The 144,179-nt window shown below is 43.2% G+C and overlaps 6 protein-coding genes and 1 pseudogene across 16 annotated transcripts; 3 read left to right on the forward strand and 4 right to left on the reverse strand.

Moving 5' to 3' along the window:
* Positions 1-29,980: 29,980 nt before the first annotated feature.
* Positions 29,981-37,460, forward strand: LOC129832879 (coiled-coil domain-containing protein 103-like). 7 transcript variants are annotated; one of them, XM_055896975.1, is made up of 8 exons: positions 29,981-30,159; positions 31,007-31,205; positions 32,678-32,814; positions 32,959-33,418; positions 34,052-35,434; positions 36,054-36,200; positions 36,396-36,534; positions 36,930-37,460. In XM_055896975.1, coding segments are annotated over exons 5-8 (819 nt in total). In that variant the 5' UTR covers positions 29,981-30,159; positions 31,007-31,205; positions 32,678-32,814; positions 32,959-33,418; positions 34,052-35,432. The 7 variants fall into 7 exon arrangements, with proteins under 7 accessions (XP_055752950.1, XP_055752951.1, XP_055752948.1 ...); XM_055896976.1 differs by having other exon boundaries at positions 34,052-34,414; XM_055896973.1 differs by lacking the exon at positions 34,052-35,434 and having other exon boundaries at positions 32,959-33,187; positions 33,266-33,418.
* A 328-nt stretch (positions 37,461-37,788) lies between these two features.
* Positions 37,789-39,137, forward strand: LOC129832878 (Ig-like V-type domain-containing protein FAM187A; annotated as a pseudogene).
* A 120-nt stretch (positions 39,138-39,257) lies between these two features.
* LOC129832877 (ABI gene family member 3-like) lies at positions 39,258-56,227 on the forward strand. 4 transcript variants are annotated; one of them, XM_055896966.1, is made up of 12 exons: positions 39,258-39,617; positions 39,745-39,960; positions 47,505-47,675; positions 50,295-50,474; positions 51,232-51,293; positions 51,909-52,007; positions 52,151-52,449; positions 52,924-53,049; positions 53,387-53,518; positions 53,946-54,041; positions 54,461-54,589; positions 54,764-56,227. In XM_055896966.1, exons 2-12 carry the CDS (start codon positions 39,829-39,831, stop codon positions 54,928-54,930), a joined length of 1,593 nt encoding a protein of 530 aa, XP_055752941.1. In that variant the 5' UTR covers positions 39,258-39,617; positions 39,745-39,828; the 3' UTR covers positions 54,931-56,227. The 4 variants fall into 4 exon arrangements, with proteins under 4 accessions (XP_055752941.1, XP_055752943.1, XP_055752940.1 ...); XM_055896965.1 differs by having other exon boundaries at positions 39,261-39,617; positions 51,906-52,007; XM_055896968.1 differs by lacking the exons at positions 53,387-53,518; positions 53,946-54,041 and having other exon boundaries at positions 39,260-39,617.
* A 7,023-nt stretch (positions 56,228-63,250) lies between these two features.
* On the reverse strand, positions 63,251-69,880 carry LOC129832731 (all-trans-retinol 13,14-reductase-like). The gene is made up of 11 exons (XM_055896729.1): positions 69,715-69,880; positions 68,797-68,979; positions 66,744-66,985; positions 66,430-66,625; positions 65,903-66,100; positions 65,612-65,731; positions 65,323-65,461; positions 64,656-64,765; positions 64,133-64,299; positions 63,663-63,822; positions 63,251-63,405 (listed from the first exon to the last, which is right to left on the reverse strand). Exons 1-11 carry the CDS (start codon positions 69,878-69,880, stop codon positions 63,251-63,253), a joined length of 1,836 nt encoding a protein of 611 aa, XP_055752704.1.
* An 888-nt stretch (positions 69,881-70,768) lies between these two features.
* LOC129832880 (MAGUK p55 subfamily member 2-like) lies at positions 70,769-102,087 on the reverse strand. 2 transcript variants are annotated; one of them, XM_055896977.1, is made up of 13 exons: positions 101,923-102,087; positions 86,976-87,033; positions 84,846-84,949; positions 81,416-81,568; positions 80,360-80,515; positions 79,802-80,029; positions 78,064-78,195; positions 77,777-77,882; positions 74,697-74,768; positions 74,388-74,549; positions 73,956-74,158; positions 73,697-73,825; positions 70,769-72,593 (listed from the first exon to the last, which is right to left on the reverse strand). In XM_055896977.1, the coding sequence occupies exons 2-13, from the start codon at positions 87,004-87,006 to the stop codon at positions 72,417-72,419; spliced, it is 1,653 nt and encodes a 550-aa protein (XP_055752952.1). In that variant the 5' UTR covers positions 87,007-87,033; positions 101,923-102,087; the 3' UTR covers positions 70,769-72,416. The 2 variants fall into 2 exon arrangements, with proteins under 2 accessions (XP_055752952.1, XP_055752954.1); XM_055896979.1 differs by lacking the exon at positions 101,923-102,087 and adding an exon at positions 96,880-96,904.
* Positions 102,088-103,112: 1,025 nt separating this feature from the next.
* On the reverse strand, positions 103,113-107,014 carry LOC129832881 (peptide YY). Its single transcript, XM_055896980.1, has 4 exons — positions 106,868-107,014; positions 105,825-106,012; positions 103,826-103,906; positions 103,113-103,555 (listed from the first exon to the last, which is right to left on the reverse strand). The coding sequence occupies exons 2-4, from the start codon at positions 106,010-106,012 to the stop codon at positions 103,531-103,533; spliced, it is 294 nt and encodes a 97-aa protein (XP_055752955.1). The 5' UTR covers positions 106,868-107,014; the 3' UTR covers positions 103,113-103,530.
* Positions 107,015-141,179: 34,165 nt separating this feature from the next.
* Positions 141,180-142,042, reverse strand: LOC129832732 (heat shock protein beta-11-like). Its single transcript, XM_055896730.1, has one exon. The coding sequence runs from the start codon at positions 141,942-141,944 to the stop codon at positions 141,237-141,239; it is 708 nt and encodes a 235-aa protein (XP_055752705.1). The 5' UTR covers positions 141,945-142,042; the 3' UTR covers positions 141,180-141,236.
* Positions 142,043-144,179: the final 2,137 nt, after the last annotated feature.

The raw sequence follows: 144,179 nt of genomic DNA on the forward strand, positions 1-144,179 counted from the left end.
ACATACATCTGGCAATATCTACATTTTCAACCCCTTGATCAGCTCGCTCTCTGAAAGTAAAGGAAATTGATTTTTTTTGTAGATATGAAAGCAATAACTGAGATGTGACCGTTCAATCTAAAACAGCAGATGTCATTTTCAGGACACGTCAATACAGCACAGAAAGCAATCTTACGAGGTTTGATGAGGAAGATGTCAAGGGTTTTTATACAGAAAGTAACTCCTGACAAGACGTTACAATACATTAGTGGTTAGGATGAATATGCATGATACAAGTCATTCTTTTTTTCATTCTACTATATCAATATTTACCTAGAAGGCCATCCATTTCCGCCGACCCCGTCCATAAACTATCCAAAAGCAGTTGCCGCTTTGTTATTGGCCGCAGTGTCCAGATAGAACATCTATACAAGAGGTAGCCTACGCTTAACACCAGACTGGTATTGTGGTTGTTCATTAGGTGATGGGAAATATGCAATATGCAGGACTTCAAGGCCAAGTCATTCGCTTCTCAGGGGTCATTAAAAACTATGCTGACGTTTGTCCCAATGTATAAAACCAGGAAGTGGATATTCAACCGGAAGAAGAAAAACTTAATTTAGTCAAAGCGGTAAAAAATATATATTGAAGTTATGGTTATGGTTAGGTTTAGGAATGAGGGTTAGGTTAAGGTTAAGTTTAGGTATAGTTTTACTGAGGTTGATTGGGTTAATATTTGGTAAAGGCATAATAATAATAACAATAATTTGGGGGGGGGGGGTGCTTATATTTGTCACCTGTGGGTGTTTCTTGTACAAATGTGTAATGGAAATGTGTTTCTTGCAGACCCGCAGGGAGTGGGGTCACGGCCAGGGTCACCATTGATCGTTTTTAACTTAAAAGAACATGTTAAAAATGTTCTCGTATATTTCATTCTGTGTTCTGTAGCCTATCAATTTTGCATGTTGATTACTGTGAAGGGGGAAAGAATGAATAAATATGTCCAAAAGTATAACACAATAGTATTAGTATATTATAATTGTTTTATTATTATTTTTATGTTCTTTTCTTGAAAAAAATATTTTACCATTTTCCATAACGTTTGTGTTGTGTCACTACTTCTTATTTAACCATGGTCCAAGATGATGTTTTCATTTAGAGCATTACACTTCAGTGCGATTCACACTAAAATTAGAAATAGTGCTGCCCTACTCTCTGGTGGACAGTTATGGTACATGAAATACTGCGAAATGAAATGAAATGTATTCCATAGCCTAACTAAAAACAACAACTTTAGTGAACGAATCATCTGGTAACCACAGCATGGTACCAGCAGAAGGGGAAGGCCAGAAAACACGTAAATGGACCAGCTAAGGAGCAACACCGGACTGGAGGAGGAGGAGACTGCGTTTGCAATGGAGGACAGGCACCCCCTGTAAGACCCATTAATCGGCCTAAGACGTCCAAACATAGGATGACATGTGACGTGAGTCAGTTTCCTTTTAAAAGGCAATATGGAGGATGCACTTCCTTGTGTAAAAACATCCTGACAATGTCAGGGCAAAAGAGTGAATCCTTCATTTACAATGAGTCCACAGAAAAGAAATCAAATGTATCGGTCACATACCTATGGTTAGTAGATGTCATTGTGAGTGTAGCGTAATGCTTGCGCTTCTAGTTCCGACAGTGCAGCCGTATCTAACAAGTAATATCTAACAATTCCAAAACAAATACCTAATACACACAAATCTAAGTAAAGGAATGGAATAAGAATATATAAATATATGGATGAGCAATGTCAGAGCGGCATAGGCTAAGATGCAATAGATAGTAGAGAATACAGAATCTACATATGAGATGAGTAATGTGTCATTATTAAAGTGGCTTGTGTTCTATTTATTAAAGTGGCCAGTGATTTCAAGTCTGTATGTAGGCAGCAGCCTCTCTGTGCTAGTGATGGCTATTTAACAGTCTGATGGCCTGGAGAATGAGGATAGATGACGTAGGCAACAGACGAGTTCATTATTACATATTGCTTATACAGGCATGTAATAATAATGTTGAGTGAGCTAGCCTAGCATACAAGTATTTGACTGCACTTTTTATACATGATGTTCACTGTGTGTGTAACAAGTACAATTTGATTCGATTTAATCTCCCAATGTATTGAAAATATATCTTAACGCACCTGGTTGAGAATGGCATTTAAGCGTTTAATAGCGTAAATGATCAATTCTAAGCATCCGTATCTTCTCTTGGCTAGCACTAACTACTATAGTATATGTCCTCATACGTGAATTTTAAGCATCCAACCTCTCTAAACTGTTGTCCTCACAAGAGCACCTAAAGGGGAGTAATGCCTCCTGCTGGCCTGTTGACATCACTTCAAGCAGATCAGACCATGTCTTTGTTTATGGGGTTGTCTCAATCAGATTGCACTCTTACTGAAATATGACAGGCGAAATTCTCAGAGAATGGCGAGTATTGTAACTCAATCAATCAATCAAGTTTATTTTATATAGCCCTTCGTACATCAGCTAATATCTCGAAGTGCTGTACAGAAACCCAGCCTAAAACCCCAAACAGCAAGCAATGCAGGTGTAGAAGCACGGTGGCTAGGAAAAACTCCCTAGAAAGGCCAAAACCTAGGAAGAAACCTAGAGAGTAGTTAGTGCTAGAAAAGAGAAGATATGGATGCTTAGACCTCGCTTGAATTGTTGTATTAATCGCTTGAATGCCATTCTCAACTGTGTGCTAGAAAATACAAGTTGAATACATTGGGAGATTAAATTGTAATTGTCACATACACAGTTTACAGAATGTATAGGAAGTGCCGTGACAAGCTTACATGGTATGCTAGCTCACTCTACCACATTATCACATGCGTATTGCCTGCATAAGCAATATGTAACAATGAACTCATCTGTTGGCTACATCATCTCTCCTCATTCACCTGGTTGAAAGCACAATACTGTCTAATTTTGGTCAAATATGGCAGATACACACCTGGTTTTAGTTCTGTTCGCTTTCAGGGCCGTACACACACTGTAACCCAATACAATGTGATTGTGCAGGCCATTCTGAAACACCTTCCCCCATCCACTTTTCTGTGGACTCATTGTAAATGAAGGATTCACTCTTTTGCCCTGACATTGTCAGGATGTTTTTACACAAGGAAGTGCATCCTCCGTATTGCCTTTTGAAAGGAAACTCACTCATGTCACTATGTCCTACATCTATGGCATACGAATCATTCAAAACAGCTTATTTTTCATGATTGTGACTCATCCTTTTCATCTGAATCAGGGTTAGTTTGGCAGCTGGGGTTAATGAGGAGTGACTACGATAGAGGAAACCAAGTCTAGATTTAACTTAACATGTGATGCCTGCTAATTATCAATAGGCTAAGTCTAGATAAATGGAACACTAGTCACTTTAATAATGACACTTGTACTATGTTTACATATCTTGCATTACTCATCTCGTGTACTGTATTCTATACTATCTATTGCATCTTAGCCTGTGCCGCTCTGTCATTGCCCATCCATGTATTGTATTTATATATTCTTATTCCATTTCTTTACTTAGATTTTTGTGTATTAGGTATCTGTTGTAGAATTGTTAGATATTACTTGCTGGATATTGCTGCACTGTCGTAAAACAAAAAGCACAAGCATTTTGCTACACTCGCAATAACATCTGCTGACCATGTACGTGTAACCAATACAATTTTATTTGATTATATTTGACCTCAGACTCTAAGCACACAGCCAAGACAAGACAGGAGTGGCTTCGGGACAAATCTCTGAATGTCCTTGAGTGGCCCAGCCAGATCCCAGACTTGAACTCGATTGAACGTCTCTGGAGAAACCTGTAAATAGCTGTGCAGTGACACTCCCCATCCAACCTGACAGTGCTTGAGAGGATCTGCAGAGAAGTATAGGTGTGCCAAGCTTGTAGCGTCATACCCAAGACGACTCGAGGCTGTAATCGCTGCCAAAGGTGCTTCCACAAAGTTCTGAGTAAAGGGTCTGAATACTTATGTAAATGTGATATTTCATTCAAAACAAAATTCATCTAATACATTGACAAATATTTATTGAAAATAATGAACAGTTGTTTCGGATTGAATTTAATTGGTAGCTTTCTCTTTTTTTTCTTCCACCTCTGAGTTAACTGATGCCCGAAACACACCCGCTCTACATTTACCTTTGAGTGATTTAGCAGACACTCTGAGCGACTTACAGGAACAATTAGTGTTAAGTCTCTTGCTCAAGGGCACATCAACAGATTTTTGACCCATTTGGCTCGGGGATTCAAACCAGAAACCTTTCAGTGACTGGCCCAACTGTCTTAACCACTAGGCTACCTGCCACCCTCTAACAGAGGCTTTGGCTTTACTCTCCCTTATATCTATCTCTGTCTGTTAACAATGCCACACAGATTTATAAAAAGCCATCCCTGCTTTAATGGCCTGATCACAGCATGGTGACGTCTGGTGAAATTGTGTGTGCTCTATCTTAGTGGCGGTAAATCACCCATTGAGCCCCACTGAGACAGCTTAATGGATAGACATGAATGGATGGGCCTGTCTTTGGTACTGTTAACCTCTGGAATGGAAATCAACTGTGTTCTGGGCCACACGCTGTGTGGAGACTGCACCTGTACATTGTGCTGTGATGGCAATGGATCTTTTACAATGTAAAGTCTTAATACAGACCTGTCTGTAGCAAAGGCCTATGATAAACCAAGGGCTATGGTAAATGAAGGGACGTACATTTTTACATTTTAATAATTTAACCAGTGCTCTTATCCAGAGTAACTTACCATCAGTGCATTCAACTAAGGTAGGTAAAACACCAACATATCACAGTCATCTGCTAGACAGAGATGAGCCTGCTATTCAATACATTTTAGCATGGCTAAGGTAGAACTGATGGGCAGCATCGATGCTGTTCCTGCTGCATCTGAGAGCGATAAGAGAGACCAACACTGTATTGATCCATGTTAGCATTCTGGGGAAATGATCTGTGATTTAGAGTAAATTATCACTTTCTGTATCACAATGTTTACAGATGACCTGAAGCCTGAGGGGACAGAAAAACTGAATAAACCGTGCAATAAATAAGAACCAAATATGTATAAATATTGAACCACTACACATCGATAAAACATTTATTACCAATCTTCCATTGTATTCTGTGTGCAGAGTTTAACAAAGCACTCAGGCAGCAGGTCCCTTGTCAGGGGCACAGATTAGATAAGTGTCACGGATCCCCCCGGTACTGCTGCTCATTCTGTTAACCAGTTCCGGAGGTCAACCTCACCGGGCCTTCTAGGCTGCACTGAACTGTGTCATTACGCACACCTGGTTCCAATTCCTCACGGATTGTATTTCTATAAATGTGCCCTTTGTTTCCCCTTTGGGCTGTCGATTATTGTTCCCATGTCCATTGGTCGTGTGAGTACCTATGCGGTGTCTCAGCTTGTGCTGCGTGTTTTGTGCTTTGTGTATTACGGGTCTCGTCCCGTGTCGTTCTACGAGGATTACCCTCGCTCTTTTGTTTGGGTACATCCGAGTGTTTTGTATAAGTGTTTGTTTTGGGCGTATTAAAAACCGAGATGTATTCCTGCGCCTGTCTCCAAATCCTTTATACCAGCGTGACAATAAGTAAAAGCATCAAACTAACGGCATGGTTGGTGTCGTGACATTGTATCGTTAATGTGATGACTGCTATTCATTGAATAATGAACTGTGTTTATAATTACGTGATTCAATTAATCAGGCAACCATTAACTCAGTAACCTGGGGCACCATGGGAAACGTTTATTTAATGAGTTACCATTTACAAAATTAACTCAAAGAATATCAATTTCATAGCAGTCTCATTCTGAATGTCTCATAATGCGTAAATCTGCACAAACCGTGGTCTCACTAAATCATTGCATACCACACCATATGAGTTGATGATTTATTTACTGACAAGCTACAAGGCTATTTATTAGAACTTAGTACAATGAAACAGGTCCCAGGCGGACCAACACAATATGACACGTGTTACACAAGATGGGGATTTAGAGAAAGAGAGTGCACGAGAGAAAAGCACACTTGGATACATTTGTAAACTGTGCTTAGTTTAGCCCTAACACCTTGCCCCGAACTACCGCTCTTATGGGTCAGAATTATAATGAATGTATTTACTTGTTGAAAGTCGCCGTTGGGTATCTCTTCGTGGACCGAGTTCCGCTTAGGAGGTTTAGCCAACGACCTTCTTTCGATGGCCGCATTTCCTTCGTTTTCCAGGTGTAGGTCTCTGATTGTCGACACGATGTCAGTGTCCATTCTCTTAGTGGTCTGTTCCCTTGCACTCGATCTGTGAGAGCGGACTTCTGAGGAGGCTAATCAGCCGTGTCGACGCTCCCGGCTTGGGTAGGAGGTCCGTGTAGACAACCGATGATTCGAAGAGGATAACTGGCTGGTTCTTCTGGAATTCACCTTCTTAGATGCAATAATCCACCGTAGCCTTGATTGTTAAGAGGTTCCTTTGTGCTCTTCCTCGTGTTGTGTTTTGGGATCACGACTATCCGCAGACCTTGGCTGCAGCACGCGGTCAACTTAGTCTGGATGTAAATTCTTAATTCACAAGTTTTATACCCTCGGGTCACAAAGGGCGTTTCCATCTTTATGGCATGCTCTCTGGGTTCCCTGGGGCGTAGCTAGTTACGAGGCAAGATATTAGGATTTTACTCTGATCTGGTTAATACAACTAAATTCATCTTTACAAGAACATTCTCTTTGATCTGGATATTTTCGACACCACGCACGGTATGCAAACATCATGTACATATTATGAAAACTCTTCAAGTTACAATGTTTTCGTTATAACGTCATCATTGGGGGGGGGGGGGTTGGTTATGGGGGGTTATGTGTAGTGTATGTATTTCATATCAGAATTACTCTAGATAGTGTATCTCCGGGTGGGCGGAGGAGAGAAACAGCCTGTCCTTTCGCCAATGTCCTCTTTACATTATCAACAAGGACGAGTCCTGATTCCTGCGACTGTTAACGAAAGCTTTGGCTCTTGTGTAGTGGACTATGTTGATGTCCCAAATGGCACCCTATCCCCTATATAGTGGGCCAGAATTATTGCACTACTGCGTGTAGGGAACAGGGTGTAATTTGGTATGTTGCCTAGCTCCCCTTTGTATACAGTATGGAGTGGTTGTCTGTCTGTGAGTGCTCAGACTCTTTCCCCCCTCTCCTCTGCCAGGCTGGGACCATGGGAAAGAGATAGACCTGTTGGTTCTGCTATGTGGCAGCCATGGTGTGAAACCTAACTACAACCTCTACTGTGGGTGAAACCGTGTGGCATTTATCGAGCAGAAAGTTCAACTTGGTGCTTCCTCGAGACTTACAGTACATGCAAAACTGTTTTGGATTGTTACTACGAGGGTGCTTCAATATTGAGAGGTTTCATCATTTGATACACTTACTATGAACCACATATACTTCCTGCCATCATCAACACTTCTCCTGGTATTCATCCATGATCGTGTCAAAATAATACCAGTGACTTGACAACACTGTCAAGAGAAATTCAGTACCATATTACCGAATTATGCATTCCAAATCTAAGGAATGTCTGGGTTTGAACTAAATACAGTATATTCCAACCATAGAATTAGGAGTTAGTATGGCTGGAATGTGTTCTGTACTGTAAACTAAGACGCATGAGGTGAATATTTACGTGATAATGCCCTCGAAGCCGGTGTTTGGACGATATATTGGCATGGGTGTCGAGGGCCGGCCAACCTTGCCAATATATCCTCAAACACCAGCTTCGAGGGCATTATCACTTTTATACAACGGGTTACCAACATATTCAAATAGCGATCGACATATTTTCATTCAAAAACGTTATTTTGATGAAATTATTCATACTATTTCACTCTTCCACAAGATATAGTCCCCACAAAAATCTAGGGTTGCTACCCAAGCCGGCTGATCGTTCGTTCTTTCTATCGGTTCGGTTGCCAGAGACGCGACCCAGATTTTCAATCTTTTTGTTCTGTATCTATGGATGCGACCCAGTCATTCGTTCTAAATGTTCCATTGCCATACTGGCAGGCAACGTTCTTATCCTTTGCTTGCTAGCTAGCCAACTATGGCTAACTTACAGTCACGTCAACATTGCAGCCAGACAACAACAGTAGCTGTATTTGCATTTGTTTAAGCTGTTTTCTAGTGACAATTATTTGGATACACCCATAACAATGAGCTAATGAGGCGCGATTTCGCCTGGCATAGAAAATGTGCTCTCTCGTTAGGACACGGTTGTTCAGAGGAGCTAGCCAACAACACAGCTAACACGATTACTTCAAACTGAAGCTGGAAAGACTGCAAACTAGCTGCACTTCGTTTAGTTTTACCTTTTTTAAATGTACATTTCTTTGTATATATCCATTAAAATGATGCCAGCTGATTCATGATTTCAGCACGACACAACGCGGAGTGCCTGGACACAGCCCTTAGCCGTGGTATATTGTCCATATACCACAAACGCCCGAGGTGCCTTATTGCTGTTATAAACTGTCTACCAACGTAATTAGAGCAGTAAAAATAAGTGTTTTGTCATACCCGTGGTATACGGTCTGATATACCACGGCTGTCAGCAAATCAGCATTCAGGGCTCTAACCACCCAGTTTATAATCTGTATTATAAACCGGGTAGTTTGGCTCCTGGATGCTGATTGGCTGAAAGCTGTGGAATAGCAAACTTACTTGTTTACTGTTCTAATTTTGTTGGGTAACCTGTTTATAATAGCAATAAGGCATCCTCAGGGTTTGTGATATATGGCCAGTAAACCACAGCTAAGGTCTGTATCCAGGGTCTCCGCGTTGCTTCTTGCATAAGAAAAGCCCTTAGCCGTGGTATATTGTCCATATACCACACCCCCTCGGGCCGTATTGCTTAAATATATCTAAGGATCTCATGGGGTTCCACATACGTGCAACCTCGTCTATGGCAGTGTCAATTTCCGTCTATACAAACTCAATGTGACAAGATCTGACCTGTGTTTGGAGTGTATTGAGCACAAGTCGCCCATGTGCTACCTTGACTGCATGAAGTCTGACTGGGTAAGTGTGATATCTCCACCTGTCCAAACAAGCTGTTTCTTTGATCACGCAGGCAATCTTCCTTAAAAAAAATTGTACAAGCGCGTCCGAGACAAGATAAGGTGTGTAAGTACGCAAACGTTGTTGGAATATCACAAGGGGTGATTTGGTTGTGAGGTACATGTGATTGCCCGTGGTAAGCGTTAAAACAAAAAAGAACACGAGGCCACAGTTTGTTTACTGCATTTTTGTGGGTATTAAAGAAAAAGTCAGGCTGAGACACTGTCCTCTACTTAGACACAGTCACAATGGTTATAACCTGATGATGTTGCATCATTGGATCAATAAATTACAGGATTTGAATTGAACTGAAACCAAAGGGCAGTCACCCTCTTTCATTGTGTACTTCAAGTTCAAACCATTTTAAGTTCCAAAAATTGGCACTGACTCAGGACTGATGGGGAATTCTCCGACAACCACAACACTTCCCCCAGTCTGCACTAATGAAAGGCTAGGAGCTTACAACTGCCAAGTTGCAAATGCTGGTACTGTATAATGTACGGAGTGCTCAGACTCTGTTGCCCTTTTGGGAAAATGCCCCATTGATTATCAGTGTGACACCCTGGGATTTGTCCCAAATAGCACCCTAATTCCTATGTAGTGCACTACTCTTGTGCATTATTAATGGAATAGGGTGCCATTTGGGACATAACCCAATGCACAACATGGCACTTTCTACACTTCCTGTGTGGGATAAGAGTGTGGGATGAACTGATAAGAGTGCCCGGATATAATAGGAACAATCACTGCAGTACAGTACTTTTAGTACTTTGATAAGAAGGGTTTGTTTGGGATTTAATTTTAAGAAACTTCTCCCTCAAATCATGATTTTGTTTGAGTCTGGTGCCACTGATATGTTACGTAGAAAGAAAGTGAGTTGGTAGAGTTACTCAAAGAGGAAGATGTTTTTTTATGATCACAGGGATGGGCATGGTTTGAAAGTTTCGTCTTGATTAGCTTCTACTTCTTCTTCTTCATTGGGGTTTTAGGGCAGTGTGCATACCAGTATTAGGTACATTACCGCCACCTACTGGGCTGGGGTGTGATGACACCATGAAGGTGTTCTAGATTCTGCACTCAAGTGTCCATGATTGGAGGAAGGAATTTATTGCTAAGTGCATTACCGTTTTTTTCTGGACAGCTTTTGATTAAGTTGGAGAGGGTGAAGCTTATTCCCAGGGTTGTGGTCGTTCTTCTGAGCATTTGCCTTTGATGTTCATAGGTTTGAGAGTGAAGGAGGATGTGATCTGTAGTTTCTACTACAGGACAGTTGGAACATTAACCTGTTTTGTGTTTTCCTATCTTTTGGAGTGAGTGATTGAGGTCATTGAGTCCTATTCCTAGACGGGTGATTATGGTTTCTGATCGTCTCGAGAGTTCTTTGTGGTTATTGCTGATTGAAACCTGCGGGTGGATGGAGCATATACTACTTCCCTTTCCTCCTTCTGTGCATTCCTTTTGCCATTTGTCTGTTATTTTGATTCTGATGAGTGACTTCATTACAGATTTTGACTTTGGAACTATGACGTTGGTGTTGTCATCTGCCATCTGGTTCCCAGGCTGGGACCCAAGGAAAGTTGACTGTTATGGCTTGGTGTAGAATCCTGTAGAATAGTTTTTTTTCCCTGGGTGAACTGTATGTAAGGGTTAGAGTTTCTGAGATGTCTCTTGTCACCGGGTCCGTGTAGCCGTCTGTGTTGTGACGTGATATTGTGACATACCCTGCTGTCAGCGGTCCTACAGCCCCTTTATCCTCTCCTTCCTGAATCATCTACAGTAGGCTAAAGTCTACTTATCGGGGTGTAAAAAAACGATATATTTGTGGCATCTGGCTTGTTTAGTATATAAGGAATTTGATGCATAGCATTTACTTTGACTCAAGTATGACAACTGAGTATTTTTTTCCACCACTGTACTTACAGAAAGTACATTTTAAACCAGATACTTTTAGAATTTTACTCAAGTAGTATTTTACTGGGTGACTTCACTTTTACTTGAGTCATTTTCTATTAAGGTATCTTTACGTTTACTCAAGCATGACAATTGAGTACTTTTTCCGCCACTGCAAACAATCGTACATTTGACAATTGCGCCGGTTTAACGCCAGCCGAAAACAGAGCCCAGTGTCAGTTTGGTGAAAAGGTGACATTCAACATCGGGCAGAAATATGATTCATTCATCCTGATTTTTCAGGTTGTTACTCACTCATAACCATTTCACAAATGTTACTCCGAAGTAGAGGTGCGTTCAAGTCAAAACAAAGTTTTTTTCAGCCAGCAATAACTGTCACAGCAGCTGCTGCCTGGTGTGCCTGCTAAGAACAAGGCTGTGGAAAACGTCTACAATGGTTGAGAAACAGAAGGGATAGAGAGGAGAGGAAGTGAGGGATAATGTGAATTATTGAAGGTAAAAACAAGATGGAGGATGACGACAACCTGGCTTTGTGATTCTGAAACGGATTCTGAACCTGCTACTCAGTCAGACATCATCAAAAGCATTGCTACAGAAAACCTCACAGAGAGGGACGTGTCTTGGGGGCATACACTGTCTACTAACCGCAATATTATGTGAAATGACATGGCATACTTCTAAGAAAGATCAACTTAACTAAGTCATACGGGAGTATTTTTTATTTTATTTATTTCACCTTTATTTAACCAGGTAGGCAAGTTGAGAACAAGTTCTCATTTACAATTGCGACCTGGCCAAGATAAAGCAAAGCAGTTCGACACATACAACAACACAGAGTTACACATGGAGTAAAACAAACATACAGTCAATAATACAGTAGAAAAATAAGTCTATATACAATGTGAGCAAATGAAGTGAGATAAGGGAGGTAAAGGCATAAAAAGGCCATGGTGGCGAAGTAAATACAATATAGCAAGTAAAACACTGGAATTCTTTAATGATTTGTATTCTTTAATGATCCCATAGGACTCTGCCCATAAACGTTTCAACTACTACAGACAGTGAGGACAGTGTGTGCTGTTATAACACGGCTGTTCAGTGTTTTTCAAAAGTGATCATACACTCCATGTATCCAATTGCAAATGAGCTGTTTTGCAGAAGAGGAAGGTTATTGTCAAAGTGCATGTTAAAAAAAAAATTGTCTTCCATCCATGATTATTCCAATCCCCACTTTCTCCTTGGGGCACTATATACACACTTAAATATCATATTCTAAGCTCCCACACTCATAGGCGGAAATCCCAGGGGGGACGGGGGTGACACGACCCCCCCATCTTGGGAAAAATATGATTTGTCCCCCCCCCAATATATCTCTGTAAACATAACTATGTAATTTCAATAATATTAATAATACGCAATGAAAGCACTTGTGCTGATTATAGACACTTAATAGCGCGTTTTGAAGTTTCAAAAGATTGCGACCTCCCCCGCCCTTTGCCTCACGATGGTTTGATCCACTGCCAGTTCTTTAGCTGGCAAGGTAATAGAGAGTACGTATCTACTGTCCGAAAGGCACATGTACGTAACTGACGTGAGGTTAATCCAGTCAATCCATAGCAATGTTATTTATTTATTTTTATGTTGGCAGGGTTCACACACTAGCTGAGTTTGCAGAGCTAGCGCGCAAACTAAAGCAAACATTAACTATCAAGCTAGCTAGTACCTATTCCATTTATGTTGCGTCGTCAAAGATGGAATCTTTGCTATCGTCAGTTTATTCCAAGATCCGCATGCAGCTGTAGTGCTTCAAAGTCCCTGTGATAAGGTTAGCGATAAATTGAAGTCCAAACTGAACAGAACTACACTCTCTTATACCATTGTCTTAAATATATATAATGGTCTCGTTGCAAAAGCTAAATTGTCGCTACTGAACTTTTTTTATTTTATTTTATTTCACCTTTATTTAACCAGGTAGCAAAGATTATAGCAAACACACAGAAACAGAATTGGTGCTCGCTAGCTTTACAAATTCAGCTATTGTTGTAAGCCAGCCAATATGAAACAAACTATATTAAAATTACAAAAGGTTGCAGAATGTGTTGTGTAAATGTGTGTGTGTGCAGCTAGGCCAGCCAGGTAGAAAAATGGCAGAAAAAAGTAAAAAGACGGACATCAGAGTATTTTTCAGTACACCAAAACGCAAAGTAAGAACTCTAGTAGCCTAATATCTCAAAGACTAGTTGATTAAATGTTCATAAGAAAGAAGTGAAATGCTAATGGTAATGTTTCACAATGATGTCATTAGTCAGAGCAGGCAACAGATGGCACACAGACAGCAGAGTTGGGGACAGATATGCAGGGACAGATTGGCAGAGACAGGGAGTCTCAGGTAAGTTTGTTGAGTTTGGCAACATTATGAAAGGTTCTCAATTTTTTTAACTTGTAAAATAGGGACATAATTGGAAAATGCCATGGATACCCCCCACTCTCAACTTAAACTGGTGACTAAACTAAGATTTGTTTACGGTAATGGTATTGCTGTTGTGATTAATTGTGTAGTTTTGGGTACCGGTAGTTAGGAGTACGGCAAAACCTTATTTATTTTCTAGGAGACAGACTGTGAGTCAGTGAGGGTGGTGAAAGGGAAAGAGCCAGGGAGAGAGACTTCAGAGGATAGTGTCACAGCCACTGCAGGACCAGGTGTCACCCTTGTTGCCAGCAGCACCAGTATAGGGGACAGTGGCACAGCATTGTCCAGTTACCACAGTGATGGTACAAAACCATATCAGCCACACCCACAATTTATAGAACCGCAAACTCTTGCCAACAGAGTGTTGACGTTTCAAGAGAGATGGTTTCGCGATTTCCCCTGGCTACATTATAATCCATCAATAAAAGGAGTGTTGTGTTTTCACTGTAGCCAAGGGTTTTCAAGCCAGCCATCTTTTGGCCAAAGAGCAGATGCTGCCTTCATTAGTGCAGGATTTAGGAACTGGAGAAAAGCCATTGAAAAATTCACAGCACATCAAAACTGCCAAACCCACCACCACTTTGTAATTGTAACAGCACACCAGCTAAATCCAATCAGTGTCCAGTTATCCAGCGCGTGGGGTAAACAGCAGGATGACGCAAGGCATTGCTTGATGAAAATTGTTAGTTCGGTGCGGCATGTAGTAAGACAGGGACAAGCATTTAGAGGCCACACGGATGACAGTGGGAATTTATACCAGCTTTTGAAACTTAGGGCAGAAGAGGATGATCCCATTTTACTGAAGTGGTTAACAGAGCGTACCACAATGTACACAGGCCCCAAAGCACAGAATGAAATTCTGAACATCATGGCCAATACAGTCATTCGAGGCATTGCAGCTGAGATTAGGTCTCTTCCGATTGTACAATTTTCATTAATTGTTGATGGTACTCAAGATGTCTCTGGTGCTGAACAGGAGAGTGTCTGTCTGCGTTATGTTGACCATGACCTTGTCCCTCACAAGGAGTTTATTGGGCTATACAGGGTGTCGGAGACAACAGGCGAGGGCATTGCGAAAGTGGCAACTGATGTGTTGTTGAGGCTCAATTTGCCCATGTCTGGCTTACGTGGGCAGAGTTACGATGGTGCCTCAAACATGGCAGGAAAATACACAGGTGCACAGGCAATTGTGAGGAGGCAGCGGCCGTTAGCCCTCTATGTCCATTGTGGAGCACACTGTGTAAATCTGAATACACAGGCTGGCTGCTCAGCCTCCCCACTGATCCGGAATTCCCTTTCCTGGTCCATCAGTTAGGTGTCCTCTATGGCCAGTCAGGAAAGTTTAAGAGCATGTTTGAATCAATTGCCACGTCCAAAGATACAAATCTGACCACCCTGGTCAGGGTGGACTGTGAGGAATACTGCTATTAGAGCTGTGCTAGGGCAGTATGACCGGGTACTAAGCAGCCTAGAGGAGATGGCAAAATCTGCATCCAAGACAGCTTCAACTGCCAGTGGCTTATTCGAGCACTTCAGCAAAGGCAAGACTGTGTTGGGCCTCACACTTGCCTCTGCTGTTCTTGGAGAGCTTGAATGTCTAAACATTTCACTGCAGAAGAAAACTAAGACTGTCTCTGGTATGCTGTAGTCGAGTGTGTGCGGTCATCTCTTAGGGGCAAGAGAAATGACGAAAGCTACCTTGCACTGTATGAGAAAGCAACAACATTGATTGACTCTATTGAAGACCAAGTTGACCAAGTTGAGGTGCTGATCAGAATTTTGTTTGTGGTGCCAGTGTCTTCATGTGAGGCTGAGAGGAGTTTCAGTGCACTCCGCAGGTTAAAGACTTGGTTACGGGCTAGCATAGGCCAAGAGAGACTGAACGGCGTAGTTGTCTGTAATGTACATAAAGACAGGCTGGACAGTCTCAAGAGGGAAAATATCTGCCAGCAATTTGTTGGATCCATTGAAACCCGCAAACATATGTTCGGTTCTTTTGTTCAGTAGTGTGTATAGCAGTTGTTCTCAACCTTTTTTGGGTACTGGAACCCCTGCATATTTTGAGGCAAGGCAGGCAAGGTTTTGAGCGGTCCTCAGGGACCTCCACTCTATATTATATGTAAACTTACTGGAAACCTTGTGGTACTGACTACATTCCTTACACTTTTTTATTTCACGGACCCCTTGCAATTAGTCCATGGACCCCTGTTTGAGAACCCCTGGTGTAATTGATATTTGTTCTTTTGTTTAGTAGTTTTCAGTACACTTACAAATTATTTATTTCATGTTATTTTATTTAAAATGGCATACTTTGTGCGACATACTTGTCCATAGCTGCTGTTTGAAGAGTTGAGACACTGACTGAGTTGAGACACTGACTGAGTTGAGACACTGGCTGAGTTGAGACACTGGCTGAGTTGAGACACTGAAGGATATTTTGGTTGATTTATTTGTGTTTCTCATTGAAGTAGTTATTTTGCTTTTAGAACTGTACTTATTTGTATCTTTTTGTTCTTGTAAAGATATTGTAGTAGACTCAGGCCAGGTGCACATATTTAATGACTATATAAATGTATCAGAAAAAGTCAAAATAAAAAATCTATTCAATACAGAGACCAACTTTGTGATGGTTCTCAATGGAGATTCTTTTAGATGTGATCACACCATGTTCATTGTATTTATGAAAACTACACCCATACAGTGTACAGTACCATTGTCACCTACTGACCTTTCTTGATATTGCTGGTTGTAAGTACGAATACCTGCATACATACTGGACTGGTAAGGAGCACTGCTATAACTATTATTATTAGTAGAATTATAATGATTTAAACATTTGAACAAGTTTGGAAAACCCTTCAGTTAACTACTGTACCTATCAATTATCCAGTTGTAGGAATTATGGTTCCTCAATATACATTTAACAACGTATGCTATGTGTTACAGCACTACTTTTGGTGTCCCCCTCAGGAATTGCTCTTGAGAAAATTTAATGTAATTGTCCCCTCCAAGGTTGATATCAGATTTTCGCCCCTGCCCACACTACTTGGAGAATGCACTGTCTAGACTAGAGAATTGGTTACTCTATGCTGTCTGGCAATGATTCTCACAATGCATTATTGCAATTGCTCTACTGGTAGTCTGGAACTGTCCAACCTGGACTCATGGGTAGACGTAACATAGCAGATCTGAGACGCTACAATTAATTGATGTGTTGCGTTTCATATGGTATGTATTAATTTGTGGATGTCCACCATCCATTTCGTATGATATGTTACGAATTGCAATTCGTGCAATACGTTACGAATTTGCTAAATGTATGATGTGTTATGAATTTTGTCTTATGTGACCATACCAAATATAATTTAAAGTAATTATTTGAGTGTCCGGATTACTTTTACTGTGTAATGTCTAGTGTATGAAACCAGGCTGAAAGTGTCGCGTAGACAAGGTGCCCGCATGCGCTCAATTTAATCTCTGTATAACCTCCCAAAGATTTAATTTATGATGGCTGCACTAGACCCCGGAAGAATGACTAGTGTGTGCACCGTACAGTGAGCACGTTTGAGGTTCAATAAGCCGTTTGTGGTTGTATGTATTTGAAGACAGCCGGGAGAGAGAGCGGAGCAGAGGGAGAGGTAGGGCAGCGGTTTTTATGCGAGTTCGTTGAGGGCTGCTCAGTTGCACAATTATTTGACTTGTGGGACAGATTCGATAGTCACTGGAAAAGAATACAACCAATTCTGCATTTGAACATTTGATCTTTCAACTACTCCGGTTCACTATGAATACCTACTACCTCCTGTTGCTTGTCCTGTTGTGCACAGTACATTATCTTCAAGGGTTCAACCTGGACGTGCGGTCCCCTGTCGTCAAGGAAGGAAAGACCCCGGGAAGTCTCTTTGGGTTCTCGGTGGCACTTCACAAACAGATGGTGGGAGAGAAAAGAGTGGTTGGGAGAGAGAAGTAAGTGTTGTCAAATGTTTGATTTATCAATTTTGCTTTTCTAGAATGTGCACAGGCAAGATAGGGGGAAATAATATGGCATTGCATCTGTGGATCTCAAACTCCCTAATTTGGAGTATTATCAACAGTAAAGCAGCATACTGTAAATGATGGTGCATTGTGGGAAAATGTTATGGGCGGGGAAATAATTGCTTTATTTTGAATGGTACTGTAATTCCACCCCACAGAATACAGTACCATACATTATGCTGTTATGTGTAAACACTTTGCCTAGCAGCCATCCTGCTTGCACCTATCCCTTGTAATTACAGTAAAATACGGTAGCATTAACTCTTTTTACAGTATAATACAGTACATTTTATTCCATTGTACTGTGTGTCATTACACAGTACGTTCTTTGATACCATATTTATATTACAGTTGGTGTACTGTAATATGAAATACATAATATTACTTGCCACTGAGCTGCCTGTAAGTAACTGTCAAATTCCTGGCAACCCCTCTACAACGTAGGCTGTAGCTTCTCCGTGATTCACGTTCAGCAACAAACACTTCAATCTGTCTAGCTCTCAAACTGTTATATGCAGGCCAAATGTCACATTAGGATCTCAAATGCCTACTGGATCTTTACCAGGCTATAAACATTTGGCGGTTTGTACATTCATGCAATTTATAACATAAACCATGTACCATCATTAACATTTAAAAATAAATTCTATTCAACACATTTCCACGCATAGGCCTAAGCATGCACATGCAAGAGGAACCTCAAAAAAATGCTGTTGGGGATATATGGTATTCCCCATGCAAGGTGTGGCATGTCTCAACTACACAATAATCATGACTCACAGTCCGACAGAGTAGGCTAGGCTCAACCAGCTCATGGAGGTGGGTGACCATTCATTATTATCACGTTTCAGGCATGACCCAGATGCAGACAGTTTCGAAGAAACAAAAGTGTATTACTAGTACAGGGGCAGGCAAACGACAGGTCAAGGGCAGGTATGAATACACTGGGGATAATGGGGAAGATGGGCGACACCTGGAGGGGGGTGGAGACAAGCACAAAGACAGGTGAAACAGGTCAGGACGTGACAACGATGGTAGGTCTTGAGAGCAAGGAACAACAAACCACACGTTTGCCAGTATTGGTCAGTCTTGGTGATAGTGTAGCCTCGGGCAATACAAACCGATTGAAGTGCACAGAGAACAAACATTTGTGTAACTAAGATTTAAAAAAAATGTTTTATTGAGGGTATTTGATATACATCTCCTTCGGGTGCCACCTCTCTTATATGCCTCAATCGACCACAAAACGATTCCATTGAACCTTTTGCCTTTTTATGGCCCAGAGGGAAATGATTAGAGGTTCCCAATAAAGACACTGACCTTTCTTTGGTGGGCAAAAGCTGAACACCGGAATGCCTTCTCTGACCTAGAAGAACAAATCCACATCATAGAGGCTTTCAGCCAAGTGTAACAGAGTGGCACCGCAAGACTATGTTAGCCTGCCGAGCTAAAGCCTAGGCGTCTTCAGGTCTCAGCCTCAGGCAAGGTCACGTATCACATGATCAAATTTCACCGGACCATCTCCGTTACACACATATCTCTGCTGGGCTACGCCCAATCCTGATTATGGGCGGCTACTCCCCAAGTGTGTCATTGGATTTTTTACTCCCCAATAGTCCATCCTCCAATAGTCCAGTATTAAATTGAATTTCTTCCCTCCGACCCATTAACTAGCTCTGGCAGTCCTCCCAGCTCTGATTTAGCTGGGCATTTAAGTGAAGAGTCCCTCCAAAGCTGGAGAGAAGCTCTCTTAAGGACCTAGGTTGAAGATGACAAAGGATAAGAAAATGGGATTGTAATATCCCGTATCTGTTTGCGAAAATGAATTTGTTTATTTTCTCAGGCTGCCGCATGGAATTATTACATTGTCTTAACCTTGTCATCTTCAACTTAGTTAAGGACGAGGAATTATAGGCCACCTGGGAGTTTGTCTCCCGTCCCCCACAACCCACCAATCACTTTTAATGGCCCACAAAGTTCCGCTGAGACGTGAGAGTGGACAAGGGGATGTGTCATGTCTTTTTTTGATATACATTTCTTTGCTGTTTCTGTGGAATCAATGGGCTTGTACAAACCAGGTGCCCTTGTAGTGACATCACTACATATTAAACATTCCTTGATTTATTTGACCTGTGTTTGAGTGGCCAGAGTGTGGTCAAGGAGAGAGTTGAAGTGAGAGCGCCACACCTGCGCGCGCACGCACACACACACACACACACACACACACACACACACACACACACTTGCATACTTTGTTTCACACTTTCAGAAAACTCTGCACAGACTGGCCCACAACATGGGCCTATTAAGTCACACAAATAAGCACTTTTACTGAAAATGCAGACACTGTTAATGTTCAATTGCATATACAGTTGAAGTCAGAAGTTTACATACACCTTAGCCAAATACATTTAAACTCAGTTTTTCACAATTCCTGACATTTAATCAGAGTAAAAATGCCCTGTCTTAGGTCAGTTAGGATCACCACTTTATTTTAAGAATGTGAAATGTCAGAATAATAGTAGAGAGAATGATTTATTTCAGCTTTTATTTCTTTCATCACATTCCCACTGGGTCAGAAGTTTATATACACTCAATTAGTATTTGGCAGCATTACCTTTAAATTGTTTAACTTGGGTCAAACGTTTCGGGTAGCCTTCCACAAGCTTCACATAAAAAGTTGGGTGAATTTTGTCCCATTCCTCCTGACAGAGCTGGTGTAACTGAGTCAGGTTTGTGGGTCTCCTTTCTTCCACACGCTTTTCAGTCCTGCCCACAAATTTTCTATGGGATTGAGGTCAGGGCATTGTTATGGCAACTCCAATACCTTCACTTTGTTGTCCTTAAGCCATTTTGTCATAACTTTGGACGTATGTTTGGGGTCATTTTCCATTTGGAAGACCCATTTGCAGCCAAGCTTTAACTTCCTGACTGATGTCATGAGATGTTGCTTCAATATATCCACATAATTTTCTTTTCTCATGAAGCCATCTATTTTGTGAAGTGCACCAGTCCCTCCTGCAGCAAAACACCCCCACAACATGATGCTGCCACCGCCGTGCTTCACGATTGGGATGGTGTTCTTCGGCTTGCAAGCATCCCCCTCTTTCCTCCAAACATAACGATGGTAATTATGGCCAAACAGTTCTATTTTTGTTTCATTTGACCAGAGGACATTTCTCCAAAAAGTACGATCTTTGTCGCCATGTGCAGTTGCAAACCGTAGTCTGGCTATTTTATGGCGGTTTTGGAGCAGTAGCTTCTTCGTTGCTGAGCAGCATTTCAGGTTATGTCAATAAGGGACTCGTTTTACTGTGGATAGAGATAATATTGTACCTGTTTCCTCCAGCATCTTCACAAGGTCCTTTGCTGTTGTTCTGGAATTGATTAGCACTTTCCGCACCAAAGTACGTTCATCTCTAGGAGACAAAACGCGTCTCCTTCCTGAGCAGTATGACGGCTGCGTGGTCCCATGGTGTTTATACTTGCGTGCTATTGTTTGAAAAGATGAACATGGTACCTTCAAGCGTTTGGAAATTGCTCCCAACGATGAACCAGACTTGTGGAGGTCTACATTTTTTTTCTGAGGTCTTGGCTGATTTCTTTAGATTTTCCCATAATGTCAAGCAAAGAGGCACTGAGTTTGAAGGTAGGCCTTGAAATACATCCATAGGTACACCTCCAATTGACTCAAATTATGTCAATTAGCCTATCAGAAGCTTGTAAAGCCATGACACCATTTTCTGGAATTTTCCAAGCTGTTTAAAGGCACAGTCAGCTTAGTGTATGTTAACTTCTGACCCACTGGAATTGTGACACAGTGAGTTATAAGTGAAATAATCTGTCTGAAAACAATTGTTGGCTAAATTACTTGTCATGCGCAAAGAAGCTGTCCTAACTGTCTTGCCAAGGCTATAGTTTGTTAACAAGAAATGTGTGGAGTGGTTGAAAAACAAGTTTTAATGACTCCAACCTAAGTGTATGTAAACTTCCGACCTCAACTGTAGTAATTGTTCCCAGCACTCAGACAATTTCCTCTTTGTAACACACTAGGCGTAGTGGGTGAGGAGTCCGGTGCAGGAGGCAGAAAGTTCAGAATAGCGCTTTATTACGCACAGGGAAAATAAGTACTCTCCACGAAACTGGGCGTAATCAAACAAATGCCCAAAACAGGTAACTAAACAACACGCACTACCACACGTCAACACAGTGGGGAAAAATAATCAAGCCCGCACAAAGAGCAGGCGGGCCTACCGGCTTCAATAGCCCAACTCAAAATCTAAACAAGAAACAGTGTGACGTTGGTCACATTATGCACTCAACAACTAATTAAGCAGCAGCAGCTGAAAAGATGAGCTCCTACAAATATTGAAATGTAAATGTTTTTTTAGAGTAAAGTACATCGAAAAAAAATCAAAAGAAAACTGCAAACTGAATAGGAGACCAAACAAGCAGCAAACAAAGAAGAAAGGCTTTTGAAAAAGTAACAATTTTTTCATAAAATTATACCGTTTTCTTAGCTAGCTAAGTTGTTTACCTGTTGCTAGGCAGTTGCTAGGGACATTCCTGGAAGAAGCTAGCTAGCTAACAAGGAGTGTCTAGTTGGCAGAAGAGAAGGGACAAAGAAGGGACAAAGTGGGACAAAATAAGGACAGAAGAAAAGGGAAAGGGGGGAAAGGGGACATTAAGGTGAAGCAGTCCTCTAAAGACACAAAAGACAATAATACAAGAAACAACACTTCTATTGCCTCTCCCTCTACGATACGCACTTCCGGGTTGGAGCGAGTAGTTGCATTCCGCTTTGCTCCACAGGTAGTATTACATTTCATTTCATTACAGTACAACAGTTTGATTTGTTTGATCTTAGCTGGCTACATAGCCGTCTTTGTATCCAAGATAATTGTGTAGTCTAGAGTAATTGTCGAGGTTACCTAGCCAGTTAGAGGTTATCTAGCCAGCTACACTTTCAAACAAAGTCAACAACGCAGCCACTGATAGCTAGCCTATTTCACCAGCCAGCAGTACTATATCATTTTAGTCAATAAGATTTTTTGCAACGTAAGCTTAACTTTCTGAACATTCGAGACGTGTAGTCCACTTGTCATTCCAATCTCCTTTGCATTAGCGTAGCCTCTTCTGTAGCCTGTCAACTATGTGTCTGTCTATCCCTGTTCTCTCCTCTCTGCACAGACCATACAAACGCTTCACACCGCGTGGCCGCTGCTACTCTAACCTGGTGGTCCCAGCGCGCACGACCCACGTGGAGTTCCAGGTCTCAGGCAGCCTCTGGAACTGCCGATCTGCGGCCAACAAGGCAGAGTTCATCTCAGCCTATGCTTCCCTCCAGTCCCTCGACTTCTTGGCACTGACGGAAACATGGATTACCACTGATAACACTGCTACTCCTACTGCTCTCTCCTCGTCTGCCCACGTGTTCTCGCACACCCCGAGAGCTTCTGGTCAGCGGGGTGGTGGCACTGGGATCCTCATCTCTCCCAAGTGGACATTCTCTCTTTCTCCTCTGACCCATCTGTCTATCGCCTCCTTTGAATTCCATGCTGTCACAGTTACCAGCCCTTTCAAACTTAACATCCTTATCATTTATCGCCCTCCAGGATCCCTTGGAGAGTTCATCAATGAGCTTGACGCCCTGATAAGTTCCTTTCCTGAGGATGGCTCACCTCTCACAGTTCTGGGTGACTTTAACCTCCCCACGTCTACCTTTGACTCATTCCTCTCTGCCTCCTTCTTTCCACTCATCTCCTCTTTTGACCTCACCCTCTCACCTTCCCCCCCTACTCACAAGGCAGGCAATACGCTTGACCTCATCTTTACTAGATGCTGTTCTTCCACTAATCTCATTGCAACTCCCCTCCAAGTCTCCGACCACTACCTTGTATTCTTTTCCCTCTCGCTCTCATCCAACACTTCCCACACTGCCCCTACTCGGATGGTATCGCGCCGTCCCAACCTTCGCTCTCTCTCCCCCGCTACTCTCTCCTCTTCCATCCTATCATCTCTTCCCTCTGCTCAAACCTTCTCCAACCTATCTCCTGATTCTGCCTCCTCAACCCTCCTCTCCTCCCTTTCTGCATCCTTTGACTCTCTATGTCCCCTATCCTCCAGGCCGGCTCGGTCCTCCCCTCCTGCTCCGTGGCTCGACGACTCATTGCGAGCTCACAGAACAGGGCTCCGGGCAGCCGAGCGGAAATGGAGGAAAACTCGCCTCCCTGCGGACCTGGCATCCTTTCACTCCCTCCTCTCTACATTCTCCTCTTCTGTCTCTGCTGCTAAAGCCAATTTCTACCACTCTAAATTCCAAGCATCTGCCTCTAACCCTAGGAAGCTCTTTGCCACCTTCTCCTCCCTCCTGAATCCTCCTCCCCCCTCCTCCCTCTCTGCTGATGACTTAGTCAACCATTTTGAAAAGAAGGTCGACGACATCCGATCCTCGTTTGCTAAGTCAAACGACACCGCTGGTTCTGCTCACACTGCCCTACCCTGTGCTTTGACCTCTTTCTCGCCTCTCTCTCCAGATGAAATCTCGCGTCTTGTGACGGCCGGCCGCCCAACAACCTGCCCGCTTGACCCTATCCCCTCCTCTCTTCTCCAGACCATTTCCGGAGACCTTCTCCCTTACCTCACCTCGCTCATCAACTCATCCTTGACCGCTGGCTACGTCCCTTCCGTCTTCAAGAGAGCGAGAGTTGCACCCCTTCTGAAAAAACCTACACTCGATCCCTCCGATGTCAACAACTACAGACCAGTATCCCTTCTTTCTTTTCTCTCCAAAACTCTTGAACGTGCCGTCCTTGGCCAGCTCTCCTGCTATCTCTCTCAGAATGACCTTCTTGATCCAAATCAGTCAGGTTTCAAGACTAGTCATTCAACTGAGACTGCTCTTCTCTGTGTCACGGAGGCGCTCCGCACTGCTAAAGCTAACTCTCTCTCCTCTGCTCTCATCCTTCTAGACCTATCGGCTGCCTTTGATACTGTGAACCATCAGATCCTCCTCTCCACCCTCTCCGAGCTGGGCATCTCCGGCGCGGCCCACGCTTGGATTGCGTCCTACCTGACAGGTCGCTCCTACCAGGTGGCGTGGCGAGAATCTGTCTCCGCACCACGTGCTCTCACCACTGGTGTCCCCCAGGGCTCTGTTCTAGGCCCTCTCCTATTCTCGCTATACACCAAGTCACTTGGCTCTGTCATATCCTCACATGGTCTCTCCTATCATTGCTATGTAGACGACACACAATTAATCTTCTCCTTTCCCCCCTCTGATAACCAGGTGGTGAATCACATCTCTGCATGTCTGGCAGACATATCAGTGTGGATGACGGATCACCACCTCAAGCTGAACCTCGGCAAGACGGAGCTGCTCTTCCTCCCGGGGAAGGACTGCCCGTTCCATGATCTCGCCATCACGGTTGACAACTCCATTGTGTCCTCCTCCCAGAGTGCTAAGAACCTTGGCGTGATCCTGGACAACACCCTGTCGTTCTCAACTAACATCAAGGCGGTGACCCGTTCCTGTAGGTTCATGCTCTACAACATTCGCAGAGTACGACCCTGCCTCACGCAGGAAGCGGCGCAGGTCCTAATCCAGGCACTTGTCATCTCCCGTCTGGATTACTGCAACTCGCTGTTGGCTGGGCTCCCTGCCTGTGCCATTAAACCCCTACAACTCATCCAGAACGCCGCAGCCCGTCTGGTGTTCAACTTTCCCAAGTTCTCTCACGTCACCCCGCTCCTCCGCTCTCTCCACTGGCTTCCAGTTGAAGCTCGCATCCGCTACAAGACCATGGTGCTTGCCTACGGAGCTGTGAGGGGAACGGCACCTCCGTACCTTCAGGCTCTGATCAGGCCCTACACCCAAACAAGGGCACTGCGTTCATCCACCTCTGGCCTGCTCGCCTCCCTACCTCTGAGGAAGTACAGTTCCCGCTCAGCCCAGTCAAAACTGTTCGCTGCTCTGGCACCTCAATGGTGGAACAAACTCCCTTACGACGCCAGGTCAGCGGAGTCAATCACCACCTTCCGGAGACACCTGAAACCCCACCTCTTTAAGGAATACCTAGGATAGGATAAAGTAATCCTTCTAACCCCCCCCCCCCCCCCTTAAAAGAGTTAGATGCACTATTGTAAAGTGGTTGTTCCACTGGATATCATAAGGTGAATGCACCAATTTGTAAGTCGCTCTGGATAAGAGCGTCTGCTAAATGACTTAAATGTAAATGTAAATGTAACTGAAATGTGTATGCCCAAATGGTGTTCTGGTGCTAACCTCCCTTTCAACTGCTGTTGCCTGTAGGACTGCGTCACGGGCGCTGCTCACTGTGTGAAATTCATCTGCCCTCTCCGCAACATGAACAGCACTGCGACAATCCTTGTCAGGGCCGGAGTGTGGAACTGCACCATGCTGGAGGTAAAGACACCAAAGCACAGTGGTCTAGTCTTAATGTGAACTTTCACCTCAGCTTCATTAGAGTGAATCCACGAGAATGGAATGGGTGTACCAATAAAGTCCTGTATGTGTGTTGTGTTTCCATAGGACTGCGGGGAAGCGTGGCGGGTGACAGTGAATGGCAAGGCCACACTGAAACTGGTCACAGACAAACCCGCCATCAGGATGAACACTGAGAGCAGAGAAGTAATAACGCCATGCTGGTCATACTGTAACAAAAGTTAGGCTACATCCATACTAATTTAAAGGTCATTTCCATGACGATTACTGTATGATGATGCTGATGATGATACATGATAGAGGAGGAATATACATAATTATATTGAGGATACGTTTTTACATATAGCCTAAATGCAGACATAGTTAATGTCCTCTGTTTGATATCCCCTGTGTAGTTCACCCTGGATATAGACCCAGAGCTGGGGGATGAGGATCTGTACCAGGTCCCCCTGTGGATCATCATTGTGTCTGCTGTCACTGGGGTCCTCCTTCTGGCCTTCATCATCCTTCTTATGTGGAAGGTAACAATCCAGTACATGAGTTATTACAACAATCCAATTGAACAAGTAACCTACACTGACGTTAGCAGCAAGAGGAGAATGGAGATTCAATTTCGCCTCCAACAACAAATCCACACAATACTATTAGATGGCACGGGTACCGTGAGACTTCTACTGTCCACTGGTTCAAAAGGTCCACCTTTTTGGATCCAAAATGGATCCTGCTTGACTTGTTATTCTGACCGCCTTCCCCTCGTCAGTGTGGCTTCTTCAGGAGGGCCAGCACCAGGGAGATGTACGACGCCAAGGCCCAGAAAGCTGAGATGAAGACCCAGCCGCCGGAGGTGGAGAGGCTGACTGAGGAGTAGTGAGGCTGGGGGAGGGAGGTCCCCCTGTGGGCCTCTGGAACAATGCACTGGGTTTCCTGGGTAAAATAATAGTCCTTCCATCTGTGAGTCCTTGCAGCTTCCAACGGCTTTTTGCAGTTTGCAGTGGCTTTCCTTAACTTCAGTCTTCCTCTCTTGCTGTCAAATTATTAAGTGTTTCTCTTCATCAAGAGTATCTATCCACAGGGGAAGCAGCATTTCAGAGGCTGTGACTTGTGTGATTGACTTTTGTATGATTATTCAACTCTTTTTCTATCCTTTTCCCCATTGCTAACTATTTAGTCTCTTCTCCTAACTAACCAGCTTTGCAGAGCTTGAGACTATTGGTTGTGTGGTGATTTAGTCATTTATTTGACGTATCTCACGATACCCGTGATTACATTAGAAAGCTGTCAAGAATCTAAACAACTGAGATTTCCTACAATAATGATACTGGTGGCACCAATGTAAAAATACTTCTAATAAGAACACGACAACGCCAAAGTCTACACTTTCAAATGTTCACTCTGTGTCGTCTACCATTGTCCCACAGTGTGGCTTTTTCAAGCGGCCCAACCACACCAGGGGAGTGAAGATTGGCAAAGAGGAGCACTGCCAGGTAAACGAGGGATTCCTCATCGAGGAGCCAAACCCCAATTTAAAAAGAAGCACTGGATCACAAACTGGACTGAAATGCAGCATTACTACTGACTGATGCCTTCAACACTACCACTACTCTTATTGAGAAACTCCATCTCAATGTGCACTGGCTGGGCGCAAGTCTGGATTTGTGGACATTATCGGGAACAGGACTGATGGTGTTATGACTGACACATTCCTTGTAGTGTACAAGCTTGAATGGTCTAGACCAAAATGTTATTTTCTAGAATTGTACGTTTAATGTTAGTTGTTTTGATGTCAACAAGAATATACACTGAGGGTACCAAACATTAGGAACACCTTCCTAATATTAAGTCGCACCCCCTTTTGCTCTCAGAACAGCCTCAAATTGTTGGGGCATGGACTCTACAAGGTGTTGAAAGTGTTCCACAGGGATGCAGGCCCATGTTGACTCCAATGCTTCCCACAGTTGTGTGAAGTAGGCTGGATGTCCTTTGGGTGGTGGACCATTCTTGATACACACAGGAAACTGTTGAGTGTGAGAAACCCAGCAGCGTTGCAGTTCTTGACACAAACCGGTGCACCTGGCACCTAATTCCCCGTTCAGAGGCACTTAAATAGTTTGTCTTGCCCATTCACCCTCTGAATTTCACACGTACACAACCCATGTCTCAATTGTCTCGAGGCTTAAAAATCCTTCTTTCACCCGTCTCCTCCCCTTCATCTACACTGATTGAAGTGGATTTAACAAGTGACATCAATAAGGGATCATAGCTTAAACCTTTATTCACCTGGTCAGTCTATGTCATGGAAAGAGCAGGTATTCTTAATGTGTTGTATACTCAGTTGACAGTAAATGTGCTTTTTTGTATGTGGATTGTAAAAGACTCATTTGAAACATAGTTTTACTTTTGCTAAAAGCGCTTTATTTTTCATGTTATGATTTGATTTTCCCAAATGGAACAGACTGATATTGGCACGTACTGTCATTTTGTACTGTGGTTTGAGAACTATCGTAAAACTATGCTTTTAAACCATTACGTGATTTGTTTACATTCGTTTTCTGACGTATTACACTGTAGGAGCCCAAGTCGAGTGATGGATGTAAATGTGCCAACAAAGTACAGTATGTTTAATCCCAGTGGCCTAATTCTGAGGAATGGATCAGAGATCGATTGATGAAGTGGTTCACACAGTAGTGTTTCCAAGGCACTACTACCACTCCTCAACCAAGAAGAAAGGAACATGGAGGAGTTTCAATCACAGAGAACTGTGAGATTGGGGTCATTTCAAAACGTTCAATGTACCTGTATTGTAAACTATAGGTCTAATGGTTGGGCGCTGTCTGATTGCTTTTTTTTGTGTGTATTCTGTAAAATAATATGATCAATCTAGAAAATGGAGAGTAGGGACTATAATTTCAGAACTCTCTCCTAACTATCAATGGCATACACCAAATGAATTTGGGACTGAGAGCACTGTGCTTGGCTGTTAACTGTATACATGTCTTTGTTTGAATGTGACATAGTTAAAGTAGGCATTCCTACATGAAAAAATACTATAGTATACTATGTTATAAATACTATGGTCGTCACTCAAGTGTTTTTTGAGGACTTTACTGTAGTATTCACTGTGGTGTTTACTGTAGTATTTACAGTTAACTATGTATAAATATTGTAGTATAGAATATAATAGTTCATGTAGTGTTTTTGCACATTGTAGTATACTGTAGTGCGTTTGCAAACTGTAGTATACTGTAGTAGTTACTGTGGTGTTTTTGCAGGCATTACTGTAGTATAATGTTATAGTGTTTTTACTTGATATTTTACAAAGAAACAGAGGCTTTCTCCTTCAGGAAACCTACTGGAGCACTACTACATTTTCCATAACCTATTGAAAGGTAGGACTGGGATCAGAATGGATAGTAACCGGTAGGGAACACAATATATGGTCTATATTTGGCATGTAGGTTTCTCATTTATGGGTGGCACAAATTGCGATATGTGGAAAGGGAATAGGTATATGCAAATTAAATACTGTAGCATTTACTGTAGTTTAAAAAGTGTAGTGTTTTTGCAGAATAGTGTTTTTGCATACATTACTGTAGTATTTTACAGTATACTACAACATTCTACACATGATCAAGGGATACTACAGTGTGTAGTATAGTATTCTACAGTATACTACAGTTTACTATATAATTATATTGCGAGTAATGTAGTATTCTATAGTAAACTGTGGTCTTTTTTTAATGTGGGTTGCTTAAAAAAACGATTGTTAAGTGTGAGCCTACAAAGCTCCCTAAAGGACAGCTATTAACAGCTGGTACGTGGCGTATTTTTATATGCTGTATGTCCTTTCTACACTAGTATCATTTATAACACTGGAATCCAAACTTCTACAAAGTTGATGTACAGGGGACCTTTATTTTGAAGGCTCAATGTATTCCACCGGAAGTGATTCCCCAGTCACAAGTTAGAGCTAAAGTTAGCTCGTTTGTTTACATTGAGAGGTATCTTAAATGATCTTTGAGGAAATATTGAGAGTTTATGGGGGGAAAAAACTCACGAAATTACCTTGTATTGGTGTCATCTGTGGACAGTGACCGCGCAGAGGAGACCAGACACACTTTGGAGGTAAGTTAGGATCAAGTTGGCTAACAACTTGTAGCCAGCCGGGTGGGTATAATTTGTGGAACGTTCCAATAGGAATCTGTTCCAGAAACTTCGTGAAGTACAAGGTTTGCCAACAAACAACGCATACAAAGTAGCACGACCAATTAACCTAGCAAACTAATTAGCTGCCGGATAGGCATCAACTCACCACGTAGCTTATTCTTAATGTTTGGCCATAGGCTACCAGAGTGAGGACAGACATTTTTCGGAATAAACGTGGTGAGTGAAAACTTAATGAAATATCCCACTCCCTACCCGGTATCTTATTCGGCCTCTATACAACCTTGTTATTTACGAAGTTTTTGGAACAGATTCCTGTTGGAACGTTCCACATTATACCCACCCTAGCCAGCCTGAGTTGTTAGCTAACAGTAGCTAGTTAACATATCTCTGTTAAAATTCTTTGTTACATCTAGGCCTTGTAAAAATATAACAATACACTGTACAAAACGATTTATTCACGGACTTGTTAAAGCTACTGTAGCGTAATAGCTAAAGTTAGCTAGCTAACTAGTAGTTGTGGTCTGTCGCGCAACAAGTTGCCTCAGCGCTTAGTCGCCTTTTTTTTAACCGTTGTTTAGTGACTGGTTTCAATATACTTTACTTTCGTAACTCAACAAAGTAGCGTTGTTGCTATATTGCAGGCAAACCTTTCTCTGGATGCCTCAATGACCGTATATGAAGTCACGTATAGTAATAGACGACTAGCTCTGGACCATGCGTTGGATGTACGTGCAGCTTGCAGTGCATATCCGTTGCATGTGCGTGGACCAGGTTGATAACACATTTGGCCAATCTTTTCTAACAGACTCTCTTGCCTGAGAACTATGACCACACTTTGTACTCATACCAACCACTGGGAGAAACACAGTTCAGATCCTCCCTGAAGTTGAAACTGCTCTGAGGAAGAGGTCCACAAGTGGTTGAAGGACTTCCAGAGAACATCAGACTTGATTTGGAGGAAGTCAAAGACCTATCCCAATGCTGACAGGATTAACAAGTATAGAGTAAGTTCCTTCCTTCTGTATCATACAGTTTATTGCAGGGTGATTTCTAATGAAACTAGAAAAAAACAGGACCATTATTTGGGAGATTTTCACGAAATGTAATACATAGAAGGGTCCTTTGGAGGAAGGATTGTTGACATATGTCTATCTTAAATCATTATTGATAATTAATTGAAATTGGGAATGTTTGGCCTTAGCAGGACCTCATAAGACAGCATAATGTGTCTGTAGGTGCTGCAAAGCAAAATATTGGGTCATATGAAGTGTTGCCGTTTGCTCTGTAGTGTGAGTAGTATTTTGATTTCAATAACAATTAAATAACAACTTTCTTACATTAATTTATGAACATATAAATAAAAATATAAACATGAATATTGGAAATTTACCATTTTTGATTTTGCTATTTTTTGGGGGGTATATGGTTGAACACAATATAGCCTACTCTACGGGCAAATCAAAGTTCCAGAGTTCGACCTTTGCTAGTTTTAGAGTTCCAATTAGTAAGCTTTACAAACAGTGAATGTGAAAGTAGATTAAAATGTGTCGCCCTCTGCCGGTGATGTGCAGAATGTGCAATGATACAAGTAAAATGAGGGCTGTGATTGCCTACTATGCCAATTTCTCTATATAAAATAGGCCATAACTTTAAAATGACCAGAGGTCGATATTTAACAAAATGTAAGAAACGTTTTCTTAAAATCATAAAACTACTCATAATACAGAGCAAGCGTTAAAGCTTAATATGACACCAATCTTTCCTTTGTATCACATACAGAGTCTTAGAATACATTTTTTATTTTTATTGTCACATGCAGTGAAATGTGTTGTTTTACAGTCGGTCATAGTGGGCTCCCGAGTGGCGCGTGATTGGGAGTCCCATAGGGCGGCGCACAATTGGCGGGCTTGTTGACACAGGCCGTCATTGTAAATAAGAATTTGTTCTTAAATGACTTGCCTAGTTAAATAAAATTTTAAAAAGTACAGGGACCTGGAGCAAAATTTAGGCAACTTAGGGTTAAGTGACTTGCTCAAGGGCACATCGACAGAGTTTTCACCTTGACAGCGCAGGCATTTGAACCAACGACCTTTTGGTTACTGGCTCAACGCTCTAACCTCTAGGCTACCTGCCGCCCTAAAGGGGGCCTGGGTAAGACCAAAATGTCACAAATGTTCCAACTTCAATGAATTATTTCTCACTTATGCTTTAAAATACACATGTCAACAATCCTTCCTCCCAAAGGAACTTCTATGGGTTTAATCTTGTGAAAATCCAAAAAATCATGGTCCTGTTTTGTGAGGAATCGCCCTGTAGTCTCGTGTGGCCATCCTTCCAAATCCCATCTCGTTCACTTGACTATTGAAACATGAGAAGCCTGGGCTTCCAAGGGCTATACAACTTACAATGAAACGTAATAAGAGTAAAGTTGGTCCATGTTTAAAAAAGCATGAATTGAAATGAACATTTGATTTAGATCTTCTGCAGGTGGACCGAAGATGCCAGCATAATACAAGGTCCAGGTTCAGCCAGAAGTACCAACAACACATGTTGTGGTGCAATAATGTACCTCATCTTGAAGAGATCCACTCATATCAAACCAAGAGAATCAAGGTTAGTAATATAAATGCAATACAATTGACCCACACTGTCATAAGACAAGTCAAAACAAAGTTATTAAGTAGGCCTAAAAGTTATGAAGTTCCTGTTTTCAGAAAGTAGCTTGAAAGTATCTTATTTTAATCCCATTTATTATAGGTCCCAGATACCTCTTTCGCGTCTGTCTACGGAACAACCACAGTCTGACAAGTGCTGAGGGACTGAAGAGGAGAGACGTAAGCGGATACCGTTGAGAAATTGACAAACGCTGTTTGAAATAGGCCACTCTCCTTCATCAGCTCTAAAAAACGATCAAATGTGAGGTGCAAGTGGACGTGCATGCCTCCGTGGATCGCTTCATTTGCCCCGACCTTCAATTCTGCTACAAGTCAGTAGCTTGACACCCTTGAACTGCTGATTCATTCAGTGTATCAAAAATGCTATCAGCAGAAATAATTTGCTGTAGGTGTGTTCCTCATTTGTCCATTACAGATTGTACCGCAAGCTTTTCAAAGAAGCATGTGTTGCATCGTATGTGGAGAAGAAGATTGATGACTCTAACGAGCATCTGGATAACTGCAATGAAGAAGAATGTTCACCAGGAATGCTATGTTTTCCGGTATGTTCCTCAATAACTGAATAAATCTACAATAAATATAAATCTTTCAGTATTGCATTCTTTCCTTTTTGTTTTACATTAATTCAATGTAAGACGTTTCTGCAATTTCATATTTTTGAAATTGATTCCATATTGAAGGAGCATCGGATTTTAAAAAGCTGTTATGCTAAACCAGTTGTAGGCTTATACTATCACTGAACCAAAGCAGTAGTTGTCTTGACTTAAATATAAAAAGCCTTTTTTAATATATGTATATGTGTGGGTATTTATATATCAAATTGTATTGGTCACATACACATGGTTAGCAGATGTTAATGCGAGTGTAGCGAAATGCTTGTGCATATACTGGTACATGTTGTGCATCAAGTTGTGTCTTTTTTATGTTGAACAAATGCAATAATACCATTCTAAGGATGGGTTGTAAGACTCATAATTAAGTCTTTATTTGTACATAAAAAATATCCTGAGGGGAACCTGCAAAAAAAAAAAAGTACTTTTTTTATTACATTGCATAAGTGATTGATATGAAATAAAACATGTTATAATTACGATTTTTTAATATATATTTTACCCTCTTTTTCTCCCCAATTCCGATCTTGTCTCACCGCTGCAACTTACCAACGGGCTCGGAAGGCAAAGGTTGAGTCGTGCGTCCTCTGAAACATGACCTGCCAAACTGCACTTCTTAACACCCACCCGCCAGCTGCACCAATGTGCCAGAGGAAACACCGTTCAATTGACCACCGAGGTCAGCCTGCAGGCACCCGGCCTGCCACAAGGAATCGCTAGCGGGCGAGGAGCCAAGTAAAGCCCCCCCGGCCAAACCCTTCCCTAACGACGCTGGGCAAAATGTGCACCGCCCTATGGGACTCCCAATCACAGCTGGTTGTGATACAGCCTGGGATCGAATCTGGGTCTGTGGTGACGCCTCTAGCACGGCAATGTAGTTCCTTAGACCGCTGCGCTACTCGGGAGGCCTTTATATATTGTTATATGGTATGTGGACATTAAGACTTGATTAGTAAATATAAAAATGTAACAATACAGTAAATGTGTTCAGTAAATAATAGTTGGCACACTTTGATGTACACCACATTAGAAAATTATAAACAAGCTCTTATTTAATGTGTAGAAATTATTAAAAAAAAAATGAAAACCCCCCAAGTTAACCCACTGTTCCTAGGCCGTCATTGAAAATAAGAATTTGTTCTTAACTGACTTGCCTAGTTAAATAAAGATAAAATAAAACAATTACTGAGATGTTTCCTTACTAAAAACTATTTTAATATCAAACTCACAAACAACTTCGTTTTACCATAAAATGTGGTAATTGTGATTGGCAGCCAATTCGAAGAACCAGTAAGAGAAAGTAAAATGTATGACGTCAATGATAGGGACCAATAACTAATGTCCATTAGTGGGGACAAAAATCAGTTGCTGGGTCTCAGTAAATGAGACATATCGTGGGACTTTTATTTTGAAGTTGTTACACATGGGCTTTTCACACGGATCCTGCAATCCGGGATCCTTGGAAGGTCCCTACCCTAAAACCACAGATATAACAATGAACATCTTTGCTAAAACCCTATCCTTAACCCCTAACCCTTGCCTACATTTCAAGTGCAATGGTGTAGGGGCGTCCCAACGATACCAGATAGTACTTTTTGTTTTTCCTTACCCAAGTTGTCATGGTGACGACGTGTGTTTGAATAGGGGGACACGGACTTGCGTCAGGCTACAGCACAAACAACATACCAACAACAACGTTCAGATATTAATATTGTTCATCAAAATAATAATAGCTAGCTAACCTAAAGCTCATGTAAGTTCACCACCGCGGAATCAATGAAAGAAAAAGTAGTCTATTAAGGTTCCTATCTGGCAACATAGTTGGAGGAGTTGATTCTGAGTTCTGAGACGTATTGCCTGAAGACCCGACATGGAATTGGATTGAATTCTGCGCCGGGCATAAATAAGTGTTTGGTTAAGGAACATTTCCTCTCAAGACCTCTTCATGTAAGAATGTTGATAAAAATTATATTTAACTTTACCGGTTGTCCGTGCGCTTGGTCCTTTTGCAGGTAGGAATGTAAGAAGACATCCACAGTAATGTGTAATTAAATCAACTTTCCAGTGCCCTGGTAAATTAGTGCATTCAGGTTTCTATCACCTAAAGTATGTGTACAAGATGAAAATACATACACGGGACGCATTCATACTGGTTGATTCAACCGTTGTTTCTTCTCCATTTCAATAAAATTACATTGAGCCAATGTGGAATAGATGTTGAATTGACTTGGTGTCTGTGCATGGTTCTGTGCATGCTTCCGGTAATATAAGTCTGAAATCACTACCAGCGCATTAAAGAGTTGATTTAACCATACTTTCCTTTGGATATATTGTCTCACATTCCTACCTGCAAAAGGATCGCACGGAAAACCAGTAAAGTAAGTTCAAATATCATTTTATTCTACATTCTGGCTTGTAGAGTTTGCCAGAATGTATGGCATTAATCTCAGACTGAACCAGAGGTACAGTATCACAGTCTGATTGTCAGGCAATTCTGAGTACAGTGTCTGTGTCACAGAACTAAAAAGAGATTCCATAGGTTCACTGGTCATGTCTTGTCTCACAGGATGGAGGACTCTCCTGAGGTTATAAACTTCTCAGCGCTGGAGTGGGAGTTGCAGTCTGCTGTTGAAGCGGACAACAAATATCAAAGAGAAAACGATGCAAAGTTTCGTGCTCTACACCAGAAGGTCGGGACTTATGAGGAGTTTAGGTGAGATGGCTAGGTTGATTTCTCTTTTAATTGAACATCCTACACTGTTGTTACACAAGTTAATAGACAACATATGTGCTGTAGGTTTTTTCATCATTATGTCCCATTAGAAATGACGTGTTGTCTTGAAACAATGAAGTCCAGACAGCTGACAGCTTTATGGTTTGTTTTGACCTTATGTCCCAATCCGCTCAGGGACATAGTCCTGGCATCCCACCTGAAACCACTGGACAGGATGGATAAAGCCGAAGCTCCTCGCAAACAGCCCTGGAATGCCGTCGCCTCCACTGACAAAGGGCAGAACCACACTAGCTGTGATGAAATAGGCCTAAAGGTTAGACTTCTGCCATCCACACACCAACACAAACATCTCTCCATTCAATTATCAGGATTCTACTCAAAGAATGTAAGAGTGGTGCTGCGCCACCTAGTGGACTGGCTGCGCCACTATGTCATTTTATTCTATTTGAAATATAATTTAAGGCCAGGCACCACACCATAATACTTTTTTTTCTCTAGATTGCCATACTCAGCAGCACCACCTTGTTAAAAATCCTGGGGAGAACCTGGATATGGACTCCTAGTTTTATGTTAGACAAGTTGTATTCATAGTATAGGGCAGGGATGTTACCAAACAGGCATGCGAAGCATATTAACGCAATCTGAACGTCAAACAGTCTCATTAAATTGGTAATTAACACACAATGTCTCCCGAAATGTTATTTTAAGCCTCAGTTGTCAGAGTTCCAGCCCAGGACAGCGTCAGAGTTCAGCCGGGACTGGCGCAGGTTCGGCAGTGATAAATACAGCCTCCTGCTCTCCCTAGGTGGAGAGGGCCTTCGGGACATCTTCAGGGCTGAGGTGGGGTTTGGCCTGCTGGGAGAGTTCCTCGTGCTTCTATCCAGTGGTCTCCAGCCTGGGGATGAGGCCACGGTGATAGGGGTCCTGGAGGGGCTGTCCAATACCCCCAGGTTTGGCATCAATATGTCCCTGCTGAGCCGGGCTGAGAGGGAGGCATGTGGAGAGCTGTTTCAGAACCTGAAAGCATCAGCAGCGGGGAACAGCAGTGTCAGAGGATTCGAAGGGGATGTTGTCGTCCGTGGAAGCAGTGTGGAAGAGATTAAAGAGACACGAGACGCTGAGGCGGAGACTCTGTTTCCAGGACCGGCCAGTGAGGCTGCCGGAAGAAGCACCGAAACTGAACCTTTATACGGTATAATGCAGTTGTATGGGGTTCAAACTGTTTCTCCTCCTCAGTAAGAAACATTACACAAACCCATATTGTTTTCAGAAATAACAATGACCTTTACTATATTGTAGAGCTTATTGTAGAGCTTAATGTGGTTGCAAAAACTTTAATATCATTTGTTTGTTCTTTATTCGGAAATGTATAATATGAATAAGTTATACGAAGGACAATGTTCACTACTATGCAATGCAGTGTCATAGTGAAATGACATGAACTACCATAGTAACCAGAGAATCTCTTTGTGGATCTCTGAACATTCTAGAATACGTAATGACCCTTTCATAGCATATCTAGATAGACTAAGGATAACTTGAAGATGACAACGATGGGGCTAGGGACATGATGATAAAACACCTGTCCCTTTTGCTACTCCTCCTCCAGACCCTCTCTTTCTCCCTCCTGTCTACCTATGAGGCCCCTGAAGACAAGGAGGATTTTTTTTGCCAGTAGGGCCCGTCCTGCCTTCCTTGTGTTTGACAACGCTTCCTACTTGGCTGACATGACCATAGAGCTGCCCTGTCACTGTAAGCCTGAGGAGGTCCACTCTGGTGTGGTACTACAAGAAACAGCTGGGCAGCCCAGACACCAGGGCCCTCGCTGACTTCCAGGGCACCTCTGTGGTAGACTCATCCAAAGTGGGCCGGGGAGGGGACCTTTGGAGCAGGTTCTCCATCCGCCTCTTCAGCCTGCTCATCTTCAGGGCCCAGAAGGAAAACTCGGGCCACTACCTCTGTGGGAGGACCAATGGGGAACTTCTTCTATGCTTATGACGTGGACGCCCAAGAGGCTCACAGGGTTCCTCGGAGTGGTGCCCAGATACGGGGGAGAGTAGCAGTAGTGGCAGCTAGGGCGGCTTCGAGATCCAACCAGGATCTTCCCCTCTACTGGCTATGGTCATAGTTCGTGTGAACATGGTCCATGTGCAACGGCTATGGCGTCCGGGGTAAGAAAACCCGCGTAGGGCTCTGTCATGTGAAGAGTGACTACCTCCACATGAGCTACAGGTGGACATCTCAGACGGTGGCCTCATGCAGCTCCTCCGCTGTGCCCCAACGCTTTGGCCTCACCCAGGCCAACCACCAGGGGGCAGAGCTGGGGGTGCGGAGCTTCCAGATCCCCCCAGGTCCATCCCCTGCCAGAACACCAGGCCCTTCTGGAGTTCCTGGGCCTCAATGAGCCAGAAGCTCCAAGGGTCCCTGTCTACAACCACAACCACCCAGTGGACACCCCACTCATCCTCTCCTGCCCTGGGGCCAAACCTCACCACGAGGTAGCCTGGGAACAAGGCTCTAGGCCTCTGTACCGCTCCCACTACACGGAGGGCCTTAATGAGCCCTCCCGTCTGTTCATGACACAGGCCACCACCTGCACTGCAGCCCAGCAACACAGGAGGACAGAGGGTCCTACTACTGTTGGATCCAGGGGAAGAGGGCTGCTGAGATCAGGCTGGGTGTTTACTACCGTCTGGGCTGCAAGCGTCTGCTCTCTGACCCTGAGTCTCTCTATGGCCTGAGGATTATTCTCCTCTACTATGGGGGGATGATTTGGGTATTTGTTTTGATAGTGCTGTTGAAGTATACTTGGCGCACAGTAACACCAAAAAGTAGCCAAATACTTGAGATGTGCTTGACACTTGATGAGATTTGTTTTTGAGTTATTTTGAATAAATAATTTTGTGAAATGTAGAATTGCCTCTACTTCCAATTGATCTAACTCTAAGCTAAATAAATAAAGTGTGCTAATGATGTAGGAACATGTGTCAAAAAACTTCTGCTATTGCCTACCCTGTTGGATTTTTGCCTGATAGCCAATAGGTGGCACTAGTGCATTAGCCTGGATGTCAATGCGGACGCCTATGATGCTGACAGCTCGAAACCTATTACTTTTTCATTTAAGACATGTTTTACCGTAGGCTAAACTGACATGCATACCTTTAAAAAAAAGCTTGATTGCCATTACTCACTGGTTTTAAAGAGATAATTTAGGGATAAATTGCACACATTAGGCCTATTTATTATGCGCACTGATATTCTGCGGCAGGTTCACGTAGATACAACATCAAAGGCTTTATTGCGGTATACACACCATCAGCAGCATCGCCTTGCAAATGTCAAGGCGTTGCAGAAAGAGGAAGATCAAGTTAGCTACACGACACACGCAGTCAAGTGGTAAGTAAACCAGCTTCTCTTTTTTTGGTAATGCAAGACGGGAGAATCTCCAGCCCTACTTTTGGTACTGCTTCTGCAAAGTGATGATGTCCCTGCGTGCTGGACTTATAAAGTGATTTTTTTTCAGCTAACAAGTTCCCACAAGTGCCTCACGGAGAGGTTTCAGTCGCCACGGGTTTCCAAAGAAGACAGTTGCGCGCAAAGGGACATCATGAAGGATCAAAGCTGTACTGATGAAATTACACAAATCTTCCAAGAGGCTCCGTCGGCGAGACAAGCCCTGTTGGACAACTATGACAACCTGATGAAGGTGGCTGAATACTGCGAGAGCAACTACCTACAGGTGAGATGGAAGTTTAGTGCAAACATCGCATAGTTAATGTATAACTACGTCAGTGTTAGGACACTGCCTAAGTTATACCGTAGCTCGTAGACATGCCATAGCCTATCAATTACTTGTACAGTTGAACAAATAGCCCACAGTACCGTTAACTTCACAGCAACGAGAGTAGGCTATTCAAATCTAGGCCCGACATCATGCATCGATCCGTCAAAATAGTGAAAGAGAATTGTTTCTCTTTCACCTCATTCCATAACACAACTGTTATCACACAGCATATCCAATATGAAAAAATAATATACATTTCAGCATAAGCTATATATCCAAGAGTATGTGGACACCCCTTCAAATTAGTGGATTCGCATATTTCAGCCACACCCGTTGCTGACAGGTGTATAAAATCGAGCACACAGCCATGCAATCCCCATAGACAAACATTGGCAGTAGAATGCCCTTACTAAAGATCTCAGTGACTTTCAACGTGGCACTGTCATAAGATGCACCCTTTCCAACAAGTCATTTCTGTCAAATGTCTGCCCTGCTAGAGCTGTCGCGGTCAACTGTAAGTGCTGTTATTGTGAATTGGAAACGTCTAAGTGGAACATTGGCTGTGAAGTGGTAGGCCACACAAGCTCACAGAACGGGATGGCTGAAGCCCATAGCACGTAAAAATCATCTGTCCTCTGTTGCAAACTGACTCTGGAAGCAACATCAGCACAAGAACTGTCGGGATCTTCATGAAATGGGTTTCCATGGTCAAGCAGCCGCACACAAACCTAAGATCACCATGCGCAATGCCAAGCGTCACCACTATTTCTCAGTTCTCATTTGCAACTGCGACCTGGCCAAGATGGCCAAAAGCAAAGCAGTTCGACACATACAACAACACAGAGTTACACATGGAATAAACAAACATACAATCAATAATACAGTAGAAAAATATACAGCATTTGCAAATGAGGTAGGATGAGAGAGGTAAAGGAAATAAATAGGCCATGGTGGCAAAGTAATTACAATATAGCAATTAAACACTGGAATGGTAGAATGTGCAGAAAATGCATGTGCAAGTAGAGATACTGGGGTGCAAAGGAGCAAGTTAAATAAATAAATTCAGTATGGGGATGAGGTAGATTGGATGGGCTATTTACAGATGAGCTATTTACAGGTGCAATGATCTGTGAGCTGCTCTGACAGCTGGTGCTTAAAACTAGTGAGGGAGGTAAGAGTCTCCAGCTTTAGTTATTTTTGCAGTTCGTTCCAGTCATTGGCTGCAGAGAACTGGAAGGAGAGGTGGCCAAAAGAAGAATTGGCTTTGGGGGTGACCAGTGAGATATACTGTACCTGCTGGAGCACGTACTACGGGTGGGTGCTGCTATGGTGACCAGTGAGCTGAGATAAGGCGGTGCTTTACCTAGCAGAGACTTGTAGATGACCTGGAGCCAGCGACGAATATGAAGCGAGGGCCAGCCAACGAGAGCGTACAGGTCTCAGTGGTGGGTAGTATATGGGACTTTGCTGACAAAACGGATGGCACTGTGATAGACTGCATCCAATTTGTTGAGTAGAGTGTTGGAGGCTATTTTGTAAATGACATCGTCGAGGATCGGTAGGATGATCAGTTTTACGAGGGTATGTTTGGCAGCATGAGTGAAGAATGCTTTGTTGCGAAATAGGAAGACGATTCTTGATTTAATTTTGGATTGGAGATGTTTAATATGAGTCTGGAAGGAGAGTTTACAGTCTATCCAGACACCTAGGAATTTGTAGTTGTCCACATATTTCTAAGTCAGAACCTTCCAGAGTAGTGGTGCTGGATGGGTGGGCAGGTGCGGGCAGCGATCGGTTGAAGAGCATGCATTTAGTTTTACTTGCATGTAAGAGCAGTTGGCGGCCATGTAAGGAGAGTTGTATGGCATTGAAGCTCATCTGGGGGTTAGTTAACACAGTGTCCAAAGAGAGGCCAGAGGTATACAGAATGGTGTCATCTGCGTAGAGGTGGATCAAAGAATCACCAGCATCAAGAACGACATCATTGATGTATACAGAGAAGAGAGTCGGACCGAGAATTGAACCCTGTGGCACCCCCATAGAGACTGCCAGAGGTCCAGACAACAGGTTTTGACATACTGAACTCTATCAGAGAAGTAGTTGGTGAACCAGGCGGGGCAATCATTTGAGAAACTAAGGCTGTTGAGTCTGCCAATAAGAATGTTGTGATTGACAGAGTCGAAAGCCTTAACCAGGGCGATGAATACGGCTGCACAGTAATGTCTCTTATCGATGGCAGTTATGATATCATTTAGGACCTCAGCGTGGCTGAGGTGCACCCATGACCAGCTCTGAAACTAGATTGCATAGCGGAGACGGTACGGTTTTGAAATGGTCGGTAATCTGTTTGTTAACTTGGCTTTTGAAGACCTTAGAAAGGCAGGGTAGAATAGATATAGGTCTGTAGCAGTTTGGGTCTAGAGTGTCTCCCCCTTTGAAGAGGGGGATGACCGCGGCAGCTTTACAATCTATGGAAATCTCAGACAATACAGAAGAGAGGTCGAACAGGCGAGTAATAGGGGTTGCAACAATTTTGGCAGATAATTTTAGAAAGAGAGCGTCCAGATTGTCTAGCTATTGGACTCTTGAGCAGTGGAAACGTGTTCTCTGTAATGATGAATCACGCTTCACCATCTGGCAGTCCGACATACGAATCTGGGTTTGGCGGATGCCAGGAGAACGCTACCTCCACCAATGCATAGTGCCAACTGTCCCCATAGCAGAACCCTTTGAAGAACCCTTTTTGTTTCCAGGTAAAAACCATGTAGAACCCGCTGTGGAGGGGTTCCTCGAGGAACCTTGAACCAAAAAGAGTTCTTCAAAGGGTTCTGCTATGGGAACAGCCGAATAACCTTTTCAGGTTCTAGATAGCACTTTTTTTTCGAAGAGTGTACATTCTTAGAAGTAAAGGTGCCTGGAAGAACATTTTATGTCGCCACACCGGCGGAACCTTTCCAGTTAAAAAAGGTTCCTTGAGGAACCCATCTGAAAAGGGTCTTCAAGGAACCCCTGTGTAAATGTTCAAACCGGAACCTTTTTATGATGGGAGGGGTTCAACCTTTTTTAATAATAAATACATTGTTCCACCATAAATGCATTGCTACATTGAACAATTCAAGGTTCCTCCAAGAACTCCTCAAATAACCGAAGGTGCAAATATGAACCATTTACTAGCAAAGGTTCCTTGCGGATCTCCAGGGTTCCTCGAATCACCACTAATTCTAAGAGTGTAGGCTACAGCGTGGCCAAAGTGGTTCCTAATTCGACTTCTTAATTTACTCTTTGCGTATTGATCGATGGAGCTCATTTTTTGGGCCACCAAGCCGAAACTGTTGCAGTGATATAATTGAAATTGTGATGGTGAGCAAAAAACAATGTTTGATTTCACCAAATTTTAACATTCTGTGATTAACAGCACATGTTCAACTTCATGAAAAATGTTTTCCTCAAGAGGTAAAACAAAATACTATATTAAGTGCCTCTCTTCAGCGTAGTTAAATAATGAAAATAAAATCAAGTGCCCGATTTAAATGAAACTGTACAATGGTCCACAGTATGTCAGAGTCTAGGTCTGTGTCTTGTGATTCCAATGAGTGTTTATACTATTACTATACTACTATATGGCTCTACAGTGGATTTTTAGCAGTGTTATGGTGCTTTCGTAACCAAGTGGGAAATGGGAATTTACCACATCTGGGAAAAATCCACTTGAACGGCCCTCCAACTGCTAATTACTAGTTAAATCAGCCATGAATCCCCCTGTGACAAGGGGAATGGAATCTTTTTGTGTGCAACATGGAGGGACAATTGAATACAAGATCCACAACAAACTTTCAATTGTTAAAACATTTCTAGCCTGTCTATCTAATGGTAACAGGGTTGAGGTGTTATGCTCGACACGCTCAGTTTTTCAATCACGTTAAATAAATAATAATCTTTGAAATAACTTTGTCAAAGCAATGCGATAACTAGGGCTTTACAATAATGTTTAAAACTTGGGAGTATTTTGGGGGGATTAGTGGGTTAAAATCTTCCAAGAAATCACAGAGGGTGGATGGAGGGGAGGGACATTTTGGCACTTTAGCATTTCTCATTTGTCAAAATAATCCATCCACCGGACATGTGGCATATCAAGAAGCTGATGAAACAGCTTACACATGTGCACCTTGTGCTGGGGACAATAAAATGCCACTCTAAAATGTGAAATCTTTTCACACAAGACAATGCCAACAGATGTCTCAAGTTTTGAGGGAGTGTACAATTGGCATGCTGACTGCAGGAATCTCCACCAGAGCTGTTGCCAGATAATTTAATGTTAATTAAAAGGAATCTCCAATGTCGTTTTAGAGAATTTGGCACTACGTCCAACCGGCTATACAAACGCAGACCACTTGTATGGCGTCGTGTAAGTGAGTGGTTTGCTTATGTCAACTTTGTGAACAGAGTGCCCCATGGTGGGAGTGGGTTATGGAATGGGCAGGCATGAGCTACAGACAAAAAACACAATTGTATTTAATCAATGGCAATTTGAATGCACAGAGATACCGTGACGAGATCCTGAGGCCCATTGTCGTGCAATTCATCTCATGTTTCAGCATGATAATACTTGGCCCCATGTCGCAAGGATCTGTACACAATTCCTGGAAGCTGAAAATGTCCCAGTTCTTCCATGGCCTGCATACTCACCAGACATGTCACCCATTGAGCATGTTCGCGATGCTCTGGATCGTCGTCCATGACAGCATGTTCCAGTTCCCGCCAATATCCAGCAACTTCTCACAGCCATTGAAGAGGAGTGGAACAACATTCCACAGGCCACAATCAACAGCCTGATCAACTCTATGCGAAGAAGATTTGTCGCACTGCATGAGGCAAATGGTGGTCACACCAGATACTGACTGGTTTTCTGATCCACGCCCCTACCTTTAAAAAAAAAAAGGTATCTGTGACCAACAGATGCATATCTGTATTCCCAGACATGTGAAATCCATAGATTAGGGCCTAATTAATTTATTTCAATTGACTGATTTCCTTATATTAACTGTAACTCAGTAACATTTTTAAATTGTTGCATGCAGCATTTATATTTTTGTTCAGTATACATTAAGAAACATTCCTGTCAAAGAAAGAGGAACAGATTAGTTTACGTAGTCAGAAGTGCTCATACTCGTTTTGAAAGCTTACAAAATTGACAAGGAGCATTTCTGTGCTTGTGTTCTAACCCAGTGTGCACCCTGGTAGAGTTACTCTGCTAGATTGTGCATTGTCAAGATGAGCAGGAAGAAGTGCGCTTCTGGTGACACCCATCTCCTTCAAATATTTCAGTGTAAAGAGAGTTTTCTTTGTGAAGAGCAACACAATTGAGTGGATCCTAATTGGTTGTGTCTGCGTGTGACGTGTGTCTCTATTGGCATTTGAGTCTGAGAGAGAAATAGTGTTCATCTGAACACAGGAAGTCTCTGTGCATCAGCGTGTCGGAAGTGAGCATGTACAGTATATGTGCCCATTTCTATGTGAATGTGAAGGAGTGCACGTGTAAGGGTAGGCTCTATTCCCTCGTGCTCTATGGCAGGCGTGTGCAGCCTATTGTCAACCAAGTTGTTAGGTGATGCTCTAAATAATGTAGGTAGCCTGCTGAAACCTGTCTGATTGCAACACAGCAAATTGGACAGTGTTACCTCGTGTTGATTTCTCAGTGTAACATTTCTAGGGTTGATTCAGGAGTGAAATGAACTCTCGGTGGTGTAAAAGAACCCCCGTGTTGATGTTAAGAACCAGTGTTGAGTGTGAGTCATGATTTGATTTCCCAGCATGCTCTGCTGCAGCTCAATTTTGGGGGGATTGTCTTTAAGATCTGTGTTTTTGCATGTTCATTTCTTGATTTATTAATCTTGTGCTACACAAGGATAAATAGCATACATTTTTCATAATCCAATCACTGAAATAGTTGTTCCAGTTTAAATGGTTTAGGTAGGCTCCTTTATCAATGTTCCTAACCCTGGCAGTCATTCTTAATGCAGGTTGCAGGTCAATAAAAAGTCCAGCTGTTGGCTGTCCTCACTCTGGCTGGATTCCAATAGGAATTACATATCACTTTGCAAGCCAGCATAATGTGACTTGCAGGCCTGATGTGGCCTGTAAACCAGTAGGTTCGTAACACCACTGTTTTGAGGTAAAACATGGCCATCAAAGTAAGTCCTTATGATATTCTGAATGTAATGTATTGTCATAAACAGTTCAACAGTAGGAACTCAGTGGAGTCACAGGACTGAGAAAGAACGAATTTAACGATCATGTCTCTGTCACTAACAAATACAGTCATTACATCGGCTGATGTAAAAAGGGCTTTATAAATACATTTGATTGATATAACACAGAAATTATATTGGGGTCATGGCTTAGAATGACTTATTTTTGGGTAGAAGTGGGTAGAAGTTCTGTATCAATTTAGGTGCAGAGGGGCTGCCTTAACCCACTGTTCCCTGGGCCCCGAAGATGTCGATTAACTGCCTTGCTCAGGACGACATATTTTTTACCTTGTCAGCTCAGGGATTCGAACCAGCAGCCTTTCGGTTACTGGCCCAACGCTCTAACCACTAGGCTACTTGCCGCTCCTCAATTTAAGTTGTCTATGGTTATGTTAATTGAAGTTTGAGCACATCTGCTGCCCGTTCTGAAGTCTTTGTAAAACCTTACAAAAGAGCATGTGGCAATAAAGATTCATAATGTTCGACACTGAATGACCTTGTCAAGAGATACGGACCTTTTAGTGTAATGGTTAAAAATTCTTTGAGGTGTTATTGTATAACACTAACAGGGTCAGCACTAAGCTCAGTTTTAATTTAACGCTCAAAAGTGTGGACATGTATAGACACTTGCCCGGTGTTAAACTTAACACTGTCAGTGTTGATTTGACACCGGAGAAGTTGCTGTGCACATTCACCACGAAATGAAATAGAATTGTGAACGCAGCGATCAGGCTGTTTCTGCCAGGCTAGTAAATAGGTGCTTTCACTGGCTATCTTAAAAAAAGGGGTAATGTGTTCAGCACTGAGCTGTCGAAGACCGTGTGTGTATTTTGATATTATGGGAAGAATTAGAACAGGAAGACATTCTACCGTGTGAGGGGGGACAGAGAGGTCTTATTTCACTGCTCTTCTCAGACACGTCAACAGACTCGTATGACGTTTAACTCTGAAAAATGTCACCTCGCATTGTCAATGTCAAAATCAGATGCTATTATTATCATGATTGTTATGATCCCCGAGTTATCATTCTCTATTGTTTCATATTTGTGACATGAGCATCATTTTTTTAATGACTGTCAGTCTCCCCATGTCTCTCTCTCTCTCTCTCTCTCTCTCTCTCTCTCTCTCTCTCTCTCTCTCTCTCTCTCTCTTTCTCTTTCTCTTTCTCTTTCTCTTTCTCTTTCTCTTTCTCTTTCTCTTTCTCTCTCTCTCTCTCTCTCTCTCTCTCTCTCTCTCTCTCTCTCCCGTTAGGCAGGTGCGGATGCGGTCAAGGCCCTGGAGGAGACGAAGAACTTCACCACCCAGTCTCTGGCCAGTGTGGCTTACCAGATCAGCACCCTGGCCTCCAACGTCCTCAAGCTGCTGGACACACAGAACTCCCAGCTCAGACACATGGAGTCTTCTGTCAACCTCATCGGACAGGTAGAGCAGAGAGGGGGTTACTAGCGTGTCTCCACATTTTCTTTTTGTCACTAGCATGTCTCCATACACACTTGTGTGTGAGGCCCCGATTCCGTTTCAGGAACACAAGCATGTGTATGTTAGCAGCAGTGGTGGTTGGTGCCGTTTAAGGTAAGGGAGGACATTTTTAATTTTTTTATGAGCATGGCCTTATTTCTATTACAGGATATTGGATGACTGTCATTCATATTCCATTCACCCAGCTCAATGTAGCATCGATAGGTTTAGGCTACTACACGATACTCGAACTCTCCCTATACGCATCATGAGGTTGCTACAACTTAGCCTATGAATGAAAGTTTACAACGTAGTTGCACAGGTCGAGAGAAATTTGAGTATTCAAGGTGACAGACATTGATACATTCAATACCGCCTTGCACACTCTTGCCTGCATCTAGCTAATCTAGGGTGTAATCATTAGTCCAACAGTTGCAAACAAGATTTTCTATGGGACAAATTCAGGAATCTTTATACCCGTTTAGTTACGTTTGCTTCCGTTTGCTTCCGTTTACGAAAAGTTTTTCAATGGAATCGGCGGAATGACTACACCCCCGATCACTGTTTACTTTCATAGCAGCCACACACAAACAGCATGATCACTTTTCTCTTTGTATAGTCCTTCTCGCGTCTACGCAATCTCCTCCTCTCACATTTTCCCTTTACATGTGGACTTCAGTGCAGTACACGTCAACTGTCATCAGAAGCCAAACCTTCTTATCATAACTGCTAACCGCTAACACAGCCTACATAGTCGTCACAATTGTCATAGTCAACATAGCTACTAGAACTAACGTGTTAGTAAACCCGCTACAATCATGCACTACAGTTTACAGTCAGCAGCAAGAAGTTTAGCAGTTACACTGTCAAGTCCCGGTGGCAAAACATTTATAAAACCTAAAGCTTACCTTAACTTGGAAGAGTTCTTGTGTTGGATAGTCATAGCCAGCTAACTAACATATCATCCCTCTCTGTTTGAGCCGGTTGTTTGAGTAGGCTAAACTAGCTAGCTGCATTTGCTAGCTAAGTAAGTGAAAGTGAAAAAAACGACAATTCAATATAGCTAACTCTAGATTCATTCTGTGATCCTTTGATTGGGTGGACAACATGTCAGTTCATGCTGCAAGAGCTCTGATAGGTAGGAGGACGTCCTCCGGAAGTTGTCACAATTACTGTGTAAGTCTATGGAAGGGGGTGAGAACCACGAGCCTCCTAGGTTTTGTATTGAAGTCAATGTACCCAGAGCAGGACGGAAGCTAGCTGTCTTCTGGCTACACCATGGTGCTACCCTACAGAATGTTGTTGAAGCTACTGTAGACCTTCATTGCAAAACAGTGTGTTTTAATCAATTATTTGGAGACGTGAATATATTTAGCATAGTTTCATTTAAAAAGGGTAACTTTTTTGGTGTTTCGCTATTTTTATTTTTATCAAATTCACTGAGGATGATGGTTCTCCCCTTCCTCTTCTGAGGAGCCTCCACTGGTTAGCATAAATGTACAGTTAACTTTGCTAAAAAGGAAGGTTTGCTTGCTTGAACCCAGGTTTTAGAATGAGGAGGCCCATCAGAGGTAGTGACTGGACTGAAGGGGCACAAAAAAGGAAATTTGATTTCATGAGTCACCCTCTGTCCGGGTTGATGCGTTGTTGCACCTAGATCAGCAGGGTTCTCTGAGTGTCAATGGTACCCACTGTGCCAATTTTCTTTATTCCTTTTCCCCTCCCTCTCTTCCTCCTTTTCCTCTCCCCCTCCTTATCCTCTACCCTTCCCTGCCCACACCCCCTTTTTCTCCTTTCCCTCTATCCCCTACCCCTCCCTCCATCCCTTCCTTCCTCCCTCATCTCCTTACCCCTGGTACTCAGCATATGAAAGCTGCAGGGTCTGCCTCCACTGATCTGGGCTGGTTTCCAGGGACTCTTTGGGGACCCTGGCCTTCTTCCATGCAGAATAGCTGAATTCTCCATCCCCAGTACACCGTCTGCCCCCCCCCCCCCCACCTCTCTGTAGCCCTACTGTTCCCCGGTGTACCCCCTCCCCTTCCCCTCTCTGTAGCCCACTGTCCCCAAAGCTGGCACAGACCCCAGGCATTCCTGCATGTTCCGCGGCCCAGCATTATCATACAGAACCAGGTCACCTGAGGAGGGGGTTGAGGGGCTACAGGGGGAAATTTGACCTTCAACACAGAGCATCATTGGGGCTGGGATGGAATGAAAGACCCCAATGTTCTCTGTTCTGAGCGTTCCTTCCTGCTAACCTCTGATTGATGTCCTCCATTGTCTGCTGGCACCCGTGAAGGGTCCCTAACAACTGTATACTAAAAGATAGGGCTCACTTGAAAGAGGGTTTGAGAGTATTACCACGTTCGTTTATGAGCTATCTTGAGCTAACGATGTTGTCAGAGAAAGGGTACCATGCTATTCCATCCTGTATGGTTTGTTTTGTATTTTGGAAAAAGGTACGTTTTACCAGAGGGAAGGAATTAAGAATAGCACATGTTTATCTGTATTTTAAAAAATCTCTATATATTTAAGTGTTATTAGTTCATACCCTGATGACAACATCCTCTGCCTCTTGTCTTGCAGACAGTGGACATGCACAGAGAGAAGGTGGCCCGGAGAGAGATAGGGGCTTTCACCACAGCCAAGAGGGTTCCCCGCAGTCACAAAATAATCCCCCCGGTAACAGGCAAGGAGCCCAAACCCAAGTACGTCCGTAGTCCCATCACCTACTCGGACCTGGACACACTGGGACATGGCATGAAGGTGAAACCGAGTTTTCAAGTTCAAGTGCAATTACTCACATGTTTTACCTAACATTCCCATGACATTAAAAAGGTCAAAGGTTCAAATAAGCACTTTCCCTGCAAGTGTCTTACTATACAGCTCCAAAACTGTACACCACTGTATGCTGCAATCAATATTCAATAGTAATGTTGGAAATTACGGATGTGGAAATGTAATTTCTCTTTGGTGAAAACTACTTTTTACAACCTGGGTTGTGTCACCGGGGTACTATGGTTGGAGACAAAGGCTCCGTAGCTTTCCGTAGCTCTCAAGACGAGCCTTTTATGATGCAGCTTGGCAGCAGCCATTTTACCACCGTGCCTCTAGTCTACACCACATCCAGTTAGAGGAGCAGCTTGTTGTGTAAGGCTGACCTCGATTAGCACACACACACACACACACACACACACACACACACACACACACACACACACACACACACACACACACACACACACACAGAACAAGCAGCCAGCCAGCCACTGTGCACCGTGGGAAAATGGCTAGACACACTAATTAGTGCTGCCAAGGCTCAGCCCGCTTCATTGATGCTCCAACACAATCCACTCATCTACAACACACACACACACACACACACACACACACACACACACACACACACACACACACACACACACATAAACTACCTCTTCTTTTTCACTCTGCTCTCCCCTTTGTCTCTCTCTCTCTCTTTCTCTCTATCTATCTATCGCTCTGTCTCACCGCATCCCCACAGGATTCTGGTAAGCTGATGGGGAAAGCAGGGTCATCAAAACGCAAACATGGCGGCACCATCAGGTATGACGCTGACACCGCCGACTCCATGCGATTGCTCCGCTCTCACGCCGCCAGTTCTAACTGCAACCGTTTCACTTCCTGTAAAAGTCCTTCAGACAGGAAGCCTCGTTTCCGCACATCCTCTATGCTCAGTGGTCCACAAAAAACCCTTTCATTCAACTTTTATTCAAGAACCAGAAACAGCAGCAAAATACAGATTTTAAAATCATTTGTGTGAGCTGTAAGTAGGATTGGGAAATGTATCCATGGCTAACCACACCTCCTGTCCAATCATGTTTGTCGTGTTCATTCAGTCGGCGGTTGAATGCCATTCAGCCAAAGGGATATTTTACTGTGGACAGGACAGAGCGATTACAGAGCTTTCACATTGTGATTATGCCAAAAACAAACCAGGAAGTATAGAAATCAAATGTACGGGTATCATTTGCACTGAGTAGCATATTTTAAACTGTTTCGTGAGAGAAGAGAACAACGCCTCTCAGTCAATATGCAGAAAGCTTCAAAATCGCATGTTTCTCACTATTTATGAGTTGATAGAGCTGGTCTGTGTGAGTCAGTGTCAGCATTTGTGATCATGCTATGTGACGCTTAGGGCTGTGCGTGTGTTTTCAGCAGGAGCAGTTCCAGGGCACCCCCAGAGCCTGTCCTGTGTCCCATAGCCCCCTCTCTGTCTCGAGGGGCGTCCCTCACCTCTCTCAATGATCGCTCCATTGGGTAAAAAACACTTACTGGAAACACAGTTTTACTGTACACATGTAAGCTTTGACACTTACTACTAAACACTGTAGAATATCTCCAACCAGACATGGAAATATACCTCTAGCTTACTGTGACGTTGCCCTCCCTACCTGTAACAGGTCCAGCTTCGGCAAGGCCGTGCCTCCCCCCGTGGTCCCCAGCTGGCCCGCGTCACCTTCCTCTGACATCATCACCACCCTGCTGGAGGAGGCCCCGCCCCCACCACCGCCCCTGTCTCTGATGGAGGATGGTGACGCCGCCATGACAGCTGTGGCCCCTCCTCCTCCTCCCATGGCGCCTCCTGCCTCCTCTCTGGATGTCCCTCCTCCCCCTCCTCTGCCTCCCATCACCCCTGAACCTGCCCATACCAGCCTAGCCTGCATCCCCCCTCCCCCTGCCCCACCCCCACTGGAGACCGGTAAGTGTCTGTATAACACTTTATCATGAATTTCATACATTTGAATAAACTATTTGTAGCTAGTGTACATACTATTAGTAATTGACCGTAAACGTACTGTATGAGTAACTAAAGTTCGTTCACATGTCTTAAACTGAATATCACACTCAATATCAAACATCTAGGCGGAAAAAATTGTGTTTTTTTGTGTTTCCCACACTGTGAGACAGCTTTAGCACACTGCACAGCACAGTGTAGGAGAGGAAATGAGAACACGTTGTGTGCAGACAGACAACCGGAGACATGCACATGCTGACACGTCTAGAGGCAGGAAACCAGGACCAACCAGCCTTGTGCCTGCACTGTGATACTGAGAAATAAATACTTTTAAAAAAAAACTTAGTTGCATGATTGTGTTACTGACTTCACACGGTATGAAACGCTGAATATCAACTTAATCAGATATTCTTCGATGAATATATTCTCTGTTCTTAGTGGCTGAAGAGAACGGCTTCCCGCCCCCAATGCCACCACCATCTGACGAGCCTCTCCCTCCACCAGCCAGTGAGGGCCTGGAGCTCCCTGACCCGCCCCCTCCGCCGAGTGATGAAGTGGACGAAGGTAAAAGGAGTGGGTTGGTTTGGTGCACCGCCCATGTGTCACACTGTACTTTTAATGGTCTTTCAACAAGTGGTTTTGAAAGGACTCTTGAATGAGGCCTCACATCCATTTCTAATGCCGTAAAGGATCTGATTTGTTGAAATGTTGTTGTCTGTTTGTTTAGCTGTCTGTCTGGGGTTTGATTGTTTCTGTCTGTCTATGCAGAGCATGCTCGCTGATGCTGATCTTTGGTGTTTTTCTGTCCTTATCTCTGTTATTAGACGTTCTCTCTCTCTCTCTGTGTGTCTGTCTGCTTCATCTTGATCTTTGACCTGTGACCTGTCTCTCTCCGGCTCAGCTCTGCAGCCCAGGCGGTCTCGTGTACGTCGTCACCCCCCCAGCTCGCGCTCCATGTCCCTCAGGGTCCGCACGGGCCCTAGCACTCGCTCACTCTACACTCGCTCGCTCTTCCTGCCAACCATCCAATCACGTAAGGCCACTTTGGCAACCCCCCCCCCCCCCCCCATCCCAGGGCCTGCCCCCAGCTGTAGTCCAATATGGCCTCATGACTTAGTATTACTATACCAATCATTAGTTCATGAGGAGCTGAACATGGCTAATGCGAAACTGGTTTAATATTACACCACTATTGTTTAGTTTTTTGGTGCATGTTGAAAGTTGAAGCCTTGCTTAAAACAATAGTGTTAGCTTTCATAGTAGTGCTAGCGTTAGCATTTGGGACGCCATTGTAAATAACAATTAGTTCTTAACTGACTTGTCTAGTTCTATAAAGGTTCAATCAATAACTAGATTGAAATAAATGTGGAGTCCCCTCTGAAGACCCATTTTGGTTGATCTGATGTAAACCTTTCTCCGTCACCCGTTCCTACCTCTCCCTCTGTGACCTCACCGGTCAGTCATGATCCCTCCTCCCCCTTCATACCCTCCTCCTCTCGCCCCTCCCGTGTCGCTGAGCCCCCTGTCCAGCCTGCCCGCCCGCCTGGATCACCTGGGTAAGTGGGAGACTGTGTGAGACCTCAATACACTCTCCAGGCCACAGGGGGAGGGGTGGGGGGGGTGACTTCTGTCCAAATGGCTGCATCACTGCTGCTGCTGCTGCTGCTATTGCTGTTGAGTCTACTGTGATGGAAGGGTAAGCCACAGACAGATTCTGTCCTCTAAAAGTCCGTCAGACGTTGGGTTGGTAACTTCTTTGTTTTGTCCTTGATCGATAAGATGGCTTATGTTTTTCAATATAACAGATAACACATTATGTGGCGATAATAGTTTCAAAGAAGCTAGGCACTGTGACTGGATTTAAAGAGTCCTCGGAACAGTAGTTTTGATACACTTTGGAACAAGAATTACTTGTATGGGAAGTGGTGCAGCCTATCAGTTTGGGTTTATATGCCTTTTTTGCCCAATCCTGTAGATCTGATGATCCCAGCCCCGCCTCCTTCACCTTTTACCGACAGCGTGGGTGGCTTTGATGACGCCATGCCACCCCTACCTCCCCCTGCTGATTATGACACGACTGGCCCTACGGACTTCTTAGAGAAAGGTAGGATAGTGCTCCATGCATATTCACCAATGGATAAATGACTGAACGCTGTCATGGCCCAAATTGCGTGCATACTTCTACAGTACTTATTCAATGTCTGACCAAGTAATACCATTACAATTTGGCCTGTGTTTGTGTCTTGGTTGTCTCGTTGCAATTCACTTTCCCTCCCAGTGGTGGCGCTGTACAGCTACAACTCAGGGAATCCTGGAGACCTGGTGTTCCAGGAGGGAGAAGTCATCTACCTGATCAAGAGGAATGAAGACGGCTGGTGTGAGGGACTGCTCAACGGAGTCGAGGGATTCTTCCCTGGGAACTACGTAGATTCCCTCACCAACTAAGATATTCGGCCACTTGAAGGTAGACTCAGCGATAGGACGTGTGTGCAGGAAGTGAACCGCAAAGGGGGTCAATTTCCGCTACAACTAAGCGTTTTGAAGCCCCGAGGCTCAACTTGTCCTGTGTTTTGGTCTTGTGGCTACCATATTGTAAAAGCGTGAGGCGAACCCGTGCACATGCGCAGATACTGTGTGTGTGAGAGCGTGAGAGCGGAGTCGTGCGTCTCGCTTAGCGCAACATCTGCGGTGCTGCTCGTGGCAATGTCATTTCGCTTAGTCCACCTTTAATATGAAGAGGGGAAAGTCTGCTCTGTCCACAAACAACCCCTAACCCTATACCCTAGGTCTACCTAGGCACTTTATGTTGATCAGGAAGAATTGGACGGGTGTAAACGTACCTATTCACATCATTGGTACAAGCAATAACTATTGTAGCTTTACCTGTCCCTTTTGATTGGCCAGATGGAATTTCAATCATATTGCCTGTCCGGTATAGAGTTTCAGGCTAGTGGTTGTTGGGTTGTTTCTTGATGGGGATGTAGTCAACTGTAGAAAGACCTCTACTGACCCCTACAGGTCATGCATAGTAATATGAATGGAAATAAGGCACTATTTACACTTGGAATGATGACAGGACTCTGAAATATAGCCACCATATGGCGCGAGTGGCTAGCTATATATTACCAAGAGGGTCACTAGATAGGACGACTTAATATCTGCTATCTTTCAACCAAGACTAGATCAAATATAGAAAATCAGCTTGCTTATTAACCACGAAGGTAGTGAATACTTGGGAAATGCTTTGCAAGTTATACAATGGCTCTATGTCCCGTTCAGTGTTGTTTTACAAGTACTGTAGTACCAGTATATGAGCTAGTTTGGCTTTACTGTTGTGCTCATTAGGACAAGCCGTGAACACTGTATAATGATGTGGTAAAGTTGCTTCCTTTTTATGTCAATGGGACCAGCCACTGTTTGCTGCTGCAGTTTTTGGCTCTGCAGGATGATATTGGTCACTTAATTCGACTTGCACTAATATATTTTGTAATATTCAAACTCAGATGAAATAATATATGGATTATAGAGACAATTATAGGAGAAAATATTTGTATGAATTTCTGTTTACGAGGTGAAAATATTTGACTGGTAGTGATGTCATGAGATTGAAAAAATGTAAAAGTGATTTTAAACTTGTTAATGTTGTCAGTTAGTTTCCTTTTGATACTTAGTATATCCTTTTAAGGTTGAACAATGTTTCGTTTCCATGTCTTTCAATAAATGCTTAGCTTTTCCAAATAAACTTTCTCAAGCTCTCATGCTAATCTAGAAACCAACTATTGAAAATGAGATTACTACTGTACGTGCCATGAAGACCGTTAAGAGGAGGAACAAACTAAGTCCATATCATTTTGTTGTCTACAACATGCCCGACAGGTCTTCTTCTAATGCAAAGACAACATGATACAGTAACTTTACCATTGTGTTTGGCCTCATCATGGCCATGGCAGCTCAGGTGCTGTGCCTTTAAACAGCAACAGGTCTCTATAAACCTGTCACCTTCACCCTCAGTTCAATAGCACACCCTTTGCCAGATAAGACACACATTCACACAGACATTACAGTACACATACACTCAGGTCTTCTATATTCACACACACACACACAGTACACAGTACACATAGGTTCTGGTCCTTATTGATTTCCGTTGAATTCCCAGGTTCACAGAAGCGGCTGCTGGCTTTAAGGTAAGATAAAGTTAATTTGGATTTATATATTTGGATTTATATGTTTACATACAGTATAATAGGACTATAGGTCAACAGAATGTTGTTGGTATGAATGTGTGATCCATATCTACTCTGACAAGACTAAATTGAATAGATTCTTCTTGGTGTTGACTGTCACTGACTATGCGGTTAGGTATACTATTCTTTGGACGCTCGTTCTTTCACTCCACTTCCACTTGTGATTTGATCAATCTGTGGACTTATTAACATAATATACGATCACCCGCGAGTGCTTCTCGATCAAAAGCCAGACGGCCATAAACAACCTATTATATAATCTCAACACGGCTTTACAGTCGAACGTCGATACTACCTGTACCTTCATACCGACCAATTCAAATTGAAGGCGACAGAAGGTTATATTACATTTTCGTTGCACCGCTCTTTTTCTTTTAAATTGGAACTAGTCTCTGGTAGCTGAGATCTGGTTCTGGGGTGTTGAGATTGCATTGCAACCAAAAACAGTGCTGGTTCTTTTCTATCCGAGTGTGACAAAGGTACTGTTTCCTGAGTCATGTTTATGACCGTTGTGGAAAGACATGAAGTGACTTAACGTGATGATATCTCCGATGAAGTTTCAAGTTCCTTGTTGTCCACATCACCAACAAGCTATCATGGTCCAAACACACCAAGACAGTCGTGAAGAGGGCACGACAACACTGTACCCCCGCACATTTCTTTAACCCCTTTTTTGGGGGTTACTACATGGTTCCATATGTGTCATTTCATAGTTTTGATGCCTTCACTATTATTCTACAATGTAGAAAATAGTCCAAATAAAGAAAAACCCTTGAATGAGTAGGTGTGTCCAAACTGTATATATTTTTTTTTATTCTGGTTTTTCAGGGGGTGCTACAGCACCCTCAGCACCCCTACTTCCCGAGGCTATGCCTGTTTCAAGACGTCCACTATCATCCCCGTGCCCAAGAATGAGAAAGTAAATGAGCTGAATGACTATCGACCCTTAGCACTCACTTCCGTCATCATGAAGTGCTTCGAGAGGCTATTCAAAGACCACATCACCTCCTCCCTCCCAGACACACTCGACCCTGTCCAATTCGCCTACCGCCCCGACATCCACGGACGAACAATCAATCAATCAAGTTTACTTTATATAGCCCTTCGTACATCAGCTAATATCTCGAAGTGCTGTACAGAAACCCAGCCTAAAACCCCAAACAGCAAGCAATGCAGGTGTAGAAGCACGGTGGCTAGGAAAAACTCCCTAGAAAGGCCAAAACCTAGGAAGAAACCTAGAGAGGAACCAGGCTATGAGGGGTGGCCATTCCTCTTCTGGCTGTGCCGGGTGGCGATTATAACAGAACATGGCCAAGATGTTCATAAATGACAAGCATGGTCAAATAATAATCAGGAATAAATGTCAGTTGGCTTTTCATAGCCGATCATTAAGAGTTGAAAACAGCAGGTCTGGGACAGGTAGGGGTTCCATAACCTCAGGCAGAACAGTTGAAACTGGAACAGCAGCAAGGCCAGGTGGACTGGGGACAGCAAGGAGTCATCATGCCCGCTAGTCCTGACGTATGGTCCTAGGGCTCAGGTCCTCCGAGAGAGAGAAAGAAAGAGAGGAGAGAATTAGAGAGAGCATACTTAAATTCACACAGGACACTGGATAAGACAGGAGAAGTACTCCAGATATAACCAACTGACCCTAGCCCCCCGACACAAACTACTGCAGCATAAATACTGGAGGCTGAGACAGGAGGGGTCAGGAGACACTGTGACCCCATCCGATGATACCCCCGGACAGGGACAAACAGGAAGGATATAACCCCACCCACTTTGCCAAAGCACAGCCCCCGCACCACTAGAGGGATATCTTCAGCCACCAACTTACAATCCTGAGACAAGGCCGAGTATAGCCCACAAAGATCTCCACCACAGCACAAACCAAGGGGGGGCGCCAACCCAGACAGGAAGATCACGTCAGTAACTCAACCCACTCAAGTGACGCACCCCTCCTAGGGACGGCATGAAAGAGCACCAGTAAGCCAGTGACTCAGCCCCTGTAATAGGGTTAGAGGTAGAGAATCCCAGTGGAGAGAGGGGAACCGGCCAGGCAGAGACAGCAAGGGCGGTTTGTTGCTCCAGAGCCTTTCCGTTCACCTTCACACTCCTGGGCCAGACTACACTCAATCATATGACCTACTGAAGAGATAAATCTTCAGTAAAGACTTAAAGGTTGAGACCGAGTCTGCGTCTCTCACATGGGTAGGCAGACCATTCCATAAAAATGGAGATCTATAGGAGAAAGCCCTGCCTCCAGCTGTTTGCTTAGAAATTCTAGGGACAATTAGGAGGCCTGCGTCTTGTGACCGTAGCGTACGTGTAGGTATGTACGGCAGGACCAACTCAGAAAGATAGGTAGGAGCAAGCCCATGTAACGCTTTATAGGTTAAGAGTAAAACCTTGAAATCAGCCCTTGCCTTAACAGGAAGCCAGTGTAGGGAAGCTAGCACTGGAGTAATATGATCAAATTTCTTGGTTCTAGTCAGGATTCTAGCAGCCGTATTTAGCACTAACTGAAGTTTATTTAGTCCTTTATCCGGGTAGCCGGAAAGTAGAGCATATCGTTGATTATTCGATTGGGAGGACGAAAAGGGATGTCAAACTATGGTGTTGTGTTTGTTCTTGCAGGTTTCTACTGAGGTGCAGGTGTTAACGTCACAAGATGCCGATACAAGATGCTTTTTACTTTTTAGAGTAAGAGTCCCATTCCTGTCCACATTCATATCGGTCTAGGACACACACTCACAAACACAAACCGAAATAGACTTTGCCTGTGTCTGGTCATATGCTCCTACAGCGACGAGACATTCACAAACCCAATGACGTTCTCTTCCCTTAGAATCTTCATGCCATTGATCACATTTGGCATCACCATCCTCTGCTGCACAGCCTTTTGTAAGGCCTTCCACCGGGCCCGCGAGGAGCAACTGGACCGGGAGGAGAGACGAGACAGGCCATCTATGTCATTCCCTTCCCCGCAGTATCTTCTGACAATGAAGACATCCACAGGCCTCCTCGCTACAGCACCTCAGAGTTCTACAGCCCACCTCCTGCCTACAATGAGGTAATAGTCCATCCTAAACATGAGGTGCAAATTGTACCGTTCGGTAGGGTTTACAACTTTACAATACATTTTTATTCACACTTTTTGGGTAAAACACTGGACCGTATTGTACACGTTTTTCAATCTCAACGTTTCTAATCTATTCATCCAATCTCATTTTGTCTAGGTGGAGATGAAGCCAGACTTTATCCACCCAGAGCTTCCGCCAGCCTACTCTGAGGTCTCCAACACACCTGTTTACCCCCTGCAACCTTACTCGGCGTCTCCTGAACCCCACTCCCAACCATAGGACTGTACCTCCTTAGGAAGCCTGCGAGGGGAAGGCCTGAGGCCACAGACTAAGGCATAAATGACACAGAATATGGCACATACTGTATGTGGAGTGGGGATTCTGAAGCTGGAAATGTATACCACAGAGACTTGGTCCTTGGGATTGTTGAATGGGGACGTGAGGTGGAAAGTTTGGAGACCATAAGGAAAAGCAAGTGTTTGGACATCTAGGAAAGTGTGTACTGTAGAGCAGCAGTTGGGGACAAGAGATTGAATGGGGTTGCGTAGTAGCTATAGCTACCAATCTGTACATACCAGTGTGTAAATATGAATAAATCTTTCAAATTTTATTTTTCAAGATATTACTCAGAATACTTTACTAATATTATTATGTATCAGTGTCATGGAACTTGTTGTGTAATATGGTAAATAAAGTCTGTTTTCATTATCAAAGATTCAATCTGTCCTATATTGGTCATGTCTGATGCTGTAACACGTCGTCCGTGCGCTTTGGCCAGACAGGTTACATAACAGCCCTACCCAGGAAGCTGTTCTGTAAAACACCGGTAAGATATTGAACAGACAAACTGATACAAATGTACTATTTGATGGACATGACAGCTTTTGGCATTCCTCTCGGTTATAAATATGGTATTTCCTCTTCAGTTTCCCAATCATATATCCTGACATGAATATGAACAAGTCTTTGGCTGACGATGTGTAGTGTATTAAGTGACAGTAAAATAGTAACCCCTTCACTTAATGCCCCCTTGCCTACGACTGTAAACTATGATCAAATCATATATGGCCCATCTTTGTCATTCATTATCTAAGATTAGACTGGAGGTTGAGCCGTTGTTACTGAGATGCCTCAATGCTACGAACCCGACACTGTTTTGCTTTATGAACATCATGCACAATACTAGCATTTTGCCAATATGACAGACTGGGATTGAAACCTGGGTCTATAGTGTGCTTCTGGACTGTGTTAGCCCGATGAGCTAAAGCCTAGGCATTAACTTAGGGAACTAACACTTGTCTTCAGGAGAGGTGTCAGTGCAAAGTTACTCACTCATCACGTGAGTGTGATTCGTCAACTTTTATATAGTATACAGTGCATTCGGAAAGTTTTCAGACCCCTTGGCTTTTTCCACATTTTGTTACGTTTATTATTCTTATTCTAACATGGATTAAATAAAAAACAATGTCCTCGTCAATCTACACACAATACTCCATAATGTATTAAAAATTTAAAACAGAAATACCTTATTTCCATAAGTATTCAGACCTTATGCTATAAAACTCGAAATTGAGCTCAGGTGCATCCTGTTTCCATTGATCATTTTTGAGATGTTTCTATAACTTGATTGGAGTCCACCTGCGGTAAATTCAATTGTTTGGATCTAAGGTATTTAAGGTCCCACAGTTGACAGTGCATGTCGGAGCAAAAACCAAGCCATGAGGTCGAAGGAATTGTCCGTAGAGCTCCGAGAAAGGATCATGTCGAGTCACAGATCTGGGGAAGGGTACCAAAACATTTCTGCAGGATTGAAGGTCTCCAAGAACACAGTGGCCTCCATAATTTTTAAATGGAAGAAGTTTGGAACCACCAAGACTCTTCCTAGAGCTGGCCACCCGGCCAAACTGAGCAATCGGGGGAGAAGGGCCTTGTTCAGGGAGGTGACCAAGAACCTGATGGTCACTCTGACAAAACTCCAGAGTTCCTCTGTGGAGATGGGAGAACATTCCAGAAGGACAACCATCTCTTTAGCACTCCACCAATCAGGCCTTTATGGTAGAGTGGCCTTATGGAAGCCACTCATCAGAAAAAGGCACATGGCAGCTCTCTTGGAGTTTGCCAACATGCACCTAAAGACTCTCAAACCATGAGAAACAAGATTCTCTGGTCTGATGAAACCAAGATTGAACTCTTTGGCCTGAATGCCAAGCATCACATCTGGAGGAAACCTGGCACCATCTTTATGGTGAAAATTGGTGGTGGCATGCTGTGGGGATGTTTTAGAGGAAGGGACTGGGAGACTTGATGAAAACCTGCTCCAGCCAAGACAACGCATGAGTGGCTTCGGGATAAGTCTCTGAATGTTCTTGAGTGGCCCAGCCAGAGCCCGGACCTGAACCCAATCAAACATCTCTGGAAGAGACATGAAAATAGCTTTGCAGCAACGCTCCCTGTCCAACCTGACAGAGCTTGAGACGATCTGCAGAGAAGAATGGGAGAAACTCCCCTAATATAGTTGTGCCAAGATTGTAGCGTCATACCCAAGAAGACTCGAGGCTGTAATCGCTGCCAAAGGTGCTTCAACAAAGTATTGAGTAAAGGGTCTGAATATTTATGTAAATGTTTATATATATATTTTTTTTTTTAATCAAATTTGCTAAAGTTTCAAAAAGTCTGTTTTTGCTTTGTCATTATGGGGTATTGTGTGTAGATTGATGAGGGGAAAAACAATGTAATCCATTTTAGAATAAGGCTGTAACGTAACAAAATGTGGAAAAAGTCAAGGGGTCTGAATACTTTCCCGAATGCACAGTAATACTTGTTGTGAATATTTAAGTGTTTTTAATGGCATGGGAGTTCAATGTCCAGGTCCCAGCATAGTGTTTGTACTGAGACGTGAGGTGCAGTGAGAGTGACTTATTGTCCCCTATCTGCATTTGAGTCGATAGAACAGGACAAGCTGAAACCTACCTGGCGGCTGTCTACAGTACTAGGTGAAAAGATTACAGCAGTGTAGTAACAGTGATAGGTATTACAGTAACAACATTACTTGGTTACAAGGGGGGGGGGGCAAAGTGCACCTTAATGAGTTGTGTCTATACTACAGAAGCACTTCAACGGAAACAAAACATAAAACACACCCATGTTTCTGCCTGCGATCTGACTGAAGTGTGGTAATCATTCACGACTGCGAGGAATCCAGTGAGGTCATTTTTTCCGAACATCATTAAACAAAGCTGAAGAGATGGCAACATGTAACCATAACAGGTAATAAAGAAAGACACCATGTTTTAATTCAATATAAGACAACATGGCACTGTTACATGAAACTGATAGATAGGGGGAAGAAATGTGACGTACTGTAGGCAGTAGTCTACATGGTATTGGTTTATGTAATGATTTTGACTGTGGTCAGTGCTGTGTCCAAATAGTTTCTCAGGCCTTGTTACGAGCCTTTTCACGAGTCTGCTTTTTGAGCTGTTTCTTCAGAGCTAGGAGGTCCATGTAGAGAATACGGTCCAGAACTGTCGAGGCACACAGGATTCCTCCGTGCAGAGCACCGGCCATCCCGTTACAGAACACGTCCTGGCCTGGGGTTCAGAACAACACAAAGGGTTTGCTGATATGAAAACTACGGACAGTAAGTTTGAACAATGTGTAGAACCATCTGGAATAGATCAGAAACAGTGTTATCTATGGTCGCACCTTAAAATGACTTTCAGTTCTTGCATGTTACGCTGCTGACTAACTCATAGAACTGCCACAGTCAAGCATCACCTTGTGCCTTTGTGACCAATGTACTCAAATACAACTCAAATACTACCACAGTGACCCATTTCTTTCTCACCGGTGAGGTAGAGTCCCTTGACGGGGGTGGGGGGCCGGGTTCTGGCCACCGTCTCCGGGCTGAAGCGGTCCAGGTTGTGTTCGGCCCCATACATCTCCCCACGCGGGGCGCCCAGGTAGTGCATGTTGGTCAGGGGCGTGGAAGCCTCCATATACACCACCTATAGAGAGACACAAGGTACCTAGTGAGCAAACTCGGTTGAAAGACGGTTTTTCAACATCTTTCAACCAAAGATACGTATTTTCAACAGCTTGTGCTGGTAGGTACAGAGACAGCCAGCAGGTATGAGACATCATTACAATTGGATGACATCATTGCCTCAAAGAAGACTTTGATTCCAAGCCCAATGGGTGTGATAACGAATTATAATGCCTCTTTGGATTGTCCAAGAAACTCTACTCTACTGTATACATCAGTAAATTGAATGCGACAGTGTATTTTGTTCAAATTACGCTATGCTTTCAAAGTACCTTATCCCTGAGCTGAGGGAAGATAACCAGTGCCCAGTCTAGGAGCTCCTTGGCCATGCTCATCTTCAGGTCTTCGTAATTGGACCCTCTCTTGTTTATCTTGGTATCTTTCCAGTCCTCAAACCACTCAAACTTGGCCATGGTCAACAGCGTCATACAGGACTTCCCTGTCGGGAGGTGGAGAGAGAGTCTTAGAACCCAATCATTTGAGCTATAAAAACTCGTTCTCATAATTAATACCTTATTAAACTATCTGCCTTTGTTTGTGTGAAAATCGACTTTCAGCAGCATTGAAGTACCGCTCATCACTGCTCATCTCAAAATGTTTTATTTGATATATTATACGTCACTCTGTCTTTTCAGCGTTTCTGTTGGTGTGACGGGTGCTCTATGAATTCAAAAAATACCGTGTTGTATTCTAGGTAGGAAGGATTTCACTGTTAGTCTACAGCTGTTGTTTACGTGACAAATGGAACGTAATTGATGTATTATTGGTGCAGGTGTGTGTTGTTGAGGCAGCTACCTGGATGGCGGGTACTGGAGGTGGGGTCTTTGGCAGAGGGGGAATGAATGAACATCATGGGGATGTTCCCCGCCACCTCATCTCGGCTCAGAGAACTGTAGCGTTCCATCCTACAATCAAAACATCAGACGTACCGCTGAAATAAGTCACGCGTTTAAAAAAATAAAGGCATGTAATACTGTGATTAGGGCCTCAAAGTGTCAGGGGCCTCAGCTGCAGATAATTTCATTTCATTTTCTCTGCTCATTCAGGAGTAAGTAGTTAAGGCCTAGTGCACTAATTTGCCGTGGAAACGTTTGTATTTATTTGATTTGTATATTCATTATTTTATTATGATTTATCAGGGGACGCTGCAGCACCCTCAGCACCCCTACTTCCCATGGCTACGGGTGTCACACCTTTCCCCCATCCCTAGCAAACACAGCTCATAAAAGGAATTGCATTCTACACTGAAGATCATGATTAGTTGATTACTGGAGTCAGGCGTTTGAGCTGGGGCAAAAGTGTGACACCAATCAGGAGTTGCCCATCCCTGAATTAAATAGAACACAATAGAACACAAATGCTGTATTATATTTCGCTACAGAATGAACAAAAAAAACAAATGAACGAGCAAATGAAAGAATCAAAGAGAATGCAAGTCAAGAGACCCCACTACTGTACTAACAGTGTGTCCAGGTCGTTATCTTTGTACATCCAGTAGTTCATAGAGGTAATGCCCAGCTCCTCCTTCGTGCCGTCCAGACCCACAAACACCAGGAAGTTGCCCATTCCATGCTGCATCCTCCCCAGCAGGGCCTGGATGTCTGGGAACATAGAACACATCTGATTAGTCCAACTTAGTCAAACACTGTCTACTAATCACGTTTTTCTCATGTTTCAACCTGTTTCCTGACGTTTCAGTAACAGTTGAGCATGGCTAGAGTTCAGTAGTATTCATGACCACCACCACTCACCCGGCTTGGCCTGTATCTCTGGGGGAAGGAACTTCTCAAAGGTGTTGAAGATGCCAGCATTGGAGATGACCACTGGAGCCAACACCTGCACCTCCTCTTGACCTTTCCTCACCGTCACACCTGACAACCAGAGGTCAACCAGAGGTCAGTGGACATAGACCAACGACTCACTTTGCAACGAGTCCAATGTAACGCCAAAGATTCCCATAGAAGACGGTCAACAGTAAGAAAATATCTAATAGTACAATGAGTCATTGATTTAGCGCTTTCCCCCCTGAACGAGACACTGACCATACGCTGAGCCCTCCTCATTCAGAAGGATCGTCTGTACAGGGGCTCTGACCAGCACAGCGCCACCTGCCTTCCGGATGACCGGGATGATGTGGAAGGCGATCTCACTGGCCCCTCCAATGGGGTAGTAGGCTCCCCTCTTATAGTGCTGCAGCAGTAGAGTATTCATTAGGAAACTGGATTCCTTAGGGGGAACACCTACCAGCAGGGGAAACAGTTACATTTCACATTAGAGCAGGGGTTCCAAACCTTTTTTTACCCCAGGGACACCTATTTCACATTTGAGAATGTCAGGCCCCCCCCCCCCCCCCCCCCCCCCCCCGCCAAACCACTGCATTACAGAACATGCAGAGCGAGACAAACATAACCGCATGCTCTACATTCAAGAAGGACAGAAGAGCACTCAATTGTATGTTCTAGGACTACGTTGTAAACTAGCAAGGGCGTGCCAGTTCAGTTCGGAAAATAGTTGTCCAATGAAAAAGTATTGGAATTCACCCTGGGAGTGGGTGTGTACAGGGACTGACCATAGAAGAGGTATGCGGAGAGGGCGTGCAGGTCTTTGTTCTTGGTCAGAGTGGCCATCTTCTCTGTGTGTTTGGTGATGGCCATGCGGAACACTGAGGAGATGCGCTCTAATAGGCCGGTCCGAGACAGGAAGTCTACCAGCCACATGGGCATCATCTTGAGGCCGGCCAGGAGATTGATACGACGAGCTGCCTTCTGCAGCATGGGGAGACATGAGAGGGGTTATATACACACACACACACACACACACACACACACACACACACACACACACACACACACACACACACACACACACACACACACACAGTACCTTCATATACTTGAAATATTCATTCAAGGCCTCCACATCATCAGGAAACTGCCTCTTCAGGCTCTCTGCCATCTCCGTCTTCCCAGAGAGGATGTGGTAGTCCCTGCGGTCTTCACCCTGACCTAGGATCAGTGTGTCAAAGTGCTGCTCCAACCTGGTGAACTGGATCTGGCCCTCACTGATCTGGTCCAGGGCCACACGAAACATGCTGTTCTCATGGAGCTGGCCCAGGTAGTGGATCCCTGACAGAGGGAGGGGGTGGAGGTGGTGAGAGAATATTTGCTGGATCATTTGTGTATGTATTAGAAGCTTTGCCCAATGATCCTCCCTCACGATTTTGCCTAGATTGAGTTTATCAAACACCACTCGCCATTTCATTTTGCTTAATCTCTGCAACCCTGAACCAACTCTTGCGTGAGCACTGGCCTCTGGCCGTCTGTCACCATTCACTAGTTTTCCCTTTGTAAGTTCTCAATGATAACAAGTTCTGCTTTTTCACTGAGATTAACAAACATGGAATAACATTACTAGACCGAACATCTTGAGTAAATACACTTTAAAACTTCTTCTTAATAGGGGAAGCTATTTTCACGTTGGGAAAAAATCGTGCCCAAAATAAACGACCTCGTACTCTGTTCTAGATCATACAATATGCATATTATTATTACTATTGGATAGAAAACACTCGGAAGTTTCTAAAACGGTTTGAATTATATCTGTGAGTAAAACAGAACTCATTTGGCAGCAAACTTCCAAATAGGAAGTGAAAATTCTGAAAATGGGGCTCTGTGTCAGGGCCTCCCTATTGAATTGCCTTATATTTATGGATCTGTATGCACTTCATACGCCTTCCACTAGATGTCAACAGGCAGTAGAATGTTGAATGGGGTGTCTAGCTTGATGTGAGACCGAATGAGAGCTTTTGGAGTGACAGGTCCGCTCCATTGGAAGTATTCAACTGCGCAATGTGGGGTTCCACATTCCACAATGTGGAACCCCACATTGTCTTCTGAAATGCGTTAGGTATACACGACGAAATGCTCCGGCTCGGATTTTATTGGATACATATGAGAAAAACATCATAAAGTTGGATTTTCAACCGAGTTTGACCAGTTTATTCGACGTTTATTGGGACTTTTTGAATTTTTCGTTCCATGTGCTAAGAGTTCTTGGACATGTGCGCTCCACATGGCTAGCCAAAGTTGCTAATTCGACAGAAGAAATGGACATTCTAAAACAAAACAACGATTTATTCTGGAACTAGGACCCCTTGCACTACATTCTGATGGAAGATCATCAAAGGTAAGAGAATATTTATGATGTTATTTCGTATTTTTGTGGTTTATGTTGGCTCCAACAAGGCGGAGAATTGTTGGGCGCTGTCTCACAATATTGCATGCCCGTACGTTGTACTAAAGTTATTTTTTTAAATCTAACACAGCGGTTGCATTAACAACCAGTGTATCTTTCATTTGCTGTACAACATGTATTTTTCATAAATGTTTTATGATGAGTATTTATGTATTTCACGTTGCTCTCTGTAATTATTCTGGCTGTTTTGGTGCTATTTGTGATGGTGGCTGCAATGTAAAACTACGATTTATACCTCTAAATATGCACGTTTTCGAACAAAACATAAATGTATTGTATAACATGATGTTGTAAGACTGTCATCTGATGAAGTTGTTCAAAGGTTAGTGATTAATTTTATCTCTATTTGTGGGTTTTGTGAAAGCTATGTTGGCGGTGAAAACATGGTGAAAACATGGCGTTGTGTGTTTGGCTATTGTGGTGAGCTAATATAAATATATATTGTGTTTTCGCTGTAAAACATTTTAAAAATCGGAAATGATGGCTGAATTCACAAGATGTTTATCTTTCATTTGCTGAATTGGACTGAAATTATATTATATGATATCCCTGTGGCGCTAGGCTAGGCTATGTTAGTCAGCTTTTTTGATGAGGAGGATCCCGGTTCCGGGAGGGTGACTCGTTAGAGGTTAAGGCCTTATTGAGTGTAGTCCATGGTCGGTTCCATCACAGTGACTCTTACCTACGTCAAACTCAAAGCCCTGGTTCTCAAAGCTGTGAGTGCAACCTCCAGCCTTGTCATGCTGCTCTAGAACCACAACCCTCTTCCCTGCTTTGGCTAGAACCGCCGCTGCTGTCAGCCCCCCGATACCGCTGCCAATCACTATAGCGTCAAGGTTCTCCGGGACACGGTCCATTCTGAAACCTGGAAATGTTGATAGGGGGGGGGGGGGGGGGGGGGTAGTTAGTATCATCATAGATACAGGCAGAAAGAGGATATCCTATTCATAAAAGTGAAGTGTGTTTGTGTACTTTCTGCTCTGTCATTTTCACATGTTGGTGTCGAAGTCGATTCTAAAAACAATCATTCAGAATAACATCAAAGTGATTTAGACAGACAATCACCGGGGAATCAACCATCTAATTGAGAAGACTGGCAGAAACTCACACAATGTGAATGCACTTTTTCCTTTTTTTCGTCATCCACTCACCAAAAAAAAGGTATTTTAAGGAATGGTGAAGTCAAATGGGATATTTCCAAGAGCTGCTAAGTTGGTCACACCACGCACATGCCTCACACCTGTTGTTTTAATACAGTATGTAATTCAAATGCGTAGTCATGTTTGTACCCTTGTCAAGTTAGGGTATTGCTGTCAAGTAACCATTCATTGTTTAAGCACATAATGTTGAAGCCTACGTTATATTAGGTATGGCCTTTTCAGACAAACACAACAGTAACAGATCCAATTTGACTTTGTATACAGTAACCCAATCCAGATATGGATATATTCCTGTCTCTTCTATTCATAGCATGGCGTCATTTTCAACAGCAGTTCAAAACCACAGCTAACTATTCCCCCATCTTACTTAGTAAAAATGTCAGCAAACATAGCGTCATCAACAACATTTGAGTCCTGTACCGTTGACAACCATGACTCACCTTTCTTCAGCACCTCATCTCTCTGCTTCTTGTCTGTCACCAATGGCCCCGGTGGTCGCAGGCACTCCTGGGAAAAGACCCTCTTTCTCTTGGAATAATTCAGAATGTAGACGGTCACCCAGGCCACCACTAAAGCAGTGAACACACCAAGCAGCACTGGCCACATCCTGGACAGTTCGGCAGGAGGTCAGAGGCACAAGGAGCACAGTTATCTGTCACGTCCTGAAGGAAACACCTACGCTCGTTGGAACTGTTTTTAGTATTGTGTTCGTCGGTTGGTAGATGGCTGAATGTCCTGAGCTGGAAAATATCCTAAAGACACCTGGCCGCCTTTGACCTACAAAGGCAAAGAGATATTCCCTGTCTGTTGCGGAAGAGACTGAAGGTTGAAGCAGTGGGGGAACTGAGGGATGGAAAGAAAGAAGAGAATGATATATATAAAACAGATTAATAAATAATCTAGATCACCCACCATTTGTGCTTTGGCCTTTGGGGATGAGGAGGGACAATGGGCAGGGCTCTTAGAAACACAGGGGAACTGTTTCTATCAATATTATCTGATGAGGCATTGATAATCTAATATTTGATGCTAGTTTCATTGAATATCAGTTGGAACAATCCATTCTTTTTAGTGACAGTGGGAAATTGAGTCAGATGAGGTCATTATGGCTTGGAATGTATATCATCATATCATGTGCTTGGGCTACCACATGTGTTCTTAATACTGGAAAACCTTTGCGCGTGGGCCTAAAAAGTGGGAGAGTTTGTTTCCTAAACCCCCTAATATATGTAGCTTTACTGGGATGCTATGGGGTGGCAGGTAGTCTAGTGGTTAGAACGTTGGGCCAGTAACCGAAAGGTTGCTAGATGGAATCCCTGAGGTGACAAGGTTAAAAAACAAATCTGTCGTTCTGCCCCTGAACAAGGCAGTTAACCCACTGTTCCTAGAGCGTCATTGTAAATACGAATTTGTTCTTAACTGACTTGCCTAGTTTAAACAAAGGTTCAATAAAAAATGGATCCTTCCACAGAATCAGACGTCAATTTGGTCTCATTGATTTTAAGCATTTAATTGTGCGACTCATCAAATGTACAGTTCATTTTCCTATAAACAACACACCATCACTGTAGCTAGCGTTTGCCTCTAGTCTATTGTATATCTACATTCACAGTCTGTCATTTACAGTACATCTAGAAACTGTGACTGATACACAGTCAAACACAGAAGCATCTTGAAATTGTTCAATCATGAATTCATCTAATTGAAATCCCCAAACTCCTATTCTAGGTATTTGAAAATGCCATGGATACATGTGAGCATCGTGGAATGTAGAAACCATACTAAAAGTAAGAAACTATGACCTTACACTCATCGGGAGCACACACACTTGTCATTGTTGTGTGTCGTTCCTCTGGAGTTTCCAGGGTCATATTCACCAGGGCACATTATAGCTAAATTCTATTCTTCTGTTTCGTGTCTAGTGAATACCACCCACAACTCTGGGGTCATCTGCCTTTAGCTTTCTCTTCCCAAACGAATTATCACCAAATTTCCCAAAGCCTGGGGTGCATCGATTTCAACTGACCAAATAGACAACGCATCCTGTACTACTACTGCATCACAAGGTCCTCTGTTACGAAAGTGTAACAAAAAGGTCCGCCCAGTTTAACAAGTAAACGGCTCCAGGATTTTACTTGACGGGTTCCTTGCTGTTGGTTACCAAGGCCTGATGAATGGCTCCAGAAGGCCTGATGAATGGCTCCAGAAGGCCTGATGAATGGCTCCAGAAGGCCTGATGAATGGCTCCAGAAGGCCTGATGAATGGCTCCAGAAGGCCTGATGAATGGCTCCAGAAGGCCTGATGAATGGCTCCAGAAGGCCTGATGAATGGCTCCAGAAGGCCTGATGAATGGCTCCAGAAGGCCTGATGAATGGCTCCAGAAGGCCTTCTTTGTAACCAACAGCAAGGAACCCATCGTGTGAAATTCTGGAGCCGTTTATTTGCCAAATGTACAGCAGACCTGGGTGAAAATAGTATTTTTATGAAATAAAATAGAAGGCTTTTGACACGTCAAAAACAAATAATAAAAAAGTGCCCGTGTAGTCACATAAATAAAGGTTGTACTTATTACAGTCTATCTATCGTACACGTCTCTCTATGTATCTACATGCTATCTTCAAATGATTTGAATGTTTTATGTTCACACCTCAGTGCCTTGCCTTTTTTGAAATGATAGAAAAAAGAAATACCCAACAGTAGGTGTCAAAAAGGGTTTCAACTTGAACTCCTCATACAAGAAAATAGAATGTGGTAATAAAAAGAAAGAATCAATGTAGCGAACATGATTATGGTGAAGACACTCTGCAACCACAGGAATGCACACACACACACACACACACACACACACACACACACGCACAAACACACGCACAAACACACGCACAAACACACACACACACACACACCAGAATCACATAATGCCCAAACAAGAAAATCCTTGACGTTTTGTCGACAAATTTCCAAAACCAATATGTACACAGCAAAAAGAATGCTGTCAGTTCAGTCTTATGTATGGAGTCCAAAGGTCAGAGGTCCAGAGGTCACTGTGAGGATGAGCCAGACAGTATCATCGGCTGTCTTGTGTTGACGAACGAGAGAACATTCGTGTTCAACACCACCCTCTTGTCCTTCTGTCTCCCACTAGAAGACCCAGGTGACTGGGACCCACTGCTGGGTAGCAGAGACCTTCTCCAGAGCTGCCTTCAGGTTCCTGTAGCTCTCGTCCAGGTTGTCGTTGACGATGGTGAGGTCAAAGTAGTGTCCGTAGGCCGTCTGGATGCGGGTGCTCTCGTCCACTGTTCTCTTTAGCTCTGAGTCCTACAGAGAACAAAGACGGTGGTCGTTAGAACTTAAGAGTAACAGGATGGGAAGAGGCCCTGCACAAGCTAGTTAGTTATGTTTATGAGGCGTTAATAGCTACGAACCTGGAGGTTCAGCCATGTAGCTATTGAGCAACGTTAGGGCGTTTCTGCAAGTTGTGACCTTGGGTCTATAAGGTTCTATCTGTGCAAAGCATAGTTCTACCTGAACTAGTCATGTTCACTGTTGCTATTTGAATATGCAAATGATAGAATAACACTATTGTACCCAGATAAAGTCAGAATACATCCTCAAACACATCAAGAAATGTATTATGATCATCAGACGAATTGCTGGCGCCACTGAACAACGATGTGACATCGTTTACTTTGAGATTTCTGACGGTGTTGTCGGCAAAGACACGTCCTGATTCGTCCGTCTGTATTTGTTCAGGCTTGTGATTGGATAGTTCCAAGTTCAGATGGGTTGATGCAGTTCGAACTTTCTAGTTTTGACTTTTTTTTCACACTTTTACTTTTTCAAAAATATAACTTCACAGACGTACAGTATAAAGAACCATCTGAAGATCTATTAAATGTGGCTCACTCATTTTTGACAAAAAAAAAATCAGTTGTGTGAAGTTGGATGGATGTCCTTTAGGTGGTGGACCATTCTTGATACACACGGGAAACAGCGTGAAAAACCCAGCAGCATTGCAGTTCTTGACACAAACCGATGTGCCTGGCACCTACTACCATACCCCGTTCAAAAGCACTTAAATGTTTTGTCTTTCCCATTCACCCTCTGAATGGCACACATACACAATACATGTCTCAATTGTCTCAAGACTTAAATGTCCTTCTTTAACTTGTCTCCGCCTCTTCATCTACACTGATTGATGTGGATTTAACAGGTGACGTCAATAAGGGATCATAGCTTTCACCTGGATAGACTATGCCATGGAAAGAGCAGGTGTCCTTAATGTTTTGTATACTCAGTGTATAATGGCTAAACAAAGTCAGGCATGTTGGTCTTCCTGAATGAAAGACATAGCCAGTGGTTGTCATAGATTTTTTCCCGTTCAATCATTATCCTCTGCTTGGCTTCACCCTGGTGCTTACCGTCAGCTGCTTGGTGACGACTCCAGTCTCGATGGCCGACTGGTTCGTGGCCTTGAGGACCTCGAAATCAGGGGCCTCGATGAACACCACGTAAGGCAGGAACTCAGACGTCCGCAGTACCTTCAAGGCCTGGAAGTAGTGCAAGGAATACAATGTCTGGAAGAGGTACCAATGTCTATAGCTGTTAGAACCCTGCATTCACCCATATCGGGCTCCAGATTGTGGTGTGTGAGGTCACAATGTGGCCAATCGCTGCTACCTGAGGATTGGCGTCCAGTACACAGATGCGACCGGCCTCCGCCACCTCATGGATGGAGTCCATCTTGGTGCCGTAGAGATTGCCGTCGTACTCGCCATGCTCCAGGTAGCGACCGTTCTTGATGTCTGCCTCCATCTTGCTCCGCGAGGTGAAGGCATACATCTGGCCTTCCCGCTCCCCTGACTTTGGCTTTCTGGAGGTGTCTGGAGGAGGCAAGAATATTATCTACATTTCAGTTAATTAGCAGACAATCTTACGCAGAGCGACTTGCTGGAAACTGTTTCAACAATCACTAGTTACTGTATGAAGGTGTCCTAACCAATGGATTCAATCCAAATTCCAAAGAACATTCTTGGACTGTTAGAACGGCTAGCTTTAGCATGTTAGCATTTTTTGTTGTTGTTAATTAGTTGGAAGGTTAGCAACACTCACGGGGGATGGTGGTGCCGTAGTGTTGTGGGTCAGACAGCAGCAGTTTGTTCTTCAGGCTGCGTCGGCCCACTCCCAAAGCACCAATCAGAACCAACGTCTTCCTGCGGAACGGAGGCACCTTGGCAACATCCTCATAGATCAGTAACTCATGCCTGTCAAACTCTGAGAGAGAAATAGAGAGAGAGAGAGGGTGAATAAAAACAATGACAGATAAAGACAGAGAGATACAGTGACAAATTGATAGCTTTATTTATTTGTCAACCTTTCAATGTAACTTACAGAAATTCTCAGAATTCAAAAAATTCCCACCTGCATTCTTAGTGGTTAGATACATCATCTTTTTCTTCTTGTTCTTTCCCGCCACTCCAGTACAAAGGTTTCCTGTCACAATAACATACATGTAAACAACGATGATCCCATACAACCATAATTCCATACAAACATGATCCCATACAAACTCCACCTATCCACAGGTATTCACATGGCTTTCTTATTAATAATCCATTTGATTTTTACACCAGGGGGCAGTATATAACAATGCCAAGTAGAGGTCATGGGTCCAAAAAGATGGAAACATTCCGAAACGGACCTGGGGCTTTCCCACCCGGACCCAATATGCATAAATATTTTTTTTTAAATAAAGAGACCTGTTCTGAACGGACCCGAGGACAACTAGACCCATTCAGTATAGACCTGGTTCCTGACTCAATCCGAGTAAGAGAAGCAGCAGAACCCGGAGCTGATCACGCACGAGGGAGAGGAGGGAGAGGTGTCACTCTAGCAGGTGGGGGAGGGAGTGTGTTAATGTGAGCGAGTGACACAGGGTGGAAGGAGGTAGAGACGAGAGACATCAACCAACAAAGCCGACTTGCACTATAGCAAACGAATAGCTGCCATAGCTAGGTTATTGATCATCCAATATAATTACGTAGTGCCTGTCTTGACTGCATCAAACCGGGAGAAGCTAGTTAAGCTATCTAGATAGGCTAATTGAGGCTACAGTGCTTGAGCTTTCTCGTCATACAGTTACAAATAAAAACAACTCCATTCAGAATATTAAGTAGCAGCCTAACTGTTGGCTCATGGTCGTTGTTGCCTATCCTGCTCCTTAAACTTTTAATTCTGTGATTTAAATTCCATCGTCCATTGATTAGATATCTCAGAACTTTTGCCACGGAGGCTCTATGACGCTTTGATGACTTATGATTGGCCAACAACAAGCTACAAGTGCCACTATCGTGAAAAGAGCAGCAGCATATATTATACAATTTATCTCTCTCTACTGCAGCAGTCGCCTTCCGGGTATGTGCGGGTCCTTTCAGGCAAGTCAGTTCAAATTAAACATACCCGAAGACCCCTGACAGTCATATCAGATCCGACCCGTGGCATTATTTAGAATTCTGGATCCGGGCCCACTCGGGTCCCAGATCGGGTCTCTGTATTCTGTACCTCACCCATCATTCCCCTCTACATAATGAGCTACATAATGAGCTACACAATAAGCTACACATCTAGGATCTGACGATATGGCTCATATTAAATGCTGTCTGTTCATTAGTGATGAGTGAGACAGACAGACAAACAGGCAGGCAGGCAGGCAGACAGACAGAGGGTAAGAGTTATGAAGAGTTAATAAGGTGGGCTCCACTGGTAGGGCTGTTGGGTGACTGTATGACTGCCACACCAGCAGCTATGAGTCATGACCGCAGAAAAATTCCATTTGACCATTGAGTGATGGTAATCTCCTTTTATGCACTCTAGACACGCTTTGGTTGTACCCAACATGATTGTGCAGTTATACAATTAAAAAAAAAATGAAACTTTTATTTAACTAAGCAATTAAGAACACATTCTTATTTACAATGACGGCATACCGGGGAACAGTGGGTTAACTGCCTATTTCGGGAGCAGAATGACAGGTTTTTACCTTGTTAGCTTGTCGGCCCAACGCTCTAACAACTAGGCTACCTGCCGCCCCAATACATAGCCTACTGCACATGTTGCATGGCAGAAAACAAATGAAACAACACTGATTTAAGATGTCTGTGGGACATAATTGTTATAGCCTATGTTCCAAAATTAAACAAATTTGAGTAATCGCCTTTGAGTGTGGAGTGTATTAGTATGCATACTGGATGGACTACAGTAGTTACCTTACGCTACGCTGCAAAATGTCTATCCATGAGTCTGGGAGAACGTAAAGCCAGTCCTAGGCGATGCTGTCGGCTCATTGATTGTGCAGGGCGGTTTACAGTTACTCTACAATTAGTGAATTTGTATTCGATTTTAAATAGCCTTGTAATAGTTTTTTTTAAATATATATTTTCCTAATTAATAGTGTCACGTTACCTTCAGCTATACAGAATACCTCACCATCTCCTCCGCTCTCTCCTAATTCCTTTCTTAAGCGCGCAGTTTAGCGAAATATGTTAAATTGCGTTTTTTTTATATTGATGTTCCCTAACAGATTTCACTTGCTTTCCCACTGGGTGGCTGCAGGAACAAGGTTTGAGAGCCCATGGTAGTAGTTTGAGCTACTCATATTTAAGCACATGCTCCGCAATACCAACCGAAGTAGCTTACAAAACAGACCCGCGGGAAGCACGGCGTCCATTTCGCTATTTGAGGGCATACAGATGACATGCATGGGCCATTCTAAATCGAAACTACTTTTACAGTATTAAAGTCAAGATAAAGACAATCTTGTTTTAGTAAAGACAAGATTAAATTGAAAATAGTCTGATGGGTGAAAATATGATCACTTGATGAGAGAACAGCCCGAGGCAAGGAACAGAGCGCAAGCTTTTTTTTGTTACTTTCTCAAATCATCAATATCCTATTGTCGCATCCTGCAGCCCATAATATTTTTTTTTATTTCTAAGACATTTTAAGGTTTGTATCATTCACAACTAAAGTTGCCAAATAACTCTCAATCTAAGCATATGGGACCTGTTTCAAATGATCACTTTTATGCCGCACTCGCTTCTGTAATGTGAAAAATATCCTTTCTATTTGATTTAGCTAAATTCTATTATATTCTTACTATAACATCTAATAAAAATAAAATAATAAGCATATCTTGTCAGCTAAATGAACAAACGAAACAGCCTATGGCATGGAGCATAGCCAGATAACATAGAGTAGGCCAACTCATATTCAGTTCTTCTGAAATACATTTTGATATGATAATGTTCCTAATGGATTTATTGTGATGGTATATATTAAATAAATGTATTATACATTTTTTTAAATGCAGACGTTCCAAAGGCACGCATCGGTGGCTTGTAATGTGTGGAGGCCTGGAGATGCGTGAGACCGGCAGTCTTTTCCATGACAATAACCGTCGGACAAAATGTCGTGACTGCCACAGCCCTACGCACTGGTCCTACCTGGCGGGGCTAGCTCCACGTCTCTCTTGACAAAGGCTTTTCTCTTCTCCTCTAGCAGCTGACTGGGGATCAGCCCAGCACTGCCTCCCTCCACACAACGACGAGCCTGACAGACCCACAGGATGATACTCTCATCAATACTTAGGCCCACCAGCACGCACACCGTTTACCGACAGGCACAACTAGCCAAATATAGAGGTGATAGTATTGACAGCAGAAGCAATTACACAAAACAATGTGTGTTACATACAGTACAGGACATGGCAAAATAATCCCATTGGACCCACCTGCCACCAGTTGAGGTCATCCTGATTGACGATCTGCAGGATATCACCCGTGTAGAACTTAAGCCCCACCTCTTTACACGGGATCAGGTTGTCATTGGCCGGGTCGTAGTCATAGTGACACTTCACAAACACCTGTGGGGAACAGGAAGTCGATACATTCAGACGGTTACGAGTCTGTTACTGTTGGATAGTGTTGAACATTTCGTACCAAATTCAAAAGGAGAAGCTTGAGTCGTGCACATTTCTAACTTGCAAAGTTTACATTTAAACTTAAATACATCTGCACATCTATCACTCCAGTGTTGACTTGCTATATTGTAATTATTTCGCCACTATGGCCTATTTATTGCCTTAGCTCCATTATCCTACCTCTTCAGCACACACTGTATATAGACCTTTTCTATTGTGTTATTAACTGTACATTTGTTTATTCCATGTGTAACTCTGTGTTGTTGTTTGTGTTGCACTGCTTTGCTTTATCTGGGCCAGGTCGCAGTTGTAAATGAGAACCTGTTCACAACTAGCCTACCTGGTTAAATAAAGGTGAAATTTAAAAAAAAGTTGATCGAAGTGGAATTTTTGCTCTAGAGGACGCCATACGTGCATTCAGAGTATAAAGCTGTATACACTATTCCAGCTGATCACAGCAAGCCATTATCAACAAGAATGCATAAAAACAAACCACTTTCTACAATCCTCAGATGAACTACATTAGGCCTACTGTAAATATCAACTCTTCCTCAGCAGCCATTAACACCCTTCCGCTGACGACTTGTTTGTACTTTCAGAGTAACTTTCCATCCATCTTTTTTCCCATCAGCCACAGAACGAGTGAAGATAAAAAGGGAAGAAATCCCCCAAAATGACGTAAAGGGATTACTCAGCCCCCTCTGCCTGGTGGTATCCATGACAACCGGAGGGGGTGAACACTAGCAGACAATGTGACACTGTCATAATCCACCCCTCAAAGTATATTCTTAGAGCCAGTAAATGATGTGCAAACTGTGTAGTAGATTGAAGTTCTTTGGTAGGGGCAGATTAGTGCATTTACCTACCGCAGGGCACTAGAAGAGTACCTCTCATAGCCTGGTTCCTCTCTAGGTTGCTTCCTAGGTTTTGGCCTTTCTAGGGAGTTTTTCCCTAGCCACCGTGCTTCTACACCTGCATTGCTTGCTGTTTGGGGTTTTAGGCTGGGTTTCTGTACAGCACTTTGAGATATCAGCTGATGTAAGAAGGGCTATATAAATACATTTGATTTGATATTTGGGTACAATAGTGGCGACCTGTCTGTGGAGCTTATGGCTCGTCTGTCCGGAGGCATAGGGCTCTTGTTTGTTTAGAACGTTTACCTGTCTGTTGGGCTGGTAGCATGCTGTTACAGTAAGTGCTGTGTATGTTACCTGTCCACTGGTAGTTTGTTAGGTCACACTTTACTTTGATAGTCTGGATGGTCCATCTGTAGATTGTCTACAATCAACAAACTATATTGTTGATAAGCAACTCCTTGCTAAGGTTAGGTTAGGTTGAGAATAAGGGTTAAGGTAAGGCTTAAGGTTAAGGTAAGGGTTAAGTTAGCGTTAGGGCAAGGGTTTACGTTAGGGTTAGTAGATAGTTAGTTGAAATGTTACTGATCATCTGTTGAGCATCTACAGATGGACTATCCCTCCCCCCAAAAAGTTTTATCGTTTGTTATTAACATGTAGGTTGTCTGGGGCCTTGGTACTTTTTTTGCTCTTACCTGTCCTGGCGCATGGCCCTCCTGATAGCCGGGGAGGATCTTGAGCACCACGCTGCCGCTGGCCTCCTGCAGCGTCTCCTGCAGCGCCCTCGGGTCCTCACCCACCTCCTTCCCGTTCACCTCCTTGATGATGTCACCCGCGTGGAGGAGACCCTGCTGGTCGATCATCCCTCCGTGGAGGACCCTGGCAATCACCAGCTCCCCCGCCTCCACACGGAACGTCACGCCCTGAACAGGTTCAACACATATAAACCAACGAGGATGTGTGGCGTGGGGAGTTGCTACTTTGGCACAAACTCTCTCCTCTCTTCATTGTCCTTCTACAATGTCCTATATGTTCAATAAAATATCTAAAATGACAAAAGAATGGGAATTCCCTCTCCTGAAAAAAGGACATGAACGAGGATACACTATGGTTACAATTTTACACTATGATTAAAACCACTAGCCTGTTTGTGATTCAGCCAAAGGAGTAAGAGTTGACTAAAACACCTAAACTCTGGGTGCCATGCTATCTATAACAGATAGGTGATAGACAAAGAGCAAGGTGGTACTAACCAGGTGTTCACCAGCCACTTTGCGGATGCCCACCATCCGGACGGCATCTGGGGGCACTGGCTGGCTGCTGACGGGGGGCTCCATGTAGGCACAGGGGCTGGGGGGAGGGGTGTCACACACCTGGGACGCCACCGAGTCATGGGTCTCCAGCAGAGACTGGGAACCAGTCGGCAGAGAGAGAACATTAGACTGACAGCAGACCGAAGCAAAACTTCCTTAGGACTAACTAGTGGATTATGTGATGAAGGATATGTCTACTCTGCACGTCCATGTAGGTGTACGTGTGCATTGATGTCCGCATGAGTGTGTGGTTTAATGGGTATTGCTCTACAACATCCGCAGAGTACGACCCTGCCTCACACAGGAAGCGGCGCAGGTCCTAATCCAGGCACTTGTCATCTCCCGTCTGGATTACTGCAACTCGCTGTTGGCTGGGCTCCCTGCCTGTGCCATTAAACCCCTACAACTCATCCAGAACGCCGCAGCCCGTCTGGTGTTCAACCTTCCCAAGTTCTCTCACGTCACCCCGCTCCTCCACTCTCTCCACTGGCTTCCAGTTGAAGCTCGCATCCGCTACAAGACCATGGTGCTTGCCTACGGAGCTGTGAGGGGAACGGCACCTCAGTACCTTAAGGCTCTGATCAGGCCCTACACCCAAACAAGGGCACTGCGTTCATCCACCTCTGGCCTGCTCGCCTCCCTACCACTGAGGAAGTACAGTTCCCGCTCAGCCCAGTCAAAACTGTTCGCTGCTCTGGCACCCCAATGGTGGATCAAACTCCCTCACGACGCCAGGACAGCGGAGTCAATCACCACCTTCCGGAGACACCTGAAACCCCACCTCTTCAAGGAATACCTAGGATAGGATAAAGCAATCCTTCTGCCCCCCCCCCCCCCCCCCTAAAAGATTTAGATGCACTATTGTAAAGTGGCTGTTCCACTGGATGTCATAAGGTGAATGCACCAATTTGTGAGTCGCTCTGGATAAGAGCGTCTGCTAAATGACTTAAATGTAAATGTAAATGTATGGGTATGTGTGTGCGTCTGTGTGTGTACCTGAAAGTGGGGTTCGTTGAGGATGCGCGTGAGCTCTGCTGCGGTTTTGCTTTGGTGTGTGAAGGGACTCAGCTCTCTGAGGATCTCCTCGACCAGCTCTACGTTGTTGTCCCTCACCGCCTCCAACCTGGTCTCCTCCAGACTCTCTGGCTCCTACGGGACATAAGAAAACACACACATACATGCTCTGGATTTTTTTTATTTTTTTTAAAGCTACCGCTTTGGGCAAGGTGTGTCAATGTGTAGTTCATACATGCATAATCTATGAGCAGAATTACTGTTTTACCTCAATAAGCTACGAAATCCCTAGTTTGAAAGCGTCTGTTTTTCTGTAAGCTGCGCTGCGACATTTTCCCGACAATTCCCCCCACGTGAGTCAGCCCCTCGCCATTTGAGTGACAGCTAACAAAATGCACACACTTTTCGGGACCACTTTTGGCTCGTAAGTGTCCCTTTCAGAACTACTGGCTAAAAAGTCTACAAAAGTACTGGAGAATCTCTTTAAGATGGAAATAAATATGTTTCAGAATGGTTTTGGGATCTTTAAAAATAGTTAGTTCATATATTTAAAGTGTTTTTAATGAAAGGGTTGTTTATGAGACCTAGCAAAGCTTTAAGTGGGCTAATATACTTTGCACCTTAAAATATATATAAAAATCTTTCAAAATCATTGACACTTTTTTTTGCTCTCTTCAACTTTTATCTGATTAATTAAGTATTTTTCATCAAAGTAGAGTGGAAGCCATTAATATTTCACAGAGTCTCCAAGATCTGCCCAAACTGTCCTTACTGGCTGGCTGACTTCCCCTTTGAAGTTCATTCACAGAGGGAAATGAGTTCAAAGTCAGCTGATCATGTCTTTAATGTAAAAGCAGATGCTTGAAAGTAATTACTGAGAGAATTAGTGGACATTAACAACTGAAGGGACAGGCCAGACACGACCCTGGGTTCTGGGACTGAGTGGCATCTGGCACGAGCCTGGAATTTAGGCTTCCAGCCCAGTGGTTGTCATAAGAGCAGATTTAGGATCAATCTATCCTTCTTTAACGTAAATTTACCATGAAGAGGGATTTAGCAAATATGTACTGGGATCAACACTTAAAGGCAAAGTGACCCACCTACACAGAGTATATGGGCCTCACTGCCAGACCAATTAAATTAAATGTATTTGAATTATGCCACCTGGTGGACTAGTAGTGCACCTACACCTTAAATCTGGTTAATTGACAAACTGTGGTTCAAGGCAAATCAGTATGTCAGGCCTCCCTTAGAAGTGCTAATATTAGTCTGGGCTGTCACTTCTGATTTCCCCTGTAGGGGAGAGCCAGTGTTTTTGTGTGTGTGTGTGTGTGTGTGTGTGTGTGTGTGTGTGTGTGTGTGTGTGTGTGTGTGTGTGTGTGTGTGTGTGTGTGTAAGTGAGTGTGTAAGTGAGTGTGTAAGTGAGTGTGTAAGTGAGTGAGTGAGTGAGTGAGTGAGTGAGTGAGTGAGTGAGTGAGTGAGTGAGTGAGGGAGTGAGTGAGTGAGTGAGAGTGTGTGTAACTCCTCTCATCATCTGACATCAAAGCGGTCCAGCAGCAGTCATTAGTGCTGGGGCATGACAGTTACACATCCTCAGATGTCGACATAGTTTGAGATCATATTACCCTCTTCAAGAGATTACCTAATTTAAATCATTTAATTTACTTGCCCCAACTAATCATGAATAAATGAAGAACAAAATGATAAAGACCTGTTGTGCTTTAAAAAAAGATATGTGTCTCAGTAGCCTGTTCCAAACCAACCCCCTGCATTTCCAGCAACAGTACACAGACACTTCCCCTTTAATCACTGAGCAAGACTTAGTAGCCTGTTCCAAACCAACCCCTGCATTTCCAGCAACAGTGCCCAGACACTTCCCCTTTAATCACAGAGCAAGACTTAGTAGCCTGTTCCAAACCAACCCCCTGCATTTCCAGCAACAGTACACAGACACTTCCCCTTTAATCACTGAGCAAGACTTAGTAGCCTGTTCCAAACCAACCCCCTGCATTTCCAGCAACAGTGCCCAGACACTTCCCCTTTAATCACAGAGCAAGACTTAGTAGCCTGTTCCAAACCAACCCCCTGCATTTCCAGCAACAGTGCCAAGACACTTCCCCTTTAATCACTGAGCAAGACTTAGTAGCTTTTGTTCCAAACCAACCCCCTGCATTTCCAGCAACAGTGCCCAGACACTCCCCTTTAATCACTGAGCAAGACTTAGTAGCCTGTTCCAAACCAACCCCCTGCATTTCCAGCAACAGTACACAGACACTTCCCCTTTAATCACTGAGCAAGACTTAGTAGCCTGTTCCAAACCAACCCCCTGCATATCCAGCAACAGTGCCCAGACACTTCCCTTTTAATCACTGAGCAAGACTTAGTAGCCTTTGTTCCAAACCAACCCCCTGCATTTCCAGCAACAGTGCCCAGACACTTCCCCTTTAATCACTGAGCAATACTTCAATTAAAAGGCGCAAAACCTTTCTCCTCGGGTACCATTCATTGAACAAAAGTCTAAACACCCAATTTATTTCCAAAGCAATTGAATGATTCCCCTTTCTATCTCCTTTGTTTACAGCTGTGGTTTCCTTTTCCCCTTAGACATGGAGAGAGTTGTAATGACTCATACAGCTCTCACTGCTATTTTCGTTTGGTCGTAAATCATCTCACGGATTTGCAAAGGTTGATGCGTCCCACCTTTTTTTAAATGCATGTCAGCAGAAGGGGGGGTATCAGTTGCAATTACATGCTGTGATGCCTCTGTCACGCCCTGATCATAGAGAGCCCTTGGTTCTCTATGGTGTTGTAGGTCAGGGCGTGACTAGGGGGTGCTCTAGTCTTTTCATTTCTATGTTGGTGCTCTTGGTATGGTTCCCAATTAGAGGCAGCTGATGTTCCTTGTCTCTAATTGGGGATCATACTTAAGGTGTCCCTGTTCCCACCTGCTTTGTGGGATATTGTTTGTGCTTGTTGCACCACGTAGTCACGGTTTGTTGTTTTGTCGAAGAAGTTTCACTTGAAATAAAAATGTGGAACCCGACACACGCTGCGCCTTGGTCCGTCTCTTACAACAACCGTGACCGCCTCTCACCTTTTATAGAATGCATGTCCAGAGGGAGGGTGTCCGTTTACATGGCATTGTCTCTGTTGACATACAGGGTTGTGAGTTTGTAAAGGCTTGAATGAGTTATAGCTTCTGGGAACGTGCAATGTATTTTTGGTACTGGTTTTAGGACTGTGGGCCTTATTCAACACTCTCTCTGGTATGCGTGTGTGTGACCCTACATACTAGGCCTACATATTTCACCTTTCTCTGACTCACTACAAGGCTCTCTGTTGGCTTGTGTGTGAATACATCCTGCCATGTTTGACTGTATGTGTACTAGGTCTCTCTCTCTCTCTGACTTACCACGGGGCTGTCTATGATGCCCTTGAGGAAGATGAGGTCCAGGTCATTGGCGGTGGTGGAGCTGTTGCTGTCACTCAGGGTATCCAGGATCTGGGGGGGTACCACTATACACAGAAACACAGATACAGATTCAGAGGAAGGAGTTACACCCAGCTTCACACAGAATCACAGATACAGATTCAGAGGAAGGAGTTACACCCAGCTTCACACAGAAACACAGATATAGATTCAGAGGAAGGAGTTACACCCAGCTTCACACAGAAACACAGATACAGATTCAGAGGAAGGAGTTACACCCAGCTTCACACAGAATCACAGATACAGATTCAGAGGAAGGAGTTACACCCAGCTTCACACAGAAACACAGATATAGATTCAGAGGAAGGAGTTACACCCAGCTTCACACAGAAACACAGATACAGATTCAGAGGAAGGAGTTACACCCAGCTTCACACAGAGACACAGAATCACAGATACAGATTGAGAGGAATGAGATACACCCAGCTTCACACAGAAACACAGATACAGATTCAGAGGAAGGAGTTACACCCAGCTTCACACAGAAACACAGATACACGGATGCAGATTGGGAGGAATGAGATACACCCAGCTTCACACAGAGACACAGAAACACAGATACAGATTGAGAGGAATGAGATACACCCAGCTTCACACAGAGACACAGAAACACGGATGCAGATTGAGAGGAATGAGATACACCCAGCTTCACACAGAGACACAGAAACACAGATACAGATTGAGAGGAATGAGTTACACCCAGCTTCACACAGAGAAATAGGACTAATTCAGGACTGACCCTTGGAAAGAGGAAAGACTCGCCCTTTTGCGAAGGCAAGTTAAACTTGAAGTTCAAGTTTTGGAGGAGTTATCACATTTCTACTGCCAAGGTTCAGGAGTTTTTCCGGACCACCTTGAACTTGAATGGATCATAAGTTTTAGCTTCATCTCATAAAACCTTCAGCATGCAGCTAAATGTATGAAGCAAACCGTTGTTTTACAGACTTTCAACTCAATTTACAGCCCAGTCATCAAGCTCCCCCCGTTAAACAAGATTTGTAACTGCATGCTGTCTCTGCATTTCTGCACCCAGCTATGAGTGACTAAGCTATGAGTGACTAACAATGTCATACATCTATATGACATCAACATGTCGTTAGCATGTCACTCTCCAGTACAGGATATAAGGACTTTAAAAATAGATATACATATAGTTAGTCACAATCAATGGCCATATCCTATAATGTCACAGTATCTCATACGTGGTTTGCCCAAGGTCTCAGTTGACCATCTTCTGCTATTGATTAAAAACAGTCAATTTTGTGGTAGTTTTTTTTTTTTGTTGTTGTCACAGAACATACAAGTGCTCATACAGTATCTTCTCTCTATATCACTGCTGGGTAACATTTGTGTATCTTAAAGGGGCAGTCAACAGTAAAAACAAGTATTTACTAACCACTGTTTCGGTAAAAAGCTGAGGAGACGAGGCTGGAGAAATGTTACCACTCTCAAATTCATAGAAAGAGCTATGGACGCAAGGACTGACCATCCATGATATCACAATTATAGTTTTAACCGTTATTTTGTTCAAAAACATTGGAGTAAAACAAGCTTATTTTGGGTTGTGATGGGGCACGGCAGTTGAACTAAGCTCACGAGGCATTTATAAGTTATATTCTTCAAGAATCAATGGGTACATATCATTTATTTATAAGTAAACAAATGGATGTAGCAACTGCAGAATGCCCTTTAATGTCAAGTGTGACCCAAGTCTCCCTCCACCAAATCCCAAAACTTATGCAGTTGTCTGGACAAGCAGTGAAAAATGGGTCTACTTCCAGGAAGTAACAGTGTCAGTTCAATCTCCATTTAGGGGACACATTATATGGCTTCATTAAAGTAGCCCTTTTCTGGCATTGAGAAACTGTGGGTCATAATGGCTGTGTGGTGTGTTTATGGATGTGGGTGTCATATAGAACATGGGGCGGCCCCATTTATCAGAGCTATGGAGAGAGGAGATGGACTGGGTAAGGGAGGAGGAAGTTGAGGGGCTGGAGAAAGGAAAGGAGGGATGGAGGGGGGGAAAGGACAGGAGAGGGAAATAAAACTCACCGCGCTCGGTGCCAGTCGACGCCACAGGCATGTTGAGGCTTTAGTCAAACTGTGTCAGCTGCCGACAGAGAGGAGAATGAGAGAGAGAGAGAGAGAGAGAGAGAGAGAGACATTAATGAACATTTAGTTTAATTAAAAAAATCATTTGTATTGAGAGTGTTCCCTCATGTGTGCCAGAACAGACATCCATTTTGAATGCGGGCATCAGAGCTAAAATGTATGGTAGACGCCTTCACGGGTCAAAAAAATTGGACCCGTTCCGAAATGGACCTGGGGTTTTCCCGCCCGGACCCGATATGCATAAATTAATTTCAAAAATATAAAACCCAGTCCGAACGGACCCGAGGACAACTAGACCCTTTCCGTATAGACCTGGTCGGTTCCAGACCAGGTCCGAATGAGGGAAGCAGCAGAAAAATCTATTTAACCGGAGCTGATAAAACATGAGGGAGAGAAGGTAGAGAGAGGAGCAGGGGCTGTGCTGTGTGTAGGTTACGAGCGAGTGACACATTGAATAGGGAGAAGGGCGGGAGACGAGAGACAGCAACCAACCAAGCCGACTCGTGCTATAGTAGACTAATAGCTGCAATAGCTAGGTTATTTATCATCCAACATGATTATTTAGTACCGGTTTTGGCTGCATCAAACCGGGAGAAGCTAGTTAAGCTAGTTAAGCTAGTTAACTAGCTAGGCTAATTGAGGTGGCTGTATGCCCTTTCTCGCTCTACACAGTTACAAACAACAACAAGTCCATTCAGAATATATAGAGCCTTGCAAAAGTATTCAGCCCCCTTGACGTTTTTCCTATTTTGTTGCATTACAACCTGCAATTTCAATAGATTTTTATTTGGATTTCATGTAATGGACATACACAAAAAAAAAACAAATTGGTGAAGTGAAATGAAAAAAAAAAAACTTGTTTAAAACAATTCAAAAGAATTACAAATGGAAAAGTGGTGCGTGCATATGTATTCACCCCTTTGCTATGAAGCCCCTAAATAAGATCTGATATAACTAAGTACCTTCAGAAGTCACATCATTTGTTAAATAAAGTCCACCTGTGTGCAATCTAAGTGTCACATGATCTGTCACATGATCTCAGTATATTTACACCTGTTCTAAAAGGCCCCAGAGTCTGCAACACAACTAAGCAAGGGGCACCACCAAGCAAGCGGCACCATGAAGACCAAGGAGGTTTCCAAACAGGTCAGGGACAAAGTTGTGGAGAAATACAGATCATATCCATCCTGCCCTGCCTTTCTAAAGTCTTCGATAGCCAAGTTAACAAACATATGACTGACCATTTCAAATCCCACCGTACCTTTCCGAGCTGGTAATGGGTGCATCTCAGCCACGCTCAAGGTACTAAACGATATCATAACCGCCATAGATAAAAGACAGTACTGTGCAGCCGTCTTCATCGACCTGGTCAAGGCTTTCAACACCGTATTCTTTTTCTTTTTGTACAATATAATTATTGGCATTTCTTTTTTTTACAATTTAACAATCAGAAAAATATGACACAGATAATGCCCCGTTATTCCTTCCACCTACACAAAACACCATGCTACATGGGGGCACATCGTTCAAAACCCATCCCTCCCCAACACAGGAACACCCCCCTCCCTCCCCTCTCCCGGTATTAGCTTCACTGATTAACAACAACAAAAGAAACAGAATGACCTTCACATTCCATGCTAGAAAATAAATGATTCAACACAAAAACAAATAATAATAATACATGAATGAAGAAAGTAGTAATGAGGCAGCTACGGTGACATCTCTAGAAACTGCTGAAAGTCCCCCCAGACATCAGTAAATTCAAAGGGTTTATTACGCAAATTGTATGTTATTCTTTCAGATGGAATATAGGAAGTTCTTTTAGCCACATCTGCTTGCTTGGCGGAGTGCCACTCTTCCATATAATAGCTGTGCAGTTATTGTCTGCAATGACCGCCAATTTAATGAATCTGGTTTTGCTACCAATATGAACTGGTAGAACAGAATCATCTCCAAGAAGAATAAGGGAAGGATCTAGTGGTACCGTCATATTAGTGACCTGTGATAAGATCTGAATAATGTCTTTCCAATAATTGCTTCATTCAGGGCAGGACAAAAACATATGCGTAAGTGTGCCCACTCCCGTTTTACACCTTGGGCAAAATGTTGAATATTTAGAATTGATCTTATACTGTCTCTCTGGTGTAAAGTAGTAAAATATTGAATTGCATCAACTTGTGCCTTGTGTTAAATGAAAGACGCTGAGCATCTAAAAACAGCTTTCCGCATTTCTCGTCCTCAATGAGACATCATGCCACTTCATGCAAGCTTTCAGAGGTTCATCGCTCCCCAATAGAGCTTGAAGCCTAGAGTCCATGTAAGAAATGACACCTTTGACCCCTTTCCTTTCCAGCCACAGTTTATCCGTTTTACTCATGGGCTGAATCCTACCTCCCTGATGTGTGATAATATAATGCCTAACCTGTAGGTATTTAAAGAAATTAGTTGAGGTAACTGAAAATGAGATGCCAGTTGTTGAAAGGATAGTAGTTCACCTTCTCTATAGAGATTACCAAATGTTTTAATTCCTTTGTTGAACAAAATAAAATAATACCATCTCTCTTTGGGTAAGATGGGGTTATTATAGAAAGGTGTTTGTTGATATATAGATCTAAGCCCTTCTGTTTGTTTACAGACTTCACTCCATATATTTAAAGTGTTTTTAACTTCTTATGGCTGGGGGGCAGTATTGAGTAGCTTGGATGAATAAGGTGCCCAGAGTAAACTGCCTGCTACTCAGGCCCAGAAGCTAAGATATGCATATTATTAGTGGATTTGGATAGAAAACAGTCCGAAGTTTCTAAAACTGTCTGAATGATGTCTGTGAGTATAACAGAACTCATATGGCAGGCAAAAACCTGAAAAAGAATCCAACCAGGAAGTGGGAAATCTGAGGTTTGTAGTTTTTCAACTCTTTTCCTATCCAAGATACAGTGTAAATTTGATCCGAATGCACTTCCTAAGGCTTCCACTAGACGTCAACAGTCTTTAGAACCTTGTTTGAGGCTTCTACTGTGAAGGGGGAGAGAATGAGAGCTGTTTCAACCAGAGGTCTGGCAGAGTGCCATGAGCTCAGTCTCGCCAGCGCCCGTGAGAGTTAGCTGCATTCCATTGCACTTCTAAAGACAAAGGAATTCTCCGGTTGAAACATTATTGAAGATATTTATGTTAAAAACATCCTAAAGATTGATTCTATACATCGTTTGACATGTTTCTACAAACTGTAACGGACCTTTTTGACTTTTCATCTGGACCTAGTGCTTGCGCCTCATGAATTTGGATTTGTGAACTAAACGCGCGAACAAAAAGGAGGTATTTGGACATAAATTATGGACTTTATCGAACAAAACAAACATTTATTGTGGAACTGGGATTCCTGGGAGTGCATGCTGATGAAGATCATCAAAGGTAAGTGAATATTTATAATGCTATTTCTGACTTCTGTTGACTCCACAACATGGCGGGTACCTGTATGGCTTGTTTATGTGTCTGAGCGCCGTACTCAGATTATTGCATGGTGTGATTTTTCCCGTAAAGTTTTTTTGAAATTTGACACAGCGGTTGCATTAAGGAGAAGTGGATCTATAATTCCATGTATAACACTTGTATTTTCATCAACATTTATGATGAGTATTTCTGTAAATTGATGTGGCTCTCTGCAAAATCACCGGATGTTTTGGAAGTAAAACATTACTGAACATAACGCGCCAATGTAAACTGACATTTTTGGATATAAATATGAACTTTATCGAACAAAACATACATGTACTGTGTAACATGAAGTCCTATGAGTTTCATCTGATGAAGATCATCAAAGGTTAGTGATTAATTTTATCTCTATTTCTGCTTTTTGTGACTCCTCTCTTTGGCTGGAAAAATGGCTGTGTTTTTCTGTGACTAGTTGCTGACCTAACATAATCGTTTGGTGTGCTTTTGTCGTAAAGCCTTTTTTGAAATCGGACACTGTGGTCTGATTAACAACACGTTTATCTTTAAAATGGTGTAAAATACTTGTATGTTTGAGGGATTTTAATTATGAGATTTCTGTTGTTTGAATTTGGCGCCCTGCACTTCCACTGGCTGTTTTCATATCGATCCCGTTAGCGGGATTTCAGCCGTAAGAAGTTTTAATGAAAGGGTTGTTTATGAGACCTTGCAAAGCTTTAGGTGGGCTAATATAAGGTATAGATGCCAATGTAGCAGGGGTCAGACACTCCTCTTTCTGTCTCCAAGAGGGTGAACTTGTTGTTGTATCTTGCCATACCCACACAGCCTTTAACTGAGACGCCCAGTAATACAACTGGAAGTCAGGTAGGGTAAGTCCTCCTTCTGAGTATGATTTGCATAAAGTTGTGAGTTTCACTCTGGGGGGTTTCCCTTTCCACAAAAATGAAGAAACCTTCCTATTAAGTTGTTAGAAAAAAACTTTGAGGATAAGAAAGGGCAAGGTTTGAAAAAGATATAAGAATTTTGGTAATATATTCATTTTTACACAATTGACCCGCCCAATAAGAGAACTTGGTATATCCAATTTCTTCTCCAATTTCTTTCAAGTATCCAATTCTTCTCCAACGTTTTTGAGAAATGGAGTATAGTTCAGTTGATATGTCTTAATAATTTCAGAAGGAATTTGCAATCCAAGATATGTCATTTTCTGTGGTTTCCAAGAAAACGGCTGGTCTAAGATTGGGTTCTGCATAGCTGCCCTGTTAAAAGGTATAATTAGAATCTTCGAAAGGTTTATTTTATATCCTGAATTCTTTCAGGTTGTCAACTAATGTTCGGAGTGAAATTTCTAGTTTAGTGGGGTAAAGAAAAATGTCATCGGCATATATCGAGACCAGATGTTCACACCCACCTATACGAACACCATGGATGGATGGATGAGATCTAAGAGCTTCTGCCAGTGGCTCTATAGCCAAAGAAAAAAGGAGCAGACTTGCGGGACAACCCTGTTCTGTGCCACGTGATAGGGAGAACTGTGAGGAAATGTTTCCATTAGTCAGGATCTGAGCTACCGGACATTTGTACAGTAATCTAATCAGACCAACATACTTAGTGTCACGTTCCTGACCTATTTATGTTAGTTGTTATGTGTGTTAGTTGGTCAGGACGTGAGGTTGGGTGGGCATTCTATGTTTTCTGTTTCTGTGTTGGTTTTGGGTTGCCTGGTATGGCTCTTAATTAGAGGCAGGTGTTTGGCGTTCCTCTAATTAGGAGTCATATTTAGGTAGGCGTTGTCACAGTGTTCGTTGTGGGTGATTGTCTTCCGTGTCTGTATGTTATTTCGTACCACACGGGACTGTTTCGGTTTATGTAGTCTGTTTCCTATTCGTGCGTTCTTCGTGTCTATGTAAGTTCTCATGTTTAGGTCAGTCTACGTCGTTTGTTATTTTGTATCATTTCAAGTGTAGTTCGTGTTCGTTTTTCGTCTTGTTTAATAAATATGTGTTCAAACTTCGCTGCGCCTTGGTTCCCTCAATACTCCTCCTTTTCCGAAGATGGAGAGGAGGAGGATCGCCGTAACACTTAGGTCCAATATTCATCCTCTGTAAAACTTCAAACAGGTTCTATACGGTAAAAAGCTTTTTCCGCATCTAATGAAGCCGCCACTACAGGTTCTTGGTCATTCTCTACATAATGGATAATATTAAATAATCTTCTGATATTATCAGGGGATGAGCGGTTTCTTACAAAGCCTGTTTGGTCCATATCAACCAAGTCCGAAAGAACCTTATCCAGTCTAAGAGCTATGAGTTTCGCAAGAATCTTGTATGAAGTGTTCAATAGAGATATTGGTCTATACGACCCACAAAGCAGAGGATCTTCCCAGGTTTTAACAAAACTGTGATCAGTCAGTGCCTGTTCAAGTGTGTCTGGGAGCTTTTCTCTCTCTATGGCATAATTAAACATACTGCAAAGGGGCTCAATTAGTTTGGGTAAAAAGGATTGATAGAATTCAATAGGGAATCCGTCTAACCCTGGTGATTTTCCCAAAGCAGTATTGAAAATGGATTCCTTAATTTCCTCTTTCTCCAAGTGCTCTCTATCCTCATCAGTTAAAGTTTGTAAATTGAGTTTGTTCAAAAACTCATGCATTTTGGCAGGGACATCCCCTTCAGACTTGTACAATGTTTTATTGTTAAAATTAACAGCCACCACTGCGACCTGTATGCTCTCATCGGCTGGCCCTCGCTACATATTCGTCGCCAGACCCACTGGCTCCAGGTCATCTATAAGTCTTTGCTAGGTAAAGCTCCGCCTTATCTCAGCTCACTGGTCACCATAACAACACCCACCCGTAGCATGCGCTCCAGCAGGTATATCTCACTGGTCATCCCCAAAGCCAACACCTCCTTTGGCCGCCTTTCCTTCCAGTTCTCTGCTGCCAATGACTGGAACGAATTGCAAAAATCGATGAAGTTGGAGACTTATACCTCCCTCACTACAGAAAAAAGCCATTGCTTAAAGAAAAAAATGAGCAAACACATTTGGTGTTCGCCAAAAGGCATGTGGGAGACTCCCCAAACATATGGAAGAAGGTACTCTGGTCAGATGCGACTAAAATTTAGCTTTTTTGCCATCAAGGAAAACGCTATGTCTGGCACAAAACCACACCTCTCATCACCCCAAGAACACCATCCTCACAGTGAAGCACGGTGGTAGCAGCATCATGCTGTGGCGATGTTTTTCATCGGCAGGGACTGGGAAACTGGTCATAATTGAAGGAATGATGGATGGTGCTAAATACAGGGAAATTCTTGAGGGAAACCTGTTTCAGTATTCCAGAGATTTGAGACTGGGAGGGAGGTTCACCTTCCAGCAGGACAATGACCCTAAGCATACTGCTAAAGCAACACTCGAGTGTTTAAGGGAAAACAAAATGTCTTGGAATGGCCTAGTCAAAGCCCAGACCTCAATCCAATTGAGAATCTGTGGTATGACTTAAATATTGCTATACACCAGCAAGAGCCCATCCAACTTGAAGGAGCTGGTGCAGTTTTGCCTTGAAGAATGGGCAAAAATCCCAGCGGCTAGATGTGCCAAGATTATAGAGACATATCCGAAGAGACTTTCAGCTGTAATTGCTGCAAAAGGTGGCTCTACAAATTATTGACTTTGGGGGGTGGGTGAATAAGTTATGCACGCTCAAATGTTCCTTTTTTTGTCTTATTTCTTGTTTGTTTTACAATAAAAATATTTTGCATCTTCAAAGTGGCAGGTATGTTGTGTACATCAAATGATGCAAACCCCCCCCCCCCCCCCCCCAACAAATAAAATTATTCCAGGTTGTAAGGCAACAAAATAGGAAAAATGTCAAGGGGGAAGAATACTTTCGCAAGCCACTGTACATCCCTGGATACCTACAGAGAGCTAGGCTTGTCTGACCACAGATCTATAGGTCGATAGCCCTAGGAGATGTGTTATACAGCAGCTCTGTCTATTAGTCAGAGTGTGTGCAGATAAATCCGACCAGATCGACCACACTCAGTCCTTGGTGTGAGAATAGCATCATGGGGGACCTGGGGTTTCTGGCATACTGTACGTTTTATTGGACAGGACCTCTGTGTGTGTGTGTGCATAAGTGTGTATGCTTGTGTGCATATGTGTGTGTGTCTGTTGTGGCTCTCCCTACAGAGGGGCTATTTTCAGCCCTAGCTTATTAGTGTAGACCAGCGGACAAAGGGGAAAGGAGAGCTGCTGGCTTACTATGGGATGGATGTAAGGTAGCCATCGGCAGCCAAGCGCACACATGCAAGTTGGAACACCGTTACATCTAATGAAATATTTCACAGGACAGATACTGTATGGCTGGATTGACTGATACACGACATATTTGTCTTCTTACCATTTTACAGATAAAGTCTATTTTCTATTATGACTGTTTTAACAAGTCATACATTTCTTCCGCAATTAAATGTTATTCGAAGATGAGCAATGACAAGTTCACTCCTTATCACGTTCATTAGTTGTGTCCATCTAATCAAATGTAATTGGTGCCACTGTCTATTTTAAATCAAACCAACTATTACTTTGAAAAAATATGCCTCAACAAAGTTTTGTGGGGGTAATAGGTAGGCTCGTCGCCGGTGTTGTGTAATGGATCTGCTGTTGGTCAGTGTGTTGGGGTTGACCACATGACTGCCCTCTGACAAGATCTGTAACGCAAGGGGGACTGGGACATGTGGATTTGCTGGCTGGGAAGTGTTAATAGGCTACTGAGGGGGTTAACAGGCTACCAGAGTTCAAGGGTCACGAATTAGAAATGTTTCAGCAACAACAGTTCTCTATTTTGACTTTAGATCAGCAGTACGAGAGTAGAACCATTTGTGGCCGTCATACCGATTCATTTGTTTGTCGCTAAGTCTTTTGTTTGCGGCTACACACACATTGGGCTTTCCATTGTGTTCAAAGTAGCCTGAATCCTAACTACAGTGATTTTGTCACGATTAACTTGAAAGTTAAGCTAATGTAAATCCTTACTTTGTTTGTCCTCGACTGTAATTGTAGAGGGGTCCTTCGTGTTTCCTGGTCGGAGATTGTGAGAGACAAACGGGGGTGCGTTCCAGAGCTTTTAAACTGTTGTGGTTCATGCCAATGTTGATTTGGCATGTTTCAATGGCTTGAATGAAATAACAATTACAATTATGAAAACAACAGCGACAAGAATAAGAGTAGTACCTATAAACTTAAAGAAAAAGTATATATATAACAGATTACACAAATAAATATCCAATACAGAAGTGTAATAACTGCAGTAATGGTAGAAGCATGTGTAATCTATGTGAGTCATTCATGAGTCACTCCTCATGTCTTACTGTCTGTCTTGCTGCCTCAGAAGAGTCTGTAAATGAGGGGAATCTGGCCGATATCTTTCTAGCAGACGTTGTCAAAACACTTTGAAGCAGAAAAATGGCTTCTTACAGCAAGTGTGTTGGTAGAGTGCATGTGTCTGCCTGATATGTCTGTCTGCCGCCTCAGACTCTTATTATTGTTTGCTTTAGTAGGATTTTCCTCTCTCTCTCTCTCTCTCTCTCTCTCTCTCTCTCTCTCTCTCTCTCTCGCTCTCGCTCTCTCGCTCTCTCTCTCTCTCTCTCTCTCTCTCTCTCATATTCAACATATACAGGACCTCTGTGCATGGTTTTCTCCTCTTCGTGGGGTGAGACAGTGTTTTGGTGGGGTGGTGCTGAAGTGGGGTGGGGCCGCTGCTCTCTCTTTTTGTTCTCCTTTATTGCCCCTACCTCTCCATTCTTACCATACATTGAGCCTGTTGTCATGGATACCATGCATTAGCTACACCAGAAGCCCACTCTGTCTGTGACGGCACAGGCCTTCTCTCTTGTTCATGTCTCCTTACATTGTCCTGTGAGAATAGATACTCGCACACCGTCGAAGGGTTAGAAGAAATCCAAAACAAAGGCTTAGATTAGAGGTCTTCACGTTCCAAAATGGACCTGGGGCTTTCCTACCGAGCCTGATATGCATAAATAAAACATGTTTATATAGAGATCCATTCTGAACAGACCCAAGGACTACTAGACCCGTTTCGTATAGACCTGGTTGGATCCAGACCCGGTCCGATTTGATCCGAGGAAAGCTACTGATTAACCAGAGCTGATAAAGCGCGTGGGAGAGGAGGGAGAGAGAGGTGCTGCTCTAGCAGGCGGGAGAGAGGCCGTACTTTGTGAGCAAGTGAAACGGGAGCAGGGAGGGAGAGACGAGAGACAGCAACCAACCAAACCGAATCGCGCTATAGTAGACTAGGTTATTTATCATCAAATGTGATGACGTTGTACCTGTCTTGACTGCATCAAACCGGGAGAAGTTACACTTTGTCCCTGACCTGTTTGGAGAGCTCCTTGGTCTTCATGGTGCTGCTTGCTTGGTGGTGTTGCAGACTCTGGGGCCTTTCAGAAAAGGAGTATATATACTGAGATCATGTGACAGATCATGTGACACTTAGATTACACACTGGTGGACTTTATTTATGTGACTTCTGAAAGTAATTGGTTGCACCAGATCTTATTTAGGGGCTTCATAGCAAAGGGGGTGAACACATACACACGCACCACTTTTCCGTTTCACATTTTTTAGAATTTTGTGAAACAAGTCATTTTTTTCATTGCACTTCACCAATTTGGACTATTTTGTGTATGTCCATTACATGAAATACAACTAAAAATCCATTTAAATTGCAGGTTGTAATGCAACAAAATAGGGAAAATGCCAAGGGAGATGAATACTTTTGCAAGGCACTGTATGAGATAGACTGCCTCATTTCTTCCTCGTCAGCCAGTTTCTTTGACAATCTGCTAGTACAGTCTGCAGCCGCCATGGTGACCAGTAATGATGCTTAGGGAAAGGGATCGGGATGCATATTTTCAGCGCATGGCACATGCCAGAGGGGCTTCTGGGATGGAGAGGGGGGAGCAGGGGGAACGTGGGTAGAGGAGCACTGTCAGCAAGGGTGATTCATCTAAGCTATACACACACACACACACACACACACACACACACACACACACACACACACACACACACACACACACACACACACACACACACAGACAGACAGAGACACACCATTCCATCATTCCAAAAAAAGGAAAAGGTGATTATGCCCTGAAGGGAGGTAGGCAACCAATGGGATGTACCACTTTGTACCCCTCCCCTTTAACGCACATTCACACTGCTGCGAGGCTAGGCATTGTGTAAGAAGGAGAAGGGGGAGATAGAGAGGGAGTACATCTAGAGACATCTAGGGGCAATATGGTTAATCAAACAATAAAGCCACTGGTAGATGTGGTGGCTTGTTTGGCGTTAATGCACATAATTTCACCTAAGAGTGTATACACGGGGGAAGATGAATCTAACAGAAAAATTAAGCAATGGTTGGAATGTCTGACCTAAGCCATGCTCAAATTATTTTTTATAAAATGTCTCTATTTAAGAGCAAGTCTGTGTGTGCGGATATTTATTCTGCATTTGCATTAGATTATTATGTGCAGTCAGCAATATCCATGGCAGAATGCCCTGTGCATGATTTTGTACCATAACTTGGCAGATACAATGGCATCTAATATTGATGACTTGTATGCTGAATTATGATTCTGCCCAACAGTGCGAAAAAATATAAAAAGTGTAGCTTTTATAATTGAATCGTGTATTTGAGCCCTTAGCAAAGCAGTAACCGTTACATTAATTAGACAAACAATAACTAGAAGAGATGTAGTACAAAAAAAAAAAAAGTATGAATGTATGTACTTGTAAGTCGCTCTGGATAAGAGCGTCTGCTAAATGACTTAAATGTAAATGTAAAAATGTAGCTTATTTAAACATGAGTGCAGGCCACTAACAATATATTTTTTTATTTTCTCATGTAACATATCCTCCCAAATGGCTAAAGCTAACGAAGGTGCCATAAAGATTGCAAAATACTTGGGAAGAGATTTTCGATCTACCAGTTCCATGGCACATGGTTTATGAACTGATACACAAAACCACGCTGGATTCATGTAACGAACGTCGTCGGGAGAAGGAGATGAGGACCAAGGTGCAGCGTGGTAAGTGTTCATTATTTTAATTAAACAACTGAACACTGAACAAAAACGACAAACGAACAGTTCTGTAAGGTGAACACACAAAGCAGAAAACAATCACCCACAACTCAAAGTGGGAAAACAGGCTACCTAAATATGGTTCTCAATCAGAGACAACGATAGACAGCTGCCTCTGATTGAGAATCACACACGGCCAAAGACAAAGAAATAGACAACATAGAACACCAGACATAGAATGCCCACCCCAACTCACGCTCTGACCAAACCAAAATAGAGACATAAAAAAGAAACTATGTTCAGAACGTGACAATTCAAAACTTTTTTCAATATAAATTATTATTCAAAATTCTTGGAACTAATAGAATGTTATATATATGTAATATATATAACATTCTATTAGTTGCAAGATTTATATATATATATATATATATATAAATCTATATATATATAAATCTTGCAAATCTTGCAATCTTGCAACTTATATATATATCTATATATATATAAATCTTGCAAATCTTGCAATCTTGCAACTTATATATATATCTATATATATATATATATATATATATATATATATATATATATATATATATATATATATAAATCTTGCAACTAATAGAATGTTATATATATTACATATATTACATTCTCAGCAATATATATATATATATTGCTGAGAAGAGACAGAATGATTAGCTAATTTGTTTTGGTATTGTCCATATGTAGTTAGTTTTTGGTCGCAGGTTCAGGAATGGCTGAATGACTGAAGAATTACAACAATTACCTTGCGCTAACTCTGAAAATAGTACAGCACTTTCGGGTGGCAGGTAGCCTCGTGGTAAGAGTGTTGGGCCAGTAACCAAAAGGTTGCTAGATCGAATCCTCAAGCTGACAGGGTAAAAATCTGCTTTTCTGCCCCTGAACAAGGCAGTTAACCCACTGTTCCTAGGCCGTCATTATAAATAAGAATTTGTTCTTAACTGACTTGCCTAGTTAAACAAAGGTGAAGTGTAAAAAGTAAATAACACTCTTAGCAGAAATGTTTATCTTTAATTTACAATATGTAGAATCCATGAGAAGAGAAAGGTTCAGAACTTTCTACTATTGTACCTATTGGCATAAAGAGATCCTGCTTACTCTACATTATTCCCCTACCAAACCAGCTCAGTAGCCCTACTACTAAATTGTAACCTTGCTACCACATCACCCGCCACAGTGCTCCTATGGTAGATAATATGCAAGCTCAGCAATAACACACAGATCCCTAGGGAGGTTTCCTTCATTACCTCTCTCCCTCCTCATGTTAACTCATATTGGGGTTTTACGAACCATAAGGCAGCCAGTCCACTTGGGTAGTTGATATCCTCTTTCTATTCTTGTCCATCCCTTCCTCCCTTTGCCTTTCTCTATCCCTTTCTCCTCACTCATAATGGGCAGTCCACGTGGGTACTGCATATTTTCTCTCTCCATCCTTCTCTCTCATCCCACCACCTCCTCCCACCCTCCCATTCCTCTCTCCATCCTTTTCTCCATCCCATCTCTCTCCACTTCTCTCCCTACCTCTCTCCCATCACCCTCTCTCTCGCCCTCTCTCCATTCGGCAGATAGTCTAGTGGTTAGAGCGTTGGACTAGTAACCGGAAGGTTGCAAGATCAAATCCCCGAGCTGACAAGGTAAAAATCTGTCTTTCTGCCCCTGAACAAGGCAGTTAACCCACTGTTCCTAGGCTGTCATTGAAAATAATAATTTGTTCTTAACTGACTTGCCTAGTTAAATAAAGGTAAACAAATTAAATCCATCTCATTATCTCTCTCTCCTTCCTCTCTCCCCTACTCCATACACACGTCATGCTGTGGCCTCTTGTGCTAACGACACCATGTCCAGGCACTAACGAGATCACACGCTGATGTGAACTCCATCTGCGCCCCCCCATCCCTCCCTGCCCCACTCTCATCCACCCCCACCCCCTAAGAAATAGGCTGCATGCCCCATCTGCTTGGTGTGTGCATGGCTCCCATCAACACAGTGTGTTAGCCAGTCTCATTGCATTTTGTGGTTTGTTCCAAAGACTCAGTTGAGAGAGAGAGAAAGAAATAGAAAAAGGGATGTTTCATTTTAAGAGATTGAGCTCTTCAATTCCATTATTCAAATGACTAATAAGTCTTTACCATCAATTAATCCCCGACATATTTTCAAAAAGAAATATGATTTTTTTCACTGCCAACACACACTTATATGATTGGCTTTGAACTAATCACGTGGTTTTACTTTAATCGGAAAAGTGAAATTGGATTTATGTCATGGCAGGTCTATAATAGTGATGAGCGATTATTTATTTTTTTACTCACAAAAGCTCTGACGAAGGCCGCGATGCCGATACGTAAAGCTTATTAAAGATCAGTGATGCTGTCAAGAGAAGTGTGCGGTTTCCTTTTTCCTTCATCTTGTTCAACTATTACCATGCACCTGCAAAAAAAGATTGCTCAGATGTGCGAGAGTGTCTTTTGAATTATTTTGAGGTCTATAATAGTGGAATAACTTTATAAGAAGGACAGTCCACTTTCACTTTTGTGCTTCAACCTCCAATATACAAACTAGAACAGGCAACGTTTCAAAGGTCTGGTTCTTACACACCGGACATGAGCAAACTCCTCCACACCCCAGACGGAGAGAAAGAGAGAGAGTATGGTTAGGTGCGTCTTATAGCCTCCATGACATGTGTGATATTGTGATCCTACTGTACCTTGCCAAAAGTATGCCCTGCAGGTGGTGCGCGTGCCTAAGTGTTTGAGTGAGTGCATTGTATTGTTTTGCTTGCGGCATGCACCACTATACCACACTATTCACGAATGATATTTTTCCACTAACCAAAATACTGTATTACAAAACAGTCTTCATATTAGTGTGTATTTAGATCGAATTAAATGACTGAAGAGAACCGTTATCTTTGGTGCGTAGCCGATAGCTCACGCCCACATGTGGTAGCCAGACAGCACACCTAACGCTGGGGGTCTGCAACCGAGACACAGAGAAACGCATGCATAATTTAACGTAAAAGCAATGCGAAACACAATTATGTAGGTATTAATAGAAATTGGGTTCGGTTAGGCTATGTCTTGGTCGCACTATTTGAGTATTTGCCTGACTCTGTATCTACATATTCGGAATCATCTACTACTTGACAGCATGATGCCCCCACACGCAAACAAAGCACAACGAAAAACACCTCACATCAAATAGACGATCTGTCATGCATTCCACTGAAAATATATCGTATCATTTAAAAACGATAAAAACGCAATTCTACATAACCGGACTGCACTAACCTGTTCCGTCTCGTGGTCGCGTCGTTGTCTCCGTTTAATGTGAGATCTCGGAACCTCTACGGATTGTCAAACCACTGTAAAGTCGTCGCGATGGAGATTTAAACCGGCAACCCACTTCTCTCCTGAATGTGGGCCCCACCAGCTACATATGGCCGTAGCGTAGAATAGATATCCTGTCCATGTCTTTTTAACAGCCTTTCTAAGCTAATAAACAAATAATTATTGCATACCCATTTCATGTTTTTACAATAACAAAGAAATACAGTTAAACCTACAAGTCGAGAACACGCAAATATTCTTGATACAAATAATTGACTACTATTACATTTCATGGATTTACATGATTTTCATCACATGATCTGTGTGTAATATGGAATATTCCTATTCACATTTAGGAACAACTACACATTTGTTTGGGTTAAAGCCACACTCTTAAGTTGTGCGGCGCATGTTTAAAGTATCATACACAATGGCGCAAAATTGTCCTTATTGCTTTTGTAATGATAAGGTAAGGCAGGGCATCTATGAGTCACATTCCTCAGAAATCATGACTATTCCATTCGTTGAAAGGGCAAATGAGCAAATGGAAAACTTACAGATTGTGGCTTTAATGGAACTGAATCGTCAAGATGTCAATCTATCAAAAATGCTCCAATTCCATATGCTCTTCAACTCGTGCAATTATGCTAAGTAGATGATTGTACTTATATTATGCATACACGTATATAATATGTAGGCTGTTTAAACTATGTGTACTCCATTATAATATATGTATTTCAGAAAATCGGTGTTTACTCTTTCAACCAGCGTTCACATTGTATTCACTCCGCACTCATGTTCATGTCAGGTACCTGCCTTACAGGAGCGACATCTACTGGACGAAGAGAAGTATTACAGTGAAGAAGAATCATCTGCATTATTTATCAAGACGAGACATCAGGGTAAGGCAGCATTCCCATAGCCTGATGTCCAGTACTTGCACCAGACGCCTGATTTTCAGGCCGGCTAGTAGAAGTCACCCCATAGCCTTACGGCGACATGGTTGGGGAAAGTCCTCACAGAGGGTGTTATCCATTTTCGTCTAGAATGAATGTCTTCTGCTCGTCAAGACATTATTGTACTCCGAGAGATCCTTTTAAAACGCCACCATCATTTTGACTGTACGAACGAATGAGACACAATCATCTCTCTTGTCATAGTCATCCATCAAGCTTTAATCACACACAAAGCATTTATACAGTACCAACCATAAAAGATCATTCTCTGTTAAGACGTACAGCAGTGTAGGTTACACGTATGATTTCAGCAAATCATTATATATTTTTTATTTTATATCTTAATTCAACTATTCATTATGTACAATTGTCTTCGTGTGAAGAAGTGAGGCTGAGACTTCGAATGAGAGAGAGAGAGAAGTCTGAGAGAGAGAGAGAGAAAGAGGGGAAAGGAGGGTTAGGTATATAAGGTTGGTTTTACGTTGTCTTAAGGTCCTGTGATGGTCATTGGTTGTGGTCAGGGGTCAGAGGGGGTGGCGGTTGTGGGAGGCACTGGTCGGCCTCTCCAGGTATTGGTGGACACCTGGAGAGAACGCCCAATGAGGAAGAGGAATCACCACATGTAGGAGTCGTCATATCTGGAGATGGAACGAGGGAGAGAGAGAGACAGGAGAGAACAATTTGTCCTGTGGAAATGAACCTTTTGTTTACTCCTGGGCTATCCAAAGACAGACCTACTAAATGTTGTGCATGTCAGTCTTTTTCTGTACAGTAGGTGGCTGTAGCTGATAAAGTGGCCATTCTTTGACACTACCCTATTGAAATATCCACAGAAACAAAGAGATATCAGTATTTGCACCTTCCGTTGAAATTGCATTGTCCATTTTGTATATATTTGATGGACTGACCTTGATCTCTGGTCTCTCTCTGCGTTGTTGCCGAACAGCAACTCTGACATCACTCCCTCCTGGGTGGACCTCTTTCCATACCTAGAAAAAAGAAAGGAAGAAAGAAAGAGAGAGAGAGAGAGAAAGAGAGAGAAAGAGAGAGAGAGAGAGCAAAGACTGTCAAACTTCCACTCCACTCTAAGCATACTGCAGGAGGATCCCACTTCTCAAGGACAGGTAGAACATTTTGCTGTCTGAATGTGTCTAAAGGTGCCAAGGTAGCTGTCTGAGGCGTGTGTAATGGGAGAGGGGAGATGTAATTATGTGTATGTTTGAAACTTGAGCATTTCAGCCCACAAACTCCTACAGACACTGGAGTCGCCAGACAAGGCCAATTAGAACCTATGGTGAGTCAGAGCTCCTTTCCTCTGAAAAGAGGCTGTTCGAGGCCTTTCTCGCTCAACCACCAAAGATAATGAGGGTTGTAAATGGCATGATAATGTAGTTCTCTGTCGTAAGGTAGGTAATAGACTGAGAAACCATGCCTTGGATTATTCAGGCAGAAGTCGAATAGTTTTCCTTTCCTGTGTGTTTGTCTGGTTTTGTATGAGCACTCCCTGCGCAGATAATGTCTGTACAAACGATCAATTTCTCTTTGAAATGTAAATTGGAAGTTGAATATCTCAGCGGGATATGGCTGGAATTGCTTCCTCTGTGGGGGGAAACATTTTGAGTGGAAGATGTTGACGTTCCCCATCATGCCACCTAACCTGGCATTCCTAATGGCCGTGCAATTTCACACTCCAGTTCAACCCCACTAGGCACTCCAAAGCGAGGCCAGTGAAGCGGAGGTAAGCATGATCAGCCAGCCTTCTAAGAAAGCGACCGAGGCAATCACACCTGCTCCACAGCCAGCCGGCTGTAACAAGATGTAAAAGGGAACCATCATTGTCAGACCATATCATCTCTCCACTTAGAAACCACTTTGTGAGGATGCAGAAGACAATATTACCGTTCTATATTTTTGGTTCCAGGAAAATCAGTGCTCTCGCAGCAGCCAAAGCTTCTGTAATGTTCAAAGGAGCATTTCCGATTGATCATTCATATTTGGTAGCCTAACGGTTAAGAGCGTTGGGCCAGTAACTGAAAGGTCACTGGTTTGAACCCCCAGGCTGACTAGGTAAAACATCTGCCTATGTGCTCTTGAGCAAGGCACTTAACCTCGAATTGCACCTGGAAGTCACTCTGGAAAGAGTGTCTGCTAAATGACTAAAATGTCAAATGTAGTCCAATGTGTTATTATGACAGACAAGAAGAACAAACTCCACTAAGTGACATCCTCTTGGACTATGTAGTTCTGATCTACACTATTCCAGTATATTATTGGTCATCATCCAGGCCATTGTGATATTATGAAAACTTAAATGTGGATGCTGTATGATAGTGGATTACAAAAGAGTAAACATTTTCCCCTCGAAATTGAATGTAAGAGGGTTGGATATATTTTCTTAAAGATCAATGGCCTATTTGAATATCATGAATAATATCAGTTGTGCCTGATTCAGTGCCATATCAGCATAAGACAGAGGCCACCTATTCAACAGACATCACCATATCAATATAGAATATGTTATAGGGAACCTGCCGGCACACAGAGATCCATAATTCGATTTGGAGACTTCACATGGGTCTGTCTTCACCGGTTTTATTGCTATGGCATTATTTATACGGAGGGCCAAAAGCTTTTTTTTGTAATAAAATGTTGAAAATATGTATCATGGTGTATGGAACATTAAGAGCTTGAGGTAAATATAAGAGCAGAAAACTCAGGGGCAGCTGTCACAGTAGACGACTTAACCTAGACTGGAATAAAAATGAAATACAGCTCCATTTTCCATTTAAAAAAACGAGGTATGTGGTTTATGACTTAATAGAAAACATTTCCCTTGATGTTAGGACCAGGAAGAAATATAATTTAAAAAGCAAAAGCTGCCGTATGGCGCGCGCACGGTCTGCTTACCTCTGTCTCGTGATGAGATTGATGTAGTGTCTGAGCGCGGTGTAGTATTTGGCCAGCTCTTCGGGAGGCGCGTCTTCTCCGGGGTTCTCCGGTTTAGGCGGGTAAGCGTCCACGAAAGTCCCGAGACACACCAGCACGCACAACACCAAGGCGACCAAGACGGTCCAGGGTTTCAGCATAACGGCCATCTGTGGTCAGGAGAATGGGGTTAGGGAGCACGCGATTTTAACATTTAACAAAGCCTCAACCGAGCTTAATAATATAGCCAAAATAGCCTACCAATCAATATTACACCAATTTCATAGATGAGCAGGCATCCTAATAAAAACATGTTTTAGAAGGCTAACATCGGGCGCAATGATGTCCACCTGTCAGTAATAGATCATTTCGATCCTGCATTATTCTTGAATGAAATATGCATTTTCTGTAGGCTACTGAATGCGTATTGAGAGGAAGTTACAGTACAAGCTAATTCTCCGTGTTTGATTACTAATTCGAACTCACATCTAAATAATTACCGACAACGTAACAGGAATGAGTTTGAAAGGGAACAAGCGATCATTAAAACAGCAGAAAGAATTGGTAAAAGCTTACCTATTATATTTCCCCTTTGAAACATGTTTTCGCTATAATTCACCAGTCATTGGTAAAATAGTAGGCTATTCAACGTGAACATGATTTATTATGCTGTTGTCAAATATTTGCAACTGTTATAGGAATGCATGTTGTGCCTGCAGAAATTTATCCAAATTTCCTTTGCGCAACTTTCGCCCCGTAGCTGTCCATGGTCCTGAAAAGCCTTTTCTAGTATTTTCTAGCATTTTCAAACCAACTCCAGTTGGGGAAACGATTCTAACTGCAGGTTGCAACATGCAGGTCTTTGCTGTAGGGGATCGGACCATGCACATTTTTTTCACTGACGAACTGCACAAATAACTACTCATTTTTTCTATGTCCAAATATGCAAAGACATTTAAGCATAAAGGTAATACAAGCAAAACTAGCAAACATTTCAAATGCACAAGACTAAAAGTTGTACTTACTTTGAGAAGACTTGACGTGAGCTACAGGTAGTTAAGACAAGTGGTGTCTGCGTCCAGCAGCGTGGATTCTGTTGCTTGGCTTCTGCCTTGTTCCTTTTCCAACTGGTGTCTTTGCAGCAAATCGCTGGTCTTTTGTTTCACTCTAACACAAGGGGGTTTATATACCCATGGTCGCCTCGTCAACGAGGTGGGACGGGTGGCTGTGATGTGATGGTTAGAAGGGGGATGGCGGCATAATACCGACGTCACCTGATGATTAACATAATTTGTTACTAATGCATCACCCTAGTCGAACTATGTTGGGAAACGCAATTGGAATCTCTGACGTATGCTATAAGGACATTGGGGCAATTTGGATCACACCTGTCCTATTGACATTGACAAACCAATGGAATGGTGTCAAACAGTTTGGATGGACGATGTCAAACATAGTTAAATGGTGATAAGCTCAAAACAGGCTATATATCGATAATCATTAGGCCTTTACTCATTTTTTCACAATTTCCAATGGATATCTTGGTTAAAACAGCAGCAACATATAGGGCCGGGCCTCGACATATAAGGATTACACTGATCAGTAAGCTAAATTAATATTGCCTATTATTATTATTTACAAGGGATAAAACTCCCTATAGGTCAGAAAGTGAAATGTACCCATTAGAGTGTGTGGTGGAGTAGCCTAATCCAATAACCACCAGGTGGCGGTAAAGTTCCTATTGATACAGTAATGCACTTAAAGCCAAGCACTACAGGCTGAAATAAAAATGTTGCATCTACCTGTCAATTTTGAGATTTGTTGGTATTTTGGTCCATTAATATTAGTATTTTCAAAAAAGTAAAATTGAAAATGTAAAAAAAACTTGATGAAAATGTGTATTTTCTAAAGTTGATCATACTGCCATTCACATTTGTATGAATTTTAACCACATAAAATGGGCATGTGTCAATAATTTCTAGGCTAACTACATTGAATGACACATCATTGCTAAGCCCATTTCATAGAGAATGTTACAAACTGGACTACGTTTAGTAACTTTGAAGAAATGATGATTGTGTCTAAATTGGCTTTTGGCCTTTTGTAGTCTTAATTCACTGGTGTACTTGAAATTAAATGCCATTTCTTGAAAGTCAGACTCGTCCCACAGGCCAACACATTTTTCTCAGTTTCAGAAGCATCTGCCTTCACCAAATTGTATATGGTTATCCTTAGATATATTCCTCAGACTGGCCCAGAGAGACTTGTTGATATGTTGGACATTTTCTATTCCAGACAACATTTTATGTGAAAAAAAAATGCCATGAAAAAAAATGTGGAAAAAAATGCATTTTCAATATATATCGTTTAGTATTTTACAGATGGAAAAATTAAAAAAAATATTTATCCATAATCTGCTCTGAACAAGTCTGGTCCTGTAGTGTCTTTAAATGAAACCAAAATATTTAAGCTGACTACATTCGGTGTCCAGAAAATTATATTTGCGCAGTTTGCAAATACAGTGGCAAGAAAAAGTATGTGAACCCTTTGGAATTACCTGGACTTCTGCATAAATTGGTCATAAAATGTGATCTGGTCTTCATCTAAGTCACGACAATAGACAAACACGGTCTGCTTAAAATAACACACAAACAATTATTTCCATGTCTTTATTGAACACACCGTTTAAACATTCACAGTGCAGGGTGGGAAAAGTATATGAACCCTTGGATTTCATAACTGGTTGACCCTCCTTTGGCAGCAATAACCTCAACCAAACGTGTTCTGTAGTTGCGGATCAGACTTGCAAAACGGTCAGGAGGAATTCTGGACCATTCCTCTTTACAAAACTTGTTCAGTTCAGCAACATTCTTGGGATGTCTGTTGTGAACCGCTCTCTTGAGGTCATGCCACAGCATCTCAATCGGGTTGAGGTCAGGACTCTGACTGGACCACTCCAGAAGGCGTATTTTCTTCTGTTGAAGCCATTCTGTTGTTGACTTACTTCTGTGTTTTGGGTCATTGTCCTGTTGCATCACCCAACTTCCGTTGAGCTTCAATTGGCGGACAGATAGCGTAACATTCTCCTGCAAAATGTCTTGATAAACTTGGGAATTCATTTTTCTGTCGAGGATAGTAAGCTGTCCAGGCCCTGAGGCAGCAAAGCAGCCCCAAACCATGATGCTCCCTTCACCATACTTTACAGTTGGGATGAGATTTGATGTTGGTGTGCTGTGCCTTTCTTTCTCCACACATAGTGTTGTGTTCCTTCCAAACAACTCAACTTTAGTTTCATCTGTACACAGAATATTTTGCTAGTAGCGCTGTGGAACATCCAGATTCTCTTTTGCGAACTTCAGATGTGCAGCAATCTTTTTTGGACAGCAGTGGCTTTTTCCGTGGTGTCCTCCCATGAACACCATTCTTGTTTAGTGTTTTATGTATCGTAGACTCGTCAACAGAGTTGTTAGCATGTTCCAGAGATTTCTGTCAGTCTTTAGCTGAAACTCTAGGATTCTTCTTAACCTCACTGAGCATTCTGCGCTGTGCTCTTGCAGTCTACTTTGCAGGACGGCCACGCCTAGGGAGAGTAGCAACAGTGCTGAACTTTCTCCTTTTATAGACAATTGTCTTACCGTAGACTGATGAACATCAAGGCCTATAGAGAAACTTTTGTAACCCTTTCCAGCTTTATGCAAGTCAACATTTCTTAGTCTTGGGTCTTCTGAGATCTCTTTTGTTCGAGGCATGGTTCACATCAGGCAATGCTTCTTGTGAATAGCAAACTCAAATTTTGTGAGTGTTTTTGAAAGGGCAGGGAAGCTCTAACCAACATCTCCAATCTCATCTCATTGACTGGACTCCAGGTTAGTTGACTCCTGACTCCACTTAGCTTTTGGAGAAGTCATTAGCCTAGGGGTTCACATACTTTTTCCATCCTACACTGTGAATGTTTAAATGATGTATTCAATATAGACGAGAAAAATAAAATAATTTGTGTGTTATTAGTTTAAGCACATTGTGTTTGTCTAAGGTTGTGACTTAGATGATGATCAGATCTAATTTTATGACCAATTTATGTAGAAATCCAGATCATTCCAAAGGGTTCACATACTTTTTCTTGCCACTGTATGTGCACATTTAACGAGCCTTTGCATATTTTGATAACATATTTCAGAAAAAAGTTAATATATATATATATATATATATATTTGTATATATGTGTCTATATTCAACTGTTAAAAGTTGACTGTGATATGATTAAGAGAAATAGGTGGCACTATCCCATATGGGCAACACTTTGTATAGGGCTATCTATGTTTTATATCTCAAGTTTATTTTATTTTATATAGCCCTTCGTACATCAGCTAATATCTCGAAGTGCTGTACAGAGACCCAGCCTAAAACCCCAAACAGCTAGAATGCAGGTGTAGAAGCATGGTGGCTAGGAAAAACTCCCTAGAAAGGCCAAAACCTAGGAAGAAACCTAGAGAGGAACCAGGCTATGAGGGGTGGCCAGTCCTCTTCTGGCTGTGCCGGGTGGAGATTATAACAGAACTATGCCAAGATGTTCAAAAATGTTCATAAGTGACAAGCATGGTCAAATAATAATCATGGATAATTTTCAGATGGCTTTTCATAGCCGATCATTAAGAGTTGAAAAACAACTGGTCTGGGACAGGTGGCGGTTCCATAACCGCAGGCAGAACAGCTGAAACCGGAACAGCAGCAAGGCCAGGCGGACTGGGGACAGCAAGGAGCCACCACGCCCGGCAGTCCCGACGTATGGTCCCAGGGCTCAGGTCCTCCGAGAGAAAGAAAGAGAGAAGGAGAAAATTAGAGAGAGCCAAGATTTTCAAAATGTTCATAAATGACAAGCATGGTCAAATAATAATCAGGAATAAATCTGTTGGCTTTTCATAGCCGATCATTAAGAGTTGAAAACAGCAGGTCTGGGACAGGTAGGGGTTCCGTAACCGCAGGCAGAACAGTTGAAACTGGAATAGCAGCAAGGCCAGGCGGACTGGGGACAGCAGGGAGTCGTCATGCCTGGTAGTCCTGACGTATGGTCCTAGGGCTCAGGTTCTCAGAGAGAGAGAAAGAAAGAGAGAACGAGAGAATTAGAGAAAGCATACTTAAATTCACACAAGACACTGGATAAGACAGGAGAAGTACTCCAGGTATAACCAACTGACCCTAGCCCCCCGACACAAACTACTGCAGCATAAATACTGGAGGCTGAGACAGGAGCGGTCAGGAGACACTGTGGCCCCATCCGAAGATACCCCCGGACAGGGCCAAATAGGAAGGATATAACCCCACCCACTTTGCCAAAGCACAGCCCCCGCACCACTGGAGGGATATCTTCAACCACCAACTTATAATCCTGAGACAAGGCCGAGTATAGCCAACAAAGATCTCCACCACAGCACAAACCAAGGGGGGGCGCCAACCCAGACAGGAAGATCACGTCAGTAACTCAACCCACTCAAGTGACGCACCCCTCCCAGGGACGGCATGAAAGAGCACCAGTAAGCCAGTGACTCAGCCCCTGTAATAGGGTTAGAGGCAGAGAATCCCAGTGGAGAGAGGGGAACCGGCCAGGCAGAGACAGCAAGGGCGGTTCGTTGCTACAGAGCCTTTCCGTTCACCTTCACACTCCTGGGCCAGACTACACTCAATCATATGACCTACTGAAGAGATAAGTCTTCAGTAAAGATTTAAAGGTTGAGACCGAGTCTGCGTCTCTCACATGGGTAGGCAGACTGTTCCATAAAAATGGAGATCTATAGGAGAAAGCCCTGCCTCCCGCTGTTTGCTTAGAAATTCTAGGGACAATTAGGAGGCCTGCGTCTTGTGACCGTAGCGTACGTATTGGTATGTACGGCAGGACCAACTCGGAAAGATAGGTAGGAGCAAGCCCATGTAACGCTTTATAGGTTAACAGTAAAACCTTGAAATCAGCCCTTGCCTTAACAGGAAGCCAGTGTAGGGAAGCTAGCACTGGAGTAATATGATCAAATTTCTTGGTTCTAGTCAGGATTCTAGCAGCCGTATTTAGCACTAACTGAAGTTTATTTAGTGCTTTATCCGGGTAGCCGGAAAGTAGAGCATTGCAGTAGTCTAACCTAGAAGTAACAAATGCATGGATTAATTTTTCTGCATCATTTTTGGACAGAAAATTTCTGATTTTTGCAATGTTACGTAGATGGAAAAAAACTGTCCTTGAAACAGTCTTGATATGTTCGTCAAAAGAGAGATCAGGGTCAAGAGTAACGCCGAGGTCCTTCACAGTTTTATTTGAGACGACATTACAACCATCAAGATGAATTGTCAGATTTAACAGAAGATCTCTTTGTTTCTTGGGACCTAGAACAAGCATCTCTGTTTTGTCCGAGTTTAAAAGTAGAAAGTTTTCAGCCATCCACTTCCTTATGTCTGAAACACAGGCTTCTAGCGAGGGCAATTTTGGGGCTTCACCATGTTTCATTGAAATGTACAGCTGTGTGTCATCCGCATAGCAGTGAAAGTTAACATTATGTTTTCGAATAACATCCCCAAGAGGTAAAATATATAGTGAAAACAATAGTGGTCCTAAAACGGAACCTTGAGGAACACCGAAATGCACAGTTGATTTGTCAGAGGACAAACCATTCACAGAAACAAACTGATATCTTTCCAACAGGTAAGATCTAAACCAGGCCAGAACTGGTCCGTGTAGACCAATTTGGGTTTCCAGTCTCTCCAAAAGAATGTGGTGATCGATGGTGTCAAAGGCAGCACTAAGGTCTAGTAGCACGAGGACAGATGCAGAGCCTCGGTCTGACGCCATTAAAAGGTCATTTACCACCTTCACAAGTGCAGTCTCAGTGCTATGATGGGGTCTAAAACCAGACTGAAGCATTTCGTATACATTGTTTGTCTTCAGAAAGGCAGTGAGTTGCCTTTCTGAAGCAACAGCTTTTTAAAAAATTTTTTGAGAGGAATGGAAGATTCGATAGTTTTTTATATTTTCCGGGTCAAGGTTTTGCTTTTTCAAGAGAGGCTTTATCACTGCCACTTTTAGTGAGTTTGGTACACATCTGGTGGATAGAGAGCTGTTTATTATGTTCAACATAGGAGGGCCAAGCACAGGAAGCAGCTCTTTCAGCAGTTTAGTAGGAATAGGATCCAGTATGCAGCTTGAAGGTTTAGAGGCCATGATTATTTTCCTCATTGTGTCAAGAGATATAGTACTAAAACACTTAAGTGTCTCTCCCGATCCCAGGCCCTGGCAGAGCTGTGCAGATCCAGGACAGCTAAGCCCTGGAGGAATACGCAGATTCAAAGAGGAGTCCGTAATTTGCTTTCTAATGGTCATGATCTTTTCCTCAAAGAAGTTCATGAATTTATTACTGCTGAAGTGAAAGCCATCCTCTCTTGGGGAATGCTGCTTTTTAGTTATCTTTACAACAATATCAAAAATAAATTTTGGATTGTTCTTATTTTCCTCGATTAAGTTGGAAAAGTATGATGATCGAGCAGCAGTGAGGGCTCTTTGGTACTGCACGGTACTGTCTTTCCAAGCTAGTCGGAAGACTTCCAGTTTGGTGTGGCGCCATTTCCGTTCCAATTTCCTGGAAGCTTGCTTCAAAGCTCGGGTATTTTCTGTATACCAGGGAGCTAGTTTCTTATGACAAATGTTTTTCGTTTTTAAGGGTGCATCTGCATCTAGGGTATTGCGCAAGGTTAAATTGAGTTCCTCAGTTAAGTGGTTAACTGATTTTTGTCCTCCGACGTCCTTGGGTAGGCAGAAGGAGTCTGGAAGGGCATCAAGGAATTTTTGTGTTGTCTGAGAATTTATAGCACGACTTTTGATGCTCCTTGGTTGGGGTCTGAGCAGATTATTTGTTGCGATTGCAAACGTAATAAAATGGTGGTCCGATAGTCCAGGATTATGTGGGAAAACATTAAGATCTACAACATTTATTCCATGGGACAAAACTAGGTCCAGAGTATGACTGTGGCAGTGAGTAGGTCCAGAGACATGTTGGACAAAACCCACTGAGTCTGTCTTTTATTACCAGAAATAATCAAGTTCATTTCATTACTCACAGTAATCTGCGTGTCATAACAACATATCCTCAATGAGCTATAATTAGACTTCATTCGACTCCACATCCTGTAAGAGTGTTAATAATTGGATATGTATTGTTCCCTTTTCTCGGTTCACGATAATTAATGGCACTGTATATTATCTGCAGGTGATTTGGAGAGGAGAAGACGTGGGAGACGGGCGAATCAGAAATCAAACACACTTTTCCACAGGATTATAAAACACACAGACTGTTTGCCGTCCGGGCTGAATCAATGCCTTCCATCAATTACTGTCCGAGACTACGAGTGAGTAATTATCGGACCAGTCAAGAGACGCATACCTTAGCTTACTCAGGTCAGTGTGACTCAAGGGGGGACTAGGACTAAACAAGTCGTAGATTTTATCACAGGTGTAGAGGGCTATATTTGTCCAAAGAAACACTTTTACAATGCATAGGTATGTCTGAATATGAGCAGTGATTTTGTGAAATCATCACCGTGGGCTAAGTATTTAAAATGCTGTCAACGCACAACCAAATGAATACACACGTTAGCAATGAGAATGATTAGGCCTATTTTAAATAAGCCAGAGGCCAGGTTTTATTCTAGTGAAAAAAATCCATATGAGTGTTAGTCAATCAGTGTATGACACTGAATCAAATAGCACCAGTTGTATCTCTAAAGGCCCAGAGGCTCTCCCCTCCTTTCCTCCCTTCCGCTCTCTCCCCCTCTCCCCTATTTGACACTTCCTCTTGATTGACTATGACCATTCTCTCCCCTTTCTGTTGTTGATTCACTCAACTCACCCACCCGGCCGTAACCCATTTGGACGTCAAATGGCTCAAAATAACTTCAGGGCTCATGCCCTCTCCCCATATATACGGGCCCCCTTCCGAAAAGACGCCCAAAGCGTCTGACGTGGCTCCACATGAGGCATCAGTGGCTTTCTCATCCATACTAATCCTCCTCCGCCCGGAGGGCATCTATCATCACACACACACCACGTCCCTCACAACTCCTCGTGGTGTGAGCTAGTCACAAGGCCCCAAAGAACCAACCTAACCTCCATCTCAGTATTCCACTGTTTACCGTTTTAACTCGATGAGAGATGGAAGGGAAGCAGCCAAATACGATCGGGAGGAGAACGCGAGGCAGAGAAACGAGAGAAGGAATCCGCCACTTCTTATTTTCCTTATTGTGTGGCAAGTGACTTGCAAGTGAAGATCCAATTAGGTACTAATTGCTTTTATCTCAAACCCATCAAGTGTCAAGTTGCCCTCTCTTAAAAGCGAGAGGAACAGATTACATTAATGATTTGGGTGTACGTGCTGTAATATAGCTGTGTCTCATTTGAAGAGTTATTGCGCAATCTAATCCACATAGTGTTACCATTAGCAACAACTGCATCATGACGTTGTGAATAATCTAGTCAGTGAACACACACACACACACACACACACACACTGAAAGATCAGATGTATTCCGCAGATTACTGTAAATTCCCATGCTTTGAAATGTCGCCCTAAGTGTAATATTACCTCTGACTCTGGAGTGTCAAAAATGTTATTAAGAAGTCTTCACAGTGGCATATGGTCAATATCACTACACTTAAGCGTTATCAATGTGTCTTACTAGACATCAGATGGCATGTCCACCCTGTCACATAAATTGCTTGAATAACAATGATTTCAATGTATTTTTCCCTACAACTTTCATTGAGCTTGTGTGTGTAAAAACACCAATTCCAGCGTCTGGTGAAATCAGACTCTTACCTCAGTTGACAAACGGATTACTTACTAGAGACATCAGTAAACACAATACCTCGAGAAAATACAACTCTAAACCCAACCTGCCGCTGGAACATGAGATTGTCATTAGTGTTGAAGGGAGGAGAGCTCGATTCTTATAAAGTACATTTGCTACGGTGAGAAAATTGATACTAACTGGTTATTAAGAGAAGAAAATTCTCACATATCATATTGGAGGTATGAATTCAGTTATGAAGCGTAAAATGTAGACATGTTAATGCAATATGAAGAAGTTGATGAGATATAGCAATATTGTGCAATTGAAACCTAGTCAATAATTCTACAGCAATGTCATTTATTTATGTATCTGCTATTATAATAATCTTCAGAGAAAGAACTGTTGCATGGCCCCTGCTTTTGCAGGAATTGACATTTTTATCAACTCTTTCCACCTCTTTCAGTTACTTGCCTATAAGGACGCTATCCATGGGACATTCAATGACCACAATGGGACGTTTCGAGATGGTCAAGGGGTCGTCGCATGATAGTCCCAATGGAACATTCTCTGGGGAACCTTTGTCTGGTTCCCTGTTCCCTACCAGGACGTCACGGAGGACCATGTCAGGACTTTTCAGGACGTTCTCAAACGTTCATTTTACTAGTCATTAGGATGTTGCGTGACAGTCTCCAGGGAACATCCCTGCCAACAAAATTTGCCGTGATCCTCGAAGTCGGTGTTAGGAGGATATAATGGCACGGTTTGCCGGTTCTCGACTTGGTCTCGGGAACAACAACACCCGTGCCAATATATCCTCCAAACACCGGCTTCTTGGGCATTATCACTCAATTAAGTTAATTGGTGCACTGTTCAACTAAAATAGTGTACAAACCTTTAATCGATGATATGATTACACTAAGTACTGACTTCTCAATATGACCCCACATGGGATTCAAACTCGCAACCATTGAGTTTGGGGTATGCAGATCTTTCCGCTGCGCCACAAAGTCTATTGAACTTCAGATGTCCCCTACGCGTTCATTACATATAAGGAAGGAAGATCAGAATGTGGTTGAACCAGGAGGATGGGAGTTCAAATCCCTGTGAACCAAGAGGTTGTGAGGACAGGTTGAATAATAATTACTGTATGAATAAACATCTGCATTCGTGTGTGTCAAAAATGTAGTAAGTTGAAAACAGTGTATGTTCAAAGCAGTGTGTGGGGGGCTGTGATGGGCTTGGCAACAGTAACAAGGGGTGTGTGCAATGGAACTAGGGCGTGATCAGGTGATGTCCCCGGAACAATCTGGGTAGGCCTACTAGGCAAAAACACCCAGGGAACCATGACACCACATCCCAAGAACGTCCGCAGGGACTTCCCCGCGACAAACCACGAGCTAGACAAAAACCTCCAGGGGACCATGAAATTATGTTGTGTGAACATCCTAAAAATGTCCTCGGGGACCATGACACAACGTCCAGACTCCTTTACGCAACCATTTTGTGATGTTCTGGGGACGTTCTAACTACTGATTTTTGTTTGCAGGGTAGTTTCCATGCGATTCTTCGAAAAGGAAAATCATTCTATATAAAATAGAACGTAAGGGCATGTTTTCTAGTGGGCAACACTGCCTTTGTCAGCACAAGGGGATCCATCTTTCCTGGAAAGAGAGTATGAAAATACAGACATCTCATCACCATACAAATCCCATTATCCTTGCCTCTCTCTGGCTCTCAATATCAAATCATTTCTGCATAACGATTAAGTACCTTATTGTGATTGCTTTAAATTAAAATGGTAAAAAAAAAAATACAAAAATAGCTTCTTAGCAAATAGCAATTTCTCAAGCAAAAATGTTGCTAGGGCTGTCTTGGAGTGGTCTGAATGGGGAGGGGAAAACTGAAAACTAGATGTTATTGGCAGAGAGGTTTGGAACTCTCTTTCTTATTGGAGTAGCATTTACCAATACAGGCCAAAACTCCATCCAAAAAACCAGGCTGCAATTTCAGAACAGCTCTCACACTAAAAGGGCATTATCATAATGTTAACAATTTCACAGTATTATTCCAACCTCATAGTGTGGGAATATATATAATACATAGGAAATCACGTTTTTTTGACTGCACTGGGCCTTTATTCCATTTATTTAAGCTGTGTGTGTGTGTGTGTGTTTGTGTGTCCGTGGGTGCGTCCAACCACTGAATCTGAGTGATGGGAATCAGCTTTGTGTAGACGCACACTGTCAGTCGTTCAGACCCAGCTGCTGGCCTGGACGCCTGCAGACAGACACACAGACGGACAAAGAGACAGACAGACACCCCTAGACAGGCACACACACACACACACCTGGCACACCTGGGGACAAACAGACATACGGACGGAAACACCTGGCCCACTGTTGCATGGTCTCCCAGGCAATACAGCGACACACCACACCACACCTTCCATCAGAGAGAGGGCAGGCCTGAATAAATTATCCAAGTGGGGGGGGGGGGGGGGGGGGGTTGAGAGACAGAGAGAGAGAGGTGTGTGCCATTTACAATTCTACCATACGGACACAAGACCAGCTGAAACAGACTCTCATTGTGAAGATCGTTCTGTTGAATGCCAGCTGTAAAGGCTAGGGTGTCCATATCTGACCCCCCACTCCCACAACACTTTGACCTATACGTTTTCCCCACCACCACCACCCCATCATCATATCATCAACACACGTAGGACTCTTCTACTTCTTCCAAGCCAAGATTGCATGTCGCCACTCCGATCAACGTTTATGAGCAAACACAGGATAGCACTCCTGTCTGCCGCAGTGCGTGTGTGTTTGTGTGTGTGTGTGTGTGCGGAAGCTCTACATGTGTATAGAGGCTGTTTGGACAAGGCTATGCGCCTCAATTCCTTCCTCAAACACGTCTTGAGCTAACGTTTTTCCGAAAGGGCAATTACAATTGAGATCACTGAGAAGGGGGGGGGGGTGTTTGTGATTTCTAGCGAGCAACTCTTGGGCTGAGTAAATGTTCCGGGAGCTATTCTATGGGCGTCTGATGTTCACTATGGGATGGGATATGTAGTCACGCTGCTGTATATAGATGACCCTTAGCCTACACTGCTCAATATTAACCATGACCTGTTGAATCATTTATGTTTAACTTAACTCCATTTAATGATTGTATTTATTTAAATGTACCCATTATTTTACCAGGTTGACTGAGAACACATTCTCATTTAGAGCAGCGACCTGGGGAATAATTACAGGGGAGAGGAGGGAGGATGAATGAGCCAATTGGAAGCTGGGGATGATTAAGTGGAGATGAGGGTTTGAGGGCCAGATTGGGAATTTAGCCAGGACACCGGGGTTAACACCCCTACTCTTACGATAAGTGGCATGGGGGCTTTAGTGACCTCAGAGTCAGTAGTCAAAGACTTTGGAGTGAAATATACAGTAGACTTGACTCCTCAAGGAGATAGGATGGAGATTAGAGACAAATTGCTTTGAATATGTTAAAGGGATAGTTCACCCAAATGACTAAATACCATAACGGTTTCCTTACCCTGTAAGCAGTCTTTGACGTTGGACATGATGTGTGATAAATGGTCATGCATGGGATCATGGTCATGCATAAATGGTCATGACATGCATGGGATTTGTGCCACGAATGCTAAAACGTTAGTTAGCATGTGGAAACTAAACCAAAGCATGGCTTGCTGTCATACCTTGTCCATAGACTGCTTACAGGGTAAGGAAACAATGACATTTTGTAATATAGGTGAACTATCCCTTTAAGTGATTGTTCACATCTGGTATCGGTTGCAGCTGGTATTGAGTGTGTGTATTTTCACTTAGAAGCTGCTGTAATTCGAAATAGCTTTTATTGATGAGGTATGAATTGAAAGGTTGAAGGGTTTAATTGACAGGTTTGTACGCATGGTTTAAATAAGCATCGTCGTGTCGAAAAACAGTTGCCAGGTTTTCTTGCACAGGGATTACTTCAGAACTAGTTTTTTTTTTAAATTCAAATGGTGATTCAATTGCCCAGAAGAGTGATATGTCTGGATCAAACAGGGATGCACAAGGCTTATTTTGTACGCCTCGGTGATTGTTCCCAGAAGCTTTACCTGCTGGCCCGAATTGGCATCCCCAGCCCACACCTTGCCGACTGCGTTGAAGGTTCACCTTAGAGGGACGGTTCAGAGCCCACTATCCGCCTTGTCCAGACTTCAAGCGGGGGTGGTGCAGAGAGAGAGAGGCATCATGAGACTGCTATGGATCCAGTCTGGTTTTTGATCAGAGTTGACAGCCCCCCCCCCCCCCCTCTCCAAGGGTCTCAGTTGCCTCTAGCACCTGCTGCCTGTGCACTAACCAGCCCAGCAGTAGTGACCCAACCTTCCAACCTCCACACTTTCATAATCACAGCCGGGAACTTGACGTGGGCAGGTAGTACTGCATCATGCATGTAATCTGTATGCGGGATGGTGGTTGTCGTGCAATACGCGTGTTGACGTGTGCTTGTGTTTGATTTCTCCCTATCCATCTTTGTCATCCCAATGCGTCGTCGTGTAGAGTTGTGATAGGTCGAATTTGAAAAAGACCCATGTTCTTACCAGCTTCTAGAACAATTTGGAATGGAGGGCGTTCTCAGAGTTGCTTCGTATATTTGGGAAGCAGAGCCAACTGGGTAGTTGGTAGAATCTCTGTTCTGTACGTAAGGAACTTCAGAAAGGAGTCTTGAGGTACACCATCTGGGCAGACCGCTCCAACCCATAATTGTCCAAATCAGGGCCAAGTCAAACCAAGGGTTTCCTAGAGGGAGCCTGTGGTTGGTGGAGGAGCCTGTGGTTTACCGATTCTTAATTAAAGCAAACACCCTCTCCTCCAGCAGCCTATGCAGCATTACATAACCAGGCTAGTGCCAGCTCAGCAGTGAACAGGGCCAGATGGTGTAACCCTCTTAGTCTTCCCCTCTAATGGAAGGGAAAATACTGTTAAAACAACATTAGGCTAACTAGCAGTGGGCATCAGATCGGAGGCTGCCACGACTGGGCCCTACACTAGCCACGCACTGAGCAAAGAGTGGGCCAGACAGAATGGAACCGCTCTTGTCAAAACCAGACCGCAAAGACAACAATATGACACGCATTAATAGAGGGATCAGTGCCAATCTGATTCCCAATGATATTTGATCGTACATTTGTTCTCCATCTCTGGCGCTTGGAAGTCTTTAGCGGCGCCGAGGATATGTCGGTCACGGCTGATGGTGTGATAGGCGATAGGCTCCGTCTAGCTGCGTCTGACTGTTTTGACAGGTTGCTTGCCGTTCATGGTGATGTCAAATGGGACATTGGTAAAAGGTCATTACAAATGGAGGTATTAAACAGACTAGCAGAGAACTTTTCCGCTATTGGAGATAACAAGAAAAAGCTGTCATTCTTACATGTGATTATTATTGCCTCATTTAATCAATCCCTGTATCCAGCTTGTCCAGGAATTAGTCAAAACGTCTGTTTCTATGTGCTGTAGAAATGCACCACAAAAGCGATCATAGCATGGGCCTACAAGCAAGAAAAATACTCGGCTTCATGCTTCCTTAATGTAAAATCAATTGCAACACAAATTAAATCCGCCTTGTAGGCTTACAATCTACCGTGACCTCGCAATTTCTCAATGTCAACATGATACTATAGAGAGTCATCCAAAGCCCTTGATAGACTGAACTACTTGAGTCATGGGGTTGAGCTGTGACATTGTGCATTATGGAAATAGCAGTGCAAATTTGTATTTATTTCAGTAATATAACTACAGACAATGCCGCTAGATATTCCATTGAAGAGGGCAGAGGAAATGTAATATTCTGATCAAAAGCCAACAATTCTGGTCACTCTTAATAACCCATTGACCAATTGTAAACGGGAACATTTCAGATCCAGCTGCCCCAAATGATCCATGGATATCAACACTATATTTACTTATTTGCATGTTATAAAAATTGCTTCTCAAATATGAATAGTGGGGACATTAAGTTAAAAGCACACCCTAATCAGTTCTCTGATGCCGAAGTTACTCAGTCGATCACAGATTTTTGTGTCATTGGTTCATTCTTATCTAACAATGTGACAGGTTTTTTACAGTTTTATCAGCAGGATGTTCGGTTTGACCAATGCTCCAGGTCAGCCAGAATAACTTAGACGGACAGAACTTTAGCGTTTAAACATTTGCACTTAACACACATCTCTTACTCTTTTTTTAGACAGGAAACAGGCATTTGATCCCAGGTCTTATCTTCTAAGTGAGGGATCCAGAGCACTCTAGGAAAGCACCGCTTGTTTATACTCCAGTGTTTGTCTATGGGATGGCCGATAAGCTACCCAATGATAGTGTGATTCAACAGAGCCAAGGCAAGCAAACAAATTCAACGTCGGAAGACTGCCCAATGGCCACGATATACAGATAATGCACAACTACCAGTTGTACCGGGCTATAAAACACGATAGATACTACCATGGGTACCTCAATACAGTACACTGATCTGAATTGTGGCACAAAACCACTAAAAGACCCATAGATTTTTTTTTGTTAAAAGTGTAAACACAAGCCTTATTTTCAATTGTGTCATTGTGTGGCCATTGTGGCTCCTCTGAATATGAGAGAAATTAAGCTAATTTAATCCACACATAGTGCGGGTAAATACATGTGGTTAAAGCTGCAGCCGTGACATACAATAGATGGGAATGAGTGGATCATTTCAAGATTTGAGCTCAGGCTACAGCAGAGAAAGAAATGTAGATGTGAGAGTGACAAGGCGCAGTAGGCAGATCATTTCTTAACGCAGGGAATATAACACATCTGCTGGGCTTCCCAGATCCTATTTGAATCTATTTACTCAATTCACAAAAAAAAGGAAGTGAACAGATCAATGGCTGGATATGAAACATCGTGGCACTACTAGTGTCGCTTCTGTCCAAGGGGAATGTCTTTATTTGATCCGTGAGACCAGTGTATGTAAACCACACTGTGTCTTTACGGTTTGACAGAACGTTTGGAAAAATATATTATATTCGTCGAACTTTAGATCTGCTCTTGTAGGTTTTTGTCCATTGTTTTGTGCGATATAAAGACGTCCTCTAGAAATAGTATAATTGTCTGTTTGATTTATTTGTCTCTTAGATGTGCTTTATCTATCTTTGCCTCCCATATCTGTCTTTCATGATAGATATTACAGTTGGTGAGCTACTCAGCTTACTGAGGCTAAGCCTGGTCAATAAAACACGTTATACGGTCAGGATCTCAAAGGCCGTAAGGAAGATGTCATCCAGAATAACCTATACAGCACATATTATGGTCTGTGAAGAAAGTGGAACTGATATTGTGTCGTTATGAACAAAACATTATGAACACCTGCTCTTTCCAAGACATGGACTGACCAGGTGAATCCAGGTGAAAGATACGATCCCTTATTGATGTCGCTTGTCAAGTCCAAATCAATCAGTGTAGATAAAGGGGAGGAGACAGGTTAAATAAGGATTTTTAAGCATTTTTTAAGAGGGTGATTTGGAAAGACAAAAGATTGAAGTGCCTTTGAACGGGCTATGGTAGTAGGTGCCAGGCGCAACGGTTTGTGTCAAGAACTGCAACGCTGCTGGGTTTTTCACGCTCAACAGTTTCCCGTGTGGTCCACCGCCCAAAGGACATCCAGCCAACTTGACACAATGGTGGAATGCTTTCGACACCTTGTAGAGTCCATGCCCTGATGAATTGAGGCTGTTCTCGTGGCAAAGGGGGTGGGTGGGGGTGCAGCTCAATATTAGGAAGGTGTTTTTAATGTTTCTTTCACTCAGTGTATATTCCCATATGTCATATCAAAATGACTTTCAAATATCCCTAAGAAATGAATTGTATTCACACATTATGCCCATGTGTTTATAACTTTAGAATGTTATGCACATCTGTTTGTAACAGCTAAAGCCTGAAGCCTGTCGTATGAGACAGTTCATCATGATTTTATGTCCGTTCATGCACTGCCATTTTACCATGATTAGGGTAGGAATGTACACTTTATTTGCTCATGGGTCGCAAATGTCTCACAAAAGTGACGTCCGCTAAATTAAAAGTGTCATTGGGTTATTGTAACAAGGTAATATTAATGGCTGGCAATTTCCACGAATTAGAGGAAGTGTTTGGAGTGGAAGGAAGCAGAGAAAAGGGGTTTGCCAAATGGCCACTTTGTAGTCATTGCATGTGTCACGAAAGAATATATAGTTTGTGAAATGTTTTGTTTTCTATCACCTGTACTTTGTTATTATGACAGGTGACGTATCATGTTTATGACAGCTTTACGTAGCTTTACGTAGCTTTTAGGATACACAATACAAGTGAAACACTACTGGAAATCCACAGGGCTGTATTGGCTCTTCAGGGGCTTACCAAGAGTGCCATGTTGAGGGGTCGAGGAGTGAAAGGAAGGGGTTGACCAGCGGGTAGACCCAAGACATACATTTTTATCATCCTCCTACATTTCATCCATTTTGTCAGTACTAGGGGGGGGAAAAGAAAAGATGGGAGTGTGTATTTGACGGCTTCGGGTGGGATCACAAAGCTCATGTCGAGCATTGATCCATCCTTCGGGATGAAGCACCTGTTGTCTCCTTACCTTAGGACAGAGAGAGCGCGGGTGAGGTCAGTTGAGCAGTGAGGAATGAACATACCGCAGATTATTGAGACATAGACAATAGTGGTATCCTCACGGTAGCATTTTTTAAAGATTTTTTTATAGACAGGATATGGATATGCACACAAGTCAGGATTTAGACCAAGTGCTTTCAGTGGTTCACTCCACAATGTATAATTACTTTAAAAAAGTCATCCAGACTTTTGTTTCTAGTAATATTGTCATCAGTTCCATTTTTCTCCTAGTCTCGTGTTTTTCTCTTAATTTTCTCCTTCACCAATTTCTTAGTGAAAAAATAGGGATAGTTTTCCTTTCAGGTTGACCATTTATTATATAAAAAAGGGATTGTTTTCCTTGTAGGTGTACTGTAGTAATGTCTAGGTAAGGTAAACAAAACAATATCAAAGATGTACTCCTTAACATGTAGCTAGGCCTAGTTCCATTCCTTTTTAACAGCTAGCTTCTAGCGTTTAACAAGTCTGCCTTGTCGCATGAAATTGTATTGTTCTTATTTGAAACATCTATCAAATGATGGCAGAAATACAGCTAGGCCTATTAAAAAGGGACTGATGCCCTACATTTGTTGTTTTATTCAAAACTGACCAAGAGGCTCACAGCCACGAGCATCAACAAGCCACAAACAAAATGGCCACCACTGTTATTGCAGCAGTTTGTCTCAGACACAACATGGTCGGCCCAGGAGCCCAGAGAAGGGCTGGAAACACTAGCGGCATTTAAATAACCCAAACAAGCATGTGGGTGACCGATGATGCAGGCAGTGATGAAGACACGTCGGCGACTAAGGCACAGCCTGATCATTTGATCACAATTCGTGGCACTGTCCGAATGTATGGCCATATGTTTATACATCACAGGAGTGAGCACACCTTCGTCCGTGACTTCCTCCGGAGCGGGACATTCCCACAGAACTCCATACCGGAGCCCTCGGAGACTTGAAGGCTGATGAGACTTGTGTTGACTTGTGTTAAATGTAACTGTATGAATTTGATTGTCATGTTTCGGTCCTTTCAATAGCTCATAAAGAGCACAAAACTACCTCCATACTTCCTTTCGCTTGTACGGGTTACCTTCAGACGAGTCCCGTGACACTTGTGTTCGTGAGAGCCGTTTTCGTGAGAATATTGATTTTCGGCGATGTCTCATGGTCTGATTAACACCGCTGTAGCTCGGCCACCTTCCATTGCACATGCGGATGGCCGACATCGGAGGATGCGGAGGATTGAGACGCAGCCCATGCAAAAATCATTTCAATCATAGCCATGGTATAAAAGGGATAATCAACCCGTGGCGGTATGCGTTCTCTGGAAAATAATGCAACATTACCTTCCACGTCATTCATTATTTTCCATAGAATGCATAGCCTCTTGTTGATTATCCCTGACATATACCACGGCTTTCAGCCAATCAGCATTCAGGGTTAAAACCACCCAGTTTATGATTAGGTTTAGAGAATGAGTGTGAAGTTTTATGCCTTTCGCTATAGCCTATTGTTTCCTGGCCAGCAGAGTGACGCTAATTAAACGATGAGGGTTATTGAAATTGAGTTTGCCCTAGGTAGGGTTAAAGGTTGATTGTTGCCTCATTCATGGAGAAATTCTATTGCAAATCTCCTGTTTATACCTTGTATGCCATAGTACGGTGCATTAGTTACTTTGAAGACCTATGGTATGTACACCTTTGATAATTGTATTCTTATTGCCTAAACTTGTAATGTATCTTAGTTACTTTTAAATTTGATTCATACTGAGGTCTTCATAATTCACATTATTCTTCGTTTTGTTGTTATGTGTAACGATCGTCTAAGGGAGGAGACCAAAACGCAGCGTGGTAAGTGTTCATTTTAATTTAATAAATAAACTGAACACAAAAACAACAAAGAGAGTGAACGAAACGAAACAGTCCTGTCAGGTGCAGCAACACAAAACAGAAAACAACTACCCACAACACACAGGTGAAAAAGGCTACCTAAGTATGGTTCTCAATCAGAGACAACGATAGACAGCTGCCTCTGATTGAGAACCACACCCAGCCAAACACATAGAAATGGAAAACATAGAACAAAACATAGAATGCCCACCCCAACTCACGCCCTGACCAACCAAAATAGAGACATAAAAAGGATCTCTACGGTCAGGGCGTGACATTATGGACTAATGGTAAATATAATTAGGTTATACTAAACATCGCATGATTTGGTTCCACCTTAACGCGACTCTGGAATCTCTAGTGGCACAGCTAGCACTGCGATGCAGTGCCTTAGACCACTGCGCCACTTGGGAGGACACGATTAGCTATCTTGCTAGATCCATCAGAGGGCCTCTTGCATTTTATACACAAGATTTTGGAGTCATTTTGACTTATTAATATGATAGAATTCCTTACACTAATTTGGTCATCGTCAAAAGTCATTGTGGATTTTCATCCATAACTACATATGTTCTTTAAATTGCTATACTGTGATGGATTTGATTTCATGTGTGGTTCTATACTGATGTTCAAACCACAAAAGGAAAAACCAACGAGCCAGAGATGTAACAGAAAATACTTAATTGAATTCCATACTCAAAAGAATGCAAAAAGTTCCATTTGCAAAGTACAATAAGTGCAAAAAATATCTATGCCATCAGTGTCGTAAGTACAGATTAGGATGGCAAGATGGCGCCGGAGAAGAAGGCTGACGTTCTACGTGTTCCTAACCAATTGTGGGTTTTTTGTGTGTTTTTTTTTCGTTGTTTGTAACTTATTTTTTACCTATTTTGTACATAGTGTTGCTGCTACAGCCTCTTCTGACAGAAAATAACTTCTGGACATCAGAACTGTGATTACTCACCACGAACTGGCAGAATCCTTTTTTTCTGACGTGAATGACATACTGCTTTCCTGGGAACAGGCCCTGTTCCCCTTCATTTGCGTGAAGAGAAGGCGGAGAAAAAGAGGTCGGAGGGCGGGCTGCCTTCTGAGAATTCATAGGTGATCGAATAAACCCTCACTGCCTTCCATTCCGCTAGCAAACGTGCAATCTTTGGAAAATAAAATTGATGACCTACACAGAAGATTAAACTACCAATGGGACATTCAAACTTGTAATACCTTATGCTTCACAGAGTCGTGGCTGAAAGACGACGTTATCAGGGCGGAATCGGCAGGATAGAACAGCGGCGTCTGGTAAGACAAGGTGCGGTGGACTATGTAATTTTGTAAATAACAGCTGGTGCACGATATCTAAGGAAGTCTCAAGGTTTTGCTTGCCTGTGGTAGAGTATCTCATGATAAGCTGTAGACCACACTATCTACCTAGAGCGTTTTCATCTGTATTTTTCGTAGCTGTCTACATACCACCACATGCTGATCCTGGCACTAAGGCTGCAATGAGCTGTATTCCGCCATAAGCAAACAGGAAAATGCTCACCCAGAGGCGGCGTTCCTAGTGGCCGGGGTCGTTAATGCAGGAAAATCTGTCTTACCAAATTTCTATCAGCATGTTAAATGTGCAACCAGAGGGAAAAAAACTCTGGACCACCTTTACTCCACACACAGAGACGCATGCAATGCTCTCCCTCGCCCTTCATTTGGCAAATCTGACCATAATTCTATCCTCCTGATTCCTGCTTACAAGCAAAAATGAAAGCAGGAAGCGCCAGTGATTCGATCAATAAAAAAGTGGTCAGATGAAGCAGATGCTAAGCTACAGGACTGTTTTGCTAGCACAGACTGGAATATTTTCAGGGATTCCTCTGATGGCATTGAGGAGTACACCACATCAGTCATTGGCTTCATCAATAAGTGTGTCGATGCCGTCGTACCCACATTGACCATACGTACATACCCCAACCAGAAGCCATGGATTACAGGCAACATCCGCACTGAGCTAAAGGCTAGAGCTGCCGCTTTCAAGGAGCGGGACTCTAACCCGGAAGGTTATAAGAAATCCCATTATGCCCTCCGACGAACCATCAAACAAGCAAAGCATCAATACAGGACTAAGATCGAATCGTACTACACCGGCTCTGACGCTCATCGGATGTGGCAGGTCTTGAAAATCATTACAGACTACAAAGGGCAGCACAGCCGAGAGCTTCCCAGTGACACGAGCCTACCAGACGACCTAAACTACTTCTATGCTCTCTTCGAGGCAAATAACACTGAAACATGCATGAGAGCACCAGCTGTTCCGGGAAGACTGTGTTATCACACTTTCCACAGCCGATGTAAGTAAGACCTTTAAACAGGTCAACATTCACAAGGCCGCAGGGCCAGACGGATTACCAGGACGTGTATTGCGAGCATGCACTGACCAACTGGCAAGTGTCTTCACTGACATTTTCAACCTCTCCCTGTACGAGTCTGTAATACCAACATGTTTTAAGCAGACCACCCTGTGCCCAAGAACACTAAGGTAACCTGCCTAAATGACTACCGACCCGTAGCACTCACGCCTGTAGCCATGAAGTGCTTTGAAAGGCTGGTAATGGTTCACATCAACACCATTATACCAGAAACCCCAGACCCACTCCAATTTGCATACCGCCCTAACAGATCCACAGATGATGCAATCTTTATTGCACTCCACTGCCCTTTCCCACCTGGACAAAAGGAACAGCTATGTGAGAATGCTATTTAAAAATAAAAAAATATTTAACCAGGTAGGCTAATTGAGAACAAGTTCTCATTTGCAACTGCTACCTGGCCAAGATAAAGCAAAGTAGTTCAACACATACAAAAACACAGAGTTACACATGGAATAAACAAACATACAATCAATAATACAGTAGAAAAATCTATATACAGCATGTGCAAATGAGGTACGATAAGAGAGGTAAGGCAATAAATAAGCCATGGTGATGAATGTGCAAGTAGAGATACTGGGGTGAAAAGGAGCAAGATAAATAAATAAATGCAGTATGGGGATGAGGTAGATTGGATGGGCTATTTACAGATGAGCTATGTACAGGTGCAGTGATCTGTGAACTGCTCTGACAGCTGGTGCTTAAAGCTAGTGAGGGAGGTAAGAGTCTCCAACTTTAGTGATTTTTGCAGTTCGTTCAAGTCATTGGCAGCAGAGAACTGGAAGGAGAGGCGGTCAAAGGAGGAATTGGCTTTGGGGGTGACCAGTGAGATATACCTGCTGAAGCGCGTGCTATGGGTGGGTGCTGCTATGATGACCAGTGAGCTGAGGTAAGGCGGAACTTTACCTAGCAGAGACTTGTAGATGACCTGGAGCCAGTGGGTTTGGCGATGAGTATGAAGCGAGGGCCAGCGAATGAGAGCCTACAGGTCTCAGTGGTGGGTAGTATATGGGGCTTTGGTGACAAAACAGATGGCACTGTGATAGACCGCATCCAGTTTGTTGAGTAGAGTGTTGGAGGCTATTTTGTAAATGACATCGGCGAAGTCAAGGATCGGTAGGATAGTCAGTTTTACGAGGGTATGTTTGGCAGCATGAGTGAAGGATGCTTTGTTGCGAAGTAGGAAGCCGATTCTAGATTTATTTTTGGATTGGAGATGTTTAATGTGAGTATGGAAGGAGTGTTTACAGTGTAACCAGACACCTAGGTATTTGTAGTTGTCCACATTTTCTAAGTCAGAACCGTCCAGAGTAGTGATGCTGGATGGGCGGGCAGGTGCGGGCACCGATCGGTTGAATAGCATGCATTTAGTTTTACTTGCATTTAAGAGCAGTTGGATGCCACGGAAGGAGAGTTGTATGGCATTGAAGCTCATTTGGAGGCTAGTTAACACAGTGTCCAAAGAAGGGCCAGAGGTATACCGAATGGTGTCATCTGCGTAGAGGTGGATCAAAGAATCACCAGCAGCAAAAGCGACATCATTGATGTATACAGAGAAGAGAGTCGGCTCGAGAATTGAACCCTGTGGCACACCCATAGAGACTGCCAGAGGTCCGGACAACAGGCCCTCCGATTTGACATACTGAACTCTATCAGAGAAGTAGTTGGTGAACCAGGCGAGGAAATCATTTGAGAAACCAAGGCAGTTGAGTCTGCCAATAAGAATGTGGTGATTGACAGAGTCGAAAGCCTTAGCCAGGTCGATGAATACGGCTGCAAAGTAATGTCTCTCATCGATGGCGGTTAGGATATCGTTTAGGACCTTGAGTGTGGCTGAGGTGCACCCATGACCAGCTCTGAAACAAGATTGCATAGCGGAGAAGGTACGGTGCGATTCGAAATGGTCGGTAATCTGTTTGTTAACTTGGCTTTCAACGACCTTAGAAAGGCAGGGAAGAATAGATATAGGTCTGTAGCAGTTTCGGTCTAGAGTTTCTCCCCCTTTGGGGGATGACCGCAGCAGCTTTCCAATCTATGGTAATCTCACACGATATGAAAGAGAGGTTGAATAGGCTAGTAATAGGGATTGCAACAATTGTGGCAGATAATTTTAGAAAGAGATTGTCCAGATAGTCTAGCCCGGCTGATTTGGGGTTCAGGGGTTCAGATTTTTCCGCTCTTTCAGAACATCAGATATCTGGATTTGGGTGAAGGAGAAGTGGGGGAGGTTTGGGCGAGTTGCTGTGGGGAGCGCAGGGCTGTTGACTTGGGTAGCCAGGTGGAAAGCATGGTCAGCCGTAGAAAAAAGCTTATTGAAATTCTCAATTATAGTGGATTTATCAGTGGTAACAGTGTTTCCTAGCCTCAGTGCAGTGGGCAGCTGGGAGGAGGTGCTCTCATTCTCCATTTTACAGTGTCCAAGAACTTTTTTGAGTTTGTGCTACAGGATGCAAATTTATGCTTGAAAAGCTAGCCTTAGCTTTCCTAACTGCCTGTGTATATTTGTTCCTAACTTCCCTGAAAAGTTGTATATCATGGGGGCTGTTTGATGCTAATGCAGAACGCCACAGGATGTTTTTGTGCTGGTCAATGGCAGTCAGTTCTGGAGAGAACTGGGGCTTTATCTGTTCCTGGTTCTAAATTATTTGAATGTGGCATGCTTATTTAAGATGGTGAGGAAGGCACTTTTAAAGAATAACCAGGCATCCTCTACTGATGGGATGAGGTCAATATCCTTCCAGGATACCCGGGCCAGGTCGCTTATTCATTGACTATAGGTCAGCGTTCAAACCATAGTGTCCTCAAAGCTCATCAGTAAGGTAAGGACCCTGGGACTAAACATCTCCCTCTGCAACTGGATCCTGGACTTCCTGATGGGCCACCCCCAGGTGGTAAGGGTAGGTAACAACCCATCCGCCACACTGATCCTCAACACGGGGGCCCCTCAAGAGTGCGTGCTCAGTCCACTCCTGTACTTCCTGTTCACTCATGATGACTCTAACATCATCATTAAGTTTACCGATGACACAACAGTGGTAGGCATGATTACTGACTACAACGATACATCCTATAGGGAGGAGGTCAGAGACCTGGCCGTGTGGTGCCAGGACTACAACCTCTCCCTCAACGTGATCAAGACTAAGGAGATGATTGTGGACTACAGGAAAAAGAGGACCTAGCACGCCCCCATTCTCATCGACGGGGCTGTAGTGGAGCAGGTTGAGAGCTTCAAGTTCCTTGGTGTCCACATCACTAACAAACTAACATGGTCCAAGCACACCAAGACAATGAAGAGGGCATGACAAAACCTATTCCCCCTTAGGAGACTGAAAAGATTTGTCGTGGGTCCTCAGATCCTCAAAAGGTTCTACAGCTGCACCATCGAGAGCATCCTGACGGGTTACATCACTGCCTGTTATGGCAACTGCTCGGCCTCCCACCACACGGCACTACAGAGGGTAGTGCGCACGGCTCAGTAAATCAACGAGGCAAAGCTTCCTGCCATCCAGGACCTCTATACCAGGCGGTGTCAGAGGAAGCCACTAATAATTGTCAAAGACTCCAGCCACCCTAGTCATAGACTGTTCTCTCTGCTACTGCACGCCAAGCTGTACTGGAGTGCCAAGTCTAGGTCGGAGAGGCTTCTAAACAGCTTCTACCCCCAAGCCATAAGACTCCTGAACATCTAATCAAATGGCTACCCAGACTATTTGCATTGCCCCCCCCCCCCCCTGCCCCCCTTCACACCGCTGCTACTCTCTGTTGTTATCATCTATGCATTGCCACTTTAATGTACATATTACCTCGACTAACCGGTGCCCCCGCACATTGACTCTGTACCGGTACCCCCCAGTATATAGTCTCACTATTGTTATTTTACTGCTGTTCTTTCTTGTTGCTTTTATTATTCATATAATTTTTTAAAACTGCATTGTTGGTTATGGGCTCGTAAGTAAGCATTTCACTGTAATGTCTATGTTTTCGGTGCATGTGACGAATACAGTTTGATTTGATTAGGTTTAGAAACACACTTTGTGACATTTTCTTCGATCCAATATATAATGCATTGGTTTTGTATTATTTTGAACACAGGATTAAATTAGGCACAGTACCAGTCAAACGTTTGGACACACCTACTCCTTCCAGGGTTTTTCTTTATTTGTACTATTTTCTACATTGTATTATAATAGTGAAGACATCAAAACTATGAAATAACACATATGAAATCATGTAGTAACCAAAAAAGTATAAACAAATCAATATATATTTTATATTTGAGATTTTTCGAAGTAACCGCCCTATGCCTTGATGACATCTTTGCACAATCTTGGCATTCTCTCAACCAGTTTCATGAGGTTGTTACCTGTAATGCATTTCAATTAACAGGTGTGTCTTGTTAATAGTTAATTTGTGGGATTTCTTTCCTTCTTAATGTGTTTGAGCTAATCAGTTGTGTTGTGACAATGGAGAAAATAGTACAAATAATGAAAACCCCTTGAATGAGTAGGTAGGTGTGTCCAAACTCTAGACTGGGACTGTATATATATATTTTTTTAAACATTTTTTTTTACATATCTGCATCCTTAGTTTGTCCTTTTTATGATTTGCGTGAGATTACCTGCTTATAGTTATTTATTATCTTACATACCACTAATAGCCACCGGCCCCATGAATATTTAAAGATTTGTCAAAGCAGAAATCTTTTTAAACCCGTGAGTCACATGCTGCAGCCTCATAATCCCACGGGAACACACACATGTCTGTCTGCTTAGTTTAGTACACCACAACATCTGCAACCTGGAGACCCAGCTAAATGCTTTCCAGCACTCGCCCCTGTATCGGCTAGATGGCCTGACAAATCAAATCAGCCTTCGACCCCCTGCCTCGGCCCTGGCCATACCGAGAGACCGTCGGAATCCATCTTTATTACCAGTTCATATTCGTCGCCCTGGCGAAGCTCATTGGGTTTGACGCAGCGGACCACATTTCATGCGGTCGTCTCTATGACATCCGGAACCTTCGGGGGAGCTGCGCTCCAGACCTTGTCATACCACCCGCTCATAAACGCACAATAGCAACATGATCTAATCTTAAACAGGTCTGTAATAGCTGATGGTGGCAATAATGTTTTCCCATTGCGCTCTCCAAATGAGGTACCCTACCTTGGGGAGATGAGAGGATTTCTAGAAGATCAAGACAAACAATAGAATAGAACCCTCTAAATATTAGAATCCTATTACATTCTGGAAGATACTGATGATGCGGAGAGACGTCAACAGAAAGTATCCCCTTTGAAAGGTCCTACGCCTATAAAATGGATATCTCGGATTAGTGCTAGAATATCTAACTCAACCAAAACACCACTGAGCCTCTAATTTCGGTTAACCCAGAACTTGCGTGATTTGGTCAGGTGAGTGATTTGGTTCTGGGTCCACACGTGTTAGAAATTGGGAGTTCCGATTTGTGAAAGTCCACCCTCGCAAAATGAAGCTCTCAGCCAAAGCACCCCCTCCCATCCAAATATCAGTGAAGAAAACCAAAACACAGGAACTACTGATGCTACAGGAATATTTGCTGTGTAATCCTACACATTATTTGGATTACACACAAAATATGTCCAAGAGAGATTACTGAGCCTCTGAAAGCTATTCCCAGACCGTTATCTTCATGGCTTCACTCTCCAGCTAGCAAACCCAAGACCAGGAACAAAGACCAAATGCCTGTGTCCTGATAGAACACATCATTCAGGTCAAACTACACAGATGAGACTCTGGAGGGTTGAGGCATAACATTACATTTTCTGTCTGTCCGCCTGTTCTTCCAGCTCAGGGCCCACAGATGATTCCACATCATAATGGGCAGTCATAGTGGGGTATTGATCTTGTAGGATCTTGTTCATACCCATAAAGTGGCTGTAGACTGTATCAGGAAGATCTGTAAGCCTTGTGAAACTCATCTAGTTTATCAGTATAAGGCGGGGAGTTTTTCCTGATTTTCATGTGACTTGGCCAGGAAAACTCGGGGCCCTTATAACTAGGGTAAGATCATTTAGTCTTAATCCACTGAACATCAGTGAGAAACAATACTGACAATCAAGGATCTACTGTTATGAGGCTGTGGGTTGTGTGGTGGATGAGAATAAAACAGCCCACACTATTCTCAGAGAGAGAGAGAGAGAGAGAGAGAGAGAGAGTGTGTTTGGGGTTCAGCTTATGATGGCAACACTCACTGACACTTTGGGATGATGATGATGTGGCAGCAGCTCTCTCTGCACCTCATCAGGACTGAAAATCGATACCAGTCAGACACTAGTTTAGACCAACCTGCTGTCTACATATTCTTCCAGATTATACAAGCTGCCAGGCAGGCTGTGGACTGTGTCATTGGGTTTAGTTTTGTCGTACAAGGATCAATATTTACTAGGGAGAAACGGGATCCCTGAGATTTTTGGTTCCCCCCTCCAGGTGATGATTATCCACTTGGATTGACAGCGCTTTATTCGTGTCCCCAAAACATTGTGAAAGTGCTCTATCTAACATGAGATGATCCTTGGGTATAAGCACGGAAGAGAAACACTATTAATTTGTGAAAAACAGAAAAACAGATCCCTGTTAACTGAATAGTGCCATTTGACTAGTGTATGTTTCTCTGTACCAACTCATACTGTACCAACTCTTTCACCTATACGAATTTGCCTGTTCTAAATTGCAGTGGAGGATTTACACATTGTAAAGAGTCAGCTAGCTCTCATTATGTAAATCTTTGATTTCGGTGACATTTAAATAAAGCTAAAGATTGAAGTGGTTTCCTTTCATCTTCTCTTCCTAGAGTCTATCCCGTTGCCCCGGGCAGTGCTCATCAAATATTAACTGCTGTGTTTTGTCCCTGTTACGGCTCGACAACAAATAATGTCTCCCAGGTAGCAAATGTCAGAGGAACCTTTACAGATACTAATTTAGGCCCCTTCGGGGAGTTGGGTGTAATGATAGCATTTAAAGCTCTTTCTTCTTCTCCTTTCCCTGGTGTCGAGTTTCCCAAGTGTGGAGACTAAAGATGCTGTTTTCTGTTTGGCGTCTTACCCTCTCTGAACCCTTTGTCTCTGGTAGATTCTTCGTCATCAGCCTTAAAGGGATTCTGGGCGGGATTCTAGAGGTGTTTGAAACGTTGCCCATGAGCTTTAGTTGAGAGAACATTTGTTTCAGAGACTATATAGGATGTATCTGTGATTAGTGCTTGACTTTGACTTGCTTCAACTTTCCTGACTTGACTCCCTGCTCTGTTGAAGTTCACATTGCACAACCAGTAACAAACGGACTGATATAAATCCGAGTCGGGAGGTCTCAGTGTGTCTTGTGAATGTGGTGTAGGCAAAGAGTGAATTGTGGGTAACACAAAGAGTGAATTGAATTGTGGTGTATGCAAATGAATTGATGTGTACGCAAATCTAGCTAGATTAGCTACCAGGTCTAGATTGAAACAGGTCTCTAGAAAAATACATTTTATCTCAATGAGACTAACCTGGATAAATAAAGGTTGAATAAGAAATATAGAAATAAACGATTATAGGTGGTATACACAAACAGTCACATGAAAGTAACAAGGAAGAAGAGGCCTCTTACACTGCATATATCGAATTACAGCTTGCGTTCCTGCTCAGTGACCCCTTTGTTTTTTACCATTACTAAAAGTTAACATGGATCTATACAGACTTGTTTGGTCTTCACCAGTAAACAGTATGCAGGGCCTATACGAACTGATACGATCAAATGTTGCAAATACTTTATTCAACTGAAAATATGAAGCAAACCATTATTACTTCAACAGAATGATAGACGGTTTGGAAGAGTATGTCTGATTGAATTACAAATACATCACCTGTAATGGGAAATTCCTTATTATAGGGTACTGGCGCCATCATCTGACAATGAAGAGGTAGTGTTTGTTGAGGGTACACACTAAGAGAGGAGGGTTCCTCAAGGGTTCTTTGGGAAGGGTGATGGTACTATGTGGAACCATAATGACTCAAAGAACCCTTTGGTTCTCAAAGAACCTTCAAATGGTTGTTAGCAGTTCACAAAAGGGTTCTTTGCTCTTTTAGTAATAATTCAAATGTAGGGGTGGCGGCTCATCCAAATATTTGGGGGCGTGGTTTGCTTACAGCTCTTTTTGGGCAAGTAATAGTCATTCCAGTTTATCCAATCTGTTGTGTTATATATGTGTTATAACACATATATATATATATATGTGTTATATGTGTATATATGTGTTATATATGACTATGGCCAGTGACACACTGAACTCTATCTGAGAAGTAGTTGGTAAATCAGGCGAGGCAGTCATTTGAGAAACTAAGTCTATTGAGTCTGCTGATAAGAATGCGGTGATTGACAAGAGTCGAAAGCCTTGGCCAGGTCGATGAAGATGGCTGCACAGTACTGTCTTTTATCAATGGCAGTTATGATATCGATTAGGACCTTGAGCGTGGCTGAGGTGCACCCATGACCAGCTCGGAAACCAGGTTGCATAGTGGAGAAGGTACGGTGGGATTCGAAATGGTTGGTGATCTGTTTGTTAACTTGGCTTCTGAAGATTTTAGAAAGGCAGGGCAGGATGGATATAGGTCTATAGCAGTTTGGGTCTAGAGTGTCTCCCCCTTTGAAGAGGGGGGTGACTGTTGCAGCTTTCCAATCTTTGGGGATCTCAGACGACACGAAAGAGAGGTTGAACAGGCTAGTAATAGGGGTTGCAACAATTTTGGGTGATAATTTTAGAAATAGAGGGTCCAGATTGTCTAGCCCAGCTGATTTGTAGGGATCCAGATTTTGCCGCTCTTTCAGAACATCAGCTGTCTGGATTTGGGTGAAGGAGAAGCGGGGGGGGGGGGGGGGGGGGGGGGGGGGGCGCTAGGCAAGTTTCTGCTGAGGGTGCAGAACTGTTGGCTGAGGTAGGTGTAGCCAGGTGGAAAAATACTAATTGAAATGATCCATTATCGTAGATTTATCGGTGGTGACAGTGTTTCCTAGCCTCAGTGCAGTGGACAGCTGGGAGGAGGTGCTCTTATTCTCCATGGACTTTACAGTGTCCCAATTTTTGGGGGAATTAGTGCTACAGGATGCAAATTTCTGTTTTAAAAAGCAAGCCTTAGCTTTCCTAACTGACTGTGTATATTGGTTCCTGACTTCCCTGAAAAGTTGCATATCGCGGGGGCTATTCTGTGCTAATGCAGTATGCCACAGGATGTTTTTGTGCTGGTCAAGGGCAGTCAAGTCTGGAGTGAACCAAGGGCTATATCTGTTCTTAGTTCTACATTTTTTGAATGGGGCATGCTTATTTAGGATGGTGAGGAAAGCACTTTTAAAGAGCAACCAGGCATCCTCTATTGATGGGATGAGATCAATATCCTTCCAGGATACCCGGGCCAGGTTGATTAGAAAGGCCTGCTTGCTGAAGTGTTTAAGGGAGCGTTTGACAGTGATGAGGTGTCACGTTCCTGACCTTATTTCCTTTGTTTTGTCTTTGTTTAGTTGGTCAGGACGTGAGCTGGGCGGGCATTCTATGTTATGTGTTTCTATGTTGGGTTCATTTTCAATTAGCCTGATATGGTTCTCAATCAGGGGCAGGTGTTTTAGGTTTCCTTTGATTGAGAACCATATTAAGGTAGGCTGTTCTCACTGTTTGTTTGTGGGTGATTGTTCCTGTGTCAGTGTTTGTGCCACACGGGACTGTTTCGTTCGTTCGTTAGTGTGTTCCTTCCTGTTCGTGCGATCATGTTATATGTTCACAAGTTCAGGTCTGTTCACGTCGTTTATTGTTTTGTAGTTTGTTTAAGAGTTTTTCCGTCTTCGTCTTTCTTGAGTAAACAAATATGTATTCAACCCACGCTGCGTTTTGGTCCGATCCATGATCCTCTTCAGATGAGGAGGAAAACGACCGTTACATGAGGGGTGGTCGTTTGACCGAGGACCCATTATGGACGCAGGCAATGAGGCAGTGATCGCTGAGATCCTGGTTGAAGACAGCAGAGGTGTATATAGAGGACAAGTTGGTCAAGATGATATATATGAGCCTTCCCATGGTTACGGATTTAGGGTTGTACCTGGTAGGTTCCTTGATAATTTGTGTGAGATTGAGGGCATCTAGCTTAGATTGTAGGATGGCCAGGGTGTGAAGCATATCCCAGTTTAGGTCATCTAACAGCACGAACTCTGATGATAGATGGGGGGCAGTCAATTCACATATGGCGTCCAGGGCATAGCTGGGGTCTGAGGGGACTCCATAACAAGCGGCAACGGTGAGAGACTTATTTCTGGAAAGGTGGATTTCCAATAGTAGAAGCTCGAATTGTTTGGGCACAGACCTGGATTGTATGACATAACACTGCAGACTATCTCTGCAGTAGATTGCATCTCCGCCCCCTTTGGCAGTTCTATCTTGTCAGAAAATGTTGTAGTTGGGGAGGAACATTTCATAATTTTAGGTGGCCTTCCTAAGCCAGGATAAGCCAGACATGGCTAATGCATCAGGGTTGGCAGAGTATAGTAAAGCAGTGAATAAAACAAACTTAGGGAGGAGGCTTCTAATGTTAACATGCATGAAACCAAGGCTTTTACGGTTACAGAAGTCAACAAATGAGAGCGCCTTGGGAATGGGAGTGGTGCTGGGTGCTACAGTGCCTTTGTTAACCTCTACATCACAAGAGGAAGAGGAGGAGTAGGATAAGAGTACTGAAGGGCTAAAAGAACTGGTTGTCTAGTGCATTGGGAACAGAGAATAAAAGGAGCAGATTTCTGGGCGTGGTAGAATAGATTCAGGGCATAATGTACAGACAAGGGTATGGTAGGATGTGAGTACAGTGGAGGTAAACCTTGGCATTGTGACGATGAGAGTGGTTGTGTCTCTGTAGGCACCAGTTAAGCCAGGTGAGGTCTCCGCATGTGTGGAGGGTGCGACAAAAGAGCTATCTAAGGCATTTAGCGCGGGTCTGGGGGCTCTACAGTGACATAAAACAATAATAACTAACCTAAACAGCAGTAGACAAGGCATGTTGACATTAGGGAGAGGCATGTGTAGCCGAGTGATCATAGGGTCCAATGAGCAGCAATAGGTGAGTCAGGGAGGCGTTCGGTAGTCGCTACTACGCTAGGTGAGCTGGAGCTAGCGGGCCGTTGTCAGCAGATGGGTCTTCGGCGACGTGGCAACAGAAAAGCCTGTTGAAACCACCTCGGACGAATACGTCGGCAGACTAGTCGCGATGGATTGGCGGGGCTCCATGTCGTTAATAAAGGGTCTAGGCCGATTGGCGAAAGAGACATTGTAGCCCAATAAATAGCTGGTAGACCTCTTCGGCTGGCCGGGAGGTGGGCCTAGCTCGAGGCTAACTCAAGGCTAACTGGTGCTTGCTTTGGGACAGAGGCGTTTGCCAGGAGTAGCCACTCGGATTGCAGCTAGCTGCGATGATCCGGTGTAATGGTCCAGAGCTTACGGTAGGAATCCGGAGATGTGGTAGAGATAAATAAGTCTGATTTGCTCTGGGTTGATATCGCGCTGTGCAGACTGGCAGGTATTGACTGAGCTGAGGCTAGCTGGTGTTCGAGTTAACGGTGAAGACCGCTAGCAGTGGCTAACTGACTACTAGCTAGTAGCTAGTTAGCTAGCTAGCTTCTGATGGGGGTTCCGGTTCTAAAGAATAAAAATAGGAGATCCGCACCACATTGGGTGAGGAGTATATTTAATCCGTAGATGGAAAGTGAGATTAAAATATATACTAAATATATACCAAAAAAAACTAGGAAAACTATTATTTACATGGGACAAGACAAAACACACGTCCGACTGCTACGCCATCTTGGATATACAGGAACATAAAGGGATCCGCTATGGTTAAAAGCCAAATAACCCTTATTTGGCGCTATATAGAACCATTTGTTTTTTGTGTGTAGAGTAGCAAGTACAACATAAACACTTACTTTATATGGAGTGTTTCAATTATAATTAGAATGCTAGTTTGTATTTTACGAATTTGGTCAAGCTTCAGGTTGGTGAGTGCTTCATACTGCAACATGGAAAAAATATTTTTGTTTCGTTTTTGCTCAATCTGTTTGGGTGGGCCTGGTAGGACCTGGTTCCCCAGTGGGTGGGCCTGTGTCCACCCAGCCCACACATGCCTGTGCCCCTGATTTCAATACAGATGTAGAGAACACACAATGCAACCAACGTGACAAGCAACAATGTCTTTGTCCAAAGACCTTGTGCTGTTTTCTGTCTCCTAATCCAGATGTCAGTGAGAGAAATACTGTGTGTTTTGAGGTGCGGAGTGCAAGGTTGCATTTGTTTTTTGGACTGTAAAAGTATTCAGTTCACATGACTGATTAAAGTGTATAGTATGCTAGTAATGACAGGATCCACCACTTATTTCTAGTTATCTATTTTAAAACTGTCATCCACACAAACCACAATTCTAGCAACCATCATTCCAATATCAGATTGTGTTTATTAAATAATATTTATTCAAATAGGCATATTATAAATGATTTTCCACAATGTCATCCACCGGATTATTAATACAATTACATTTTTTATAAAATATTCAGACAGTCTTTGTAATTCAAGGTTTTGAGGTCTTCACTGTTGTAGACTCATCCATGTTTCCCTTGGCTATGGGTACGTCCAGGGAAGTTCTGAAGTGGAGGGGGACCTCCTGCTCCTCTGTAGGGGCTTCCAGCTGGGGGGCCGCTGTGGGAGCTTTGATCCTCAGCTGTCCATCTTCTCCCAGAGAACAGGTCAAGGCTGTCAGGTCTAGGTGAGCAGGCAGGTCAATTTTCTGGACAAAGCCTTTCTGTTGGGACGAGGAGGAGGAAAAGGAGCAGGAAGAGGTGGCGGAGGAGGTGGATTTCGCCTCTTCTGCTTTGGCCTGTTTCATGGCCACCACGGCGAGCCTCCGTCCATCCAGCTTGACTGTGATGTCTTCTGGGTTGAAGCCTTGGGCGTTTAGGCTCAGGGCCAAGGGGCTGTGGCTCCGGCCTGTCTCAGCCACCTGGCTCTGTGCTGTTGCTGGAACTCCTGTGATCCTCCTCTCCAGGAATGGGGAGCCCATTCGGAGGTGGGCCCTCTCGTGCAGCTGGTGCATACTGGGGAGCCCATCGTGGAGCTCCTTGAGGAGATCACTGGCCAGGTTGGACCTCCTCTGAAAGAAGTCCTCTTCGACGCCGGAGAGGGCCTGGTGGCGCATGGGTGGGAAGACCATCCTCTCCTGACTGAAGAAAGGATCATTTCCAAAGATGCTCTCGATTGCTGGGGTGGCGGACTGAGTCATGTTGTTATTTTTTCTGTTTTCCTTTCCAGTCTGCTTAGAAGAAGAGGAGTGTGAGTTCCTTGGATCTCTTGCTGTGAGGATCTCTTGGTTGGTGAGCTACTCCCGCAAGTGTTTCTGAACTTGTGGTAGTACCTCTCAGGCTTATATACTCCCTCTCTCCCTAAAGCCCTCCCCCATGTTGCCCTATTTACAACTCATGAGCTCAGTAAAGAAGGACGGGGGAAGGGGCCATTAAGTGGTATGGTACAAGAATACCCTGCGAGGAGTCAGTGGGCTAAACTGAGCTTATGGCCATATCCTGTTTACGTTTTTACGGGGAGATGCTTCAATTTCTCCCTCTGTGTTTGTCATTGGTTCGTTAGTCACAGCGCTGGGTTGGTCGTGCCACAGCTGAGGGTCGCCTTACCACACTCCACCCTCTATCCTGAGTCACGGCTGTTGGATGAGATCAGCGGGATAATATTGTCCCTGGTGTTTCATACATGTGTTTGGAGCCCCACCCCTGACTATTTGGGGGTGCTGGCTAGGCTAGGCTGACATACTAGAAGTGAAGGCTACAGATGGCTGGACACTGACGTGATCCCACAACTATCCTTTAGGATCCAAGTGTTGCGGCCATGCACTAAGGGGCTATCCTCATAGTTCAGGATTGGTTCAATGAGCTAATGCACCAGGTATGTCTGTAAGCGGAGAGGAGGCCCTGGCTCTGTGCTGCTGCTGGGACTCCATCTTCCATCTATTTTACCTCTTGGTGATGTCATTTGGAAACATAATGTTAACGTTCACTGCTATGCGGACGATACACAGCTGTACATTTCGATGAAACATGGTGAAGACCCAAAATTGCCCTACCCTGGAAGCCTGTGTTTCAGACTTAAGGAAGTGGATGGCGGCAAATGTTTTACTTTTCAACTCAGATGAAACAGAGATGCTACTTCTAGGTCCCAAGAAACGAGGAGATCTTCTGTTGGATCTGACAATTAATCTTGATGGTTGTACAGTCGTCTCAAATAAAACTGTGAAGGACCTCGGCGTTACTCTGGACCTTGATCTCTCTCTTGACGAACATATCAAGACTATTTCAAGAAACTTTCTGTTCAAAAATGATGCAGAAAAATGTAGCAATGCTTTTGTCACTTCTAGATTAGACTACTGCAATGTTCTACTTTCCGGCTACCCGGATAAAGTACTAAATAACTTCAGTTAGTGCTAAACACGGCTGCAAGAATTTTGACAAGAACCAAAAAATGTGATCATATTACTCCAGTGCTAGTCTCTCTACACTGGCTTCTAGTAAAGGCTAGGGCTGATTTCAAGGTTTTACTGCTAACATACAAAGCATTACATGGGCTTGCTCCTACCTATCTCTCCGATTTGGTCTTGCAGTACATACCTACACGTACACTATGGTCACAAGACGCAGGCCTCCTTATTGTCCCTAGAATTTCTAAGCAAACAACTGGAGGCAGGGCTTTCCCCTACAGAGCTAAATTTTTATGGAATGGTCTGCCTATACATGTGAGAGACGCAGACTCGGTCTCAACTTTAAGTCTTTATTGTCGACTTTAAGTCTTTAAGTCTTTTTTTACACATCTCTTCAGTAGGTCCTATGATTGAGTGTAGTCTGGCCCAGGAGTGTGAAGGTGAACGGAAAGGCACTGGAGCAACGGCCCTCCCTTGCTGTCTCTGCCTGGCCGCTTCCCCTCAATCCACCGGGGTATTCTGCCTCTTACTCTATTACGGGGGCTGAGTCACTGGCTTACTGGTGCTCTTCCATCCCGTCCCTAGGAGGGGTGCATCACTTGAGTGGGATGAGTCACTTACGTGATCTTCCTGTCCGGGTTTGGCGCCCCCTTCAGATTTGTGCCATGGGGGAGGTCTTTGTGGGCTATACTCAGTAGTATACTCAGTAGTAAGTTGGTGGTTAAAAGATATCCCTCTAGTGGTGTGGAGGCTGTGCTTTGGCAAAGTGGGTGTAGTTATATCCTGCCTGGTTAGTCCTGTCCGGGGGTATCGTCGGATGGGGCCACAGTGTCTCCCGGCCCCTCCTGTCTCAGCCTCCAGTATTTATGCTGCAATAGTTTACGTGTTGGGGGGCTAGGGTCAGTCTGTTATGTCTGGAGTATTTCTCCTGTTTTATCCGGTGTCCTGTGTGAATTTAAGTATGCTCCCTCTAATTCTCTCTCTCCCTCTCCCTCCCCTCCCGGCGGACCTGAGCCCTGGGACCATGCCTCA

Source organism: Salvelinus fontinalis, chromosome 34, assembly GCF_029448725.1.
Source record: "Salvelinus fontinalis isolate EN_2023a chromosome 34, ASM2944872v1, whole genome shotgun sequence".
Lineage (NCBI taxonomy): Eukaryota > Metazoa > Chordata > Actinopteri > Salmoniformes > Salmonidae > Salvelinus > Salvelinus fontinalis.

Bases quoted from the DNA above. Each gene is read 5' to 3' on its own strand.
- LOC129832879 (XM_055896970.1), top strand. From the start codon at position 33,237: ATGCTATCAGCAGAAATAATTTGCTGTAGGTGTGTTCCTCATTTGTCC. The intron at 33,419-36,053 runs GTATGTTCCTCA...CTTGTCTCACAG, and splicing joins CAGGAATGCTATGTTTTCCG to GATGGAGGACTCTCCTGAGG. The intron at 36,535-36,929 runs GTTAGACTTCTG...TGTTATTTTAAG, and splicing joins GTGATGAAATAGGCCTAAAG to CCTCAGTTGTCAGAGTTCCA.
- LOC129832877 (XM_055896965.1), top strand. From the start codon at position 39,829: ATGAAGGATCAAAGCTGTACTGATGAAATTACACAAATCTTCCAAGAG. The intron at 51,294-51,905 runs GTATGACGCTGA...GTGTGTTTTCAG, and splicing joins AAACATGGCGGCACCATCAG to CAGGAGCAGTTCCAGGGCAC. The intron at 54,042-54,460 runs GTAAGTGGGAGA...CCAATCCTGTAG, and splicing joins CGCCCGCCTGGATCACCTGG to ATCTGATGATCCCAGCCCCG.
- LOC129832731 (XM_055896729.1), bottom strand. From the start codon at position 69,880: ATGTGGCCAGTGCTGCTTGGTGTGTTCACTGCTTTAGTGGTGGCCTGG. The intron at 65,732-65,902 runs GTCAGTGTCTCG...TCTGGTTGTCAG, and splicing joins TGAGGAGGGCTCAGCGTATG to GTGTGACGGTGAGGAAAGGT. The intron at 65,462-65,611 runs GTGAGTGGTGGT...CTATGTTCCCAG, and splicing joins AGAGATACAGGCCAAGCCGG to ACATCCAGGCCCTGCTGGGG.
- LOC129832880 (XM_055896977.1), bottom strand. From the start codon at position 87,006: ATGCCTGTGGCGTCGACTGGCACCGAGCGCG. The intron at 84,950-86,975 runs GTGAGTTTTATT...TTCTGTGTATAG, and splicing joins GTCGACTGGCACCGAGCGCG to TGGTACCCCCCCAGATCCTG. The intron at 74,550-74,696 runs GTGGGAATTTTT...TTTCTCTCTCAG, and splicing joins TCTAACCACTAAGAATGCAG to AGTTTGACAGGCATGAGTTA.
- LOC129832881 (XM_055896980.1), bottom strand. From the start codon at position 106,012: ATGGCCGTTATGCTGAAACCCTGGACCGTCTTGGTCGCCTTGGTGTTG. The intron at 103,907-105,824 runs GTAAGCAGACCG...TCTTTTTTCTAG, and splicing joins AATCTCATCACGAGACAGAG to GTATGGAAAGAGGTCCACCC. The intron at 103,556-103,825 runs GTCAGTCCATCA...TTCCATCTCCAG, and splicing joins GAGAGAGACCAGAGATCAAG to ATATGACGACTCCTACATGT.
- LOC129832732 (XM_055896730.1), bottom strand. From the start codon at position 141,944: ATGACTCAGTCCGCCACCCCAGCAATCGAGAGCATCTTTGGAAATGAT.